This window comes from Leptosomus discolor, chromosome 10, assembly GCF_034619465.1.
Source record: "Leptosomus discolor isolate bLepDis1 chromosome 10, bLepDis1.hap2, whole genome shotgun sequence".
Classification (NCBI taxonomy): Eukaryota; Metazoa; Chordata; class Aves; order Leptosomiformes; family Leptosomidae; genus Leptosomus; species Leptosomus discolor.
Window position 1 is genome coordinate 24,607,175 of NC_141400.1, and position 143,272 is coordinate 24,750,446.

Sequence of the window (143,272 nt, forward strand, 5' to 3'; positions counted from 1 at the left end):
TCCCCTGTCCCCTCCCTACCAAAACCTTGCCACACACACACACACCTGTTACATTCCACCCCTCAGCCCTTCACCACAATTACAACAGCATAAATTTCCCACAATCATTCTGCCCCCCAACGCCGCCGAATCCATACTCCACCTGCAATCCCCCCCCCGCCATCATCCTTGTCTCATAAAAGCAAATCCCAAAACACCTTCCTCGCACCCCTCCCCTCTCTCCTGGGCTTAACCACATTCCCAATTTCTCTCCCTTCTCCCCCCGAGCAGTGCAGGGGGGGAACAGGGAATGGGGGTTGGGGTCAGTTCATCACTCTGTTGTTCTACTGCTCCTTCCTCCTCGCCAGGGGGGCTACGGGAGGTGCTCGGCCAGGCTGTCGGTGTAACAGTTACAGTAGCAGGGGGCAGGGTCCATCGTTGAGCACGTCGGTCACGTGAATTAGAAATTTGCAAAGATTGCAGAGCTGCATTCAAATCTAGTTCCTCATCTTCACTATCATTTTCTTCCCCTTCCCCCCTAGCTTCTTGCTCCTCCGGTGGGGGTGCCAAGGGTATTAACCCGGTATTATCATCTTCTACATTCCTTAAGGGGGGGGGGAAAAACCACTCAAAATAGGTGGAGCAGGGGGAGGGCGGGTGGGAGCAGCGGCAGCAGCAGCAGCGGTGGTGGTGGAGGAGGCGGGGGGAGCTTACAAGGGTGGGATCTCATCTTTCCAGTACATGGTTTTCTCCCCACCACTGCAGAGGGCCTGGAACGATCTCCCTCCTGTCCTAAATTGCTTGTAGTTCCTCTTTCCTCTATTAGCGACTTTTCCTTTCCATCACGTTCTGCTTTCCGTTCTTTCAGAGTCTCGCTTAATAGTCACCACGTAATGGCTAATTCTACTGCATCTTTTTGCCCCTTTGAAATTGCACTCCATAGTTTCTGCCCAACTTCTTCCCAGGCAGTCACACTAAATGCAGTGGCTGCAGTAGCTTCAAATCCTTGCATCTTACTCCACATTAATATTCTCTTCAACCCGTGGTTGGTGGTTTTTACACCTTTTCTTTCTAATAGGGCCTTCCAGGTAGACAATATTGTCTCTTCCTCTTTCATTATTTGTTGGCCCATAACTATACTTTTATTCCTGGTGGCTCACCTTGTCAGGTGCAAAGTGAAGTTCAGGTCCGGACCAGGCCGAGTCCCACGGCTCTCAAGCTTCACTGGGCTCCGTCCCCACTGCAAATCGCCATGCAGCCCAGGCTGCCGACGCAGCCCACACAGAATCTCTCTGTGCCGAGACCAGGTCAAGCTGTCCTGCAGCCCACACAGAATCTCTTTGTGCCAAAAGCACATTGCCTTCAAAGATCACGTTGGGGTCACCATTTGTCGCAGTTGGGACAGGACACGACAAGAGTATCTGTAAGAAGGCAGCCTTTATTAAGTTACAAAAGCCAAGATGGCCGAGATGGCACAGCAGAAAAAGCATTCCCTTTTATAACCTTTCTTATCTGTCCATCGGTTCATGCACTAACGCTGCTAAAATGATTCGCTCAGTACCTCTGTCCATTCGCCTCTATTCACATACTGATTGGCTGGAGCTCCTACTGTATTTCCTATTTCATCTACTGTTCTCTTGCCAAATTTCTGCTCTGGGGTATTCACTTGTTTAGTCTCTTCTTGCTCAGTCTCTTATCACCTCCTCAGACCTGTTTTCAACATTCTTCATCCATTTCTTTCATCTTCTCACGGGTATACTGGGATGCTGTCAAGGCCAATTTCATCTTCCTCAGTCAGGCTATCCCCGACAGTAGTCTTCTGGGGGTTTAACGCTGTAGGTTCTTTAAACAAGCAAATGAATAGACATGAGGCTTGGTTTTACTCTTTTAACAGATTCTGCAGAAATAGGAGGCCTGGGTATGCTGCTTCTAGCAGCAGAACATGTCCTGGCTGGACCAGAGGTAAGGAACTCTCTTCTCTCCCTTACCACGAGCCCTCAATTTAGAGAGCTCAGAAGAGGAATGTTTGACCCGTGAGAAATGGAATTTTAAGATACATCTTGGGTAACCTCAGGTGGCACTGAAGTACGAGCCCTGTGCTGAGTCTTGTCTGCCAACCGTGAACGTTGGGGGTGCTCGAGTCAATGGCTCCCCAGTCCGAGCTGGTTGGTGCCCTGCCAGCTCGGGTGCGTGCTGTCCCGTCCCTGGGGACGTGCCCCCAGGGAGGAGAAGGAAGCTGCACAGCCACAGGCTGGGTCAGGGCAGGTGGGCAGCGGTCAGACGCGCGTGGCCCTGCAGCGCCTGCGCCGGGGAGCGGGGGGTTGCAAGCGGCGTGTTCCCATCGCTGCTGCTGAGCAGAGCAGGGCCCTTCCGTACGGCACACCCAGCAGGCACGGCTTACACACCCGGTGCTGCGGGTGCCACCACAAACTAAGGCACCTCAGGCAGCTGGTTGGACTCAGAAACATGTTGGGAACTAAATCCCCAGTTTGGCTACTCCTGGGAGAATCCCACTAGTGAAGTGGCCTGAAATAACCCAATGAGCGCTCAGACATGCGAGCAGCTTCCTGACACATTGCACACCAGCGCAGAGACTCAGACCTCCAGGGGCGGGTCACTCAACAGCAGCAAGATCGGTGTGCAGCTCTGGGACCATCCACACGGCTGGGGAGGCACAGCCATCTTTGCCAGCACAGACACATGAAAAAAGCAGTAATAAACATTACAGTGGTGAAAACAGTGACACAAAACATTGAAAATCCAAAGACAGCCCTCAATACATTATTTGTAACCCTTTGGGATGGTGCACTCCCATAGTACACTGACAAAACCTCCTGCTTGGTGTTTACTGAATATAATGGAAGCAAATAGATCACAGGAGGCTCTTGTACTGCTGGGTGTTATGTCAAGGAAGAAACAAGTCTGACTGTCTGCACAAGCAAATAGTCGGGTGGTGTAGTTCCCCTTGGCCTGGGGGTTTGCGACACTGGGATCCATCGTTTCAGGGCAATGTGGGCAGACGATCCCTGAAACAAACCCCTGCTGGTGCGAGTGCAGTGCTGAAGCACCTGGGCCCAAGAGCAGCAGGAGCAGCAGCACAAGCTGCAGGTGCTGAGGCCAGCTCGCCCTGGGGTGCTTGGTGCTTGCGGGCAGCAGGTGCTGTGGGTAGCGAAGGCTCATGTCTGCGCTCACTGGGAAATGCTGTCAATGGACTTGTGCTGGTAACAAGTAAGAGAGAAGACACATTTGCATTGAAATGTTTTAAAGTGAAATTTCATGGAAAAATTAAAGATCGTTAGGGAAAAACATTCTATCCTGTTCCTTTTCTTAAAACTCCACAAAGCCTCCTTCCTTTCTTCAGCTCCTCATACACCATGTTACAGACCTTGGTTTATACTAAGGGTACCTCGTGCTTTTAGGAGTAACCCATGGAGATCTCTTACACTCAGATGTGACGTTAATGAATGTGTCATATGTGATACAATTCCTTTACAGAATAATGCTTGAGTAACACACTGCTGGCTAGTAAGAACAGTATGGCTGAGCTCTGGGTTAATTCGAAAAGGGCTGTTGGCTTTGAATAGTAATTTCTTTGGATTCTGATTTCAGAAGTTATGAGTCTTTCTTGCCATGCTGCTCATAAGCACCCCTCAATGGATGTTTAAGTACATTACTGGAGCAAATTTTAGGCTTGTGATACCCTCAACTAATTCATGCTGTTAGGTGATTGGGGATTATTTTTCTAATAAGCATTTCTGTCACTTAGCAACCCTCAGTGTCTTCAAGAACCTTTTTTTTTTTTTTTTAGCTTCTAAGTAATTTTCTTATTCAGAATGGTAATCTTATTCAGATTCAAATCTGTACAAATTACAGATACAGCAGTGTTGACAGCAGCACCTGTACAAGGTAGTTGTGTCTATGGCCTAAAATCCTCAGTTTAGTATTCTGTTGCATGAAACTGTTTTGCAAAGGAGAAAAAAAAAAAATCCCTGGTATTTGTGTGGTCTTTCTTCTTAGGTGGTTTCCAAATGAATTAAAATGGGCTCTAAACCATGTTTTCACTTATAAATTTGATTTAACCTGTCCAGGACTGTGAATCATTAGATTATCCATCTTCTCTTAGAGACTGCTTCTTGTTACTGCTGCCTGGTATTTTGGTTTGCTCACTCTTGTCCTTAGCTTGGAAGAAACACCCTTGAGGACTTACTCTCCACACTCCTTGTTTCAGGTTTCCTCAATCTGATTGCATCAGGTTTTCCAATCTGATGCAACTAATTCTATGGAAGCCTGTCAGAAGTCATTATTGTTTCAGTTTGAAGAGGTGAGTTTCTTTAAAAAGGGTTGTTTTCCCGTGTTTCCTTATGAGAAGCATCTGAATGTTCAGCTGAAAGAGAAATCAAAAATCTTTAACTAAAATTCAGGGTTTTATTTGTTCCTTCTTTCTGGGTTTATGGTACTGAATCGTTCATCAGCTAGGTCAGACCTGAAGTGAGGGAGAGAGCCTTTAGGAACAGGGGTAGAAACCCTAGTGCAGTAACAGAGCTGTGGTTTAAGGAGCAATTCAGAGATGTGTCCTTCCTGCACTTGGTTTTAAACTAGAGTCTTACTAACTAAATACATGTGTTTGGATGTTACATGATGTCCTTGATATATTGTGGCTGCTTTAGTCGTTGACTCCATTAAAAAACTGTAGTTCTGGAATTTGCAAAATTTTCTTCTGCCCTGTAACCACTAAACAGCTCTGTGCAACTGCGCTTCAGTTTGGCAATGTATAAAGGTTTTGTCAACATATTTCCAGTTATTGCTAGAAGTGCAACTGCGGTGGGGTTTTGGGTTTGTTTTTAAAGTAGACACTATTTCATCCAAGTTTGAATGGATTTCATTGACATAAATAACACAACAATGAATGAGGTTGCAAGGAATCCTGGTCCTCTGCAAGCATCACTTTCTTCTTTATAGCTTTCCAGTTTTTGAAATGGTCATAATCAAATGACACATAGATATTTAGTTGTGTAAGTGTTGGTTGTACAGGATGCTGGCTGGTGTTTGAGTAAGTGCACATGGAAAGAAATCTTGTCATTGTCCTGGGTTACAGTGTAAAATGTGCCAAAAGAAAAAAAAATATTCTATTACCATCTTCAGGAGCTGTTGAGACCAGGTGGGGCGGTGCTCCCTGCCTCCCCTCTCTGGACTATCTCCTGTTAATGGGCACAACAATGCCTTATCGCCTGACCCATCGAGAACTCGCTCCTGGGCTATGTCCTGTTAATGGCCCATCAAGGAACTGCCTCACGACTCCCCATCCCATTGTGAGATGCTCCGCCCGGGGGGGAAGGGGGGGGGGGGGTGCGGGGAGGGAAGGAGCCAAGCAGTCCATGCCAAATAAAAACGGAGATTTTGAACACCCTAGCAGCCTTCTTCCACTGGATTCCCAGAGGAGCTTTTCCCCCTGCTGGAGTTCCAGAGGACAAGAGCTACCTACCTACCACTGGACCTTCGGAGGAAGACCAGACTCTTTTACCTGATTGCTGCTTCCACAGAACTACATCCATCACTTCAGGAGGACTGCAGCCACCATCTTATCGGACTGCTACTGCCACCCTGACAGGGTGTCAGGTTGTATTTTCTGACTCTGTCAGTGTAAACCAGTGGGTTGTTTGTTTTTCCCTGCCTTGTGTTATATATATATATATATATATTAGTAAAGAACTGTTATTCCTATTCCCCATATCTTTGCCTGAAGGCCCGTTAATTTCAAGATTATAATAATTTGGAGGGAAGGGGGTTGCACTTTCCATTTCAAGGGAGGCTCCTGCCTTCCTCCACAGACACCTGTCTTTTCAAACCAAGACAGTCATAGCAGGGGCTTCTTTTTATTGCCTGTTTTCACACCAGCCATGAATCTGATTCCCGTGTCTTTAATGCTCGTTGCTGTGTGCACCTTCATACTCCTCCCTAATCATCATCACTTATGGAGCAGATACATTGCAATCCTAGCACACAGAAAATGTGATGGCTTGGTTTGGTTTTCGTGGGTTTGTTTGAATATCAACCCACAAGACCTTGAGTTCCAACTTAAGATCTGAGGCTTTCAAAATGTATTAGAAATAAATTAAAGCACTGATCCTTTATTTCTGATTAAAGGTAATGGCCATTTGGAAAATGGAGGAAAGAATTGTATATAGGGACATTTGGGAGTTGAAGGGGGTGTGCATATGAGATTTCAAGTAACTTGACTGTGGCAACAGTGAAAGAAACTGTATTGTTCCATTGCATTTATGGTATTCTGAAAATCAGTGTAGCAGTGGGGTTCCAGGTTATATAAAAGGCATGTAAAGGGCCAGAGAAACACCCCTGAGATCACTGGAGTCTTATTCTGTTAGAGCAGTAGAACCCGCCTAGCCCTTAGCCCTCATCACGTCACATCACTTTCCGTGGGGCTTCAGCGTGTTCTTCAGTCCCATCCTTCAGCACAGTTTGCTTTCCTGAACCAGGAGGCCGGAGAGATCCCCTGTGCAGTGCTCCTGTTAATACAGGTAAGCAGTGCTGACAGTTGGTGTTTGTTTCATAGGACTGTTTTTAATCTTGTTTTAGATATGCCTTGCTGCAGGAGGACTAAAGGTGGAAGAGCCTGGGAAACCACAAGTAGAAACACGTGAAGTGGAAGCCCTGACCCCAATGGAGGAGGCAGCACCCCGAAGCCTTCCAGGTCGGGGCAAACCAGAGGGCAGTGACTGTGGCTGCAGGAAATCGGCGAGATCTTGCAAAGGTGCTCTTTATAAAAGCCTGGTGTCAGAGGGCCTGCTGACATACCTGCACGCTGGTGTGGACAGAGGTGGGTGGCTTTGGTGGTTCATTTACAGCCTGAACTGCAAAAGCCTGGCTGGAGTGGGTGGAAAAGCCAAAGTCCATGTTTAAGGTGGAGTTTGAGGACTGTGTGATGGGAATGCTGGGCCTGGTCACCTGAGATGCTGGGGGCAGGTGGAGGTGATGGATTCCACGGTCCAGGGCAGGTCTTCTGGAGTCCTGCTCTCTGTGTTCCTACTTACTTCAGAAACTTAACGTCTCCCCTCTTGTCCCTCACGGTCCGAGAGGCAGCTTTTTGACTGAAGGCTCTGTTGGTTCATTTGTCAGCCTGCTGACAGAGGGATGCAGGAGCTCTGTCATGTGTAACCCTGAACAATTCGCGTGTTGCTATGGAAACAGCTCTTGTGGTTGTGAGTGGAGTTCACAGTCCTGTGAGAGGCAGATGTGTGCGCTTTGGTGGTGAGCTTTGCTGCAGGTGGTAAGCGAGAACCCTTTACCTCATGGAAGGATAAATTTGAGATAATTTCTGGAAGATTTCAGTGAGACATTTTGAAATGTATTTTTCTGAGTAGTAGATCTATAGGTGTAATTAGAACAGTCAGAACAGAAAAAGATATTTCTGACTTAGGGAAAATTATTAGCGTAAATCTACTCATCTCTTTCTCTTCTTTTCTACCTCAAGAGATCCTGACTTTAGAGGTAGTATAAAGACTGGGGGCGGGGAGGAACTAGTTGCCAATATCATCATTATCCAGGTTAAAATAAACAAATAAATAATCTGTAACACCTTCAGGAATGTCAGGCATCACGAGTTGCAGTACTGAAGGGGTAGACAAGTTCCTTCTGAGCCCACTTTGTTTGGGTGCCTTTTCTAAAGATGAGAAAAAAGTTTTCTGCCTTCATCCCAGGAAAAAGAAGCTCAGGAAAAGGCAAATCCTCAAATCGTGAAGAAAAGTGGCCTTTTTCCCAAAGCGGACCAAGTGGAACAAAAACCGGGAAAAGCCATTTGGTTTCGGTCGAGTTGTGGATTAACACTGTCCGAAGCTTTAGTTAGGTCAGTGTGGTAACTGAAGTGTGAGCTCTCTTCATTGCAGCCAAGTGAACTGCATCCAACACTCAAATAATCACAATTAGTCAGAATTCCTGAAAATTACCGACCCCACTGGGCTGAGCCATGTTCTGGGTACCTGTTGCTTGTATATCAAAGTCGTTCCTTTGAGAACTTTCCTGGGTTACACTACCATAAACAGATTTAAATGACATTATTTACTCACTTTAAAAAAAAAAAAAAAAAAAAAGCACACTATTTACCCATCCAAGAGGTGGTGAAGAGGGTTACTTATATTTTGAGAGCACTTTGCAAGCAGCATTTGACATTCTGTGTAGGTGTTCAGTCATCCCACACAGAATTAGACTAGAAAGAATGATCTCTCTGCCCGCTTGGAGAGATTGCATATGGAGGAAGACTAAACAATTTTCTAATATTGACAAATAATTGTGATAAATGTATTTTTTTCCATTGTAGAGACAAGATATTTAAACTGTTCATATGCACTGTGAAGAAATTAAATGTATTGGAAGAATAATTAATGATTACAAATGCATTAAAACTTAGCAAAGCTCCACAGAATTACTTTTCCATTGTCTAACTTACCCGGGATGTTAGGTGAATAAAAGCAGAGACATGTTTTTGTTTGTTGGTTTTGGGGTGTTGTTCCCCTCCCTCCCCCCCACTAGGGCTGTATGATTTAGTGTGGTATATTTTGGAGTAAATGGTGCCAGAACAAATATAAAGCTAATTCCCACCCCAAAGCATCAAGTTTTAGAATATCCCCAGAAGATTGAATCATTTGACATTTTTCTTCTGGTTTGAATTGTTGTTGTTTTCTTTCTGGTGTAAGGACTTGTGTGTGAGCTTGTTCTATTGGTTTGTTTATTTACGGGGTTTATTGTCTTTTTTTGTTTGTTTCCCTCGCAGAACAGACACATTTCCTGTATGAATCTGTGCAGCGAATAGAGCTGAAGTCACCAGTCTGACATTGATTTTTTTCCCTCATTTTAATATATGCAGCTGATGTAATCCATGTGTACTGACTGACGAAGGCAGAGGCTGCAGTGTACGTTCTCATCACAAAGCTGGATTAAGATATACTAGTTTGGTGCTTACAGTGTGTTTGCGCTGCTTCTTTCATAGCATCATCACAGAAGAGTTTGTGCTGGAAGGGGCCTCCAAGGCCACCCAGTGCCACCCGCTGCCCTGGGCAGGGACACCTCCCACCAAACCAGTCGCTCCCTGCCAGGCAGGGGCAGCCGCAGCCGCTCCGGGCAGCCTGTGCCAGCGCCTCGCCGCCCTCCCGCGAAGAGTTTCCTCCCCGTATCTCACGGGAGGGAAGTGCCCCGCAGCCCCCAGCCCCGCCGCTGTCCCGCAGGGCAAACGCCCCCGCAGCGGCCCCGGCCCCGCGCCCGGCGCCCCGCTCCGGTCGGAGACGTTTCTGCCCGCGCTGCCGGTGCCGCGGGGAGCGCGGCCGCGCGGTTCCCTCGGCTCGGGGCCGGCGCCGTCGGGCCCCGGGGGGCCGCGGGAAGGGGCTGCCAGGCCGGGCGGCGGTGCCGCCACGGGGGAACCCCCAGAGCGCCCGGCCCGCCCGTGCCTGGGCCGAGCTGGGCTCTACCCACGGGGCGGGGGGAGAGAGCCCGGGAAGGGGCAGTGTCCTCCTTCCCTCTCACGCCGCTTTCTCCTCTCCTGCTCCTTCCCCCGGCCCCTCCTTGCCCTCCTCCGGGGGTCCAGAGCGGCAGGGCCTGGGCGACAGGGTCAGAGCCCCTTCCCGGAGGGGCCCGGGTGGCGAGCAGAGCGGAGCAGGGAGGTCGGGGCGAGGGGGCGGGGAGCCGCGGGGCCGCCGGTTGCGGCGCGGGGGAGAAGGGGCCGACTGCTCCCACCTCCCGCGGGGAAACCAGTGCCGGGGAGACGGGGCGAGGAGGGGAGGGGGGAAGAGCCGCTCTCCCGGGCTCCGCGGCGGCAGTGGCCCCCGCGAAAATCAAGTCCCAGAGCTGTCTGGGGATCGGGCGCGCAGCAGCCCACCACCCCCCCGCAGCGCGACCTGGCCCCCCGGCCGTTGCCCCTCGACGGCGGGGCCGGGAAGAGGGGACGAGCGGGCGGGGAAGCGCCGCTGCCGCTAAAGCACGTCACAGCGGAGCGCCGGGTCGGCACGACAGCGCCGGCGAAGCGCTGCCAGCGGGAGGGGAGAGCTTCGGCCGGCAAGTCGCGGCCGGACGGGATCGGGCCCCTCGCCGGTCGCGGGAAGGCCAGGGGCCGCCCGGCAGCAGTCGCCTCTCCCTCGGGTGCACCCGCGCCCGTCCCCGCCGCGCCCCCTGCAGAGCTCCGCCTTTAACGGCGGCGCCGGGGGGTCAAAGAAAAGAGGGGGCTGCAGGGGGTGCAGGGGCAGAGAGGCCCCCTGACCCGGGCACGGCGGACCCGGAGCGCGGCGGGAGCATCCCCCGGCACCGGGCAGCCCTGGTCCACCCCGCAAACGCTCGGGGAGGGCAGGGAGGGCAGCAGCGGCAGCCCCGAGACCGCCCGCAGCCGTCCCGGGGCGGGCGAGCCCCGCCGGCGCTGCCCCGCGATGGGGAGGCGGGGACGGGCGGGTCCCCCTGCGGGAGCTCGGCCGCCGCCGGCCCCGCCGCCCCCCTCCCTCCCCCCGAGCGGCGGGGACAGCCCGGCCGCCCGCCCAGCACTCGGCTCTCCCGGGGGGCTCCGGGCCGCCCCTGGCAGTGGGGCCGAAGGAGAAGCGGGGCCCCGGGCGGGCTCAGGGAGAGCATCGTTCCACTCCGCAGCCGGCCCCCGGCCCGGCCCCGAGGAGCGGCGCCGAGCGCGGCTTCCCCCGCCTCGGCCGGAGGACTCGGGTCTCACTGCGCCTCGGAAGGGGCAGCGGGATCCACCGCCGGAGCCCGCTCGCGGTGCGGGCCTTGCCCGGGACAGCGAGCCGGGGACGGGCGTGGGAGCCGGGTCCCGCCACCGGCAGCCAGAGGAGCCGCGGGGGAGAGCGGGAGGCCGGGCCGGGAGGGCGAGGGCTGCGGAGCGGGAGAGAGCGCAGCGGCTGCCGCCCGCCGGGGCTCCTGCCGGCCCGCCGGGAAAGGAGCCCCGGAGCCCGGACAGCGCGCTGTGTGCGCCTGACGTCACTCCGCCGGGCTGTTCGCCCTTTTTTCCCCCCAAATCTGGCCAAGCTCAGCAGCAGCTCGTACACAGGAGTTACCCTTTTCCTCCAGCTGTCGAACAGTCGAATAATGTTTTGTTGTTACCTTTGACGTTGAACTACGAATTCCCGTAGATCAACGGCCAGAAATTTAGAAGAATTATTGATTCGGGACTTCAGTACCCCTGGGGAAAAAAGGGAAATGGCCGGTGGTTCAGCCCGGATCTTCCCTGCTGATGCGTTACTATTATTCTGTCTGGTGATGTGGATGGACGGAGAGACTCGCTCCGAGCCCAAACGAGCCGGTTTATAAACACCACCGCCTGAAGGGCTCTGTTTATACTTTGTCAAAACGACAAAACGGTGGAGACGTGCGGGGAGAGCGCGATGGCGGGACCGCAGGAAAGGTCCTGTAAGAGCACGCCCGCCTTGTTAATCGATAAATGTTTATTGAGTGTAAGTATTTGGTAAAATTTTTAGGAAAACTAGTGATTCTAAATGATTAGACCAGTCAGCAGGGCTTTTGAATAACGCATACCATTAAATACATCTAAATATCTCTGTAGCGATTGCTTTATTTGCAGGGCATCCCCCTGCACCTTTCTCCCCCGTTCACTTTTTTTTTCCGCCGCCGGCAGCTGGTTTCTTATTGGCGCGTTCGCCTGAATATCAGGATCCCCAAATACGTGTTTCTCCCTGTACTTATAAACCGAACGTTTACAGAAAATGCTCTTTCAGTTTTGAAATCGTGAGGGGTAATCACTTGGAAATTTCGAGTCGGAAGCGAAACTATAAAACTAAGGGGAAACCGAACTGAGCGCGTATACATTTTGCTGGTTGGTGACTTCTGGTTTGTAGACAGTATTTAATTTAGACAGATTTGATTAGAGACGTATTTTTCCCAATAAAAGCCTTTTCTTTCTGTTTCAAATTACAAACGCTTTTCTCCCCCCCCCCCCCCTTCCCCCCCAGTGCATGATTTTCACGTTTCCTTATTTCCACCGGAAAAAAAGGCGATTATTTCCCATCGCTTTCCCCCATCCATCCTCAGTCTCGCTACAAAAAGAACTGATATTATTATCACTAATGACCCGGCCGCGCTCCCGCTCGGAGGTGGCCGAGGGACGGCCGAGCTCAGGGGACACGCCGAGGGGGCAGGGCCGAGGGCTCGCACCCCGAGGCGCGAATCCTTTTAACGACGACGACTGACGTGAATCAGCGAGAGACCGGGCCTTCTCCTCGCCCGGCTCCGACCTGGCAGCTCGGCATCGCCCGCCGCCCCCAAACCCTCTCCCGGTCCCTGCGCCCGGCGGAGACCAGCCGGGAGCCGGGACCCCCGCAGCGCCCGGGGGACAGAGCCGCGTCCCAGCGCCCGCCCCGGCGGCAGCGCTCAGCCTCTCCCCCGGGACGGCGCAGCTCGGCAGTGACCGACTCCGGCCGGAGTGGCTGCCACCTCCCCCCAAACCGCGCTCGGCCCCTCACAGACACCCCGCTCTCTGCCCGCAAACCGCCAGCGCGCCCCGCGGAGGCGTGCGGAGAGCGGAGCGCTCACGGCAGCTGCTCCCGCCGGCCCCTCCCGCCGACGCGGGGCTCGGGGGGACACGCTGCCGTCCCCGCTCACCGCCCCCCGCCGCTCCCGGGGCCGGTCCGCCCGCGGCAGAGTCGAGCCCGGCCGGCGGCTGGGGGCGCCGGGCGGGACGTACCGGGCGCCGGGCGAGTCCCCGCCGGCTGTGGCTCCGCTGGGAGCGCGGGGGCGGGCGGGGTAGGGCGGGAGGGAGGAGACCGGCAGGGCGGGGGTTGGGCTGCGGGGGCTGGAGCGTTCCACAGCCACCACCCCCTGTCACTGCTCCGGCCGTTCGGCACCCGAGGCCCGTGCTCAGCCTCCGGCCCGGCAAGTCTCCCCCCGGGGGAGCGGGGACGGTCCCGCAGCTCCACCGCGGCGGGCGGCAGAAACCAGCGCCCCGCGCTCGGCACGGAGCCGCCGTCCTGCCCGGCACCAGAGCGCCCCGGGGCAGCAGAGACAGCTACCGCGGCCCTCGCTCCGCACCCTGGAACGCAACAGCTCCGCTATTTCAGTCAGAACTGCTGACAGTGAGGGAGAGTTCAAATCCCTGACAGACAGAGGTGCCTCTCTCAAATCGTCCTTCGCCGGCACAGCCCGGCTCACGCACGGGCAGACCAGGCGCCAGCAGGGGCTCCCCGGGGGCCCGCTCTGTCCCGGGAACCGCGCTGCGCACCCCTCTCGCTCAGACAGACACGACCAGCGGCAGCACTGCTGAGCAGTGCTGAAAGAGCTCCAGGCCATATATATTACTTCCTTACCAACCAGCCAGCAGACACCTCATATAAAATGAGAACAACAGAAAGCAAGTCAGGGAGTTTCATCTCCTGAACCACGACTCTTTGTCTACGAAAACATTCTGCTCTACAGGCAGAGGAAGAATGAAGTGTTACACACAGATAATTACTGTTTGATCCACAAACTGCACAAGTAAAACAGTTTAATTATTGATGAAATGAGCCTTCAGTGTACATGAAAGCATAAAGTGTAAATATTTCCTGAACTGCCAGAAGTTCAGCCGTCTGACAAATATCAAAAAACATGGGGAAATGGGAGACTGAACTTCCCGCCCTTCTGTCTGCTTGTAATTCAGCAAAATAGAAACCACAAGATCAAGTTGATGTTCAGCTGGTCGGCCAACAGGAAGGGAAAGTGTCTGTCACAGAGCCCTGATATCGTCACCTTGACAAAACCTACTCCACTGGGTGACACTGTGGTATCATCTCTAATCTGGTAAAGTCAGTCAGGAAGTGCTCTGAGAGAAGCACGGCCAGATTTTAATGCATCGTATCTAATAAAGAGGAAAATGAAATACGAAGACAATTAATTAATTTACAGCCTGATCAAGCAAATGCACCAACTCACATTAAATGCTGGTAACACTACTGTGAAATGTGTTTATCTGATTCGTGTCAATATGAAACAATGGTAGGGTCACAAGGTGGAATGTGACCTCAACCATTCTGGTTTTTCCTGTGTAACCGCAGGCTTAGGGGAAGCAGGATGGTATGTATCTAGTCCCTGCTTCCTGCAAAAGCCACCTAACAAACATTTTGAAATACCAGTTTAAAATTGTTTTGCTGTTAACCGCGCAGTGTTAAGCGAGAGATCCTAAACGAGAACAGAGACATTTATCATGGGGTCAAACGATGTTGCGAACGGGGTGACCTTTACTTTGAATAAATATAGGGTGTATTGAAATAATTGTGTATAAGTCATTTGTCATATGCAGTTGTTAAAAGGGAAGTGTCTGTTGTGTTTCATTGTCGAACTTGTTTAAATTTTAAAAAACACATCTTGTATTGCGCAACGTGTCGGTCACTGCACAAATTGTCTGCTGCCGCGCTCGAGCAGTAAGGGGCTTAATCAAAAGGACATTGCCCAAAAGACCCCTCAACCACTGAGGAGGGTTCGAGAAGTTTCTAGAAGAATTACTACGCCTGCGCAGCCTGGAGGTGGAGAGTTTTTTGGAAGAACACGCCTATTATGAATATGTAATTAATGTTAGACTATAAAAGAAGTTGCTTTGCTTGTCACGGCGTGCATCTTGGTGGAGCAGAGACTCCTGGCGCACCCAGCGCTATTTGCTTGCATTTATTTGCTTAATAAATTGTAAACTTGAATTGGAATCCTAGTTGGGACTAAATCGTTTATCACACTACCAAGGATACAATCACAATTATAATCTCAGCTATAAACAAACATACTATCATTCAAAATTTCTTAGCTACATACAATTATAAAGAACACGTTATAATGACACATGAGATTTTTTTCCAGTTAACAGAGTTGCTGTTAAGCTCCGTAAGAGAGGCCACACAGAGTAACTCATTATACCTTTCCATTTTGCATAGTTAAGACCAGAATAAACTACAACTGTTAAAAGAGAACAACAATCATTTATTAACATACAGCCAAATAATACTAATCCAGTTTTGAAAACAGGTAGTAGATTTATGTGACATTCTAACTTATTCTGAAGCAACAGGAAAAACCAGTCTCACCACAAGAATTGGACAGCTGTACACACATGGACATACAGAGTTGATTTTTTTTTTTTTTTTTAACAGAACAGTCTAATTCTGTGTTTAATTAAAAATACCTATTGATGTGCATAGGTATATGTGTGTGCATGCACACACCCACAGGGTAGATTTTTATCATCTCTATTGTGTAGCAGAAAATGGTGCTAGTCACACCTGCCCCTGGTTTCCAATGACAGCCAAGGGTTCTCAGTACCTCCTAAAAGATGCTAAAGTCTCCAGGGAATTCAAGTTTGTGAGAAAAGATTAACCGCTTACTTCCCTAAGCTTTCAACCTGTCCCAGGCAGGCTGAAAACCAGTAGCTGTGTGCTGCGGGAGCTGCGTGAGGACACTGACACGATCAATGTGATCTAACAAGTGAACCTTTATTTCTGTGTTTCCAGTGCTATTTATAACCCTCGACCACACCCAATAAATACTGATTGGCTTCATCGCAAATAACAGCCCATAGTCCAACCTGATTGGCCACATTGCGAGTCATGTTCAAGTCACGTTCACAAATGTTCACACCCATCTTCTTCAAGAAATTAAAACTGCGTCATTAATGGCGGCCGCCTCCTCCCCTGCACCTATAAGATGTTGATGACCCCTGCACTGGAAATTGTTTATACTTTCAGCATTCCGGTACGTCCCAGCTCAGATTCTCTGGAAAGGCTGGATTGTTCACATGTCCCTTATTTCATAAATATCCTCGCACAGTGTGCTATCCCACCGGAAGGCTCTAATGGCTGGAAGGCTCACACGAGAACAGCACTGCCGTAGGAGCGGGATTCTGGCTCCGGTACTGAGGGAGCACGTTGCAGGGCTTTCCCTTGAGCTCACTGCTGGATGCTGGGTGTCCCAGGAACACAATTTGTTGGCTTTGCAATACGCAGCACCAGGGACTCCACACGATACTGCACAACAGGTTGGACATAGTCACTGTAATTTCAGAAATGCAGAGTAAACACGGCTGTATCCAACTGTGCGAGTACACACTCACATTTCCTGAATTTAAAGTACGGACAACCAGTTTTCTAAAATAAATAGCCATACTCTCACTTTTAAGGTACATTTTCTATCACATACAGTGGAACTTTTCCATGTGTTTCCTCATCATTTAGCCCTAATAACTGAAAATCAAGTACTTCTAATTTTTACCTATGGAAAAATAAACACCCAACAGGCTGCAACAACATGTACAGATGGCCATGCTGCAGTCAGGGAACAGGCGTTTACTAAACTGTATTTTTGTTGGACTTGCAGAATACTGAAGAAAACACAGTATAATAAGCAGGTGGTGACTATTTTCCCGGTCATCATTGCAGGAATGAGGCACTGCATTATTATTTCAACATCTGGGAAAACAGAGAAATGACATGGGAGCTGTGTAAGCTGGTAATTGTGCCTCCAAGCTTTTAACCGTGAGGAGTAACTAGAACGTGCTTTGCAGCAAGAGAACTAAGGGAAGAATCCAAGTTAGCCCATTTCAAAAGTCTGCTGCTTCACTCTGGGTATCGTGCTTTCTGCCTGAGGATGCCACAAGTAGTATAGGAAGCATAAAACCCCAAAAAGTTTAAGAACTTTTACCTTGTTTGAGACATCACAAAATGTTGCATCAAAAAAGGTAGCAATATGAGAAAAAAACAGCCCTATTTATTTATTACTCAATGCTTTAGTAAGGCTTTAAAAGCACTGATAGCCAGGTATTCACTGTGTCCATTCACAATAAAAACAAAGTAGCTGAAAATTACACACATGGGTGGCAAAGGACTGAAAATCCCAAAATATCAAAGAACAGCCCCATGTAATCCTGATTCTGTTCTTTGTAAGCAACACAACCACTGTTCAAAAGCCCTCACATTCATGTATTGTACTGAATGGCTTCAGTATAATTTATTTAACTCTGACGTTATCAATGAACTCAGAGAACCAACAGCTTTAACCAGACCCTGCTACCTCACAAACAGGTTGGGGTTTGAAAGTGTAGCTGTGCAGCAGCATGAGCTGCTGCTGCTGCCTTGCACTAAGTTGTGTCCAGTGCTGAGCTCAGGTGTGGGATGAGGTGCTTAGGGACTGGATCTGGCAAGAGCGAGGTGTTTGGGTTGGTTTTGTTTTCTTTTTTCTAGTTTTCAGCAAGTTCTTCAATCATCTGACTAATAATCCCTAGGTCTATGACCATCTCCCTGTCAGATTTGTTTAGTCTACTATGGAATATTCAAGATAGCTTAATAAAAGAAAAAAAATCTTTAAAAAAGGTCTTGTAAAACTTCATATGAGATACAAAAATACGGAAAAAATAACATATCTGAAATCTGTTCCTAGTGCTATTCCGTTTTACATCTTTTCCAGCTAAGGAGAAAAGGAGTATCTACATAAATGGCAGTGATGATTCTTCTGAGAGAAAAAAAAATTGTTTCAGGTGACTGGGAATTGCTGCAACTGCTATTGTTGTGATCTGGAAAGTTTCAGTGGGAACAAAACCTGAGTGCACAGAAGGAAAGAGCAAAGAGCAGTCAGGACAGAACATGCAGCCTGTTTCTGTGCTCACCCCCACGCACGGCCATCTGAGAAAATGACAGGCAGGACAGGCTCTGCGGGCTGCAGCCGTGACCGCTCAAGCACCCCTACGTCGGCAGCACGCCAGCCCCCCCTCCCTGGCCCTAGCTCTGCGTTTCTCCTCCCTCGCTCCAACAGCGGCACTTTTCGGGGAACGTGGTGAACCGGGTCAGGGAGCTGAACTGGCAAATACCAACTGAACACCACTGGGGTTCTGCGGCCAGGGCCGCCCCCTGCCCAAAACACAGGGCCAGTACCAGCAAGACCAACAAGAACCTGCACTGGGGCACGAGGTGACGGAGGCAACTGCAGTCAAAGGGAAAAGATGGCAACGCTCTTGAATTGGGTTGGAGTGTGTGCTAAATCATTTTGTCCCAAACCAGGTTTTTAAACAAAGTTTCCAATTTATTAAGTGAATAGAGATAAGCAAACAGCACTGGGTGCGCCGGGAGTCTCTGCTCTACCAGGACGCGCACCGAGTTCTAAAGACAGCGTCTTTTATATTCTTACACCAGTGTCGTGACCAATCCCCTTTTCTATTGGATCTTTTGAAAGTCTCGAGGTCTTTGTTTCTTGGCGTGCTTTTCTCCTATTGGATCCTTTGAAAGTCTCAGGGTCCCATCTTTCGGTGGGCTTTTCTAAGCAGCGGTGACATCAGCTCTAAGCGGGGGTTTTTAAGAAGCAGTTACATTGTTCCAAGCGAGAAGCACACTTGTCTATATTTTGCTCTTACAAATTCTCCATTTGATTCAAACATTCATCACAATTATGATATAGGTTATCGTGATTACAAATTACTTCAGATTCACACAGGGTACAACAATCACATTTATCACACCATATTTTATTTTGACACGAATCATGCCTATGTTTTCCACAGATTGTTAAGGACCGGCAGCTTCAGACACTCCCGTTTCGGGCTGGCTCAGGACAATGCTGGTCTGCTCAGGACAGCAGTTTCCAAGTTGTCTTTTTGTCCACAGAAGTTGGCAAAATAATCAGTCCTGGTCAGCTCAGCTACAGTCTGTTAAGACAGAAAGCAGAAGGAGGGTAGGAAAGATGAATGAGGGCAGGAAAGAAGACGACAACAGCAACGCAGACCACATGAGTGAGAGTAGTTGTCTCTCATTTCAGGCGCTGCTCAGGGCTCATGAGAAGCCATGAAAACAGTCTAGTTAGTCCAGCCCCTCAGAATCTGGGCAAGGAAAGCCCTTGGTATTGCTGGAAACTGCTGGGGTCTCAAAGGAAGAGCAGTGTAAGTATCACTCTGTCCTGTTCCCGCTCCCTCTGATGCTGGTATCGAAATAACAGAACCACACACAACTTGCATGACACATGTCCTTAATAAAGCCAGAGCCTTTCTTGTCTCACCATCAGACCTCACCCAGAGGTCTGCTTCACAGCACGTGTCACTCAGAACACACTCGATGCAGCTTTGCCTGCCCTGGAAGAAAACCATCCCATCTTTCTAAGGCGTTCCTGATTTATTGGTTATTGTTTTAAAAAGCATTCATTCTCAGACTCAGTCAGTAGAAGAGACTCACTGGCGTGATTACCTCTGGGGCACTCATTGTTAAAAATAAACAGCTATTTTTAACCTCTGAGACTAACCATTCAGTCCATTAGTACCGCTTTTGAATGCCCTTCCTTTACATTCATGTCATGCAAAACAGTTTTCTGTGACCTTATGAAAATACTCACACTAACTGAAAAGATACTGGAGAATGATTGTATAAAGACTGTTTTGCTTTTGTGAAGTGTAAGGAAAACCAGACCTTACCTGGGAGCCCCTTGTTCATACATGTAAGAACTGAATGCCAAAACGTCTCGCCATCTCACACGTTCTGTCAATCCAACCCAGTTTGTCTGACAACTGGAGATTCCCATGGACCTAGCTGACAGAATGAGCAACCGTTTTCCACGTGTGAAAGGCAACGCCTCATTATAAACCACCAGGAGAGTGTTGCTCTTTCTACTAGTAACAGCGTATTTTTATGACAGCTTGTTACAAATGAGCAAATAAAATTCCCCCCAGGACATTCTCACACAGCTCTTTCAAAACGTGGCAAACACAAATAAACACTTATGTATTCTAAAGATAGACACAGACGGTGCTACAGCAAACTGCTGTTAAGGCCTATCTCAATGACACACTTTGTACTATTTTCCCCACTCCCCCAAAGGACTACTGAAACAGAAACTCCAGTTGCTCTTCACCTGTTTACAGGGGTTTTTAACTGAGTGGACTTTGGTGGAACAAACCCCTTCAATATTAACAATCCAAACAACTGTTAATATAACACCTTCTGTATTAACAACACCTATCTCAGCTGAACATAGATTTATCCCTTTAGCACTAAACCAAGTTTCCACCTAGTTGAAAAGTATTTAACTCTAACAGAAATCATCTGTATGCCATGAATGACGCTCAGATCAGTACTCAGCTTTATGAGCTGTTCACACCACACAACTCCAAATCACTCCAACAAAGAGTGAAGCCCAGTGTGATTCGTGTCACACAAAGGCTGTTTTTAAGCATCTGTAGTGACTGTCTTAACATCTCACACACTGTTTTGTTCTCCTTTGAAGCCTAGCTTTGTTAGCATGCACCGTGAAGTAAAACAGAAACCTGGCAGTTCATTAAAAGTCTTTCTGATGAATAGTACATACAAAATAAAAACCTTCCAGAACTTCAAAATGGTCCATCTATTCAGATACGTTGGAACTGGGACTGAGCATTTGTTTGGTTTTGTGTACTTTAAACAGAAACATACAGAGAGATGAAATATTGGGGGTACAAGTACACAACAGAGCACAGCACAACAGCAGAGTAAATAAGCTCATGTTGCTGCATACAGACTGTTCCAGTACCTGAGCTAAACTGATTATTTCTCCCTATGCTGACTTTAGCTCACATCTATTCCCATGTTAAGAATCTGTCCTTAAAAGGAACAAACTGGAGCAACAGCTCCACCCGTAGACATCCGCCTTATTATCAAACCACTCAGACAGCACTCGGAAAGTAAATGAAGGAAAACGTTGATGAAGAACATGAAAGCCCACGTTTTCAAAAGGGTAATTCATTAGATGCACCTAGAAAAACACAGAGGCTGCGTTAACCTGCGTGATGTCTTTCATCATCAGAGAAATCCCTACTTTTTAAAAACTGTGACAACTCAATTTATTAACTTTGTATTAGGATTCTTTGCTAAAATGGTAAACTTACACACTTAGAAGTCCTGAACTATTTACAAGTCAGGAAAGAATGTCCCTCATCAATTGAAAAGAATAGGTGGAATTAAGTAAATCACAAAGGTCAGGTCTGAATTTGGTCAGAACAAGACTTCTAAGGACCGAACCATCTGAGTATTAAATGTAAGGTCTTAAACAGCAAAGCAATGAGTAAGTCTGACAGCTTAAAGTAAGTTCAAGTAGTTAATTTAGTAAAAGCACCACACTTGACAAGTTGTGAAATCGGGTAAGTTGTTCTCAAAACCCAGAAAGGAGTGAAAAGGAACATCATCACGTAACATGACTGAAAGGTAAGGGCTTCAGTATTTTACATTCCAGCAACATGCAAAACCCAGTCTGACCCAGTGGTAGAATGCTCTATTTGAAAACGTGTACAAACAGAGAACAGACAGTTACAGAAGTTACATGAAATGTTCAACAAAGTCTACAATCATTAAAAAACCCCCAGTCAGTCAAATACATTAACCTTTTGAAACTTTACCTCATTTCTCATCGTTCTCCAAACATTTAAGATAATTCGCCCAACAATATTGATTTCACGCATTGTATCTGACCCAAATTCATCCAGCTCAGCCGCAAATCAGTTCTCTTTCTTTTCATCTAAAGACATTAAAAGAGAACAGATTTAGGCAAGTTACAGGACAGTCAAGACCGGATCAAGCTATCCCTCTTCCAATCTGAGCTCTCTAGAAAAATAAGAATTCATAAAGACTGTCACCGATTGCACAAGATTGTGTATTTACCAGTCTTCCACACAATCTCCAAATAAAACTCCCCCAGGTTTTTCTGCTCTTGCACAGCCAAGATAACGCTTACTTTGATTTCACTGAAGTGGTGTCTATGGCAATATATTTTCCATAGCAAATACATTGGTTAAGCAATGCCCAACGTTACTTGAAAGCTACCTGCATGCACATGAGTGCACAACGTAAAAAAAAAAAAAGTTATTTCTGCCCTGGAGGATTTATAACTCAAGGCTTTACTTGTAAAGTGAGTTCTGGATAGCCCAGATGGAAAGCAGCTCACACTTAGGGCACGACATTTTTGAGAGGAGCTCCTCAGTGTCGACATTTCCTTATCTTCCTCCTGCAGCTCAGGCAGAAAAGAATACTGACCTTACAAGAACACGAGTTCTTAGAAACATTTTAAGCGTTACACATTCCACTTCTGGGTGTGCATCTACCTCCTGTCACAAGAACACCGGTCCTATGAATACTAGGGCTGTGGAGATCCCACCTACGTCCTGCAGGCCCACTCCAATCTTATGTCCAAAGATGTTAAGGGCTACAACCCTGGTTCCCTTCACTAGAACTGAACCCATGTTGTGTGGGACTTCACAACTGCAGGGAAGGAAGCCCAGCTGTGAAACACACAGGGACATCGCCGTTAAGAACCGTGCAGCTCTCAGAGAAGTGACCTTTCTTCTTTGAGGAACTCTTCATGTGCACCCCAATTCCAGTATCCTGAACAACGGCTTCTGTCATAAGTTTTTCCGAACAGCCTTCAATACCTCTGAAGACTGTATCAGAAGCACCACTATTGCAATCAGTGCATCATTTCCATTTGAGCCATCAGGGGAATGTAATAACAAGGTTCATGCAGTCAGTTATTATTCCTGAAGAACAAATTGGAGATCTTTGTGCTGGAGGAAATTCGTGACCTTTGATGCCAATTCGTATTTAAACTTCCACGTCTTCCTGTTTTCATATATTAAGCATTTAAAGATTCATCAATGTCCAGTTGACAGCAACTTTCAGCTGAAGACGCGAATTCGTTCTCATGGTTTTCTGTCCTTGGGAGATGTCTACAAGTCAGACCTTTTCTGAAGAGGTCACAGGTATCAAAAGCACCAAAAAATTCTGAAGGCATCAAAAGAGTGCACAGATTTTCAAACCTCAAGGAAGGAGTGTGTGAACACAGCTCTTCTAAAACACCATGTTTTCCTGGCCAGGTGCGGAGACGGGAGTTGGAGAATCCACAAAAGACTCAATATGAGTTATATCAGGAAACTCCTTTTATTGTACAGATGCACTTTCTTATATAGCATAATTTTCCAAAGTCATCATGACTTGCAGTTTTTCATAAACTCTAATTGTGCTATACGCACATCAGTCATCTGCTTCTACCTATCACTTTACTATTAATACTAATGCGTTCCGCCTCATACGGATGTTAGCTTCTAATTCTTCTATTCTGACCCTCAAGGTCGAAGCGTCCTTGAGGCCTACTATATTAGTTTAGACAAACTGTTCAACAGAGTTTTCCCTGTGCAGGCCCTCTAGCATTCCATGCCTGTTTTCAGCGAGCTACGCTCCCACAATTCCCCCTTTTTCGTTTTGCACAAATAAAACTCTGTGAACGAGACTCGATATGCCTTTCTGCAGCAAATTCCATACAAAGCCTAACCCTAGCAATAGCAATATAATTATAATAAGCCATCGTATGCCTTCTTTGATTAAGCCTAGTAACCAAGGGGAGAGATTTCCAAAGATGTTTGCAGCCATGAGTCGAACAAATTCCTATCCTTCTGAATCTTTTGGCTGTGCTCCTTCAGCCACCGCAACTGCTGATGAATCAATTCTCCATGATCGCTCAGGTTGAAGCAACACATCCCTTGGACATCTTCACACCCATGATCTTGTGCGAGAAGCAAGAAATCAATAGTCGCACGGTTCTGCAAGACCGCATGTCTTAAGCTATTTTGATCTAATAGCATCTGTTCTAGGATTTGCATAGTTACATTCGACTGCTTTTCTGACCAGCAAGCTAATTTCTCTATTTGCTTGCCTTTTTTTTTTTTTTTTTTTTTTTTTTGTGAAAAGAGGCAAAGTGCTGTTAACAAAATATCTTCTATATAATGATAACAATAACACTGCGTCTCACTCACTCATGCATTCAAATATTGGTAACCAGTTTTTGCACTATCACACAAGGAGCTCCTTTACACCATTCACACAAAAGACACAAGAAGACACCTGCAAACATGATTACTACAATAGCAACCACCGCACCAAGCAGACTAACCCCATTCACATAGTTAAATATCAGTGCAAGGGGTGAAAATACACATTGACATCAATGCCAATCAGTGCACAGTGCGAACATGTAGCAAATTACAGAAACAGACCAGAAAGAATACCTTTTTCCGTAGATGCCCCTGCAGCGAGCCAGATGAGTCAGGGAGCCCCTCCGAGAAAGGGTCCCGGGGCGCGCCTAGGGAGTCCCGGTCCTCATTGGCTCCTGCAGCCGGACAGAGATTGTCGCATCTGGGTTGTCAACTGAACCTGAGAAAACTCAATAACAACTACGTGTTATCAAGCAGGTATTCTCCATTCTCCATTGCACTTCAAGAAATCTGTCAAAGGCTTTTATATCTTTTATGCAGATCCCCCTTTTTCGGTTTTCGTTTGTTTTTTTGGTTTTGGTTTTTTTTTATATTATCTTTACAAGGAACTCGAGAGCTCTTTCATAATGAATACTGCTTTTCAAATTACACAACTTTATAGGCAACCTGTAAATGAATCCTGAATTTCTTTGCCTGCTTTAGATAAAATGTCTCATATTTTACAGTCAGCTAACATCCAGAATAAAAATAGCATTATGAAGTTTTCTTTTTGACCAGACACATACAGATCATAAGACAGTTTAAAAAATAGTTTTAGAACAAGGACCTGCTTTGACCCTATTGCAATGACTGAAAAATTAAGCACTTTTTAAACCTGCCTGGCAAGCACAAACCTACAGCGCGATTAGAATTTGGTACACCGTGTAACTGCGGAAGTTTGATTTACAGAGGGACTGAAATGAGTTTACCTTGGCTCATAAAGTGACCCATTGTCCCGTAATTGAAACATCTCTTTTGCTTGCCTCTCTCCTTTCATCTATGAGGGGTTGAACAGCACTGTATACAGCAGCAGCAAATAAGGACGCGGTACCATTGGTGCGTTCTAGAACTTCAAGCATATCAGCTACTTGTGCATCTCTGGGTAGGGTACTTAAAGCTCTTTTTGTTGTATCATTAGCATTCTCAAAGGCAAACATTTAAAAAACCTTTTCCTTCATTCCCTCATCCAAATCTGGATGACTTCTAATAACCTGATCTAAACGATCAATAAAAGAAGGAAAACTTTCTTGTGGACCCTGCTTAATGTTGGCAAAGGAATATACCTTTCCTGGTTCCCTGATTGAAATCATTGCTTGGTAAGCTAACTGCTGTGACAATTGTAATACCTCTCCTATAAAACCTTGTTGTAAAGCTGCGCTCGCAAAAGGACCCTGGCCTGTTAGCATTTGTGCTTGTACCCCATACAATGGATCCCCTTGCTGCCTTGGTCGTGCAGCCTCCTGGTCACAGAGTTGTTGCCAGGCCTTGGAGAACATAAGCTGCTGAGAAGGGGACAAAAGAATGTTAGCAATCTGTTGTGAATCAAGCGGTAACAGAACATCTGCTGTAAAAATAGATTGTAATAATTGCTGAGTATAACTAGATTGAAGCCTATATTGTGATACTGCTAAATGTGCTTTTTCAAGGATTTTCCAATCAAACGGTTCCCATTTTCTACCTCCTGTCTGATCTGTAACGATAGGAAAGGCAGAAGGAAGAAAATTGCCTTCAATTAGGGCATCACGAATAACTCCTTTCCATCTTCGTCCTGCTTCTTGTTCATTTAATAGTGTATTTGACAATGAAGTAGTTGGCACAGGCATTTGCGACAAAGCCACTGGTAGTGATGACGGTACAGCAAAAGAATTATGAGTCGCAGCGTTTTCTGGATTCTTCTTGTTGCTGTCCGCTGCAATACTGACTTCCGATAGTTTGTTTATGAGTTGCTGTAGGACTTCATCAAGCAGTTCCTCTTTCTGCTTTTGTTTTGACACGATCCCTGGAGAAAGAGAGTCTCCCTGTAGGCGGGTCGTTGTGACGTTGGGATAAAGACGGGATTCTACTGGTTCACGTACTTGTCCCTTTTCTTTGTCCACGCCCTCTTGTAGTTTTTCTGCGTTCTCCGCCGAGTCCCTGCTTACTGCGATGGGGTCGGCGCCATGATGGCGCACCTCCTCCTCCGAGGGTGCAGTCCCCGCGGAGGCCCCTCTAGCCCCCGAACTCGCGGTCTGTGTCTGATCAGGGTGAGATTCCGTAGTCGTTTCACGACAAGGCGCACACCTTCCTTTTCTCTCCTCCTGCCTGGTAACTATGTGAGTCACCGCTTTTCCTCCGGCGGTGCGCTCGGCCCCACTGCAGGGCACTGCCCATCGAGGGAGGGGGGGAAACGGCGGTGCAAGCGGGAAGACCTCAGACCCGGGAGGCATCTGGGGTTTCGTAAATACCAACGAACTCTCGACCGCATTAAGTCGTCTCACGGCGGCAGCCGCCACCGATAGTTCCATTTTATACTTTTTCAAACAGTTAGTTACTTCCCGCCACGGCGCCCCCAGCCTTTCTGCCGTTCGGTCCTTATCAATAACCGCAACCCATAACGAGTCCCCACATCTACGCCACTCAGACACATCAAACAATGTGCTTGAGTCCGAGAAATGTCCTTTTACATATCCCCAAGTATAAAGAGATATTAAAGTCTTTTTTCCAATATTCACACCCAGCTTTCCCAGAAAGCTTTCCAATAACGATAAAGTTACTTCTTTTCCCATTATCTTACCGCGGCGTCGAGTTTCTTTTTTCCGGCTTTCCCTGACGGGCCGCCTGCTTTCTTTCTCTCCGGCTTTCCCTGACGGGCCGCCTGCTTTCTTCTTCTCCGGCTTTCCCTGACGGGCCGCCTGCTTTCTTCTTCTCCGGCTTTCCCTGATGGGCCGCCTGTTTTCTCCGGCTTTCCCTGATGGGCCGCCTGCTTTCTCCGGCTTTCCCTGATGGGCCGCCTGTTTTCTCCGGCTTTCCCTGATGGGCCGCCTGTTTTCTCCGGCTTTCCCTGATGGGCTGCCTGTTTTCTCCGGCTTTCCCTGATGGGCCCCCTGTTTTCTTATCTCCTTTTCTCCGTCGAGCTCCAACTCTGCTGCAGAGGCGAGTTTTTTCCTTAATTTCCCCGAACGTGAGTCCTGCTCATTCTTCGGGTCCCTGTTCGGGCGCCACTTGCGGAGACGGGAGTTTGGAGAATCCACAAAAGACTCAATATGAGTTATATCAGGAAACGCCTTTTATTGTGCAGATGCACTTTCTTATATAGCATAATTTTCCAAAGTCATCATGACTTGCAATTTTTCATAAACTCCAATTGTGCTATACATACATCAGCCATCTGCTTCTACCTATCACTTTACTATTAATACTAATGCGTTCCACCTCATACGGATGTTAGCTTCTAATTCTTCTATTCTGACCCTCAAGGTCGAAGCGTCCTCGAGGCCTGCTATATTAGTTTAGACAAACTGTTCAACAGAGTTTTCCTTGTGCAGGCCCTCTAGCATTCCATGCCTGTTTTCAGCGAGCTACGCTCCCACACTGCTCCCTGCAACTCATCCAACAGAGAGGACAGGGGGATGGGGAAGCCTGTGCACGAGGGCTACTCCAGGTAATTCCAGGTCACTATCTCAAACTGAAGTTATCCACCAAAACCATCTCTGCTTGCTCAGATAATGCTCTTTTCTCCCATAAAGCAAGAAGAAAGCTTGACTTGACAGGAGCAGCAATTTGCACATGACAGTTAAGGATACCACCAAGGTGGCAGCGCAGCCATCTGCAGTCCAGCATTTGCCTTTGGACAAGACACCAGCCTTTTACTTGCCCTGGTGCTGCCCCTTCATTTAATCTCGTTCAGTTTGTTGAGCTGCCACTCAGTGTGCTGTCACATTGCTGACGCTGCTGTGAAAATTGCAGTCAATAGCTCTTTCTTTCCAGTGGGGACTGTGATCTCTAAGCCTGACTGAAAACAACCACGGTTTGGAGATGAGCCATCAAACGGGAGCTGGGGAAATCCCAGCTCACCGTCCTGCAGCGATCTCCAAGCAGGAAATCAAAGCAGAGGCTTTGGCATCTTAGAGAGCACAAGACTTGGGTTCAGGGACACAAGCAAATGAGCGATGCCCAAGCCACCCACCAGCTAGGCTAAGGGGCAGCCGGAGCCAGTTCTGCTCTCGGATGTACGTGTGCAAGCCACCCTGACACCCCACTGCATCTCAAATTTTAGTTCTAAAATCCTTCAGTCCTCTCTTCTTTCCATCCAGAAATTGCCAGGCAGCCTAAGGCAGCAGCAAAAGGGCAAAACTTCAACTGAGGCACCAAAACAGCACCAAAGCAGGCAGCTGCTGAGGGCAGGGGGGCAGCTGGAGCACACCTCGCCTGCCACAGTGCTGCTCCCACCCGGCAGGCTCAGCATCACCGTGTTGAGGCGTCTGAGGAGCCCTTGTTGAAACGGTTGATCGAGCAGGTTCTCGGGACCTGCCTGCTTGAACGTCTCCATGATAGCAGCAGCTGCCCTGAGAAGCTGAGATGCTCACCAGGGGGTAACTCAACCCTGGGGAGTCAGCAGCAGGGACTATGGAGCAGCAGAGCCCATCTCACTGCAGGGAAAGAAACCATCCCCGAACCACTCCTATTATGGTTCTGCTTGTTGATTAGCCCCCATATTGGCAGAGCTTGCAGTGAAGCAGGATAGGATTTATTGCTCAATCCCATAGGGCCCTGAAGCAATGGAGAGGCACATCTCCCCCTGCCAGCGCCCCTGGGTACACTGCAAGCTGCCCAGGGGAGGGAGGGAAGGCATCACCCCACGACAGCAGTACCTCAACAGCTCTGCATGTCAGTGCCTGGTACAAGCGTGCAAACCCCAGTGTTTATACACCAGCACCACCCATCTGAGGTGGCCTGCTCTCTGCAGAGATGGAAAGTGGATGTTCATTGTGGAGCCAAAGAAAGCTGCCCTGGGAATCCCCCACTTTGGGGTTACATTTATCCCCCAAACAGTTGGAAAAGCAGCAAGAGGGAAATTCAGCCCCTTCCTCCTTGGCCCAGGAGGCTGAGCCCGGACTCTCACACACTGCCTGATGCTTTATCCACAGACACAGCCAAGCCTGCTGTGCCAGGGCTGGGTTTACCAGCTCCACAAGTCCAACCCACCTAGCATGGGGAACAAATCTCTTCCGAGCCCTGTTTGCAAGCCCCTCACAGCAGGGAGCACATCCCACCCAGCCTCAGCACATGAGCCCTTCCTGGCTGCAGCAGCCTTGCTCTCTCTGCCAGGGGAGCAACCCAAGCTCTTTCTGCTAGGCAGCTTGGCACACGAGGCAGCCTCCATGAACTAAACAGCCTTTTTCTGCAGCTGGTCTCCAGAGAGGCTCTGCCACACTACGGAGTCCACAGGCTGAAAGTACACAACCCTTAAAAGTATATTTTTCTGCAACAACCCACCTGGTTTGACCCCCAGTAGATGTGAACTCACCTCGCCAGAAGCAGTTTGAGGACAGACCTCACACCCTCGTTTCTACCATTAACAGTAGTTTGACACAAAGTGAATGCAGATGTAAGAGGGAAACCATAGGGAAATCCATGCTCTTTCAGGAGCAAAGGGGCACAGGGTTCTCTTGAGCTCAGAGCTCCAAAACCCACGACTCTCATCGCTAAATACCTTCCACAAAATAAAGGGAGAACTTGTAAAAATTATCCAGACTCATTTCTGCTCAAAAATCTATGCAAACTCTATTTAACTGAGGGGTGCCCCAGCTAAAACTGCCCCCAGAGCCAGGCTCCTCATGCTGCATTGCGATGGAATATCTTGCCTTCTCTCTGAGACAGCAATATGGAAACGTTGCATGTAAAAATTAAGTCACAGGCTGCTACAGACCAGTCATTTTCATTGGAAAATAGCCCCACAGCTACTTACCATCTCTGCCCAGAAGGATGCAGGGATGACAGTCTAATTGGAGAGGCGGAGAGTTCGAGAAGCATCTTGTAGAACTTGGATGCTGCCAAAACTTATCTTACTCGGATGCATGTAGACAACTGGTCCTTCTCCAACGCTCACTAAATGGATTTTCTGCTCCAAGAAGCAGGTAGGAAAGATCAAAAAAACAACAGCAAAAGTTTAGAAAGACTAGACAGCTCTAAGGGTACTCCTAGGCTGGGGATAACTACATCTGTTTGGAGTTTTCAGTGTTGTAAAACTGAAACAGAAGGCCTGGAGCAAGTGTGGAATCTGGAGTGATCCCATCTGAAAGTCACAAGCTCCCGTTACCAGAGGATAAAGAAACCCTGTTCCCCACGCTGCCTTCTTCACACCTCTTCCACACTGTTACCTTCAGGAAAGCTCGAATCCAGCCTCGCACAAAACACCCCCTCAGCATGGTTTCTTACACAGCGCTTGCTTCAGCGGCATTTGGGGAGGTCCCTGGGTGCTCCTGAACAAAAGCCCCAATGAAGCAGCAGTTGCTGTTCATCTAATGACACAGCAGAGTACGAGACCCAGGGACTGTGCTGGGTTTCAGACTGGGCTTGTTACGGCATCTCACATACCTATCATTACATGCTGTGTCGGACACTTAGATCACCACCTAAGAGGATACCATCCTTCCTCTTCTCTAGGCACTAGCTGTTGCTTACGCCATGAATCCCTCCTCCTCTAGTCCACACCAGCCATATCAAGTTCTTCTTTTCCCTGGAAGAAGCCCTGTACACGTCATGCCCCACCAAGATGAGTCGCACAAAGGCACGCTTCTCCCCTCACACTCACCAGTGGGGATCTTTCACTCCCAAACACCGCGATATGAGCGATGGTGTCCTGCTTCCCCGTCACCTGAGCTTCAAGTGTGAACGGGACCTCCACCGAGCTGTGAGGCTGGATGATCCCGCACGGCACGAGGCTGGAGTACCACACAGCAGCATCCTCCTTGCGTTCCTAGAAGGGACAGAAGCAAATGCAGCTTCAGAGGGACCTCTGAGGAAACTTTAAGCTCCTTAACATCTACCACATTGGCAACTCACACACATTTTTAAAAATCCCTAGGAGAAAAGCAGAAAGGCACAACACAACATCCAAGACTTGCATGGGCTTAGCATCCTCAGGGCGTTCAAAAGCTGCTGCACCCACAAACACCCACTCCTGTGCTGTCAGCCTCCTTGCAGCAGCTTTTCACAACCCTGTAAGTTCTCCTGCATGAAAGCATCCCAAAGACCAGGGTATCAACTGCTTCCTAAAGTTTATACTCATGTAGGTTCCTATTTAACTGCTTCCTAAAGTTTATACTCAGGTAGGTTCCTGTTCTCAGCAAATGTTTAGGTTTGAATATAAACTAGCAAGGACTTATCTAAACCACTTTTTTTTTCTTAATAAACCCCTCGATAACATTTGAGGGCAGGAGGCGGACGTGATGCCAAACCTGAGGAAGAGCCCCGTAGCAGCCTGGAAGATCGCTGTCGTTCACGAGGGTCAGCGTCTGCTGGCAAGGGACTTTCAGTAGGTACCGTTCAAACGTCACCACGGGGATGAGCGCTTGCAGCAGAGGCACCACGCACCTAGGCAAAGAGATGGCCAAAAGGGAATTAGACACGCTGAGAGAATGTAGAATGTTCACGCCCCCAGTAGCATGAAACGGAGCCTGAAACATTTGTCACTGTCAAATAGACCTTTAGCACCCCTACAGTGATAAATCACCTTTGACTTCTTTTTACTCAACAACCTCTTGTAAAGGAGGGGCAAACCCTGAGACTCAGCATCACAGAGGCTGCCAAGGGCCCAGGCAGAGCACGGTGCCCTGTCCCAGAGCTGTCTGACCAGCTCTGCCCCTCCTCTGCCCTAGGAGGCTTGCAAGGACCCTCCCAACGGTCCCAGCAAGGCACGAGCTCTGGAGGAGCCTTCCCACCGAGGACCAGGGCTCGCCAAGACTCAAGGAACACAAGACTCCAGGAAAAAGACTCCCTCCTCTCCCACACCACTGTTGTCCTGCCTGAAAACTCAGCCATTTGCCCCAGCGATGGAGGGCACAGGCCACCACCTGCCTCATGCAGTGGTGACCACCCTCTCCGAGCTCCTACAGCTACCTGGGCCCTTCACCCCCACGGGTCCGTGCACTGTCTGTGCCCATTTGCTCTTGTTTTACAAAACTGCAGCCCAGGCGCTCACTGGATGACTCTGCCTGGGAGAGGGAACAGCACCAGGGAACTGCACCCCTCTTGTCATTAAACTGACGCCCACTGCAGCCCAACAGGACTGAGTCTATCTGCAGCAAGAACAACTTTTGGCTTAAGTCTGAGAACATTAATGCTCAAAAGAAACCTGAGCTCACTCACCTCCCACATTAAGGACTGTTTTCCCCTCCATAAGATCTTGCCTTTATTTTCCCTCACCAATCCTGCCATAAGCCCCTTTCCCATTTGCATGTTCTTCACCAACCAAACCAGACACCAACTTTCAGCAGGCTGCTCGCTGCGTCCCAAACAAATGTTGTATTTTGGTCGCAGCCCAGCACAAGCCCACCACTTGCAGGGAGGAGAGGTGGCCCTTTGGAAATTTGTTACACCTCAAGCACCAAATCCAAGGCCAATAATGAGTATAATTACTGCTCCCTCTCAAAAAAGGCTCAGGGCCGTGCCTGTCCGCTGAGCACGGGTGCTTCTCCACAAGGGCTGCTTTCAAAGCCCTGCTGTTCTCGTATCCAGCTGGGCAGAACTCGCTCATTGAGCAACACTTCTCACTTGGAGCTGGAGCCAACAAACCAGGTGCAGGGCAACGTGCTGGTGATGGGTGCACAAGGAGAGACGAGGAGCTGCAAGGAAGGCGCTGATACCTGGCTGTGAGGAGCAGCGCCGACACCCCCTGGCCCACACCATCCACGTCCACCACCAGTCCCAGCTCGTAGCTCCTCACAGTGTTGGAGCACAGGGTGACCTGGTGGAAGAGAAGAGCATCAGATACTTCATGACTCCCAAAAGCTATCATCCAAGGGTGGTGCCCTCCGGTTCTCGTTCCATGGTAAGGAAAGGGAGGATTTTGCCTTAATTCTGCTGCTGGCCCACGTGTAGAGCACTGCCTCTGGGAGGAACAAAAGGCTTCTGACAACATCTGCTTTGCTAAATACACCTTGCAGTTAGCAGGATACATGTAAGCCAAATTAAAGCACAATTAGACTAATGCTCCACCCACCACTGTATTAAAATTAAGGGACTAATTTTTAATCTCAACTCCAACAGCAAAAATCCAGAGGAAATCTGTTGACTTTAACAGAAAGAGTTCAGCTTTACAGTGGGAAGCAGAGGGCAAAATGTGGCCCAGCAAAAGTCCATGAACAGCATGAAACCACAGAAGATGCGCCACTCATGGCTGCCAGAGCTTTTGTAGTCCCCGCTGGAGATCGCCGCAGCGAACACAACTCATTCTGCACAACAGGAGAGGAGAAATAAAACCGGGAAGAAAAGCAAACTGCTTTATACACTGACATCTCTCTTTTTAACAGCCACCTTCTGTCCTCATCCTTCCTCTGCCCACTTTAAATCAAAGACATTGCTCCAAGCAGCTCTCAAACTCATGAATGGCTTCTGTACTCGATCACATGGTACACGGTCTTCAGCTCATGATTTTGGAAACAAAATGTTTCTCCTTCAGAAAAGCCCCACAGTGACCTAGCTAAGAAAAGCCCAACACTACTGCAGGGATCTCACTCGTGTTATGCTCCAAGCCAGCATCACCAAAGCCCTCTCATACATCCGTGAAGCTTCAGCTCCGCCTGCTGAAGCACGTACGGCCGGACTCTTCTTCTACCTGGATATCCAGGTGTCCCTGGGAGCAGATGGTCCCTCTGCAGGGTGTTATGGTAAATTCGGTCGGCTTGACGTGACTTTGGGCTCCTTTTCTCCAGGACGGGCGAGTGTTGTCCGACATCTGAACAAAACTGGTAACACTGGGCTCTCCCGACCATCCCCAGGAATGCGAAGGTTGAAGGTCATGGGCACCAAGGAGATGTTAGTGAGGCGACACGACAAGGTACAAGGAAAACCTGGGAAAATAACACAAATATGAATTTATCCGCCAGTTATCCCATGATTCCTGGTGTGAATATTCCGTTATGATCAAACTGCGCTTGGAGTTCAGCTCTTTTTGATCTGAATTACAGCTGATGGAGAAGCTAAGCGAGGAACTGGTCGTCACTTAAGTTCCCTTTTACGTTGATCACAGGTTGCTTCCTTGGAAATGCCCACTCTTAGCAATGCTGAACACCAGTTTTTCTCTCTCTAACAGTGAGGAGCACTCTCACCAAAACTAGCACTAGTTATTTCTCACTTAGGAGTCTGCATCCAGACAGACCATTTCTTCTGCAAATTCAACCCATAACATTCCCTGTTAAGTCCACAAACACTCCTCCCACAGTTTTCAACACATAAAAGGAGTGTATTGTCATCGAGGAGAAGTTACAGGAAAAGAAAGGAAGGACGAAATTGGGAACTACAGCATGATGCAAAGCAATCTGATGCAGCTTCTCTAGGCAGGATCTTAAGGCACCTCCTGGTTTGGGGCAATCAGACTGAGCACCTGACAACTCACAGCCCCTTCCCTGGAGGCAAACCTGATACTTGCTCAGCCATTAGCATGAAACACATCTCACCTCACCTGACAAATGGGGACACCACCCCCACGCTGCACGCTGGCTTTGACTACTGCCCGCAAAGGTTTCCGTCACTTTAGCTTTGACACTCGCTTTCCATAATGGAAAACCAGGGATACAACCACACCTGGTGGGGATGTCCTGCAGAGACAGGACATCAGCCCTCAGCCTGCTCTGGACCTGACATCTGGCTTGGCTGGCGAGGAGGAGACACCTCCCACGGCCTGCTTACCAACAGTTGTTTGAATACAGATGGGGGCGGGGGGAATGAACCACAGCAGGCAGTTTCTACATGTGCCTACAGCTGGTAGATTCTCCGTGCCCATCAGTGACCATGGCCACCTCCAGCGATCACTCCAGCAGAGAGGCAGGAGGTGCATAGAAAGGACAAACACAGACTTCACAACTCCGAACAGAACTGAAGCTGCCCAATGCAGACAACAGTCAGCAGCGCAGTTAAAAAGCAAAAATACAACAGCTGCCTTCAGCGGCAAAGGCCTTATTAATGGAATCAGATTAAGGAGGACGAATCTCCTCCTACTGCACAACCGTATTTCTGGTGCCTTTGGGTTCTATTTATTCAAAAGGAAACAAAGAAGTGGCAGAGTGGTGATGGAGAGGGGAGGAAGCAGCTCAGGAAAGGTAATGAGTTTTCTTTAAAAGTTCATGAACAGCATGAAAACACGAAGGCATCCTGGGGGCAGAATGATAATGGCCCTTCAATCAATCCACAACTGATTTCACATTGAAACTTCAGATCATCTCAGTTAAAACCCTTTTGTGAGACTGAGATGGAGAACCAGAATCTGCATTTCAACAGAGATGCTCAGCCACAGGCTCTGTCAGCAGAGCTATTGCTTGGGCAGATTATCTGGTAGGTGATAACGAGGTGTCCTCACAGCACTAATCAGCATCTCACACTAAAGGCCAGGTGGGTAAATGGTGTCCTTGCCTTACAACAGGAACATTTACCCACAGCAGCCATAGGCCAGTATGCAGCTTAAACTCCCTTCAGGGACAAGGACCTTCACAGTCATTCTGCTGACAAGGACTGGGAGGTTGGGGCTGAACAAACTCTGAGGGACACCAGAAAACACGGACTTTTTGATTCCTTTGGTCCTATTTGATCTCATGATGGCAAAATACTGCCTAAGCAAGCAGTGGTCCTGGTTTTAACCCCCTGAAGGCTGCTACGGAGGGACACAAGTGACAGATGCTCAAGTGTTACAGTGCTCCGTTTTGGTCATGCAGAGACCTCTCAAGCTGTGGTACAAGCCCCGGGCACACTCACCAAAGGAGACGTCACCAAAGTGGAGGGAAGGCACGTTGAAACGGAAAGTCGTTCCGATGACACAGCCCCTGTGAGGACAAAGACGGGCAGAGGAGGCGCTGGCTTGGTTAAAGAGAAGCGCAAAGTGCTCGGCCTTCGTTACAGCTCCCACAGATAACAGCGGGTCTCAGAACCACAGAGGGTTTCACATCCACCCGTCACCCTCGTGCTCAGCATAGCTTCCGTGTGCACAGGAGGCAGCCAAAGTGGTCAGCAGCTGAGAGCTGCTGGTGGGGCTGAGGGCGCCGTGTCAGGCAGGGTACGCCCCCAAGTTGCTGCTGGCCCAATGAAGGGCCCTGAACAAGGGATGGCTCTGTGCCTCAGTTTCCCCACCTGGAATGGAACAGACACAAAATTGGACTCATCGTAACCACCCTTCCCAGCCGCAGGTTCCCTGCTTCGCTGTTCCTCAGCTGGAGCTGCTGTTTCCATGGAATACAGGAACATTTAGAAGATCTTGAGCCACACAACCATTATACATGCAGGATTTTTGAGGCATCAATCCAGGGGAGCCCCAAACAACTTCTACACAGTGGAGAGTTGAATCTTGGAGGAAAGTATCAGCTTGTCACCAATGCACCAGCTGACACATCCAAGAACAACATGTCTTAAACCACTGAACGTGGGTGTCCTGAGCCCACTGCACTGTCTCACCTGTCCTTAAATTCAGCAGACAGGCTCCAAACTCCACAACTCACCAACATCCACTGAAATCAACACTTGAAGCTGTATAACGTTCATTAATCTATTTCATGGTTGATGCTAATCAACGTCATCTCTGCCTCTTAGTTAAAAATCAAGGTCCACAGTGGACTGTGCCTTCTAGTTTTAATCACAGGCCTGCCACTGGCTCTGTTCTGCACATGAACGGACCCCAGCATCCCGCAGAAGGGACCTGCGTTCATCTGTGCTGTCCCGTTTCCAGCATCTCTTTCCAAGCACCAAAGAAACAAGCATTCAGGACCTTGTAAGGCCTGTTTCCAAGTAAAGAATAATCACCTATGGGTTGGGCATCTTCTGACTGCATAGTCCAAAAGCACTCCAAAGCTGACTTTCAGGAGTTTCAATCCAACGCTACTTCTCGATTCTTGGAGCTGAATCAGTACCTGAGAATGTCAGGTAGCAAATCCCTGCTGCTGCTGAAGTTCCCTCTCCAAGGACATCACCTAATCAGACCTAACAAGCCCCAACAGCTGACTTTGGGCAGAGCAAAGGGAGCAGACATGGTTTCCATCACAGCGCTTGCCAGGAAACGATGGAAAACTACCTCCACGCCAACCACAACTGGGATCACACTGGGCAACTGCCAAGGATGAGCCTTGTCAGGCAAGTGGGGAAATGACTGCCACTTCTGCTGAGCGCTCCGTACCTGTGCTCAAGTCAGTTAAACCTGAATGGCTGCCCAGAGGCTCAGGCAAGGAGCCAACGCAGAGCTCTGTGCACCACAGCTGGTAACAGTACAGCTCGCAAGAAAATGGGGGGAAAGACAGTGGGTTTGGCAACAGTAGTGTTTTACAGTAGCATTAAATAATGCATTTGCGAAGGGAGATCAAGGTCCTTGCAGAGCAGGCAGGATAACACAAGGTGGGAGAGGAACCACGTGAACTCTCATCCCTGTTCCTTCCTTTGCAGCCCAGTGTCCCACCAGCCAGCTCACCCCTGTTCCAAAGAACTGGCAGTTTTTCTCCATGGAGAACTAAATCCAGCGCACAGAAGCTCCCAAAGAGGGAGGCTCAGCTCGACCTGGTGAGTGGACATCTCAAAGGCATTGAAAACAAACAGCTTGAGTTGGGGGGCTGGAGAATCCTCATTCACTGAGATGTAAGGTCTGCACTGAGCCCGGGGCGGTGCTGGCAGAACAGGGCAGAGCGTGGCCACAGAGAAGGAGAGGACATGCTGGGCACTGGGAGCCAGGGCATCAGTGGGGAAAAAAGGACCCCTTCATTGGGTTGTGGGGAAGCCAAAAGACAGCTGCCCCACTGACAAGCTCTTTCCTTCCCCAGGAGCAAGGCCATGGCGGCAGGGCAGAGGCAGTGGGCACTGTCCTAGCAATACTGGGTCCTACCCACGATAAGCACAGCTTTACAAGTGAAACCTGCCCTGCTCAAGGAGAGAGCTGCTTATGCAGTAACATCCCATGACCAAACTGGGGGAGGGACAGAGGAGAAGAGATTATTTGATTGTGAAATGTTCCCTCTCCATTTCCAAAAAAAAGCAGCACTTCCCCTCCAAACACAAAGCCAACAAAATTGTTTCTCTACTGAGGTCAGCAGACCTACTCAACACTCTTCCCTTGCAAAGTAATAACCTTTTTGTTCTTTTTTATTCATTCCCCTTACTTTATTGGTAAAATCAACTGCAGAATCCCTTCATTTCTTTACTACCTCGATCTACTGCCTCCCAACAGCAGCAGCCCAGGAGCACCCAGCACCAGCTTTCCTGCCTACACCACGATATCCCACCAGCCCAGTTGGGACAAGTTCACATGCTGCTGTGGTCCTAAGAAGTGAGCTCTACCTCTCCTGTCACCAGTTGGTTGGGTTTTTTTCCCCTCTCCCTTTTGCTCGGTGAAGATTCTCTTTTGCAACAGCACCAGCCCATGGGATGATGCCCAAGCCCTTGTGACAGTACTTGCTGCAGAGCTCCCCATCTCCTGCATCAGCGCTCTTCTGGCTGCAGGAAGGAGGTACCGTAGCACTCGCTGCACAAGAGCCAGGAGGACAGCTTGTCCCAACACATCAGCAGATGATGTTGAGGCTGCTGCTACCCACTGTGTAGGGATTATTAACAGAGGATTTAAAAAACACTGCTTATGGCTGCAGAATCACCCAGGCTGGCTCATCTCCAAAGCCCCGTTGGTCTTGCTGTGTGTTCAGGTGGGACATCCCAGACCATCTACTGCCCAAAGTCATCACATTGTCTGCCGTGGCCCAAGGGGGAATGAGCTACCTGTAAGAAGGAGTCACCCCAGCTCCTGGGTACCCAGGCTGGGCAGCCTTTCCTCTACAGCCTCCACTCAAACTTTTTTCCAGCATGAGTGGTCACTTAAAGCCCCAGGGTCCTCACACAGAGATATCAAAGGGTCACAAGAGGAACCTGCTGCTGCCAAATTCTGTGCAAACAGTGTCCTGGAAAGTCAGAGCCACCCTGGCTCAACCATGGAGGCAAAGCTGCTTCCCAGAGGAACCCAAGACTTCGAAAGTTAAACCGGGTCTTGCGAGCACAGGAAGCACGGTCATAGCTGGCCAGTGGGTCGAGGGAGGCGATTCTTCCCCTCTACCTCACGCTGGTGAGACCCCACCTACACTGCTGCATCCAGCTCTGGAGTCCTCAGCACAGGAGAGACATGGACCTGTTGGAGCAAGTCCAGAGGAGGCCACAAAAATGATCAGGGGGCTGGAACACCTCTCCTATGAGGCCAGGCTGAGAGACTTGGGGTTGTTCAGCCTGGAGAAGAGAAGGCTCCGAGATGACCTTAGTGCGGCCTTTTGGTACTGCGAGGGGGCTTCTAAGAAAGACGGGCACAGACTTTTTAGCACTGTCTGTAGTGACAGGACAAGGGGTAACAGTTTTAAACTGAAAGAGGGCAGATTTAGACTGGTTATAAGGAAGACATTTTTTACACTGAGGGTGGTGAAACACTGGCACAGGCTGCCCAGAGAGGTGGCAGAAACCCCATCCCTGGAAACGTTCAAGGTCAGGTTGGATGGGGCTCTGAGCAACCTGATCCAGCTAAAGATGTCCCTGCCCGCTGCAGGGAGGTTGGACTAGACGACTGTTAAAGGTCCCTTCCAACCCAGACCAGGCTATGATCTCCTCTCACAATTACACTGCATTTGCTGCTGCGATTGCAAGGTTCAAACTGAGTCACGGTTCAACAGCCTTGGCTCTTGGTGTGGGGACGCTAGGGTCAGAGCCAAGACTCGGACCTTAGACACCACCTTTTCTCTCTGCTCCATCAGACAATGAGGTAGGAGGGAGATGGTTACCCAGAGATAGCTGCAGAGGTGCCCACCGAGCTCCTATAACCCTCCTCACCTGATAGTCAAGGTCACAGGCTCAGGGCATCCATCCACACCGAACCTGAATTCTTCCATGAACTGTCCCAGGATGGTGGAGCTGAAGGAGATCTGGATGACCTGGAGCCCGTCTGGCAAAACGGTGCCCTCCCAGGGCAAGAAGGTGAAGCAGGAGCCCAGAGCTGTAGCCAGAGGGACCAAGCTGAAGGAAGCGCCGATGGGTCCTTTGTTAAAACAGGATTGCCTGCAGCAGCCAGAAAGCCAAGGGGGCACACGTAAGGAATCTGCCTTTCTCCCAGAAGGCTGACTTGTTTTCTGCTTAAACAGCGACCAGCTGCACAAGGCAGAGGCTGCCATGGGCTGCTGCTTGGCAGAAGGCAAAGAAAATACAGCAGAGCAGGCCGAGTTCTGCCTTGGGGTTTTTTCACACAAAGCGGCGATGACTCCACACAAACAGTCACCCTGGGGTCGTTCCACTGACGCAGAGCAGTCCCCTCGCAGCTGCAGTGCAGAGGAGCTGCTCAGCATCACCGGGTTCATTCAGACCCGTCCCTAAGAGCACGGGAGGGCGGTTGCAGCATTACCAGGGAATCACCACACAACTGCTCCTGCTCCAGAGGAGTCTGATCCTGCCAAGGGCATAACATGTTCAGCTTCCACTGCAGCCAACAAGTTGATGGCATGTAGAAGACACCTCAGGACAGCACTATAACTTCAGAAGCACACCCCAACTCTGCTATGGTACATAATTCGGGTTTATTTTTTTTTTTCTTTAATGTGATAGTTTCTTAGTCTTTGCTCAACCAGACATGTCAAGAAAGGATGAGAGTGAGGTGCATGGCAGCTCTGCCTATTCTAAAGAATTTCTCTGTCCTAAATATTCACAGCAATCATTTACAAATTCACCATTATTTAGAAGAAAATCCAAATTTGGACCCAAGACCTCTTTTGTTGAACTCTTGAGAGATCCACTACCTCAAACAAGTAGCTCTGCTTTGGGTAGGCTGCAAAGTTTTGCATAGTGAAATCCTGCCACTTCCACAGACTTATCTCTCTGCTTTGGATTTCATGTCACTCAAACTCCGCAATGGTAACTCGAAAACCACTCTCTCCTCTCACATGTTCTACACCTCAGTTACAAACCGCACTTAGGGATCCTACGCTGAGCTGAGGTTTACCTCCAGCCTGGCTGCTTAGGACAGCACTAACGGTATCACTACTTAGTCACATTTTCTCAAGTAATGAAAATAATGAATTGATAGAGAGAGAATCAATGAAGTGTCAGCATTACAAATGCATAGAGTGCACAATATTTTGGTAAGAAAACACCTTAATGTGTCCTTCCTTGCCTTGGTCAAGCTTTTGAGAGTGTCTGGCATGATGTATCGCCTCATTTTCTACCTCTTTTGGCTGCTCTATCTTTTTCTTTTTTATTTTTGGCAGAAAACTTGACACCATTGGTAGGGAGGCAAACATGCAGAAAGTTCCTTTGCTTCATTTCCAGAATTGCTTTGTTCTTTTTAGAGCCAGAGATGCACCAAGTCTGAAGTGTGGTGAGAGACTGGTCGGCAAGGGACAGCTCTGAGCCAGGAGGCTGATGGCTTTCCTCCGACTGCTAGGAATCAGGAGGAGGCACTTCACCCAAAAGCATTTGCACAGACTTGAGTTCAAACACAGTAAATTTGTTCCAGCTGCTTTTTAACAGCCAGAGTATAAAGGTGCAGTGAATCTAGGGCTGAACCAAAAGCCTCTGAACACTTACCTGTTTGACCCACTGCTGCTTTCATGGGTCAAGGGGCTTTAAAGTGGGTGGGGTTTTTTTGCATGAAACCTCTCAGCTCATTTCAAAGGCAGGTTGCCAAAAAGCAGGGATTAGGGCTTCACAAACAACATGCACACCTTTCAGACCCCATCAAAAGTATCCAGATTCTGTGAAATGCCCCAAATTCGACTAATATGTCAAATATTCCCTGCTCACAGCTGCCTGAGTTGCCAGAAATCCCACAGGTCCACGAGGCTCACTGCTGCCCCGGGAGCCATCGGGATGCAGCCAAACCCCTGCAGACCCCTGCTGCTCACCTCGTAGCTCTGGGCTGATCCAACAAAAACCTCCCCGATGCCCAGCTGGTCCAAGTTGAAGCGGAGCTGGGGCCCGACGCCTTCCCCTTTGACACGCAGGGGCAGCCTCGTCTCGCGGCCTAGGAAGAGACTTCTATTTCAGTATGAGAATTCCCTCTGTTATCCTGGATTTTCCAGGCTGCCTCAACGCCAGTCCCTGACTCCAGGCTGGATGGGACCAGCTCTAGATGTTGCAGGAGAAGATAGGGGACCCTTCTCTCAGGAGATATTCCTTGAGGCCGGTTTCTAGTTTCTAACCGACCCCTTCGGCTGGTTTTTAATTTAGCCACCAGTTTGCACCCCAAAAAGGCAATGCTGAGTTTAAAACATGATCCCTGAATTTCTTCCCATGGGCTTAGATGAGGTTTGAAATCCAGTCAGCGAAGGCACAAAGCTCACCAAACAGAGCTGAAGATAAAAATATGCCATCTGTTCTGAGCCAGTCGAAGATGACAGCACAGAAGCCAAGAAGGACGAGCCCCAGCAAGGCGAAGCTCCTGCTAGCGGTGCTGCCTAGAGCAGGCAGAACATCCCAGCCACCACCTGGGCCCAACATACAGCTCCACACCTGGGTGCCCCAGGGCTCACCTCCTGCAGCAGCACCTAAACAACACAGGGCTCTGTGATCTCCAGGGAGGTGAAGCACTCACCTATTCCCACCATGATACCAAGAGCTCAGCTTTGTGAAGACACCTTACCTGGAGCACCCTGAGCAGTCATGGAAAACCAGCCTCCTCACTACTGAGATCAGAGAAGCCAGAAATGTACTGCTAATACACACATCCCTTTGTGGCAAAGGTAACTGAGACCGCAAGGCGTCCAGCTAAACTCCCAAGATGCTAATTTTCTTCTGTACATCTGCCAAGGTGACGTAGTGCAAGATCTTTCCATCTGAAGGCTGTTTTGAACCACTGAAGCAGCCCAAAGTGCCCAAATCCTAGCTCAAAATACAGCTTGGGTCTCTCTGCCATCCCATTCTACTCTGCATGGAAAATGAGTAGCACAAGGAGGAGAAGAAGCCCCAGAAGTTCTATATAACCTTCACTGTAGCTTTTGTGCAAAAATATTCCTCCTTCCTTCAAGCCCCTTCTGGGCGATGCTGACCATTTATTAAAGATTAGGGATTGAAGGTTGCTTCTAAAAAATCTTCTGTATAGTTATCCAAGAATGTCCACAATGACTTACTGCAGGGAGCAGCCCAGGCGTGACACCACAGTGACTAGATCACAACTTGAAAAAAAAAAAACACTCTCCTGGAAAAACCTTTTCAATGATTGCTGACTTTCTGATCTTGCTGCCATGGGATGAGGATGTTTGATAACGTCCAAAGCCAGAAAGGAAGAGCTAGGGAGGTCTTGTTGAATTCAGCATTCAAGTGGATCCAGCCAACGCCCAGCTGACAGCAGAGATGAGAGCTCACAGCTCAGGTGTTAACTGGAGGGCTGTGTATTTCCGTCTCACAGACACCATAAGAAAGGCAGTATTGGGTGCTCACTGTCACAAGATTTCTCCATCTTGCATCATGTGTGGCTTACCTTCCATTACAAACTATGTCTAAACCACCAAAGCTCTTAGGAAATGGCAAAGATTTCCAAGTGACAAGCTTTTGTCCACAATCACGCTGAGACACGTCCCATGGCCACTGTGATTGGAAAAATCAGTGGCAGTCCTTTCCCTTCTGCAGGTGGTCCCCACCCTCTCCTGAAGGTCCATGGAAACCATCCTTTCTTCTACCCCTACGCTGAACTTGAAACTTTAGGAAATCCCAGAGCCGGTGAAGCTCCGAGAGGGCTCTTCCCAAAGGAGGAGGAGCAGGCTAAACTACAGGCAGCATTCAGGAGAGCTGAGAGGAAAAAAAAGAGAGAGTATGTCCCCCTCTTTGCTAGGAGCTGGGGCGTTCAGGAGCATCCAGCCTTCGCCCAAGGCCTGGGTACAGCTGGGCTGTGGCCCTGTGATGCTCCCACCACAACATGCCCCAGAGCACACAGACCAAGGGCATGGAGGGCTACAGCCTCCTCATCCTCAATCCCAAAACCGCACCTGGTACTGTGGAGGAAGATTTTGGATCTCAGCAGGAGTAACACCTTGGTACATCACACAGGGTGTACAGTTTGGCACTGCCACCTTGCTTTCAAATGCACAGGCATGTAGGTGGTCCAACAGCACAGGACTTGGTTGCCAAACTCCTTAACTTCTGCTATTTTCTGACGCTTGGTTGCTCGTCCACAGCATGTCCCTGTACTCTGTGACTGGTTTTGAACGTGATTCTCATCTGACCACGTCAATAAGCAGAGATCCACAGTTTTACATGATGCAGGACATCACAAGGTTAAGGGGTGATCATCATTTGGGATTTTGCTTCTCCCTGCAAGAGTGGCTTAGAAGTGGGTTTTGGAAAAAATCAGAGGCAACCCAATACATTTTGATATGCAGAAAAACCTAAAAAAAGGAAAGAATTTTAGGTCTCTGAGGCCCCCACCGTGTGCTCCCTTCCAACACTCAAGAGCCCTGGCTTTATTTGCAGGAAGAACTAAGAAGTTCATTTTGAGCTTAACTATTTCAAACCACTTCTCATCTGCCAGCTTGGCAAGTTGCACAGTGCTGGTCAGTTCCGTAAATCACCTCGCCCAGAAGCATCTGCTGATCAATCTATGGAGGCACCTGCCAAAAAAGTGGAGGCCAGCAAAACCCCTTTCCAGTAGGGCATGAGATCCAGCTGCACCATTCAGTTCTGCCCTGGGGCAAGGCTTCCAAATACTCCCAGCAAGGGGCACACACTTCCTTGAGGTCCTCTTCCATGGAGCCAGCAGAAGAGTTAAGCTCTCCCAAGGGCCCATCAGGGTCTTTCAAGAGCAGGCTCCTCTTTCTAAACACGGCTCATTTGCCCAGCTCTGTTTCCTAGAACTCCCAGACCCGCTCAAGGCTTGCATGCAAGTAGTTCTCCTATTTCTCTGCAACAAAACAAAGCTCTCCTGGCACAAGCCCTGGAGATCCCTGCAGCAAAGCCATGGACATCCTCATCGCCAGAGCAAAAATCCCAGAGCCAGGAGCACAGCACTGAGTGAGGAATCCCTTGGGAGCAGCTTCTTAAATCAATCCTTTCCTCCCCCAGCATTAACTGCAGATGCTGGGCAGGAAGACAGTTTGTTAACCCAAGCCCTGGGTCATTACTGGAGGTGGCATTTGCCAACTAAACCCTGCGCAGTTACTGTGTAAATAAAAAGCTGTTTCATGACGTCTGTACCCGGTAGCTTAGAGCAGTAAGGAGAGCAGCAAAGTGGCTGGGTTAGTGATAGCAGCACCCTCCAGAACAGCAGCCTGGCTGCTGGAGGACCCCAGGCCTGGCACCTCTTCCTCTTAGATGGGGAAAACCATAACGTTCCCGGGACAGAAATCCGACAGCCATTTCCCACTTGTGAAAAACACCTTAAGCAGCACCATGCAGAGAGGGGGAGGAAGGACAAGGCAACCCGAACCACGCAGCCTGCTGCAAGCGTTCCCTGCCTCGTGCTAGCACAGCAAAGCCATCCCCTCTGGAAGGGCAAAAATGGTGTCACTCAGGCGGGTCAATGATAACTGCTCCCAGACAAAGCCTTGGCAGCACTTCGGTAAGAAAGGATGAGCACAAAGCCTGTCTAGCAGACTGCTCCGACTCTGATGTCCAGGGACAGCATTCACCCTGCTGGGTGCAGCAAGCCCTGTGCAACGGTGCCCAGACGTGCCATCGACTCGGAGCCACAAGGTGACAATTCCCATGCAGGGAGAGAAGCACATGCTGGCCAGAAGTGGTCCTTCCACAGATGGCCCGCACTCAGCAGGGCTCAGCCACCCAAGGTCTGGCTGTGTCTGGGCAGCGGGAGGTGATCCAGGGTCTGGGAGCACATATGTAACTCAGCTTCTACCACCTCAGCAGTCTGACGACGCATACGTGGAATAAAGACTCATCTTGGAGGGAAATGGTCTACAGGGACTTGGTGCTCGTCCACTCAAGCTGTTTTGCTCCGTAGTTTTTTGGCCTTTGCAGACCCCTCGCAGCCAAGCACATGCTGACAAACCCCTGGCATGGAAACCTATCCCTTCGCTGCTTGGACTCTTCTGGGAGCAGTGATCCAAGCCTGCAGCCAGGCATCCTGAGGGCCTTGGACAGGAGACCACGTGGAAACCACAGGGACAGCGGGCACGTGCCAGCCCTGCCCTGCTGACCACGGACCCTTCCTGGCCCTACACCGAGGGGGCTGGAAGACCATTTGTGCTTCACCTTCCCTGTGGGCAGCAGGAGACAGAGGAGCCGTACCTGAGATGTTGCAGTAGACCACTTGTTGATAGACTCTGGCTTCTCGGGGTTTAAAGATGACTTTAATTTCAGCCGAAGAATTTGGCCAGATCCCTCCCTCCTAAAACAGAAGGAGACAGCAAACCATTTATCTTCAAACATTACATTTCTTGTTTTCAGTCACAGCCCTGTACCCTTTATTTAGAGCACCGACGAAGAACAAGTAACACTTATCAACAAAAGAGAGTTTAGAAGCAACTGCAAAAAACTTTCTAGGCCCCTTACCTTTACTGACACCTGGCAGAGGCATTTTGTTAAGTCAGGGCCACAAAGCAGCAACCAAACTGCCTCATGCTCCAGCAAATCAAGCAGGATTTCTTCAGAGGTACCAGCCAGTCTAAGGAAAAGGTACCTCTCTCCTCCAAACCTTCCCTTATACCCCTATCACCATGGCTACCTAAACACTTTTACTCAGATCAGAAAAGATTTAGCAAATCAAAAGGATTTTTTCATTCTTAGTTGTGAAGCTGCTGCCTCATACCCTTCACCTACACTTGTATTTAAGTACACAGTGCACTCCAGTGAGCCGGGGCACTCAGCACCCAGCAGAACAAGCCCTCCTGCCTGGGGATCAGTGAAGAACAGACTCCTTGCCGCTGATGGCTGCTTCTGCCCCGAGCTGTGAGCTGTCAGCCAGCACACAGGCTCTTCCAGCTGATGAATGATCTGGGAAAGGAGTGGAGAGTCAGATACATTCCTGTTTCCCTGAACAACAAGAGTTGGGATTTGCTTACAGCTCCACACCTCCTTCAACCAACAAGCCCTTTTTCTTCAGTCCTTTGGGATTTAAGTCTGGGCCGTGCTGCCAGTGTGTCTGCAACTGTTTGCTGCTTCCTTGGGGTCTTCCCTCTCTGCTTCTCTCCCAAAGAGTCTTGGCATGGGCGCTCAGTCCCAGGGAGCCTTGTCACACGTTTTCAGGGGCATCTCTGGTTTCCAAAGGCTCTTTCTTACATCTTACAACTCGTTTAAACAAAGACACTGCTTACATCCCCTCAACCCCTCGCTATACAAATGCTTCTTTGTGCATTTGTTGACATAAATACAGGAACCTCTGAAAACTATATCCTACATGGAATGAAAAATCTAGTTTATAGAAGGAGACAAAAAAAAGAGTTATTTTTCTATCAACAAGGTGAGGCTTTGATTCTGCTGGCTGCTGGGTATCCTCAGTGCTTTGTCCAGAAGAGTCTTGAACTGACTGGAGCCTCCGGCACTCCTGCAGCATCAATATTAAATAACTGTAATACTTCCCATTGACTTAGCACTCACAGCTCAAAGGACAGCCCCCCCACAAATTAGAGAGCAATGACATGGGGAGTTATCGGGCTGCAGCTGCAAATAACTCCCTAATGCACAGCCTGCTCAGAGTCAACACAACAGAGGGAAGAACAGGCAGAGAAAACTGTTTCAAACGCCAACAAACCAATAACAAGAAAAGAGAAGTCTGAGAGAAAAAAGTCACTTGGATTCTTCTCAAAACCCAGAGCAAACACATTTGCCAGCTCAAGCGCACTTCGTGTTTCTATCCAGCAAGCAACCGGATGAAGATGAAGCCTTACAGTGTGACAACACACTGGCTTGAGGAAGCAAACTGGGGACATCACCCTGCAAGCCTCAGTCAGCACGCCAGGGATCAGCTCCCTCGGTCCGTAGGGACGCTGCACGGGCTCACAAGCAACCAGAGAGTTATCTTGGATTTACAGGAACAAAAGCATTTGGGGGGCTCTGAACAACAGAAGCCCTGCTACAACGCCTGGAGCTTGCCGAAGCCGAGTCGCTGACAAGAAACACTCAGATGATGGATTTTTCCCTGGCTTGGCTGATGAGAGCCGAACACCTCAGCAGTGCTCGTCAACCAGCCGCTCGCTGTGTGTTTAACAGACTGAATTTGGGGGTCTCACCCTGGGCAGAGCACCCCTGGGGAGGGGGGAGGCACTAGGCAGCTGCTTGCCTTTGCTTCAAGCCTGGCGGCTGCAGCTGAACACACAGCTCCCCTCACCAGCGTTCTGCGCCCCTCCTCAAAGGGTGCTGCAGGGGCTGAGCTGCCCAGCGGTGCTGCCTGACCCCCAGCTGCTGTGGCCCTCTGCCCAGAGAGCTGCAGACAGCCCTCCTGCAGCTCCTGCCCAGCAAACAGCGCCTTGCCGGGCTCACCAGCACCACCCGCTGCACAAACACTCGCTGCTGACATGCTCAGGAAGGACATTAATGACATGCTGAGAGCAGTGATGATGCTCGAGGTCTTCATCTCAGAGAGGGCCATAAGGCAGGGGAGGAGAGCACGTCCTGAGCCTTAAACCCAAACACAGGGGTGCAGTAAAAGGGAGGGACGTTCAGCAACAAGTGGGAGTGGAAAGAGCCCAATTTCAGAACAGCCACCCAGATCCCTCCAAGGGAAAGTCTCCATTGGCTCTGTAGACAGCAAACTGGGGAGAAGGGATTTGAACGAGACAGGACAGGACCAACAAGGCTGAGGGTGAAAACTGATGCCGGGATTCGACTGCAGTTCTGCCATCAGGCTTACGAGGGCTGTGCCCAGCCAGATGACCAGGGGCAGGCAGCTTAGATTTTGCGCTGGCTGTCAGACAGATGATGCGTACCACCAACTGAGCACCCAGTTTGCTGGGACTGTGTTATTTCTTGCAAGACGTCGGGTTCTACCTGAAAAAGCAGAGTCAGATTTTAGACCATGCTGTCATTTAGCACAACGCTGCCTTCTCTAAAGCAGAGTTCATAGGAGCAAGAATGAGGACTCGGAGCCAAATCATTCCTGGGAAACTGAGAGCATCCTGCCTTCCACTGAGGCCAGAAAATCTTCTTTGAGCTTAACACAGCAGCATCAGTCTTTCAGGTCAACTAGCTGACAAAGCACTGTTTGGCTGCTGGCTTCTGCTGGATCACAAGCTGATGGTACTCGCTGGTCTATTTTATGGGCCGCAATCAGATATATTGGCCCTGGGGACACTTTGGGGCAGTTTGGTTATTCCTCAGAGGCTGACAGAGGCAATACATCTCCCAGTAATGGAAGCAAGTGTCATACAATTTGTAAGCAAAAAAGAAGCTAAGGGGAAAGGAAGAAAATTAAAAAGAGCCATTGGCCTGATGAATATGTCTCTGCTAACCACAGCGTACTTTGCTAGCTGAGCAAGTTTAGCTGACTGGGATTTGATGAACTCCAAGGCCAGCACATCCGTGACAGAAATATAACCGACCCTGGGATCTTACTGTGCTCCAAACCAGAGGGGTAACAACCACAGAGCACAGAGGCAGGGACCAGGACGGAGTTGAGAGGGCAGAGGACCTAGGAAGGTGGTGCAGAGCCAGAAGGCAGGGCAGGAGCGGGAGGTCAGAAACAGCCCGTGCTTGATGCTTGTGACAGCTCTGTCTTCCTACAAGCTGCACTCACATCCCGTCCTGCTCTGGTTGCCACCAACTGAGCTTTGGGTGAACAGGACCAGGATGGCAAACCTACCTGCTCCCCCCTAAGCTCTGGCAGCCAGACAGACCGATATGCTGCGTGCCTGAGCCCCTAACGTGACTCGCACAGCAACAGTTCTGACTGCAGCCATGAGCGTGCACAGGGAGACAAAGTGTTTCAGTAAATTCTACTTCCCCATTTCCCAGCACACAGGAATAGAGGCATAGCGAGGCTTTCATCCACCACAGAGTCCATCCAGGCCTCTATGTTACTTCCAGGGCTCCTCTCAGGGCAGCCACGACCTTCCAGGAGGTCCTCGGTGGCTGGGCAGCACCGTTAGCCCCAGTTTCTCCAAGGAGGTCCCAACATACACAAGCTAGATGTACAATGACAAAGCACAAGCACTCCAGCTGCTGTACCCTGGCTTTGCTACAGCAGAAAGCAACATGACACAGGAGGGGACGGCACACCATGACTCACAGCTATGGAAGTGATCTCTGTGCAAGAGCCCAGTCGTAAAGAGACACAGAACCTACTTCCCCTCCCTCAGCCCCTAAACAAGGAGAATCTGCTAGATCTTCGCCAGCCTGAGTAAGGAAAAGCTGGTCTTGAAAAGCTAGGCACCACCAACTGTTGGCCAAATCACCTACTTCGTTTTGCAGAGGGGGAAGGTGATCCATGGAAAGGAAATCCCTGCTCAAAGCAGACAAAAAAACAGAGAGCTTGCAACAGAAGTACCGAGATAACACCCAAAGCGCATCCTGTACAGGGCACTTAGGAGAAAGGCAGTGCCAAAGCCAACATCTGCCTCTTTCCATAAGTAACTGCACCCACAGCGAGCTGTGGGACGGACCATAGCTCTCACTGGAGGTGGCGCTTTCTGCCCAAAACTCAAGTGCTCTGCAGTAACCTCTCGTTTGGACAGGGTCCAGCTTGGTTCCCCAGCTGAGGGGGAGATCTGGAGGAACAAACAACGCAGCTACTTCCTGGCCCAACTGCTGGGTCAACAACAGCAGCAGTTTCATAACCTGGACATCTTGAAGACCACCTCCATCAGCTCAGAGTTCACACGTGGCACTGAGGAGCCACTACCAGGCAAGGACAGCACAGTGATGACTTGTCAAGGTCAGTGCAATGGTAACAAATCCTTGTCCTCCCTTTCCTCTGCTTTCCATTTCCAAGGAGTCAGCTCCCATATGTCCGCAATGTCACCTACAGCTGAGCCGTACTGGGCAGGATGCAGCAAAAAGCAAGGACTTTGTCCTCCGGCAGCCACCTGGGCTTCTACCACGGCTGCTTCTGCTGACATATCACGTGTATTTGCAGAAATAAATTAAATCAAATTTGAGATGCACTCAGAAAGTCAGAGTTGCAGAACAGCTTGTTTCCCACAGGCTTGGATACTGCTCAAAGTGTTCATGGTCACACAGTAATTCCAAAATCACTGCTTCCTCTTTTTTGTCATTGCTTTCACCAGCAAGTTAACCCTATATAGGCCAAAGTGACCTGCTGCAGCTTCTACAGACAGCAACACCTGAAAATACTGGCAGCTACTGGTCCACTCGCACGGTAAAGCTTCTGCACAAACCCTGCAAAGCCACCCTGCCCAGAAAGCATTGTCAAGACTATCCCTCCACCAGCTTCCTCACCTCTGGAAGCAATTATTTCCTCCAATCACTTGTTACAAGGGTCTGATGATTTCTATAGGGTGCTCCCAGACATCACAAGTGACAAGTGGGAAGAAGAGAGCAGCCACTTTTGGCCAGAAGGTCTGAGGCAGCAAGGTCCCAGCTCTGGGGGGCCTCTCCAGCAGATTTACATGGCACTGCAAGAAGGGCGTCCCTCCAAGGGAAAAGTTACAGGGCCGTCACCAGAGAGGTGGCTGGGGAAGTCAGTAACAGCAGGTTTTTAGATCTTACATTTGATAAAGAGGAGAAAATACTTACTATCATCTGATGTAAAGACATTCACATGCCAGGAGGGCACACAGACACGAGCAAAACTCTGAATGCAAAACTGATTCTTTCATAAATAATGGAATAAATGGAAATCAAAAGATTGAGAATGCTGGACAAGACAGAAGGGGAGAGACTCCTGCAGTAGCCCACTTACATTCAGTCCCAGAGCGTCTGTGTAACATGAACACAGCCATGTAGGAAAGGTTTCCACTCAAGGCTTGAGGCCAGGCTACACTTTATGTCTGTACATCGTTACAGGCAGCACCAGCACTCAGTACGGTGGGCAGCCAGACTTCTAGACCTCACCTGACTGCACTTCAGGAGCTCCAGAGCACGTTAAGCTACTTGTGGAGACACAGCCCAACTGTAATGAAGCAGGAGCCCGGGGACACATGCCAACACCAGCTCTGACAGAGTGCAGGATGCTCTTAATGCCCAGCTGATCAGCTCCCGCTCTCCACAATATTCCTACTGCTCTGACACTGCTGCTCCCTTGGTCACATCACGCTGCTGTAGGCTACAGCGGTGTGAAACTGCAGTTGTGCTGACACTGGCAGCTCTCAGCCTTAGAGGGGCTATAGGAGTAACCAAGGAGAGAACACGATCCCCTTACTTGGGAAAAAAAATAGTTTCACCTATTTTAAAAGGAAGAAGAGGTTGGGATTATTCTAGGGTTTAGTCCGAGATGAGAAGGGATTTTGCGCTGCTCAGACAGCAGGCATTCTTTGTCTCAGACCATGCAAAGACTCAGAATCAGGGCTCTGGTCGATTGAAGGACACGGGGTTTTGCTTGCATAAACAGGAAAGCCATTTTTTCTGTACTTCTGTGCAACAGAACTCAGAAAGTGGGTTTAAACCTGTCAACCTTGTGTCCAGGCTCACAGATGACACTGGAAGGGAGATTCAGATGTGGTACAAGTCCAGGTTATACAAAGGGACTGGTATTTCTGTGATTAAATTTGGCCTCCTTTCCATAGAGGACCATTTAATTCCTCAGGTCAATATGTGAGCAGACAGTGCTCTAACAGCCTTCGTTAATCCCCACACACTAGGTGTGAGGCGAGCCCTTACCTATAATCATCGATACGCCTGAACACTGTAAGGACACACACTGAGAGCCCTTAATTTACAGCCCGTGCAGCAGAGCTCAGCTCTAGGCAGGCTCCTGCAGCCTCTCAGGAGGCCACACTTCAGAAATGCTTTTTACAACAAGCTCTCCCCGCCACACCGGACACCTGACGGCGTCTCTCTCGGCGCATCAAGGCAGCTGATGTGGGGATCTGCCACGTGACCTCGTTCAGGGAGGAGGAGGAAGAGAGGTTCTCGGCTATCGCTTACCGCCGGCTTGATGGTGAAGATGTCATCGGAGAAAAGCACGGAGTCGCCTGGCACTTTCGCCCTCTGGTGCCGGAAGGGGCGGGAGAGAAGGGAAAGGTGTTCTCAGAGAGTGGGGTCCACCATGCTCTCCTGGAGACAATAACCCTTCTCGTCCTCCTCCTGCTTCTGCAGCCCGCAACACCGCCTGCAGCCCCGGGGAGAGACAAACCAAGCGGCCAATTTAATAAGCACCACGTGTGCAGAGACTGTCACCAAGCGCGGGGGCAGCAAAGCCCTCGGGGAGGAACCACAGCCGCTCAGCAGGGGCTGACCCCGAGCCACGGGGTCCCACAGGGATCACATTCGCACTTGTGGTTTGCTGCCATGGCAGGTACTTTTGCTCCACGCTTAGAGGTTAAGAAGAGGTTTTGGAAAGCCAGCAGCCTTCAAGAGAGCCTCCTGGCTCGAAGCCACTGCCACAACTGGTGGGGAATCCACCAGCCACCTGAACTGGCTTTTCCTGCCATAGAGCTGCTCGGGGGAGGCAGATCAAGGAGCACCCACTGCAGTGCTTCACTGGGAAGGGGAGAAGCAGCTGCGGCTCAGCTGCAGGTTACTAACATCGCTCTTTTTCTTCCCTTTTGGACCTGCAGGGATAAACAAACTATCTGCTCTCTGCTCCCTATGCTGCCTTCCACCAGACGATCCCAGAGCACTTTACAGCAAACTAATGAGTTCAGGTGTTGCATCACTTTGGTGAAATTAATGGGTTTATATCCATGAAAACAGAGGCGCTGAGAGGGGAAGGGGCTTTGCCTGGCATCACCCAATAAAGAAGTCAGGACCAGCATCTCTGAATCCAAACCCTTACCTCTAGCCTTGCACCACCTTATCTTTTTCCTCTTTTTGGCCTTCTCTGCAGAGCTCTGACACAGTTAATCTCTCCCTCCCTTAGCGGTTGTAGCAGAAATCATTCTAGCGTTTAAGGATCACAACCAAGAGATGAGAAGAGCGCTGCTACAAAGCAGTTGCTTCCTAGCTGCCATATCGCTGTCCCCCCTTCACACCCCAGTCCCCTGGCCATGAAGAACCAGCAAGTGACAGCTCGGGGGGGATGAGTGGAAGGCTCCGCATGCAGCAAATGGAGGCAATGCAGTATACACAGGACAGTGATCATCACCCAGCTAAATCCCAACACAACTAGAAAGGAAATACAGTCATGGACGTTACCAGCTGCACAGACAGAGCCTCGGGCAAACGCTGTCACCAGCGCCAAAACCACGTGCTTTGGCGAGCTCCCCGGGGAGTGAGTGCAACGGGAAACGTTTCTCCATGGCTGACCTACAGTGCTGGGCATGAGGAGGGCTTCCAGCCACCGAGATAAGCCACCCTCAGCTCAACCTCCGCCAACAGACAATAATTCCACCATCAGATCCCAGAGAGTCCTGCAGGAGGGAGACAGAGCAAACCCCTGGAGAGATCTTCTAATGACCCAGGTCTTTTGGGGTCACATCCCTGTACAGGGTCCCAATTACCCTGAAGCCCAGCAACACAAACCATGATGCTGGGGATGGTTCAGTTGTCCTAAACCCTTCAAAAGCACCCATACCCCTTGAGGCACAAGTTAGTTTTACCCTTGGGCAGTGTATCTTACTGAAATTAATCTTTCAAACAAACCTCAGCTTCTGATGCTCCTCCTCTTCCTGAGCAGCAAAAGCCTTCCACTGGAAGCGGGCTATGATGTCACTCTGATTGTCGATGACCACAGATCCGTAGTTTGACCGCGTGACGTAAGTCTTCTCAACTGTCAAGGAGTTCCTGTCTAGCCTGACCTTGACGTCCACAGCCGCTCCATAAAGGCTTGTGTGAATATTTTCACCTGCAACAAAGCAGAGGGAAGTCTTTGCTCATCTCACTTGCTGATGGAAGTGCAAGAAGCGGAGCAAACCACAGGTAACAGAACAAAGCGTTACAGCTTTTAGCTGTATCAGCAGTCCCACAGATCAGTACATTTATCGCTCCCCGATAGCTGCATGTGTACAGCATGAGGATGTCCTGGACACTACCTTAAGCACTTTATTTCTGGGTGTGCTTGTCCACATTTATCCCCAAAGGACAGTATTTACAGTGAGATTTTTCAGATGTGCCCAGGTGACCTTTGGGCTGCCATCCCACTCAGCTCACAGGGAACTCTGCATCGAAGCCATTCAGATGCCTCTGAGGAGTCACACCTCAGCCACAGCTCGCCCAGGGTCTCCTGCGGGCACACCACCAGTGTTGTGTCTCTCCTGATCCCTTGTTGCTGACAAGCAAAGATGCCTGGGGGCACGTGGGCAGAAAAGGGAGGCTCAGAGGAACAAGGGAAGTGACGGCCCGTGGCAGGATGGGACGCAGAAGAGAACTTCCCTGGTGTAGAAGCAATGCCCTCACTTGCTGTGTGTTTGTGAAGATAGATCAGAATGAGACTGGTGGGGCACGGCCCACACCAACCCACCAACCTGCCATTACAGGCTTGCAAGCCCACTTCAGCCTGGATCCTGCTGCCTAGGCCTGAGCGTGCAAGTCCACACTGACTATTCCCAAGCTCTTCAACAACCACAGCGAGGACATCTTTGCTTTCCACCTCAGACCAAGCTGAAGAGGAGAGCGCCCCTGGCTGTGCACATCACCTGATTGAGGAGTCGAGTCTTGCTGGAGCACCTGCCAGCATTTCACCTTCCAGAACAGACTCCCACCAAAGGCTCCCTCATTTCCACAGCTTTCAAACCTTCATTCTTCCCAACCAATAACTCCTGGGGGTCAACTGAGCTCAAGCTTCAGCACCAAGCCCACGCTTCCTGTTGCAGGTGAGTGCTTCCCAGGTGAGGTGCAAAGAGTGAGGTTCCACTTCTAAGGAGTGGTGCTTAAAGCCTCAGAGACAGTCCCAACTGACAAGTGCAGCAACCTGGTCAGACACTGGAGAGCATCCCCCTGCAAAGGCAGAGCCTTCTCCTCACTGCACAGGTTACAGCAAGGCAGCCGGTAGATGGACCTGCCTTTAAAAGGCTGCCATGCAGCAAGGAGAGCGCTGGATGGGTGCTGGATGGACTCCTTAAGCCCCGAGCCAGACACCACAGCAGTATTGCATTCACTCTGGGAGGGGGCTGGGGAATGAAGCAAGACTCACCCTTCAAACAGTAGACCTCTACAGTCATTCATTCATCTCCACACATGGAGAATTCAGCCTTCACGTCTGCACAACCCCCAATTTCTTCACTCTTAAGGGGGTCTGGAGTGGTAGGGAGTTGTGGCCAGAGATGAGTTACATAGCGAGAAAACCAGCCGTGTTCCCAATGACTGGACAACCTGCTTTCTGTAATGGACAACTTAGCAAATAAACCCAACTGAAGTTCTGAAGAGCTAGAGTCAGGTATGCTTTATAAGCACTGCCTTTCCCCTCCCCTGAATCCTCAGCGCACATTGGCAAGCAGAGGAACCAGGACCCAAGAAATGGGAGACGTCCACAACTCGGGTTCACAGAAACACGAGGTAACGCTCTACAATGATCAAGACAACAAACTACTACAAAAGACACACCATCAAAACCATCATCATCTCACTGTCTCAGCCCATGGCCATGTAGATGTTGAAGTAGTTGGTCTAGTTCTGATCTCAAAAAACAAGCTGAGGCATTTGAAATTAAATAGAGAAGGGCAGAAAGAACGATTAAAAGTACGAAGCAGCTTTCATATGAAGACAGAATAGGATTCCTCAACCTAGAAATCATATGGGAGATCGGTGGGAGAGGTTTGGAAAAGCAAGAACGGCCTGGGAAATGTGAATCAGGAAAAAATTTGTCACGATTTGTCATAAAGCAGGAACCTAAGGGCCTGAAATAATGTCAGTAGTCAGAAATTACACAAAAGTGGTACTTTTCCAGGGAATATGCCTTCCTTTGGAACACACTCCCACAGGAGGCTGTAGAGGCTAACAGCTATAAAGCCAGGGAGCAACCGGACAAATTCTTGGAAAATCATCAGAAGCTATTAAACAAAGATGAGAATAAAGCCTCCAGCACAGAAAAATGCCAACTCCAGAGCCCAGGAGGGAGAAAGCATATGCACCACCTGTTCCTGCACACTTTGCTAAGCGTCCCCTATTGCTGCTCTCCTGGAAAGGAGCTGGGGACACCGCCACCTTTACACTCCTGGCTGCAGGCACCGAGGCACGTATTAAAGGACAATGAAACCATCGGATGACGAGAGACAGCTCCGCAAGCACTTCCTGCCAAACCCCAAGAGCCCTCAAGTCCCGGCGACTTTAGTCCTGGTGTTGTGACGTGTGGGGTGCAGATGGGCAGAGGGCAACACAGAAAAAGGGACTGTGGCAAGACAACAGAGAGGCAGTACAGGGGACAGAGTGGGAGACAGCGGGCACCGGGGAGAGCCTGACAGAGACGTGCCTACCCCGTCTCACACCTCAAACACAGCATTGTCTGCGGAGACGGGAGTTGGAGAATCCACAAAAGACTCAATATGAGTTATATCAGGAAACTCGTTTTATTGTGCAGATGCACTTTCTTATATGGCATAATTTTCCAAAGTCATCATGACTTGCAGTTTTTCATAAACTCTAATTGTGCTATACATACATCAGTCATCTGCTTCTACCTATCACTTTACTATTAATACTAATGCGTTCCACCTCATACGGATGTTAGCTTCTAATCCTTCTATTCTGACCCTCAAGGCCGAAGCGTCCTTGAGGCCTACTATATTAGTTTAGACAAACTGTTCAACAGAGTTTTCCCTGTGCAGGCCCTCTAGCATTCCATGCCTGTTTTCAGCGAGCTACGCTCCCACAATTGTCCAACAATAAATCTTCCCACATGCATACGCACACCGTAACGGAGAATCAAGGTTCCTCCTTCCTCCACTCAGCAACTCCCAGCAAAACAGGATTCCTAAAATCTCATACCCATTTGAGAGGATGCACTTTAACAACCCCCTAAACACCGACCAGTTCTCACTTGTCTTTCACGTAAAGCTGGGACAGAGCAGATACAACGGGAGAGGGAATTCAGGTGGCTGGGAAAACAGGGAATGATGGTAGATGATTGTCACGGGGGGTGCTGGGTGGAGGACACCATGCTGAGACCAGGGTCCCCCAGGGATGGACCAGCACACAGGGACACAGGACACACAGAATAAGGACAGACTCGGCCTTTGCCCCTTACCTGCTCACTCCTAAGCACTGATGAAACACGCAGAGGTTTTGAAAGAAAAGGGTTCAGAAGTAGTTTGCAAAGCACATTTAACATTATCCTGCCCAGAAAGGGCTGTTTCAAAGGACACAGGGAGCTTGCCCAGCACTTACCAGTGTCACAGCGAACTATCAGGGATCTTGAACGATCCCCAGTCCTCAGCGGGTGGAACTCCACTGTCACTTGCATGGCGTCACCGATCCCAAGAGTCCCAATGGAGGGATCAACAGAGAAAGGGCTGCAACAGAGAAAGGGACACGTCAGGACTGTTGTGGGAGATTTAGGGACTACATGCCCTTTGCAGTCTAGTTCAGGTCACTGGCGCAAGCCAGGAGCAAACCAACCACACCCAGCGGAAGACAAACAGAACATACAGGATCAGAGACAGAGCGACTGACTCCCACTTCTGGAGAGATCCAGCCCTCAGAAGATCCTATGGTATAAAATGATCTCGTCTCCCCCATGCTCTACATCCAGTTCTCCACAGTGAGGCTCAAGAGTCTGACTGCTAGGGAGGGAATGGTTCCTGAAGAGCCCAGAGGTGGTGAGAGCTATTTGCATGCACAACTTGACACAATTTCCTCAGGAATCTGTTTTTTCCTGCCACCTATAAACCTCACCTCAAGAGGTGCAAATGCCAAGGCAATACCTGTCCCAGGGAGATTACAGCCTAGAAATCAGACAGGGAGAACAAAAGTCTCTCTTGAAGACTAGAGAATAATTACAGTTTAATTGGCAGAATTCAATTTTTTACCTTGAAAACACCCTGGTTTATCTTAAGAAACAGCAGGTTACATCAGAAATAATCAGAAATTATCCCATTGCAGTGAAAGCCACTCTAAGAAAAGGAACACTCAGAAAAACCTCAATGAATGCAAATGCAGGTTAGAGCAACGCAATGACAGGGAAACAAGACAAAAGGAGTATTCCATTTCCAGCCTGAACGGTTAAATCCCCAGCTAAATGAAGCGCCATTACCAGGAGCAGATCAAGGCCAGTTTAACAGGAGGTTTTCTGTGTATTCACAAGCAATGCAGTCTGGGACTCTGGGTTGTAACCCAAGCTCAGTAACTGTTTGCTTGGCCCACCCAACAAATTTTGTACCCTATGTTGGAAACAGAAAACGTGTTGGTGTCCTTTGGATTTAATATAAGCAATTGTGATGTGCTGCCAGGCAAACAGCCCTTGGCTGACAGACACAGACAGACTCTGTGCTTTAATGCTTAGGGATAAGTCAGAGGAAACATTCTTCTGTGTGATGGCAGCTGGGCTTCGGGGCTTTTGTACAGCCCCACTAAGAAAACAAAAGTTAATTGCTTTTAGTGCCCTGCTGGTGGTCGATTTGCCAGCTTAAAAACACATTGTGGAGAGTTTTACCACCACTAGAGAATGCAACACACACAAAAATAATGAGCACAACTGGAGCCATGCACAAGCTGAGCTTTGTTCATGTAAGTAGTGACAGCTGGTGAATTGCTGGAGTTTCTGCTCATTAAGGAGATATGGCTTCAATTAGGTGCTGACCCGTTCCCATTACAGCTGGTGAGAACATCGCCCCTGACCCACGGAGAAGCAGCGGGCCTGCAGTGTTACGTGCTGGGCCTGAAACTTCTGAGAGAAGCAAAGACAAGTCACCACCAGCCTCAGAACTGATGGCTCTGCGCAGCCCTGCGTCTGCACTGATGGATACACCAGCACTGCTGCAGATCTCTGCTGGTGCTTGGGTGGGATCATTGCCTGGTGTGGGAAAAGCACAGAATTTCCCCCCCTCCCTTTCCTTTGCCAGAAATAATGCCAGAACAGAAAAGCCGCTGGTTAAGGGGAATCCCTGGCAACCCCTCAGCACTACCTCCCATCCCATCACCTTCCTACTCCTTCCCCGTGTCTACATACTGCCCTCAGATGGCTGGGGTGGGAATAACACTCCTGGAGGTGACTTCAGGGGATGCCTGAGAAAGAAGAGATCTTCATATTTTCAAGTTATCAGAAGAGGAGGATCCCACCAAGTTCAGGACTCAGTTCTCAGGACTGAGAAACCAAGTACAAATCGGACACTGCATCTCCTACATCCCACCCCATAATACACCCACAAGACAGCTCTGTTACTGCTGTAGCAAGAGCTCGTTATCCCTCACACAGACCTGCTTCTCCAAGACCCGGAGATGCAAGCCCCACGGTCTAACTTCCCTGAATTTCAGTCAACATCACTGAGCTGTTCCCTGCAGCCTACAGATAAGAAGAGATGCTAAGGAGACATCCCCGACACACTGCAATAGCCAAATAAAGCCACTGCCAAGAGATGAAGCTGGCAGGCTAAACTTCAGCCTTTTACCCATTATTGTGAGCTGCTCTTTCAGATCATTCTCATACTGTTAGATCTACCCTTGGAATAAATCACTGGTCCTCCTGCAAGACAGAAAAGATAAGGTTTGGAGGGGTTTAATAGCTTGTTTTCTTCCAACATGCTTTTTAACTATGTCCGTTTGTGTTTGCTTTGTTGTACGACATCTAAAGTCTCACAAGTCCAGATCTCCCAGTCGCACCTTGCAATCCCCAGCTTGTATAAACTCATCTAGCCGCACCAATCCAGCGGAGACCTTCCCACCAGTACCTGCTGAGATCTTGCCTATTACCATCCTTCAGAAAGGGAGCAACACTAGATTTGTAAGCAAGTTCATAATGATACACTTTAGCATTCACATATTGCTTACTTGCACCAGGCATCAGCTCCCCATCTTGACAGACTTGAGCAAAAGTTCTGTCCCATGAGGATACTGAGGGCCAACTACTCCTGACAATTCAGAAATACAGCTGACGAGGGACCAAAGCTGGCAATTCTGTGACTCAGGCTCTCAAACCGCCACATCACCTTGTCTCCTGCAACCATACATTCGGTAAATGCAGCGTGCAAGGAGGCTGCAATAGACTTCCAGTCCCATGGTAGGATTATCTTCTACAACCAAACTTTCTTTGGGCTGCTGCCTTAATTTGCATTATAAAGTCATCTGAGTTTGGGAGAACCGGTTTCGTTAAAAGCTACCTCCAACCCCAAGGAAGACAGCGAAGTTATTGGTGACTGAATTGCCTCATCTGTCCACTAAGACCTTTTGTAGGAAAAAAAAAAAAGATCATGTAATCTTAGCATATATTACTTTTTAGTAACGATATAAGGGCCAAAGTCAAGCAGTCTGTTGGGTCAAAGCATCCAAGACTCCAACTCTGTGCTGAAAAAATCCTGCACAGAGTCAGCATCTCACAAGCTCTGTCTTTCCTTCTTCCACTGCACCCAGGCTCTATTTTCGTATGGTTGCATGTTCTTTGTACGCCCTATGGTAACTCTCCGATCCCACACCTCCACACAGTATATGGGTACTACAGGGAGGAATGCAAGGGGGCTCCAAGCACTGTGCCTTGTAGGACAACTTCCTGAGCTTTCAGAGCTTGGTGGGGACATTCCTAAATGGATCTTATCTCAGGCTGATCCTCCCTAGCCCCATAGCAAGGCGCAGCACAATGTCTGTAACGTCAGGAAAAAGCAGTGCTGCACTGCGATCTGCTTCCAGACACCATTCGCAACTCAAATGTACTGGAATGACATTTATCTCCATGAATGTTCTTTTGTGTGGGGGTTGCTGGAGCCACAGGGCTCACCGGGGAGCTCAGTGGTAGGCAGCTGAGCACCCTCTCACAGCACAAGCAGCAAGGAACCCACCATCGATCCCTGCCAGCAAGAGACTCAGTCATTAGTGTGACAGTTCGCAGGTACAGCAGAGGGTCCAGAGGCACTCGGACAGCAAGAAAAGTGTTGGTGCAACGCAGTGATGACACGTCACACGATGTGGTCCCCAGCACTGACTGCAATAACCACTCCTGGCACACCACGGCCTCATCACACAGGGAGAACGTTGTTGTTCTGGCCTTGGGCTGCCATAGGACATCTTGACCTGGTCAACAGTCGGGAACACTCAAAATTTGGTGGAGGACACCAAACCAGGGGGAACAGTCGACACACTGGAGGGCTGGGCTGCTATTCAGAGGGACCCCAACAGGCTGGAGAAACAGGCTGATGTGAGCCTCCCCTAGCTCAGGGATAGAAAATACCAAATCCTGTGTTTGGGATGGAACAGCCCCTGGCAGCACAGCCTGGGCACTAGAAGCATTTCTACAGAAGAGGACCAAGGGGCTGGAGCACAGGACGTACAGGGAGATGCTGAGATAAATGGCTTTGTACAGCCCTAGAAGGAAAGGCGATGGCTGATCTTACTTACTGTGTTACTTGCAAACCTGATCAAACTTCCACACTGGTCTTGCTTTGAGCACTGTGTTTGCTCAGATGATCTCCAGAGGTCCCTCCCAACCTAAGCTGTTCTATGGTTTTATCTTCTAAATCAGCCCAGTTCCATTTCACATATTCCTCCCATTTCTCATATTTCCTACACGTCTGTGCATACACGTACAGGCAGATGGTAGACAAACAGGCTTTAGGGGAACCCAACCTTTAAGGAAGTGCCCAGTGAAGAATTCATTATGACATTTTGCTGAACACTTAAAGCAAAAAAAAAAAAAAAAAGAAAGCAGAAACACAGGAACTTCAGAGTATTTAAAAATAAATCTGAATGAAAGTGGGGGTGAGTTAATTAGAATAAAATGCTGCTTATAGTCAAAGATTTAAATAATCTGTTTGAAATTTCAGACTGGATTTCAAAAGTTCATAATGAAATGGAAGAGATGACAGATGCCTTCAGCTGACAAGGGAAATCATATCAGCTTTTGATCTCTGTACACATGCAATCCAGTTACTTGGAATTCTACTTTTTGGTCTAGTTTGAAGTAAAACTTTTGTAATGCTTCCTATTTCTTCATTGTAAATCAGGACTGAAAGATTTAAATGCTAAAGTTCAGAAACTCTTAAAATCCATGTCAAGCAGGATTCAACACACGCTGTACCAGTCAATAGAATAGTTGGCCAGTACATTGCAAAAAGATGTCGGACTCTACTGGGTATTTATTTTGGTGCGACAACTAGATCTGGAAATCCCAGGCGAAAATTGCTCAGTGACTGACAAGTTCCTACCTCCCTATTTCCACAGTGAAAAGCAGCAGCCTGCTTAAATAGCATCCCAGCAGCCTGCTTAAATAGCCTGGCCAGGCTTCGGTGGAAGCTCCTGTTGGACCCTCACATTTCACAGGAGAAAGGTAAAAAGGCTTCCTCTGAGCCCTGAGTTCCTCGGGAAGAAACCAAAGCCACTCAGAGGCACCCAGTCAGACAGCAGGTCTTTGCTGCATTCTTGACCTCAGCTCCTACACCAAGACCTCTGGGACCGCGCAACTCTCAACCAATGACCAGCAAACCGAACCAGTTTCCTCGCAGATGCGGTGTCCAAAAGGCATCAGCCTCTCCAGTTCAGCACACTGGAAAACTGGTGACCGTCTCGAGACCAAAAGGAGCAGTGCAGGCTGTCCACACCACGGCTCACATCAGGCATTTGACTAGGGGACCCCCAGAACACCACGTGCTTGTGGCCTCCCACAGAACGGGTGTATTTGGCTGACAGCGGTACGTAACCGTTTCAGAAGGCACTCAGGACCAGGAGGTTGCACGCTAGCTACTAACTACTCTAGCACTCTCCAGAAAACCAGGGAGAGGTAAAGCTCTAGAAGAAAAGGCCCCCAACCCAGGCACCAGATATTTCCTGCACCTCCTGCCTGTGCCCTCGTCAGCATTCTGCTTTGGGGCTGTAGGGCAGTTCTGAAGCCAGTGCCTGCTCACCTCCACTTCAGAGCTCACCCTACTTCAGAATATTTGGTTCTAGGGACCAGACCAAACCGACTGGAAAACAAAGTTCCTGGACCACACAATGTTACTGTCAGGCCTCAATGCCATTGCTTTGACCTACAATCTCTGACTGCACTTGCTAATACAGCCCCAGCTGCGGATAAACTCTTCAATGTCTCTTTCCTCAGCTCAGAGCTCGCCCGTTTCCTAACGCTGCATTTGGGCTACGTGAACTGAGCTCCTAGAGCTGCCGTCTGCCAGGCAGGATCTGACACAGCCCAGGGGCAGACAAGTTGCCTTCCTACATTTGCTCTCTCAACTGAACGGAATCACCTGTGCTGGAGACACCACTGCAGTACAAAACTCCACTGCAGCTTGTGGGGTTTTATCAAAGGTTGCATCACGCTCAAAACACTCTAAGCAACAGCAAAACCCCCACGTCCTGCCCATTTCCAGCTACGGCTGCACTGCAGCACCTCAGAGGCTCTAGCTCCTTTTCGGTACTGTTTACTAACCCTATCAGCACACAACAGCGTTCTGCACAAGAGAGATGAGCTCCCTTACCTCTGAGCGCTGAGGCAGTAGCGGGCCTCCCGGTTCCCGATGGTGCGAACCAACAGAGTTTTCTGGGTGCTGTGCTTGACTGGACAGACGGAGAAGTTCAGCTGGTCAGGGAAGTCCAGGACAGCTCGGGCACCTATCGCTCGGATAGGCACAATGAACTTTTCCCTTTCTGTGATGCAGATGAGCTGGTGGAAATAATGCTGCAGGGAAAGAAACAGTCTCAGCACAGCGCATTTAGTACCATCCCCATGGCAGAAGACAAACGGCTGTTTCCGAGGACTGCAACGCAGCGTTCAGCAGTGCAGCGGTGCTTTTTACCTGAGTGACCTTTCATTCCAGCAGCATGACTGGGATGGGGCTGTTCACTTGCAGAGAAACAAGCCTGTTGATTCGCCTGCTTTCGCAGCAAGCTAGCAGCACCAGGTAAATTTATCTGATACTTTGCTTCTGAGGCACCAAAATAGGGTAATTCCACATGAGGGACTACAGCAGTAACAGAACCTGCTTCGATTACCACTGCAGGCTACTAAAGGCACCACTAGAACCCAGCTGTGCCACAGCACTAACTCCAGTCCCAGCAACACAGCGACCTCGTTGAAGCTTGGCAGGGGATGCTCAGGTACAATTCCAAAAGGACTTGCCCACAGTCAGTCTTTGGTGCAATACTGAACAAGCTGGACACGGTAATTGTTCTAATGTCAGGTGAGTGTAGGGTACCTGTGCATTCCCCACCCTTTCCCAGAGCGTTACAGGGACAAGGCTGGGGACACACACCCTTAAAAAGCTATCTGATCCCTCCCCCCACCCCAGAACTGGCTCCCCTCCATACCCAAACTATGGAGATGTTTGACAAGTACTTAAAAGCACCAACAACTCCACCCCCGCCCTCAGCAGCCTATTCCAGCTCCACCCTAGACTTAAACAGAGTTACTCCTGTGTCTAATCACAGTTTCCCTTTACATCTCATCCAGCCTCAGGGGACGTAGGAAACAGCTTTGCTTCCTCTCTGCTGCATGGCTGATGCCTCCATCAAGTTGCTCTTGTCAGGGCTCTAGAAGCAGCGACTTGGTGCCTTGTTAGCCTGCCTGCCCGGGGCAGGGTATCAGGAGCTGCCCGTGGGAGACACTCAGACACCCCTGGGAGAGCAAACTCCACTGTGCTATTCCCAGTCACTGCCTTGTTCAGCCCAGAGCCAGACAGCCCGCCCCCCCCCCCAGCTGTCTGGCATTCAGCAGCAGGAAGGCAAATGAAATCACCAAAATCATTTTACTGTAGGGATGAGCAGATCAATCTCCAGACGGACGGTGCGACATCGCTGTGCTAGAAGCATCGCCTTGCCCCCCCCAATCAGTGGTAGAACAGTTACAGCAGGGCCAGGAGCCATCATCTCCAGCAGCTCTCTGATTGATGAGCTGATAAAAGCTCTGCCTCTTATCACTCCCTCGCTGTCCTGATTTTTTTCCCCTCAGTGCTTTTAACTCGTTTGATATTTTTATAACTGTTGAAGCAGGACACAGACAATTTCATTTAGGAACTGCACACAGCAGCAAACTCCCTTAACCAGAGCAGATTCAGATTCCTCTGTGCTCAGGATTTCCTGCTCCCATACCTGTCCTCTCCAAGCCTGGAAGGGACCCAAGGCAGCCAGATGAGGCACAGACACAGAGCTATTGCTTTAACACCACAGCTGACACCCAGAGCCTGCCAGCCACCTGTTCAGCTGGGGTTTAAGATTGCTGTCACATCCAAGATGCAAAAGAATAAAAAAGGATCTTTTTTTTCTAGACAACTCCAATATTCACACTAGAAATTATAGAAAGCCCTTTGCTTCTCATATTGGGAAGGTAAAATATCAGCAAGGGAACCATAGCAAGCGACCTACAGAATTGAACATCACATTCCAGGAGAGAGTTTCATCTTCAGCAAGTCTTTCTGAATTCACAGTTTCCTACTCAAACTTGCAGCCTAAGCGCTCTAAAATGGAACCTGTGGGCAGCCCATGTGAATTTAAAGCACTTGTTATCTGGGTACTTCACGTCCTCCACTATTTAGATCCTCAGAGACCCGCATTAGCAAATGAAGAATGCTACTTACTTTTTTTTTTTAGTTTGGACACACTACTGTAACAAAGGCATTGTAAATCCAATTGAAAGCTGTGTGCCTCATTAAGTCTTGGCATCACATACCTACTTATCTCTCCCTTCCAGATGCCAGGTAGACAGGGGAGGATGGAAGCAGTTCAGATCAGCAGGGGATAAAGAAAAAAGGGAACTTCAACAACTGGAGGTGTTTGAGGGAAGTAAAAGGAAACAATTAAAGTCACTGTCATTGCTAAGGAGCGAGTGGATCAACAGCAATGTAAACAACAGCTCAAGGAATAAATCCCCCCCAAAGCAGGCACAAGCAGCCTTCCCAGCTTCGTTGCTGATGAGGGGCACTGGGACTGCCTGCACAGCAGTGCGGGGGGAAAGGGACTTCTCCGGGCACGTGAAGGCAAGGCCAAAGCAACACGGGTTTGGCCTCACAGAGACAGCCGTGCCCTTGGCAGAGAAAGCTGCCTCTCGCCATTCACGCACTGCACGTTGGGTGCTGAGCCCCTTCTCCAGGGACACTGCATCCTGCACAAGGCCCGACTCAAAGCACCTCAGCACGGGCCGACCCTTCAGCCACCTTCTGTGACCCCACCAGAGTGGGACCCTGCGCCAAGGGGAACGCAGCACCAGCCCACAGAGGGAGGCAGCCCCAGGACAGACAGGTGCCAGGCAGAAGCTGGCTGTCCTTCTGCTGCAGTCCCTTACGCTTTTGAAAGCTGCATTGCCCTCCCTTAGGAGACAAAGGCTGCAAATTCTCCACTGCCCCGTGTGACCAGGGCACTAACTCTGCACGCACTCCCTTACAACCTAGGGGTACGGTTGAAACCAGTTTAAAAATCTTGGTTTGCTTTGCAACTGCAAACCCTCAGCAGACTGTTTAAAAGCAGGTTTCTAAACACGCCCAGGTGAGAAAGGGGTTCTATCACTTCTATGATCAAAGATTGTTGTGTTTAGATGCAGCTTCAGGCTACAGATTTTCATGAAAATATGACTTCACCCTTCATACAACTCCTGTCTCAGTTTCAAGGAAAACATACCATTGTACAACGGTTCCTCTTAGTCACCTTTGATAAGGAGTAAATCACAAGCTCTGTAACAAGCATCACCACTGGCATTTGAATTCACACCCATTAAAATTAAAGAACTGCTTGTCCCAGACGTTGTTTCAGGCTGGTCACAAACTCAGGTGAACATTAATTACTGCCACAGCGATACCAGCCTGAACTGCCAGTACGCCAACCTCCGATGTCAGGTTTGCTGCAGAACCAGTCCTAATTTCTTCACTGAATCCCTTGCAGCAGACAACTTGCAAAGAAAAAGACCTCTGTAGCATGAGGCAACACGGCAAGTCAAGCAAGGAAAGCTCCCTGCTGAAACCACAATACCATAAAGGCTGGAAAATAAGGACCGTTGAGAGAGGAGAGACTGGAGGTTGAAGAGAGCCTCCCACAAGAAGGGGTATCCCTTCCCCTGCCTCCCCCAGCTACCAATTCACAGGAGGCTTTGAAATCAGTCACTGTGCTCCAGGTTCACTTTGCACAGGGCCATTTGCCTTGATCTTCTGCCCCTTTCCTCCACCCCAGAGTCATCTTGGAGTAGCTTCTGTGTGCTGCAACACATCTGACAAGGCTGGACTGAACTTTAAAGGAAGTCATTTCAGTAACGCAGTAACTCACCATCCTCTCATATTTCATATTAATCAACGAGCATTAATTCAGCCTCCACTAAGCATCAGTAATGACTTTTGCAAACCTTACAGACTCAACTTGTGTTGCCTGAAAAGTTTGTACTGCTACATTGACAAGAGCAAGAGGACAAAACAGAGTAAGCTGTGCTGTGTTTTTATATGCTTCTTGCTTCCTTCTTCCTTTAAGGTAACCCATTAATAAGCCTGCAGGACACACAAATGTACGAATTCCTGTCTGTTGTTTATTTGCCAGTCAGTTCCACGATGGTTTCCAGTTGGGCAGAGACTGTCAGACCATAATGCAAGGGCACCCGGGAACACGGGGTGGCACGAGAACACCCACACTGTACAACTGGAGTCAGGAACGGGTAAATCAGAAGCAGCAAGAGTAACTAACTGGAAACATTGCCCGACACAAAAACGAGCATTTCATAGCTACAACGCAAGTGCCAATCACCAAAGAGGCAGCTCAGCTCTTCGTGTCCTTTGACAGGCCCATCACGGGGCACATTCCCAAGTGACTGCGAGACAATAGGGAACTGCTCAGTTTTCAAGCAAGGCCTACAGGACACATGGCATTTCAGCCAACAACAACTCACATGATCCTGGTATTTAGGGCTTAGCTGCAATTTTACTCCCTTGACTCGGGAGCAACTTCGCTCAGGTCAGATTTGCCCCAGGGAAGAGCAGATTTGAAGCAAGAGAACTCTATAAACTGACCCCAGAACAGCAGGGCTCTCCAGCCCTGACAGAGGGGTTTGGACTTGCATCCCAGGTCACTGGGTTCTCCCCAGTCCCTGTGGATCACGGTGCAGCAGAGATGCAGAGGTTGTTCAAAGGCAGCTCTCATAAGCCTTCCCCAACTAAACCACAGCTATTCTGCACGCCAGTGACCGCCAGGCCAACGAAGGCTGCTTTACAGGGCCGTTTCCCAAAGCCTGCCCCTCTCTGCCAACGGGTTTCCAAGGTGCTGTGCACCTCCTGACCGCGCCGTCGATGCATTTCCAGCTGAGCTACAGCACTCTGGTGCTTCGCTGACTCACGCTCCATCAAACACGAGACAAAACATTCCATTTGTACAAAATTCTGATTCTGCTGTATAAATCCCACGTGCTCCCCGCTGAGCAGCGTGCATCCCCCTCCCGGTGCCCGGCACCACCCCTGCAAGGAGCACAAACCCCAGGTCAGCAGAACCCTCCGGGGTGTTGAAGCTGTGCAGAGGGGCTCTCACTGGCAGAGCTCCCTGCTCCAGACACCAGCCAGTTCAAGGGCAAGACAAGGCACAAAGTATGGGACACTAGTGCTCTCCGGGGTTCTCTCGCCCTACTTCTATCTGTGGTGACGTTCATGTGCTGCTCTGCTGCCTCTCTAAACTTGAAGAGCAGCACTTTGCCCTTCATGGCCACCAATTTACCCCAAAAATGGACACTAATTAATACTAATAAATCACATTTTAAAGGCACCAGTATCCTTTCCAAAGCCTACCTCAGTGAGATTAAGCTCTTTTGTCACTTGGGTAGTTGGGAGAACTGCCCTTGGCCAACATAATTTTTACCCTAAACATTAATGACGTTAAATAATTTCTCAGTCTCTCCAAAGGAACAGATTCTTTCACCAGCATGGGGAGCTAGGCACCACAGGGCATTTCCTCCTCTCCAGTTCTCTATATCCATGCTGTCTGAGGATACGACACAGTGTTAAACTAAATCAAGCAGCAAGTGAAAGATGAGAAAACAGGTCCACCCAAAGAAATCTTGCACCTCTGGCCCAGTGCAGAAACATCTGCTGGCTCAAAGCCATCCCCTCACCTTGCCTCTTCAACAAAGTCATGCTAAGAGGTAGCAGGATGCTGGTGGAAAGAACCAACCTGCCTTTGTTTCCCTGTGACACTTCCTCCCTCCCATGCCATGTACTAAATCCTTCTCTACCAACAAGCCCCCAGATAACAGCCCTGACCCTTCCCAGCACAGCACTGACAATCAGACTGGCCAGGGCCCCAGCACTGGTGGTCAAACCTCCAAGCAACAGCACGGCGTGTTGGGCACGGAATAGGGGCCAGTCGACAGAGCAATCACAACGCCAGGCGTGAGGACCCAGGCACCCCCCAGGCTCTGGGGTGACGTGTCTGCCTGCAGACTGTACCTGCCCCTTCATTTCTACCCATGCTCTTTCAGGCAGAAGTCTCACAGTCGCCTGCAGCACACCAACCTCCGGCTGAGTCACAGACACCCAGAGCTCAGTGTGCCTGTGCCAGGCTGGCCCCCTGCCGTGTGCACAGCCCACCCTCTCCCCCAGACTCCCAGCTGGATCGCAGGCAGGCAAGTGCCCTCAGGGACAGCACAGCTGCAAGGCCTGAAAACAGAGGGCAGGAAAAAGCATCACCTTCGCTCCAGCCCACGGTGAGGCAGGGAAGTGGTTGCCAGATGGGAAGAGAGAAAAGCTCCCTGGATCTATTTGTTCCTCTAGGATTTTCCATAACAATTAAGCCCCTGCCATTGAGTAGAGAGATGGCTAAACATCTTATCAACGCCCCTCCCTGCCCTTTTCCTACTGTTCCATGTGCATCTTCCCTCGCAAGCGCTCAAGCGCAGGCAGGGAAAGCACAGCCCGTCAGTCCCCACCGCAGTGGCTCGCAGCACCACGCAACGCCAAGGTGTGACGAGCTGCAGCCTGCCCGACCACAGCCTGCAGCAGACCTCACAGCAAGGGGTGGGCTGTCCCAGTGTGCAAGAAAAAGGACACTTTAATGTTCTTCTGTCTCACTACTGTGTCCAACATGATAGACATTAAGGTGACTCCAGTTTTCAAAGGCAGTGGTCCTCACTCTGGCCAGGTTCGCTTTGGGTCTTCCAAATACCTGGCCACTTTTAAACAGACTTTTGTATTTATAATTAGTGGAGCAAACCCCTAATTATGCAGCAAGGGACAGATACTAGAAAACAACATCTTGAAAGGCTGCCCTGCCACAGACAGTGGACTCTCATGCCTGAAGCCAACAGACATTAAATGTTCCAGCACTGAAGATAAAAACAGTCTGAAACACGTAAGAGCCTTCAGCTTACGGCAGCATAATCTTCACCACAGGGAAAGAGTTTCCCCCAGTTCCAGATCCAGTGCGAGCCCCTGAAACCAGGAGAGTTCCCAAAAGCCCACACCAGCTGCCCTGTTCTGAATCCAGCCCCGCAGGGTCACCTTCCCCTGAAGGCACCAATCTCCCGGGACCTCCAGCCTTACCTTGTTCTCCTCAGGGCTGAACACGATGCGGAACGCTGAAAGCATGCCAGGGGCTACCTTACGGCACACGTTATGGGCACCGATCAACTTGAAATAAGGGGAGCTCTCCAAGATGACCTTCAGCAGCCGAGGAACCTGCAGGAAAGACACGAAACTAGGATTTTGCCAGCCAAGGAAACAGGAGAAGAGACCTGGCCTTGCCCTGGTGACCTCCTTCCTTAACCACCTCTCCAAAGCACTTTTAGCTCTAGAGGTACACGCAAGTAATACACAAGGGCGGACTTGAATCCCTTCTGCCTGGGCAAAAGTGTTCTGTGCCCTGCTGTGAAGGACTCCCCAAGCAGGTAAGACACCAGCAGTACGCAGATATAGAACCTGAATCAAGTCATCCCCATATTCATCAAGCCCAAAGAACCTGCTTGCTTCCGCCTGCACACATCCATGCAGTCGTGCCTCTAGAGGAAGAATGTATCATCTGAAGGCAAAATGGTATTTGTTATACTGGGGCAAGGGAGAAATTCATTTCTCACATACTGGGTTGGAGCACAACAGTCAAGCTGCAGGGCTAGAGTCATGCAGGCAGACCAGTAAGAGAAGGAGATCGCAGATACGGTGGCCTTACTGGGAATAAAAGCAAACCTGAAGAGCAAGAGAAGGAACGCAGGAAGGCAAAGAGACAACCCCAGAAACAAGATGGCCAAGAGAATTTAAAGGGGGCTGTGGAGAAGCAAGGGAGAAGCAAGATACTCTCAAGGAAAGGCTGATGCAGAAGACCAGAGCAGTCAACTTGCCAAAACAATGGGAAGCCAGAGGACCCCCCAGGCTGTGCCTATCAATCATGGGCTTCAAAGGCATTTTCGGCCTTGAAAGACAGGACCAGCACTGACTCACAGATGGGTTTCGTTATGAAAAGCCAGTCTCTGCTCTCCAGAGCCTCTTGCTGCCTGGCGATTGTAGCCAGTGCAGGCAAGCCAGATTTCGGGGCATTCCTCCCCATACCCAGCAGTCCCTGCAGGCACCCTGCTGCAAGTTTCTGCCCTCTGGGATACCACAAGCACAGAGAGAGCAAACAGGCATTTTCTAGCACACAGATGCCAACCCCGGAGCACCAAATCTCATCTCAGAACGTCTAAACCAGGCAATTTTGACTCACAGGCAGCTTCGCTGAAAAACAAACCCACCCAAGGCTTGGGAAAAATGGAGGTTCATTCTGCACCACCCATTCGAGCCTGATAACCCATGGCCAAGTCAGTCCTGAACTCTCCAAACGCCCTTTGCTCCCAGCAAAAGTTCCAGGGCCAATTTCAGACTGCAGACAAATGTTTTGGTCACCAAGTCCCTTGGGAGATGAGCACACGTGGCCAAGACCTTCAGCAAAAGCCACCCAGAACATCTCTGAGGGTGGCGAGGAGAAGCCTGAAGACAGAAAAGCAATTTTTCAACACGCAGGTAAGAGCAGGAAGTATATGGCGAAGCATGTCTGTACTGGAATGCCTGCAGAGCCTCTGTTTGGAATATACTTTGCTGTTAGCCAGATTTTTATGGAGCAGACAACCTCAGGCTGCCGTGGAATATAAGTCAGTATTCAGAGGAATCTGGGAAACAGGTGAGAAAACTTTGAGACAGAGCACAATGTTGCTTTTCTCCACGACATTACCAAAAGCCAACAAAATTAGAATATAAAATCCTCTCTTGGGATTATCTTCCCTATCTTTGTGTACTTAAACATGCCAAGGATTCCCTTAGCACTGATCGTACTGTTACCCCAGTGCTGTCCAATGGTTGAGGTCTTATTGGCTTCAAAACTAATTCATTTTGAAAAAAATCCACAGTTCAGACATTGCTTCCGCTTTACAGGGCAGACAAACCCCAAGGTGCAGCTGTACAAGTTCATTATTTTTTTACTGGGAACAGCAGAAATGTTGATGCACAGGTTCTTTTCCACTTGAGGAAGCATGAATAGAGCAAATGAATAGTTTGCCAAGTACCAGCCACCAGGCAAAGACAGACATTTTGAAGTGTCACAGGGATAACGGACCAGCTGAAGCCAAAAGACTTAGTGGGAATAAAGCAGAGCCATAGGAAAAGAAAAACTGAGGCACATTTTAATTAGGAAAGAGGATACCTACAGGAAAGAGTGCCCAGGATCAGTCTGGACCACTCGAATGGTATCCCTTGGGCACAGGCATCCATGCTGCACCTTTCCAATGTTCCCAGGCTGAATGCCAGACCAGGAACGGCACAAGACTCTCCAGGAATAACAGAGGGACCACACCTGCATCCTTCCTTGACAAAGAGTCTTCCATTTTCAACCATGTCCCTGTCAAAATCTGTTATCTCAGAAGATACTTTGACTTCTCTTGCTCTTTCTCCACCTGCAAGATGCCCTGACAGCTTTTGTTGTCCATTTGGTTGTTCCTCTCAACAGGCAGATTTGGAGAGGGGGTTAATGCACCTGCTCTCACGTACAATTCCACCTCCCCATCTTGCCCTCCTCTCATGTATACATCTCATTCTTCCTTACAAACAGTATCTTTAATTACACCTTTCTTGTTCTGACCCTTCTCTGCTTCCAGTACACTGACTGTTGCGTGTCAAGTGAAACCCTTGCGCACACCATGTTCTCTCCCAGAGCACTTTTTCACTCCGCTCCTTTCCTCCCTCCTGTCTTTTCCCACCAGTTGCTCTTGGCACAGGCCTAATTCGAGCAAATGCTTCCCCAGCTGAAATTCAAAAGGTCTCAGTTTTCCTATTTACAGTGGAACAAAACTGCTGACATTTTTCAACTTTTCCCTTCTCAGCTTTCTTGGGAAATCTCAAAATGATCCGTTTTGTCAAGTAAAGGTGGAGACCTTCAAGAGCACATTACTCTGGATGGGCTGTGGCTCTCCAAAGAGAAAGCAGAGAGCCACGTTGGCTTAGAAAAACCTGAGCAGAACTGAGTTAAGCTTGGCAGGAGCCTGAAGTGGCACCTAAAGGCCTCGCAACGCTGCTGCTCAATCAGTCCTTCCCCACTGCTGTTTCAAACCACCTTTCCTGGAGTGCTAATGCCACTAATTAGAACTTTTCCAGCAGAATGCTGAGAAGACTCAGCCCCTGTGCTTTGACAGGAAGCTGCACAGAGGCAGCTCAACAGGCTGGGAGAGGCAGGGATATCCTGCCAGAAACCGAGATTAACCAAGGAGCCACCAGCACGTGGTGCACATGTGAGGTGAAGCACGAGAGCAGGTAGAACTGTCCAGCCCTCAACACCCCATCAATGCAGGGCTTTCAAGGGGAAGGATGCTGACTAGAAAAGCTCCTCTGGGGTAGATACCCCCAATGCCTGGCCACAATCAGAGGGAGAATCCCCAGTATGGGAAGATTTCCACCATCTTGCAAAATAAAGGTGGAAGACATTTCATTCTGGATGCACTGTGCTGCAGCAGGTACCTTGCTGTGTTGTACACCACGGGAACTGCACTGCTTTCCTCTTCCAACACAGTGCTAGACCTCCGCCTCCCAGCACTTACCTTGTTGTTCCTCAGAACCAGGGGCACTTCGTAGACCTCACGGGGCACGTAGCTCTGGAATACCACCTCTGATGGGAAAGGCTGAAACGAGCTCTGTTCCGGATCAACTGCTGAGAACTGCAGATGCAAGATAGAGCAGTGAGAGGTTCAGCTGCTGGCAGAAAGATTCATGAATGAGAATCCTACACTACCTTGATCTCCAGGGAAGCACAGTCCCTTGGTGAGTACGTCTGCCCAGCTCACGCCAGGGAAATGGCAGCTCACCCACCTGTGTTCTGAGCTGATCAAGTTTCTGGACCACATTGAGCAGGCTCAAGCTAAGAAGCTCTTGTGGTAGGTGTTTCTCCAGGTTTCCTTCTCCAAAATGGAAGGCAGCACTTACCTCCAGCAGAGCCCTGCACTAGTGTGGTCACACAGCTCCAGAGCACTTACTGCAAGAGCCATCAGCACTCACGGAGCAAGTGAAACCCAAGAATTCACATGAAACTCCAAGGGAAACAACTTGGGGGTAATCTCTGAGACAGACAAGAGTCCCACACATCCCCAATATCTTTTTGGATATTGGAAACCAGGAAGAAGAGAACAGTACCAGAGGAGGTAAGGCCAAAATGAAAGTAACACACTAATTAGGAAAGACAAACGAGGTGAATGCTGGATGGTGATAAGAGTTCAGCTCTTTTCTCAGCATTACTGGCCAACCTGAGTACGACTGGACTTGGTATCTCCTTCTTCCATGAGCCTTAAATGGATGTGCTATTGTGTTCTATTATTGTTGCTTTATTTAACACCACTGCGGAAGCACGTTGAAAATATACACATCAGCAAACACTTACAGAGCAGAGGCGTTACTCTGAGAACACTCCTCCCTGCTTTGTCTCCCCTCAGCTGCACTGTTCCCCCTCGAAAGACACAGGCAGGTCTCCTGCCTCTCCACAGAAGTCACTGTCACATTGAAGCCAGCAGCTGCAGCACACCGCCACTTATTTGTGCCCTCATCTGATGCGCTCCCAACCTCCCGTGCTGACTAGGGCAATCCTGAACCAATTGGTTACTGCTCTCTTGCTGGCAATTTTCCACTCAACAGCCTACCTCAGTGACCTACCCACTTGGACTGTGTTACACTGAGCAGCCCTGTAAGAAAAGCAGCTCTAAACATACATCGAAGTAAACACGGATCCAGATAAAGCACCTCCACTCCACTCTGCCCAGGGCAACTCCCCGGAATATCTGGCAGCCTGCAAAATCCAACACCCTGCACGGGTCCCACACGTGGTTCCAACCCAAAGCACTAACGCAACCGGTTTTGTTAAATCTTGAGTAACCACCACAGGCCCTCGGCCTGCGAAGGCCAATGCTGCCACCACCCAGGAAGTCCTGTGACCCCAAGCATTTGGCAGTGACTACACCAAAGCAAGAGGCGGCTATTTCAGCAGGATGGACCATGGCAAGCTCGTGCCCTCGTGTCCTGCCCACCAGCTTCAGCAGAGGGTATTTACATCGGCTTAGTGCAGATCAGGACTTCAGCCTCTCACTGGGGAAAAATGTTTTACCTTCCCCCAGCAGAAAGAACTCCGCCACCACCAACAGTTTGAAAGGACAGCAGGACCTAGTCACTGAGGTATTCAGGTAAGCTGGAGGCAAGGCTGTCACAAGCGCACACCCTCTTCAAATGTCACTTCAAACAGCAAGGAAAAGGGCAGGAAAAGGCTACCTTCTGATGGGAGGTTTCACTTCTGTCCAGAAGCGGGATAATCCGGGGCCGCCTCATCTACCGAGTGCTGGCCAGCCTCTGCTTGGTGGTGAGAGACATCTCCTTCAGGAAGGCCGAGGGAGTCAGCTGAAATGCAAAACACCAGCAAGATGCACAGAAATGCCTTTGTTCAGGAAGGCTTTTCTTGTTCAAGTGCCACTGATGAATACTTTGGGATCACAGCCACTAGCATAGTCCTGGAAGATTCCTAAGTCACCTGCTGAAATATTTAACACCAGTAAATGAACAATACAGAGCGGAATACACGTGCCGTAACCAAGTGGCTCAGTTCCATTAGCTTCTTCATGACTTGATGTGGCACGTTTGGGGATTTCAGCTCTTCGGGCATTTGGTTCCTCTTTTAGTTTTGCTGGACCGAGCCAACGGCCTTTGAAGAGAGTGGGGAGGAGTTATCAGAAATCCCCCAACTCCACCCTGGCACAACGCCAACACACGTATGGAGACGTCTCTGCTGGGTGACTCAGAGGAAAGCAGAACAGCAGTGTTGTGCCAAGACAGAGGGGGAAAGGAATGTGTCCGAGTTTTAGTTCTCTCTTTTTAATTAGCACTTGTTCTATCTCTGTTCCGTCCTCACAGACCCCTCCACAAAAGTATACAGAGACATCCCCTGGACAGAGCCTCAGCACTAGGTCATCTCCAGTCAAGTGAGCTCCAGTCAGCAAAGGGGACATTTGTGGAAGGGAAGGAGGAATTGCCCTGACTCCACTGCTGTTTGCAGGGCGGGATCTGGGCTCCACACAGGACACAAGATCCAAATAACTGGTTTGGAGCCTGTTCTATCTGGGAGCAGCAGGTGTCAAGTCTTCAGGCAGAGTTGGAGCAGCCCAACACGTGCCCAGCTGCCTGGACGGCAGCTACGCTCAGAGAAGCACTGGCAAATGCGCCCGCCCAACAGAAAACACCACTGCCCATGCCAAGAGGATGGAAAGGAGCACACGGTCATGCTTCAGCCACCCCAGTGCAATGCCCAGCACATTTGTTTAACTCTGCTCCAGCGGCACATCCAGGCAGGACTCTGGACTTTCCCTGAAGCAGCACACAGTCCATCCCCCACTGCACCATGGCAGCCACCTCCAACAGCAGCATGGCAGCAAAGAGATGGGGAGGGGGTGTCTGGCTTCGCAATGCTGCTCGACAACAGGAGGGGCCGGCAGAGGAGGAACACAGGGGCAGTTTCCAGCCTTAACCAGCTCCTGCCTGGCCCCAGCAGGTACTTACAGTTAAAGGCTCCTCTGCCTCTCTGACCAACTTCGGATTGCGAGGTGCTACCACTTTGCTCTGGAATCCATTGGCCGTTCTGGAGGACCCCATGGGCCGACGGATCTTGGCAGCAGCCATGTCTCAGCTCACCTGGAAGAAGCAGCAAAGGGACTTTGAAAATCCAGAGCCCCCTTCATGGCAGACCCAAAGGATACACCTGTGTCTCCAGGCTGGGGCATCCTTCACAAGTGCAGAACGTTCAGGCCTCCCCACCCTGCTTCATGATCAGACCATACTGAAGTGGTAGAGTTAAGATTCATACAGGTAAAAGCCCAGAACAAACATTCCGAGCCAAAACGCCTGTTGCTGTGCGTGCAGTCCCACGAGACACAGACACACCCCAGGGCCTGCTGGCACTTCTCCCCACACTTTCATTACTTTTGGAACTCCATTTACCGGAATTACTAACCAAATCTCTAACGTCCACACTGTCCTTTATTACTCTTTAAAAGTTTTTTGGTGGGAACGGAAGGAAGGTGAGTGTCACTCAGCTGCTTCACTTTGCAAGAGCAGCTGACCTGACTTTGTGCCTGACCCTACTAAGTGCTCAGACTATTGTCAACAGCCTTAACCCAGCAGTTGCTGCTGCCTCGAGCACTAACAAAATCAGACCGCTTTGCTGCTTTGCCAACCAGAACGTCCACCCTTTGTGCAAGAAGCCTCCTGATGTTTCTAACTCACGGAGCACAGAGTTCAACACTCTGATTAAGAACTAGAGTTTCTCAAGGCTAATTCGGTTGTTTCAAGTTACAAAAGTTAGCCAGCAAATATGGCTCCTTCCAGGCATGAAATCACCACAGTGCCCAAGAGCATTGCTCCATGGAGAATGAGGGCCCTAATTTTCCCTTATTAACACCCAAACTCAAGGCTCCCTACAGGCATTACAGAGGCTGTAACAGCAGAAATAAAAAGCATTAAACCATTAAAGAAACTTGAGCAATTAGTTCAAATATAAATGCAACACATGTGAAAGCAGGGCCACTTCAGACTTTATCCTAATGGCAGTTCTCCAGCATTCTTATCCTACAAGTAGCACGGAGTAACAGGGCCATGGGCCACTCTTCTTCCAACCACCAGCCTGCAGACCGCCTCCCTTTGTTGTGTCACACAAAGTAGATGTGCAAGAAAGGGCAAGAAGAGAAGACAACCCCAGAAAGCAGGTCTCAAGCACCAAAACCCAAAGATAAACATGTTCAGCATTTACTGAGCACTGCTTTGGACGAGAAATCATTTCCCCTCCCCTTCTGGCTAACTGGACCAGGGAACAGATGGATTTGCCCACTTTTCTGGGACTTGAAAGACCAGTGCTCTCAATCCCAGCTCTACTCTGAAGCTTCTTTAGATCCTGACATTGAGTACAATCACAGATCACATTCCCTCCTGCTTCCATTCATTCCACATCATTTTTTGTGTGGACGTGCTGTATACAGCAAGACATCATCCACACAGAGATGACCATTCCCTTCCCCTCGAGTTTCACCCACATCCTGCACGCAAAGCAATAACTTCACTCCTTTACTCCCAAAGCAGCTACAGCATTGCACGTGGTTGTGGCACTAGGCCTTTACAGTTTCAGGGAACAACAAGGTTGTTCCTTTTGTTCTTGCAAGAAACAGGAGCACAGCACTGTCCTATGGACACTAGGACCTGCTCCAGCAAGAGCTAGGATTTAAAGCTGGAAATGACTATTTTTCAAGAGAGAAATCTAATGGGGATGATACAACATTAATCTGGATTTCAGTGCTTTATTACTGGATCTTGAGAATAACTGGATTATTTGTTCCAACCTTCTACCTGCAATTTCACTTCACTTGAAATTAACCCTGTTCATCATGCCCACAATGCTTATTTCCAGAGGGTTTCCAGCCTCCACGCCCCCCATCCCAGTCTTACAGCTTCCCCTACCCTCTAGCCATTAAAAGCCCTTCTACCTCCCCAGACTTGCTCTTAGATCAGGTACATAGTTAAATCCTGCCGAATATCACAGAGCTGCTGCCCCCCGGCTGTTGGCCCTCCTGCCAACAAAACTGCCTCCATCCTGCCCAGTGCCCACACACCCCCTCAGGACAGGTAATTCATGCTTCTCTGGCAGGACCCACTTTGTGTAGCGCCCAGCATTGCTTCCTGAACCCCCAGGGGCTATTTGGTGGCTGTGAACAGCCGGGAGGGACAGGAGCAGGCCAGGGAACCACGGGCGTGACCGTGCACCCACCAGTGCAGCAATAACTGTCACTGGGCTGGTGCCCGGGGAAGAAGTTGATAGGAGCACTTGGATATGGCCCTACAGCATCCCAATCCCTTTGTGCACATGTCCAACAGCTTCCTTCTGTAAAACACAACTGAGCAGCTCTCTGATGACAATGGGCTGAAAAAGACAGAAAACTAAGAATAAACAGCAAATTTCTTAAGAGACGTTAAGAAAAAAAGGGAAGTTTCATGTAAAGGCACAGCTTCGTGTCTGTACAGAACCTGTGGCTGTCACTATGCCACGTGCCAGTGCCCTCATTTCAAGGGACCCCACGTCACTTGGGCTGAAGCAGCAGCACCGGCCTTAGAGCTGCTCTGATACCAACTGACTGCCCTCCAAACTTAAAGGCTGGGCATGTATCGGCACACTCTGCACCACAGTACACTCTACCCAGCTTTTCTGTAGAAGCACAGGCTGGTGGCTGAATCTTGCCTCAGTGTACACCATAAACCCCCTTTCTTCTTCCTTCTCCAAAGACAAACCATTTCTCTTCGGACTGATTGGTTAATTTGCCTTTCTATTGCACTTTGCTGGAAGAGTAAGACAGGAGATCTGTTAAAAGGGAGAATCAGGATGCTATTTCACCCATTTTGTTCAGTTAAATCATTTTGCCCTGCTGAGGCTTAAGTAGCAAGATCACATTTCTTGCCTAGAAATCACCTGCTTAGCTATAATTACCATATAAACAGCATCTCAAGGAAGCCACGAAAGGAGAAGCAGAATTTCCAGGACTAATCTCTTGCCCCTTCAGCCCACTGCTAAGTGGCTGAGGGCTTTCTAAATCAACTCTTGCTACCCAGGAAGTCTCACCTGTCATCTTGATATTCCAGTCCCTCTGTGTTTTATCACTTAGGTACTGTCAGCCTGCACTTTAATACAAAAGCTCTACCATAGCTGAGAAAATTAATAGGAGCCTGGTGTTACACCTTCCTGATATTTCTTTTAATGAACTCCAGCTCACAGTGAGATGGACCAAGCTCCCCTCCAAGGGTCTGATGGAGATTCCTCACTTCTACACACTACAATTTACAACTGTGGCTCCCACCTTAAGTATTTACAGTTTACTATTACTATTTTCCCCTTCCCAACTGCCTACCCCATCATCTACTCTCTGCTATCCTGGCTTTGCAACTCCTTTTTTATTTACTCTTTTTCTGGCATCTGGACCACATTTCATAAAATCATTTAGGTTGGAAAAGAACTTTAACATCATTGAGTCCAACTACTCACCTAACACTGCCAAGTCCACCCCTCAACCATGTCCCTAAGTGCCACATTTATGAACCTCAAGCACCTCCAGGGATGGTGACTCCACCACTTCCCTGGGCAGCCTGTTCCGATGCTTGACAACCCTTTCGGTAAAGAGATTTTTCCTCATGTCCAGTCTAAGCCTCCCCTGGCACAACTTGAGGCCATTTCCTCTTGTCCTATCGCCTGTCACTTGGGACAAGAGACCGACCCCCACCTCACTCCAGCCTCCTTTCAGGCAGTTGCAGAGAGCAGTAAGGTCTCCTCTCAGCCTCCTCTTCTCCAGACTAAACCACCCCAGTTCCCTCAGCCGCTCCTCACCAGACCTGCTCTCCAGACCCCTCACCAGCTTCGCTGCCCTTCTTTGGACACGCTCCAGCACCTCAGTGTCTGTCTTGCAGTGAGGGGCCCAAAACCACACCCAGCATTCAAGGGGCATCCTCACCAGTGCCCAGTACAGGGGCACGATCGCCTCCCTGCTCCTGCTGGCCACACCATGGCTGACACAGGCCAGGATGCTGTTGGCCGCCTTGCCCACCTGGGCACACTGCTGGCTCACGTTCAGCCGGCTGTCGACCAGCACCTCCAGGCCCTTTTCTGCCGGGCAGCTTCCCAGCCACTCCTCCCCAGGCCTCGTAGCTTCAGAATGTAACCCCTCAACCTCACCTTGGCCGGCTCCAGCCTCATACCCCATTACCCAGCACATACACAGTACTGCCTGCCACAACAGTAAATATTCTGTACTTACTGGATTGCTACCATAACACTACAGCACCAGCTGGAACCCCAAGGTGTTACAGAGGGAGCTTTGGCTTCACCCAGTTATTTCTCACCTTCAAGGAGCAAGGCTGGACAACCTGTTACGAGCAGCCTGCACCCTCCTGGAGGAGCCCAGCCGTTGTATTTTCCCTAGATGTAGACAGGAACTGCTTCTCAGAAAGCCACCTATGGATTTAAAGTGCAAGAAAAGGACAGATAGCTGGGGCGAGTTAGCTTTGCAGTCACTTCTGCCTAGGCCATCTGTTGTGATTTTTCATAAGCCTTCACACTATTTGATAGACACAGCAAGAATAATCTCATCCCTCACTTACAGGCTGGGCAACCCAGACAAAAATTTAAGGCCAAAATGTCCAAAAGCCCACATGCAAGACCAGGAGGGCAAAACCAGCAGCAGCTGGGCAGGCAGCCTCTGTCCCTGCCATGTTTATCCCACAGCCTGGAGGCAGTCACTGCTGCATCCCATGGGAAGCAAGGAGGAAATTTAGGAAGTTCCCTGGAGCAAAGCTGGCTCCCTGTTCAGCTCCGCTGAGGGGAGAAGCAGTTCCAGCTCCCAGGCCCCAGCACTGGGGAGCTGCTGGGAGCTGCACCTGGGTGCTGCAGCCTCCAGGGGCCCCTCACCCAGCACAAGAGCCAAGCACCTTGGCTCCATGGGCAGCCTCAACCCTAAAACCCTCCCCGCAGAGCGGCTGCCTGGCCGGGCAACAGCCCCGCAGCGCTGGGCTCTGCTCAGCCCCGCTCCCCAACCCGAGCGGCCCAGGGCTCACCGCCCCCCGTAGTTCAGCCGCGGCGGGGACACAGCCCCCGTCACCCCAGCACGATCGCCTCCCTGCTCCTGCTGGCCACACCATGGCTGACACAGGCCAGGATGCTGTTGGCCGCCTTGCCCACCTGTGGCACGTCTCCCCAGTGCCCCCCCCCCTTCCCAGTCCGCCCGGGCACACTCACACTGGGTCCCGCAGCCGGCCAGGCCGCTGCCCCCGTTCCCATGGCAACAGGGCCGGCCCCAACACCGCTGGGGTGACGGCGGGGGCGCGCGGGGGGCGCGCGCAGCGGGGGCTCCGGGAGGCGCCGGCGGCCCCGGCGGCAGCGGGGACAGGGCTGCTCCGGCCCGCAGAGCAGCGGGGGCTGCCGGCGGTCCCCCTGCCCCAGCTCGGCGGAGGGGCAGACCCGGGCGCGCGGCAGGAGCCCAGGCTGCCCAAGGGCCCCCGACAGCCTCAGCAGGGAGCTCCTGCCCCCTCGGGGCTGCCCCGGGCCCCCCAACCAGCTGCCCCCCCCCCCCGGCTGTCGGGGCACGGGCACTGCGGACACCCGCCCAGCACTCCCAGCAGCGCGGGGGAAGCGCCCAGCGAGGACACTGCCTCCAACACACCCTGCGGCTGCAGCCCAGCCACAGCCCTGCCCGGGGCAGCCCGACACCGAGCAGCGGCGGAGAAACTCCCGGCAGAACCCGCAGTGGGGCTCCCAGCTCCCAGAAAGCGAGCCAGCACCCTGGACTGGTCAGGAAAGAGCCGCACACCGCCGGGAAACACCCACTATGTCCATGGAACCTAAAAATCGAGTCACACACAACCCACAGATGCCAGCGCTGCCCTCAAAGGGACCGTCTGCTTTCCTCTCCTGCACACTTTGTCATAACCTGGATCCCAGTTCAACCAGCTCACTGCTTTGCTGGCACCCCGCACCTCCCAGCCTGCCCCTGGCAGGGCTCTCAGCACAGGCTGACACCGATGCACAAACCAGCACAACCGACCTTGTCATTCCCAGGGAAGCACTGCAATAACTAAACCCTGATCAGCACAGCCCAGCAGACACAGCTCTAACCTCTTCCTTGAGCCCAGACTCCCCCTCCTGCCCTCACTGAGGAGCTCCCGATGGCCTCTCAGCTCCAGCCACCCAGACGGATTCCACCTGAGTGCCTCTGCCCAGGGCTCTTGTGCAGGGCCTGACACTAAAGCGAGTCAGTGCTTGCTGAGGTTTGCTCAGATCCCTCATGTTCATTTCAAGGCCAGAGATGCTGCTGCAAGGAGGAAAACATCCGGCTGTTTCCATCACAGGGGAAAAACGAAGTTGCCTAAGATGGCAAACAAGAGCACTTCCAAACCAGATTATCTGCAGATTAATTCCTGCTTCGAAGTGAGCGTCACCAGCATTTCATTAAGAATCAGTCCAGGACACCTCAAACTCCGACCCCTGGGCAAATGCCACGGGACTGCAAAATGTGAAACAGCGATCTAAAAGAACACGTCCTCTATCCATCTTCCCCACAAGTCCTCTCCAACAAAAAGGCTCCTACCTAAATAACCAGACCTGACAAGACCCACAGTCAGTAACGCACTTCACCCGGGAGCGTGTGCACTGTGTTCCTGGGCAAGAGCAAGCCTTCAGGCAAGGCTCACCCTGTGACACAGGAAGGGACGCAGCAGAATGCCTGATGCTCAGTCTCTTCCAAGGACCGAGCAAAAAAATGTAAAGGCGAGCAATCAAAAGTCACCTTGGGAGGCAGCACATCCCTCTCTGGTGCCCTCAGCAGGAGCACAGCCTGGGCTCATCCTCCTCTCATCACACTTTGGCCTCGGAGTTACAAGCTAACTACGGGTCAATTCTTTGCTCCTTATGTTCCCTACACTGCTACAGAGACGAGCCAGTCGTTACCCGGCACGGGGAAATGCAGGGCTCCGAGGGCAGGTAAGCGCGGCAAGACGTGACCCGCAGCTCTTCCCAGCCCCTGCTTTCCTTCACCACCCTCGAGCAGCCAAGCTCAGCTTACTCACCCCTATTTGACCTGGGGGACATTGCGATTGGTTATTGCACTCTATTTTCTCACACAGATTAAGACCCATCAAGATCTTACAGATGTTGCAGAAAGTTTAGGCAGGTTCTTTTCCCCAGACAGGTTCATTCCAGAGTAAAGCAGAGCTTGCAGTGCAAGAGAAGCCTGGGATGGGGGAGTTCAAACATGCTGGACAGGGAAAAACATATGCTGAGATTTCTGTATGCGTATGCCTTCACTCCAAAGCCTTTTTCTCCCCGACTCCTCCTCCTGCATCCCAACTCCCAGACATAAGTCCCTTGTTTCAGCTCCAGGCAAATCTCCACCCGCTATTGCCAGACCCTGGGCTGGACATATCCAAGCCCATCGACTGGAGGGCAACTCCAGCATGCACGGCAATACAGTTATCACTGCGGAAATTCCAAATGGCAGCCCTGAAGAGGTCACCCCTTGGTAAGAGCACACCAAGACAGCCTGCAAGAGCTCGTTTTGGCCACCCAGGCTAGAGAAGCACAGCACTCAGAGGGCCCCAGCTCCATCCCTGGCTCAGCCAGGCTCTTCAGCCTCCCTGCAGTGCCCGTCGCTCGAGGCCTGGGTAACCCTTGCAAACCTACTCCCAGCCCCACAGGAGGCAAACTCCCTCTGCCAGAGCTTTCCACACCCAGACAAAACCCTTGCAGGCAGTAGGGAACAGCTGTGAAAGCAGAGCTGCAGAGACCCTGGTGACCAAGCAGAAGGGCACCGATGGGCTCTGCAAAAAGCAGCTTTGTTCGATTCTCTCAGCTTTTGCACACAAAGCTCTTGGGGGGCTCCAGTGTTTCGCGAAATACACTCGTTCTGCCCAAGCTGCTTGATTTCTGATGGCAGGGAAGGTGAACACTGCGGATTATTACTTTTTTCCAGCTAATGGGGACTTTGAGCGACAGGAATACACTGCATTCCCAGGGAACACAGTGGGGAGATGTCACTGCAGGTGGACGCTACCAGACAGACTGCAGAGGGAGGCCACAGCCAGCTTGTCCTGTAGCTTCTTCACCACAACCATGGCTCTTGATGGCCACAGACACGAGGCAGCCCTGCCAAACTGCCCTTTTGGAACAGCAATGGACCCAAAATTAAAATCAACATGGGTGCACATACCTTGCAGGCCTACACACACAGCTCAGGACACCCTGCAGGATGCAGAGGACTGCAGCCACCACTTTCTAACCCAGCTCTGGGCTTCACCCTGCTCAGAGATGGAAAAGTCGTAAGACAGACCATCCCTCTCACAGAGCTTGCTGGCCAGGTACACAGGTGTAGCTGAGACAGGGCAGAGGAGGAAAGACCAAGCCTCTTCCAGGCTTCTTCCTCAGGACAGGGCTGATCAGCCCAAAGGCAGCTTGCAAGCCAGCCACAAAAGGAAGCATCACCCACCGCCCCAGGGGAGACCCACACTTTCCAAAAGTGAGCCCAGGAGCCCAATTTCACACCATCACAGATGCTCAGGACCATGGGCTCAGGGGAGGTACAGGGTTCACATCACTGCCCCCTCTCCACTCCTGGGGCTGTACGTACCCATCCCTGTACCCTCCTCAGGGACCAACAAGTTCCCTCACCAACACCCTCTCTGCCCCAAGAGCCCCCCTCTGGTTTCCTTCACCTCGTCCAACGGTCACCATCAAGCCCAGCTCAGAGCCATCACGCCCCATCACACCCGCTCTCACCTGGCTGCCTGCACTTCTGACTCCAAGGACACATTCCAAGCAGCACAGCCTGGGGCCAGGCCCCGGGAAGCGCAAAGGGGACCACACTTGCACACAGCCCCGGCAGAAGCCAGCCAGCCACCGCAGCACTTCAGACAAGCCACCCTTCTCCACCAGAGCAGGTCTGACCAACCCAGGCTGTTGGCCCTGCTCTCTTCAGAGGCACAGGTACTGCTAGTTCATGCAGGGAGCTGCTCTTCGGGCCTGAAAATCCTTCCCCCTTCCCCTGGGAAAGGCAGTTTACCCAGCTCCCATCCCCCTGCAGACCCCAAGGGGCGCACAGCCCAGGGCAGCAGGCAGGCATGTGGCATTATTAACCTCTCCTTTGCTGCAGTGCTAGAAGGACACAGAGCACTATCAGCCAGCGTCCTCAAAAGCCCTGCTGCAGGCTCTGAGGTGAGACCTGACAGCACAGGCACTGTCTCCTTCTGAACACCAAAACCAGAGCCCCCGGGGGGGGGTGAAACAAGCCCATCACAAACATCTTTCCTGTCATCATTGCTGCACTCACCAGATCAAAGCCACAGAGTAACTGGGCTCACTGGGTCTTGCAGAGGACACGGAGCTGCAGCAAAGGCAGAGACAAGGGCTGCAGCGAGGATCCAGGGAGAGGAGGGAAGCGCTGGCACAGACAGCTCACACGAGGAGACGGGAGCATTCACTGCTCCCAGGTTAACCCAGCGCTCGGTTAAAGAAGGGACTGACAGCGACACTCCAATCACTTGAGCTGCTATCAGAACGTTTCCTACCGAGTGACTGCGGCGAGATCACTCACCCAGCTGCACCTTGATGAAGTCACAATCATGACGTCGCAATAGGCAGCCCATAGTCCTCTTTAATCCAAGCAGGGTTCGTATTGGTTTTCTTCTGAGAAAGAAGGAAAGGAAAGTTGGCCCATTTAACCATGTTTCCCCTGCCTTCCTCTGAGCAATGCAATCCCATATTGCAGTGGAGAACAGTGATTTTTTGGATAGCACAGACCTCCACAAACAGCCCTGGGTTTGCTTTCTCCCTTTTTATTCCCATGTCAGGAACCAGTTTTATTTCCTCATTTTTTGCTTATTTTATATCTCATTTTCAAATCCTGAACTGCTTCTCTACTCCTTTTCTAAATCAAGACAATATTTCAAATGCCCACATTTTGGAGACCCTGACATTAGCTGTGCAGCCATGAAATCCAAAAAGTGTCAATTGTTTTTTTCCCACTGCTTTTTAAAACAAAGCAAAGCCCTTGGCCCCAGCAAGTGTAACGCCTCCTAGGTTTTCTTTTCCCTTAATACTATTAAACCATTTAATCCAGCCAGCTGTCTTTGTGTAAATGCAGAAGGAAATTTATAAGCCTCAAGACGTTAATCACAGTTCAAGGGGAATCTCTGACATGGAGGTTAGCAAGGCAGTAACTGAGGCTGTGACTGCCAGGAGACAATGCCACAGGAAGACAGGTAGATTTTGGATGGAGGTTCAGGCCTGACTCAGCAGTAACATCTCAGCCTAAACAGGAAAGCTGACAGATGCCAAAGGCACTGATCACCTACACAGTTACTGGACGGTACGATAGTTGTTCCTGGGGCTGACACTCCCTTGATCCCAACTGTCTTGGCCTCGTGTTTCCCCTGGCAGCTGAAAACCATCCAAACCCCCATGATACTGAGGACAGAAACATGCTGCAGTACCACCACATGGTAGGACGAGGGCTTAGTGGTCTTTCACAGTCACAGAGGCAGAGCAGGGGTCCGTCTCTCCTCCTTCACACCCAGCTCTTTTCATCTGCCAGGGCAGTCTTCATCCCACCCAGCGCCATGGGGCACCACAGGCTGGGGAGCACCAGGCCCTCCTTTCCTCCACCCAAGGCACAGGACACCCTTCAGAGCCTGAGCACACGGCAGCTCTCTGCTCCTCGGCACCACGCGCATTTAAAACCATGGCGATACCTGAGCACCCACAGCCCAGCAAGACCCTTCAGTGGGAAGCTCCGAGGGCCACGCTGAACGCCACAAGCGGTCCTTCCTTCCAACTGCTCCAGGCCAAGAAAAACACCTTCACCTGCTGAACCCAGGCCACAGCAGCTTGGCTGGCATTTGCAGCTTCTGGCATCACTTGGCAGCTCCATTTGCAGCAGGACGAGGCTCCTTGGCTCCCAGCTTCACAGCAAGTCGGGCGTTCACAGCCCCAGCAGGTCTCACCTCTCTCCTGCAGGGGACTTTCAAACACCAACATCTGGGTCTGTCATTTGAAGCCCGGCAGAGGAAGATGAGAAAAAACAACAGCTGTCAGTGGGACACAGGGAAGGGACAAACAAACCCAGCCCATGACACGGGTTCCAACACAAGCCCACAGGAGCCCCTGGCACAATCCCAGCAGCTACGAAGCACCACAGGGTGTTCAGCAGCAGTGCTGGGAAAGGAGTAGTTGGTTTTATTTATCACTTGAGAAGCACCGAAGGGACAAGCTGGTCTCCTTGCCACTGCCAGGCCAGCTGGGGCAGCTCCCTGCAGCACATAGGGCTGTGCTGAGAGGTGCTGGGACAGCCTGCAGGCACCAGCCCTGCTGTGCAAGAAGTGACAGACTGGAGGAGGCACTAAGGAAAAAAATGTCAAAGCCGAACATGGTTTTACCTGCTCCAGGCAGTTGCCTTCACAGGCCAAATCCAGCCGTGCAACAGCCACAGTGGCTGAGTTTGAACTCGAGCAAAATCCTGAAGCGATTCCCCATTTGCTCAAGGAGGGACTGCTGGATCCCCTTTCGCTTAGGCAAGTATTTGGCTGCATTTGTGTTCAAGTCTTTTGCCAAAAAGACTGGGAGTTTTGTTAAAGAGTAGCTACGCAGAGGCTGTCCTGGGCTGGAACCTGAGCCAGGGCTTTCTGGTTTTTAAACAGGGCACCTACTCCATCCCTTCAAAGAGCCTCTGCTCTCTGCTGTGGAGGTACCATCAGACTCTACAGCTTTTACGCGACCCAGGTCTCCATGCCGACCTCCAGCATATCACATTTTGGCAGTGGGGTCAGAGGGGCAGGTTTTCACTTTCCACATAGAGATTGTCCAAGCTGAACCGTTAAATGAGTTCCTCGGGTTCTGCCTTTGAAGTTATTCCCATCCTTCACATGTCCCAAGAACTACCATGAATCAAAGAGCCACCAACAAAACCAGCCCCAAACATCTCCTGCAGATTGTCCTTGAGAGAAACCTCCCCACCCATGAAAGCCCAGCTTTGAAATAAATATATGGACTCAAAAGCAGAGGAGAAAATCCTTCCAAACACAAAGCAGGAGTGGAGCCACTCAGGAAATTAAGCGTGGTGGATCAGAAAAGCCAACAGGTTCTGTGCAGAGAGCACCAAAGGCCTAAAAAATGAACCTGTCAAGTCACTGATGTCATTTAAAACAGCTGGGATTGCAGAAGACAAGACAGTCGCCACACTAAAAAGACAAAAATGAGGATAAGAACATTAAAAGACGGGCACCCCAGTGGGTCCAGGAACAGCCAGGTTTGCATCTCTGTGACCGTCAGCACAAGCATCTCTGAGTTTCAAGGCTCAGACAGACCCACCCGATGCAGAGCTGCCAGCCTCACTGCAGAGTTCTTGTTTCCCCTTACCAGGTCTGTTACAGGAGCAGCTCCAGAGGGTGCAGGTTTGATCTGAGCAACCTCTCTCTGCCAAGGATGAAAGCAAGAGCCCGAGTACCCCATTTGTGACTTCCTCCCACATTAAAAAATCTTCCTGGTGCACCCTGGTACTCAATCCCATTAAAAGGGAAGAGAGGGAACAGATGGAAACACAAAAAGAAGCTGACAGCTGCCCATCACTGACCCCATCTGACTCCATTCCTCTCCCTGCTGCAGCAGGAGCACAACTGGCTGCTCTTGGAAGGACAACAAGGTCAGCAGGAGACAAGGAAGATTTCAGGCGGGCAACAAACAGCAGGAGCAGATGAAATCTTGGTGAGTAAGAGCTCCTTTTGTCAGGAAGAAATTCACCTGCAATCAGGAAAGACAACACGTGAGGACTGTGCCATGTCTGGAACCCTCCTGTCCCTGCAAACAGTGAGGAGTGGTGTGCTGGCTGGAACAGCCGTGGTCCCTGAGGCCATTCCAGCATGCCTCTGCTCCAGGCACCAGCAAAGCCAGGAGCAGAGTCCCAGCACACAAGCTGGGACCCCCAGCAGGGCCTGCAGGAATCTCACACTCCTGTCTCTCAGCCTGTAGTTCAGGCAGTCACGCGTGCTAGGAAGCCTCAGCAGACCCAGCTGAGGTCCTATACCCAAGACCATAAGAGAAGGTACATCTATCCACCACCCTTCCTTTCCAGGTGTTTGCTTCATCCCCCTTGGACTCCACCACAGACAGCCCTGTAACTTTCCCTTACCACGCAGCACAGGGACTCCCAGGCCACAGAGAAGCCTTCCCCATTTCCTTACCCAACCCAAAACCTTTCTCTCTTTCCTATAGGGAGGAAAAATCCCCCCTCTCATGTAGCACATAACATAAACCAAGGACAACACTGAAGGTCACCAATTTGCACTCATCTATTACAGCTCTGCCAGGGACCAGGCAACATGTTTGATCTCCCAGGGACTCAACTTTCCTACCTACGAGGCAAGTGCAGCAATACTGATTTGGGAAAAGGCAAAGTCACAGGGACTAGCAAAGAGCTCACATTCACCACCGTGCTGATCTGTCCTCTCTCTCTGTACTCAGCCTCTCTCTAATGCCTGAGCAGCCCAATGCTTTTAGCAACATAGAATAAGCTTGCTTGGTAGAAAATAGTATCTTTTACCAGACTGACTTGATGGGAACAAAAAGCATTCCTGACAAACCTTACCTTACCCATCTCCTGACGGTGCGCTGGCTAGAGCAACAGAGCTAAAACACGCGCCTGCAGCAGCTCTGAAAGCCAGGGTAAAAGCAGCTCAGCATTGTGGCTGGAACTGCAATGACACTGCCCAGGGAAATTCAGGTGGGAGGTTATTACGCATCAGCTTTTCTCCAGCATCTGCCTACAAGCAGGGTCTTGTCCACAGAAGACGCAAGGTGTCTGTGCTGTGGGCGCAGATGCCCACCACATCTGCAGTCAGGTTACAGCTGCCTGCCTCCTGCCTTGGTCACCCACCTCAAAACCTTGAAGAAGGAAACTGAAGGGCACTGAGCATCCAGCTGGTGCCTTCAGCCCTCAGCATCCTCTCTCTCGCTAAAGAAAAACAGAACAGGGCCAGTAAAATTATGCCCAGGCACCAGGACCTTCTAGAGGCATCCATCAGCTGAATGTCTAACCGAGAAACAAATGTCTACAATTCCTCTTTAGCACAGCCTCGAGGCAGATACCTTCTTCTAACCCTCCCTGGCTGCTGCTCCCACCTTTTTAATTAGGAACTGGATGCTCATTTCTCCCAGACAGGGTCACAATAACTTGCTGGGCAGAACACAGAAAGACAGCTTTGGTTTAATTCTCCTACAACTAGAAAGCAGAGGTTGCCAAACCTGTTTGGAAATGACTTTTTTTTCCTGGCTGGTCCCACCAGCACTGAGAACTCCTTTTACAAACGATGTCTCATTAAAGATACATCTGGGATTAACCAAGCTAGCTACATCAGACCTTCACAAGGAAGAGCTGGGCTGCAAGGGGAACTGATGGCTCCCCTTCCGGAGCAGATCTGGGTAATTAGCCCAGCAATGAGACTGCTCAGGAAGCCAGCTTGTGAGTAACACTTCTCCATGAGCAAAGGCAGTGACAGCTTGGCAGGCTGACTCTGGAAGGCTCCAGCTGCTAACAGAGCACAGCTCCCTCCTCCACCGGTTTGCAAGCCCTCCCTCCCCAGCCAGAGGCAGCAGATTGGACAGCAAACCCCTTCAGCCGGGGCACTGGAGTCCAGAATGGCAGCTTCGGTCCCTGGGCTGAGCTTTGCTCCTCTCCACTGCTCAGAAAGCTTTTCTGCCTCCTTGGACACACTGGTCCCTCCCTGCCCTGAACTCGGGAAAGGCCCCTGGGGAGGTCAGACCAGCCCCTCCCCGCTTTCAAGCTTGCTGCGCTGGATCTCTGGGCACCCCCAGTCCCTGCGCAGAAGGGTGGCCCTTTTTTCAGCCTCACTGGCACAGCGAGCTGAAAAGCAGCTGGGGAGGAGAATTCACTGGGGAGAATGAAAACACAGGGACAGGAACCTGGAACGAGAGAACGTCAGGGGCTTCTGGAGACACCGGCCGCGTCCGTCTTGCCGCCGGCACGACGGGGCTGGGGGCGGCCTCGGGCTACGGGACAGGCTGCGGGGGAGGTGCCGGCGCTGGGGGCAGCTGCTCGGGGCGAGCGGGTCCGGGGAGGCGCAGGAGCGGCTCTGGCGACCTGCGGAGGCGCACGGGGTCTGCGCCCGGGGTCTGCGCCCGGGGTGGGAGGGGGGGCGGCGTCCGCCCCCTCCCCCGTTTCCTCGCTCTCCGCAGCTCCCCGGGGCTGCCCCGGCCCGGCTCGCCTCCCGCGGACCGGCAGCCCGCCACAGCGGGGGGGTCGGCGCTTCCCGTGCCGCCACCGCCGGGCACCCCGCGGGCAGCACACACCCCCGCGCCCGCCCAAGGGGCTCGCTCGCCTCACCACTGGCCTCGGCCCTCACCTGCCGCCGCCGCCGGGACCCGCGCCCGCCGCGCCGCCACGCTGCTCCTGCGGTGGCACCGCGCATGCGCCGGTCCCGACGGCGCGCCGCAGGGGCCAGAGCCGGCGCGCGACCGCCGGGCTGCAGGGCCGGGCTGCAGGACCGCGCTTCGGCCACGCGGCGGCGGCTCGGCCCGAGCGGGAGGGGGCGGTGAGCGCGAGGCACCGCCCCGCGGCACAGCGCTGCCACGGCGCATGCGCGGCGGCCCGGCCGAAGCAGCGGGCGTCAGCTCTTTGGTCGTTGTGTCGCCTTAATGACTCTGTGTCCCTAATGACTCTTTCTCCTTAATGGCCCCTTCCGAGCGCCCGGCCGGGCGGGAACGGCCGGTGCCTCAGCCCCGCCGGAGCCGCCGAGCCCCGGCCCGCTCGGGGCACAGGGCTGCGGGTCTCTGCCCGGCCCCGCTCGCAGCCCGGGCAGCGGCAGTCCCGGCCCTGCCCCGCACGGCCCCGCAGGGCGGGAGCGGTTCGGCCCTTCGCCTTCGGCCGCTGGGAGACCTGGGGCTCGCTCCTGCCCGTGCCCCCGCCCCGCTCCCTGGGGAGGAGCAGCCGCGCAGGGAACCCCTCACACGGGTTTGATCCCCCCGGAGCGAGCCCCGGGGGTCGCTGTGTCGGTCTGCAGGCGGCATCGAGGCTGGGAGGGGGGGAGAGCAGCGGGTCAGCACACGCCGGCGGGGGGAAGGCAGCCCCGGCGGCGTGCTGAAGGCGGGAGAGGAGAGGCTGCTTTCGGTGAGAGGGGCCGCGGTGTTGACCAGGAACCAGCGCCCCCAGGCCGGCCAGAGGCGAGGGGCTGACCCGCCGGGGGGCATGACGCTGGTGACCCTCGGGCTCTGGGGGGGCGGCTGCGCCTTCCCTCGCCTCTGAGCCGCCTGTGCTCTGCTCTGCCGCCCTGCGCGCACACGAGGCTTCACTCGCACAGGGGACACTGCGCCACGGCACTCGCCCTCTCCGGGGGGCAAAGGGCTGAGCCGTGAAGCAGGGCAGGCAAAGAGGCGGCTGGTAGATGAGGTGTCCTCAGCTGGTGCCCGCAGAGCCCTGGAGGTTCCGTCTCAGCCCTGCTCTCCTTGCCCCTCCTGCCAGCAACCGCGGCAGTTGCACTTTGCTGCCTGCAACACGCAACGCTTGGGCTGGATGGGCTGCCCTGCCGATGTGTCGGGTGAGCAGCTCGCTTCCCTTGGCTGCCTGATTCACATCCTTAAAACAATTGCTTCAACGCTCAGTTTCTTTATTTCAGGCCCCTCTGTGATAAATCATTTTGTCCCAAACCAGGTTTTTAAAAAAAGTTTCCAATTTATTAAATGAATAGAGATAAGCAAACAGCGCTGGGTGCGCCGGGAGTCTCTGCTCTACCAGGACGCACACGAGTTCTAAAGGCAGCGTCTTTTATATTCTTGGCGCGCTTTTCCCCTGTTGGATCCTTTGAAAGTCTCATGGTCCCATCTTTCGGTGGGCTTTTCTAAGCAGCGGTGACATCAGCTCTAAGCGGGGTTTTTTCTTCTTTTTTTTTTCTTTTCCTTTTCTTTGTCTCTAAAAAGTGATTACATTGTTCCAAGCGAGAAGCACACTTGTTTGTATTCACAAATTCTCAATTTGATTCAAACATTCATCACAACCATGATGTAGGTCGCAGTGATTACAAACTACTTCACACAGGACACAACAATCACATTTATCACACCATATTCTATTTTGAGACGAATCGTGCCTATGTTTTCCACACAGCCTCTGTCGCAGTTTTCCATTGTTCCCTTGTGAGTAGGGGGTATAATTTGGGTAGGTGGTCACTGGTGGTTCCAGTGCTCGGTCACCCTCACAGTACAAAAGTGTTTCCTGATGTTCAGAGAGAACCTCCTGTGTTTCAGTGTGTGCCCATTCCTGTGCACGTACACGCATACCCTTATGTACATCTCTTCCCTCAAGATCACGTGAAAGAAGTGTGCAAAACTGCCCTCAGGCATGTTGCTCAGGCTGCTGCGGGGTGGCCGGCCTGTCTGTGCTGGCAGCGGAAGGGCCCCCTCACAGTTTTAGGGCACACTGTGGGGTTAATCAGACAGGTGCCGTGTGCTGGTGCAAACACGCAGTAGAGCTGTCGCGCTGTCGCGTGCTGGCTTCAGAATGTCTCTCTTTCCTTATTTTCGTTTAATAAAAATCAAAACAAAACAGGACTTGCTTATCAATGCTCATGAAAGGGACTTAGCCCTGTGTTCCCTACGAGCTGCTGTTCAGGGGTGCCAGGACCTGCCCACCCGCCCCACCAAGCCCCTCCCAGCTGTGAGTGAGCGCAGGTCTCACTGCTGCAAGCTGGGGTGCCCCTGGGGTAACAGGGCGCAGGCACAGGGAGGGCAGAGCTTGCTTGCCCTGAGGAGAAGCGCGGGAACAAGGGGAAGAAAGCGAGTGCCTTCCGCTGTGTGAGAGAGTGACATTTTCCAGCACCCACTGCACTGGAGAGCTGGAGCAGACACTGGCAGCAGCACTGAGCTTGTAGGTACTGCGGGAGTTTAAAAGACAAGTCAGCTTCAAAGTGCCCGTGAGGTGCAAGAACGGGATGAGATGAGCTGTGCTGTTGCTGTGTTTCCTCCCACATTTCTGAGTAGCTCGGAGCATGAACCTGTCCCCCAGTCTCCCCTGTCCTGGCCTCATGAACGTAGAGGAGCAGTTGGCAGAGCAGACTTTGGGGTCTGCTGATGCTGCTGCCTCCTGACTGCGAGATGGAGAGAAAATGGGATTCTGAGGGAAGAAGAATCGCCTAAGGCGAACTGCAGAGGAAGTCAAGCAACAAGTAAGCTGATACCCAGACGCTTAAAGCTGGCCACCTGCTGTATTTCACCATGGCAGGGATTCCAACAGCACAACCTTTTACCTTGGATTGAAGATTTTTTTTTCTTAGATGTCTGAAAGAAGGTAACCTACAGCTGTTTGATGGATTTCCACTGACAGTTGAGGATTTTAAAAACCCCACCCTCTAAACTACATGTGACAGAACACTGAACCAATAAACTGCTGCTTAAAAGTAGAAATGGGAAAAAAATAGGAAAAGCTCTGTTAGATTGACACCCACTGAAAAACAAATTTATTTCAGGAAAACTGTAAACAATATATGCACAACAAGCTTAAAGGGGTTTCTCCTCTTGCTTACGGGAATGTACGTTCTTTTTGCTGATGTGCCAACACTCCCAACAGTTTTGACGTTACCTGCAATCGGTGCCCCTGGTGATATCACCATCCTTGGCCATGACTCTCCCAGAGCCGTACGTACTTTCCTGCTGTCCCTTCAGGTACAGTCGTGACAGCACCCTCTGGGTGCTCCTGTCTTTTGAACTGTGATGTGTGTACTTCTCTCTGGCCATTACTGAGCTCCATAGTTTTGTTTCCATCTCTGCATTAAAGAAATGTGTAAAAGTATTTAAAAAAAATTAATTAAGGACTATATATAGGCTTAAACTTAATCTCAGAAAAAACATTCAATATGCAAGCCTAAATGAAGGAAGAACTTAAAAATACGATGTTTGTGTAAAGCCTGTTAAGCATCATCCCAGCTGGCTGGTACTGAAAAACCTGTTTCTGCAAAACTGACCTGACTTCTTTATACTTGAGAGCCTCTACCACACCTCTTCTGCACTAAATCTATTACTGCAGCAGGCCAAGCAGAGTGTAAAATGTGATGTTTTGAGTGCTCTCAATTATCAGCTGTCCGTCAGACCTGCCTGCTGCACCACCTTGGTTCTCCCATGTTCTCCAGAACTATGCACAAACGAGAAAAATCCCTCAGATTAGGGTAGGAGGAAATACACATGGCTATTCAGCCTTTATGTCTCCTCCAAGCTGTCAAAACCCACCAAAATCCAACTTTCCAGCAGTACATCCATGTTTACAGTGCAGTATGTTCCAGTGTGAACTTCTCGAGCTGGCTCTGTCACCACACCCTGCCTCTGTCAGTGAGCCCAAACTGCTCCTCTCCCAGCAGCAGCCTCGGGCACCTGAAGAGGTAAAGCCGCTGGATATGAACAGCAGCGCTGTCTGGAAAGACACTTTCTTCTTGCCCATCCCTAAATAATTCTTCATAGTTTGATCAGGGAAGGTAATTTCTTTCTTGCCATCAGGAAATGCTTCTCTGAAGTGACTTTGGGGACAATATGCTGATTTATGCAGGTGTGTATCTGGGCAGCAATTCTGAGGAGTGGCCCGGTTGGCTGATTTCTTTCCCATTCATCCGTTTGGAAACTGCAAGACCTCTAAGCCGTCAGAGTATGTCTGAGCTTCAGCATAATAATAACTCTGCAGAAACCAGTTCAGATTTGACATAACTGGTGAGAAATTTTATATGCGTGTGTCCACGTCTGCCTAAATACCGATAGAAAAATGCAGAAGACGGAGGGTATCGCCGCTGTTGGATCAGGTGTAACTGCTTCACACCCCACTGAAGAAGGTCGTAGTTACGGTCTGCCCCTCAGGACCCGCTTTTTTCCATGTCCCACTGGGGAAAAACAGGGGCTGAGCGGCATTTTTCCCAACCTTTTCAACCAAACGAATACATTATGGAGAGGTCAGCATTGAGCCATCGCACTCACCTGCTCTTTCCTCTTTCACAGCTCTGCCCTGTGGAGTTTCAGAGGGCCAAGCTCTCATTTCTGGCCGTGTCTCCTCACTGTCTGCGTATGCAGGTCCAGGTGGTTGTGACTCATGAGCTTCATTAGGAGAGGTGTCCTGAAGTGACACCAGGCATGGAGCATAACCTCAAATCAAGCTTTGTCTTTACACACGATTTCTTTCCTAGGCTGACAGGTATTTTAGGAAACCAGGAGCATCAGGGGAGGAAGACAAGTCTGGGAAGGCATAAACACAATCCGGGTTTTATGCAACTCCCAGTGTAATTGAAGCGGTGAGACAGACGGAGACCCAGCAATAACGGGTGGTCTGTGGTCAGCTGTAGTCCAGACTGAGGCGGAATTCAGTGGTGTGTTGTAGCACAGTGCTCCGCTGCCTTGAGTCGTCCACATCAAGGTGTGAAGCAACTGATGAAGGCTCCTAAAGCAGTGACCGTCCCAGCCGAGCGCTCGCTGAGTTAATCAATAAACTCACTTCTGTGTCTCTGTCCCCTCCTTGTCCCTCCATGTCCCACGTGTGTCGCTCCCCATGTCCCCAACCAGCTTTTGATTGCAGGACTCTGTGTGTGTGTGTGTCTGGGCCCCCCCTCATTCTGTATTGGAATGGTTGGTGGCCACCTGATACCCTGGATAACGGGGAAAAATGCCCACAGCTCAGGACTGTTCATTCTGACACCATTTTGCAGCTCCTGTTGTTTTGTAAGTGGGACAAGCAGCGGGATGAGGTGCCCTGGGTGCAGCTGGTTTCACGTGACGAAATACTGATGCGATCCGGCAGAGACGGGGATCAGTGTGGAGAGATTCAAATGGCTCTTCCTGAGGTGAGCTCCAGAGTGCAGCAAGGATTGCCGCGCTGCTGCTCTGCTGTGTGCGGGGCTGGTGCGTTAAAAGCTTCAGGGTGAGGAGGAGGAAGATGGGGAAAGGCTATGGGTGCTAAAAGTCAGGCTTGGAGCCCAAAAAGGAGGATTGGGGCCCTACAAATGGGGCTTTCCAGCCTAAAAATGGGTCTTTGGGTTCTGAAATTGAGGCGTTGAACATGAAGAAAATGAGGTTTTGAGCCCTAAGGGAGAAGCTTGTACACTAAAAAGAGGGTTTGGACCATAAAAAATGCGTCTTTCGGACCTCAAACTGAGACTTTGAGCCCTAAAAGAGGGATTTGGACCCTGCAAATGCGGGTTTGGACTCACAATGCAGCTTGGGCCCTAAAAATGCCTGGCAGGATCCTAAAAACAAGGCTCTGGAGCCTGAAAGTGACATTTTGCAAGTCAAGCTGACATTTGGACCCTAAAAATGAGGCTTTGGACATGAAGAAAATGAGGCTTTGTTCTCTAAGGGAGGAGTTTGTACCCTAAAAGGAGGGCCTGGAGCATAAAAATGAGGCTTTGGGACTCCTAGAATCTGAGCTTTGGACCCTAAAACTGAGGCTGCCAGGACCCTCTGCTTCCCACAGTGGTGCAGGGTGCTGCCAGCTCTCGAGGCCGTAATGAGCCCAGCAGGGAGGGAACTTTCCAAAAATTGGCACTCCGAGCAGGGCGGGAGCAGGGCAGGGACAAAACTCAGTGCCTCAAGTGGGGCAGGAGCAAAGCTAGCCACCCTGATTTGGGCAGGGGCATAAAGAGCCACCGGAGCAGGGCTGGAGTAAATCCAGGCAGCCTGTGTGGAGAAGGGGCAAAAGGAGCCTCCCCAAGCAAGGGAGGGGAAGAACCGAGGGGGACATGATGAGCAAAGGGCACCCGAGCAAGGCTGTGGCCAAACGGGATGCCCCAGCGGGGGATAAAAAGAAGAAAGTCTCCCCGGGTGGGGCAGGGGCAGAACAAACTGCCCTGAGCTGAGCAGGAGGAAAACCAACTGCCCCGAGTGGACACTGGGAAAACTGGATGACCTCAGTTTGGGGCAGGGGCCAAACCGGCCAGTTCAAGTGGGGCAGGAATAGCAACCAGCTGCCTCGTTGGGGCAGGAGCAAGACTCACTGCCCGCGGAGCAGGAACAAGGGGTTGGAGCAGATGTCCCGAGCAGGGACAGACCAAAGCTATGCAGGCCAGGCCGGGCAGGAACAAAACTGCCTCCAGGCACCGCGAGTGGGGATCTGGCCAAGCTGTGGCTGACAGAGCTAACAAACCCTGGAGGCAGGAGAAAAGGCAGGGAAGATGGCAAAGAGCTGCCCACAAAGCTGTTTGGGAGCTTGAGGGCGATAGAGCAGCCGGGCCGGGGCCTGGCAGCTAGCGAAGCTCAACCCTGTGTGGTTGCTGAAGGTGTTTCTTGGGCAGCGCTTGTTCGGCGTCAGCCCATGGCTGTATGTTGGGGGCAGACGAAAGGCGTTGGAAATGACGCTGTGAGAGAGCAGGGGCTTTGCTACACGAGGCTCACGGACACAGCCCCGGACCTGGGACGAGTGGAAAAGAAACCTCAGCAACATGCCTGTGCCGGCCGAAGCTGGGGACAGGCACACTCACGGCCCTGGGCAAGTTTCCATTTGCCCGGCTGGGGCGGCCCAGGGCAGAGGTGGGAGCTCTGCCGGCGGACAAACAGCCCTTGGCCAGCAGTGCCTGGGGAAGCCCAGTGGCTTGTGACACGGCCCCGTGTCACAAAGGGGCAGTGATGCGGTACCCGCCTGGCAATTGTGACCTCCCCTGGTCAGGGCTCGGTATCCCGAGAAGTGGTCCAGCGAAAGCCAGTCGGGCTGAGCTGGCCTTCAGGGCAGCAGCTCGGTCCTTCCTTTGCTGCTGGCGCGGCTACTTTGTTCCAGCCATTTCTCGTTTTCTGACCACTGGTCTGCAACATCCGTCCTCTGTCAAAGGTAATTATGGTTTGACTTTTGGGACAGACTGTAGGTAGGTAGGTACGGGAGAGAAGCACAGCCTGGTCTCTGCCTTCTGAGCTTGGGGCTGAGCTATTGCACATGCATAGGCCGGCCAGAGGTGGGCTGTGGGTAGGGATCCTACTTGCTAGTTCTGATTTCTTTACCGTACCCTAGGAGAGGCAAGTAGGGGGATGGCCTGAGGGGCTGGGCTCAGCCTGGAGTCACGAGGAGCCCACCCACCCTGACCGATAGGTGGGAAGTGAGACAGAAAAGGACCCTGGCAAAGGCAGCCATTAAAGTTGTGGCCGAAAGCTGGTTGCTCCTGCGCACAAGGAGAGGTCTCTGCTGCTAACGCTGGTAACAGGTCAGCAGCACGTCCTCTTCTGAGAAGGTGGCACGCAATGCAGTCTTCCAAAGGGCCTTGGGAACTGCTGTCAGTTCGAGTCCCATGACAGGGATAGCAGGGCCACCAGCCTGCAGCTCTGCAGCAGTTACAAGTACCACCAAGACACTTTTGATGGCGGGTGCTGACCTGTGGGTTACCTTTGGGGCTTTTCTAAGCCATTTTGTTGATCTATAATTATTTCTTTGCCATCAGGTGACAAGATTGGCGCCAATCTTCTCTTTCTGGAGCACATCCCGACACCCTTGGTCATCCCGAGCTTTCCCCCCTGTTTTTGAGAGGAGCAATGGCCACAATGGGGAACGACTCCTGTGAGTACGGGCTTCACCAGCAGCCTTGGCCTTTGTGAATCCCCACAGGCAACGGACGTGGCTGATGCTCCATCCCTGGCTGTCGATGTGCTGACTGCCCAGAGTGCATTCTGGGGTGTTTCCCAATAGCAGCCAGGCTTACCCACGTGTTTTCGATTAGACACAGGAAAACATATTTTTTCACTCCTCTGACACTAGGAACCAGACTTTGAGAGATGACATTGCTCCTGAGAAGATCTGACATCCTTAGGGTTACCCTCTCTGAGAAGTACTTTCTTCTCTCATCTCTTTTCAAATGTTGTTTCTCTACAGTTGTTGCTGAAGGAATGGCTCCGCCACAAAGGATCCTCTGTCCCCCAGAGAAGATTTGCTTGGACTGGCAGCAACGACGGGGTGCTGGAGCAGGACTCTACAACCTGGGCAACTCGTGCTTCCTCAACTCTGTCCTGCAGTGCCTGACCTACACCCCGCCTCTGGGCAACTACCTGCTCTCTCGGGAGCACAGCCAGTCATGTGAGTGCTTTCATGAACATCTCCGTGTCAATCTGTTGGGCATGCCCCAAGTGTTCCCAGAGTCTGGAATCTGATTTAGGAGAAAAGCAGCCCTTCTCTGTTTGCCTCCTGAGTGGGTGTTCTTAGAACTCAAGCCTAGAAGCCGCTTGTCGTATCTAGGTGTGTTCACCTTCAGAAAGGCACCTCTTTCTAGCCCTGGCTCTCAGCATCCCTCTGAAGAATGTTTTCTCCTGGGCTTGTTGGGACCTTGGGAGGAGAGGGGCGGAGACTGTTCTTAGAACGTCAAGATCTCCATTAGGTTTCCAATCGCTGCAGCTCTTCTGCTAACCTGAGGAGCTTCTTCCCTCCCTCTCCCCTCTTCAGGTCTCCAGCAAGACACCTGCGTGATGTGTGCAGTGGAAGAGCACGTCAACAAGGTCCTGAGTTGCTCAATCAATGCCATCTATCCTACGGCCGTCATCAATGTCCTCAATCGTAAGTCATTTCTGGTGCTTTTACAGGTTTTCTTCCCTTCTTGTAGGAAAGAACAACTAACTTCTTCTTTCTTAGTAATAGGAGAGCATTTCCAGCCTGACGAGCAGGAAGACGCCCACGAATTCTTCCTCTGCACTGTCAATGCCATGCAGAGAGCTTGTCTGCACGGAAGCAGCAAGTAAGCACAAGCAGATGACCTTTCCAATGTTTCCGAGCCCTTGGAGCTCCTTGATGTACTCCCGTCAAGGAAACCCTACAACCAGGGCTTTCAGACAAAGCAAAACTCTTGGAGGAGATAACTAACCCTTTGCCTTACCATTTTGTCCAGTTTGGACGCATCTTCTCGATCAACCACCACCATCCATCAAATATTCTGGGGCTGTCTGAGATCCAGAGGTACTTTTCCACAGCTATTGCTCCCCTTGGGATTGTTGATGCCCTTCTGTCTGCCTGGGGTAAACCACTGATGCTGTGACTGGCGTGGTCGGCACGAAGAGCGTAAGCCGGCACAGCCAGTTGACTTCCCCTGTCGCTGAGCATTTTATTTGCCTTCCAGTCACGTGCCTGAGCTGCAGAGCTGTTTCAGATTCCTACGAGGCCTTCCTGGATGTCCCTTTGGATATCAGAGTAAGAGGCTCTGTAGTTTTGCTTCCAGACTCCCTGTAGCTTTCCACAATCCATGCAGTGGGCTTAAACACCTCTAGTGAGAACCTAGGAGAGCTTGGTGGCGGGTGGGAGGTGGAGTGAACGGTGTCCTGCTGGGGAGGCCATGGCACCGCTCTCCCTGGAGGCACTGCCTTTCAGCTGCACAAGCACGTGTTGTCCTCTCTGCACCCTCCATGTACTCTCGTCCTTCTTCCCTTTGCCCTCCCCCCGCACCCATCTGGCTCCCAACCCAGGCTGATGGGTTGTGCTGGTTTCATTACAGATGACCCCGCACACTGTCGGGAGCTGAGCTGAGCGGTGCCACAGAGCCGCGGCTCTTGATGGCCCCGGGAATCTCTGGGAATTGAGGGACTGTTCAGCCAAATACCCTCATTCTGCCTCCTCCTGGGCACGGCTCATGGGCTCACGGTGGCTCTCCTCGGCACCACCGAGCTGGGTTTTGGCATAAACTGCTCATGAGAGTTTGGGCAAGGATGTTTCCCAGAGCTCAGCGCTCTCCTTTCTCACTCCTCCAGGCAGCCTCGTCTGTCGCCACAGCCCTGCAGGGCTTTGTGGAACCCGAGCAGCTGGATGGCCAAAACTGCTTTAAATGTGCCAGGTAAGATGATCACCGACGCCATTATTAATACCAGATCCTGCGGGAAGGTGCTGCACAGCACTGAGCACAAGTGACCTGTTCCCCTGGGTTTAACGCACAATGGTGAGACGCAGCTTCTCTTCCTATGGCCTCACGGTGCTGAGTAGCCTTGAAAGAGCAGAGGGGTGTGTGAGACAGGGAAGGCGACCTGGCCTTCTGGCGGCAAGAGGGTGCATTTCAGCACCGGGCTCTGTGCTTGCTTTCCAGCTGCAACAGGATGGCTGCTGCCTCCAAGGGGCTCACTGTCCATCGCGCACCCAAGGTCCTTACGCTGTGTCTGAAGAGGTACGACGTTTTCACCGGCAGGAAGATCTGCAAGGTGCGTAGGCAGCTGGAGCGCAACCGTCTCTTCCTGAAGCGGATTTCCCGAAGCAGTGCGCTCTTTCCCAAGCTGGTCACGTTGGGTTTTCCGTGTTCCCTTCCGGGGAGATGAGGCTTCCCGTGGGAAGACCAGCCTGTGCTCTGCTGCGACAGAGCTGCTTTGGCCAAGAGCAGTTCCCCGCCACCCAAACCATGACATATTGCTTTGGGGAAAAGCAAGCGTGCGCGGGCCCCGGAGGTGTATTTGTGAACCCCTGGCCCTTGGAAGGCTGTTTCACGCAGTATTTCAGGATGGTTTCTGAGCCCTCTTGCTCTCGCTGTAGGCTGTGCAGTACCCCGAGTACTTGGACCTTCGCCCATACACATCCGAGGGAGCTGGGGAACCTCTCCTCTACTCCTTGTATGCTGTCCTGGTGCACGTCAGTGACAGCTGTGACTCAGGGCACTACTTCTGCTACATAAAGGTAAAGAGCAACTTCCTCCCCAGCCAGGGAGCAACGTGTGCTGGGGAAGACAAACTTTCCTGGCAGCATTCCTAGCAGCCAAGGTTTTGGGGGACAAGGTCTCCTTAGGGGCTGGGCTGGATTTGTTTGGGGCGTCCTCTTGGTGCCACAGCTTTCTGAACCTGTGTTTTTGTGGAGAAACCGTGTACTTCATGTCCAGATCTCGGTGCCTTTTTGTACAGGCCAGCGACGGACTGTGGTACCAGATGGATGACATGGCTGTGAATCCTTGTGACATCAGCACAGTTCTCAAGCAGGAAGCCTACTTACTGTTCTACGTCAGGTAAGAGCAGTGTTAGAAGGTTCTCAGAATAGCTTTCCTTTCCCTGGCTTTGCTCTTTTCCTTCTCACCCTCCCGAGTGTTTCAGTGATCTGAAGCTGGGTAAAGCAGAGAAGAGCATGTAAAGGGGGCCAGCAGGAGAGAAGGGGAGGGACTCGTCCTCGGGAAGTGTAGTGGTAGGACAAGGGGTAAGGGTTTTCAACCGGAAGAGGGTAAATTAGATCAGATCTTAGGACGAAGTTCTTCACTGTGAGGGTGGTGAGGCGCTGGCACAGGCTGCCCAGAGAAGCTGGGGCTGCCCCTCCCTGGCAGTGTTCAAGGCCAGGTTGGATGGGGCTGGGAGCAACCTGGTCTGGTGGGAGGTGTCCCTGCTCATGGCAGGGGGTTGGACTAGGCGATCTTCAATGTCCCTCTAGTCTAAACCACTCTGTGATTCCACGATCCTATGAAATGGAGGCCATAGGGGGTATGAAGATGAGGACTTCCCCAGCAGGGGAGACCTGGTGGGAAGATGCTGGTCACGTTTCCCATCACTGGTCCTGGTTACGTCTTCTCTCTGTCATAGAAATCGCCCCAAGAAAATGACTGAAGCTCAGAGAAGGCTGCAAGAACAGCCCTAACCAGAGATCACTCTTTTTCTCTCCAGGCGCCCTGACCTGAAAACTGAACCAAGGCGGCCTTCCTCACCGGCACCATCACTCGTCTGTTCCTTCCTCAGTCAGCGGGTGGCCGGCAGTGATCGGGGGTGTTCTGCGGGACCAGGATTCAGCCCTTCATCCCGCTGCCGGAGGAACAGGGCCAGGGAGAGGGTCCGGAGCAGATCCCCACAGTGGGGCATCGATCTCCGCAGCTGGTTCGTGGACACCACGGGCTCTGACTATGCAGCATGGAGGAGATCTGGTCTTCCAACTTGTGACCATGCTCCCAGCGGTGGCGCACCTCCAAGGACCTCCATCTCCCACTGGGCTCCTGCACCCAGTGCCGCTTGGGAGCAAACCCCACGGCAGGGCTACAATCTCCGCAGCCGGTTCGTGGACACGACGGACTACAACCACTCAACCAGGCGGCGGAGGAGAGCTGGTCCTAACACTCATCACCGCGCCTCCAAGGATGGCGCACCTCCAGGGACCTCCAGCTGCTTCTCCCACTTGGCTCCTGCACCCAGTGCCACTCGGGAGCAAACCCTGCTGAGGCAGAGCAAGTGGAGCAGATCCCCGCGGCAGGGCTACAATCTCCGCAGCCGGTTTGTGGACACAACGGTCTATGACCACTCAACCAGGCGGCGGAGGAGAGCTGGGCCTCCAACTCGTGACCATGCTCCCAGGGATAGCGCAGCTCTTGGGACCTCCAGCTGCTGCTCCCCACTGACGCCCACATCCAGCACCTCTCAGGAGCAAACCCTGACGAGGCAGAGCGAGCAGAACAGATCCCTGTGGTGGGGCTACAATCTCCTCAGCTGGTTCATGGGCACCACAGACCATGACCACTCAGCTGGGCAGCAGAGAAGTGGTTCTCCAAGTCGTGACCACAGTCCCAGCACTGGTGCAGCTCAACGGACCTGCAAGTGCTGCTGCTGCCAGTGGGCTCCTGCACCCAGTGCCGCTCAGGAGCAAACCCTCCGGCAGGGCTACAATCTCCGCAGCCGGTTCGTGGACACAACGGACTACGATCACTCAACCAGGCGGCGGAGGAGAGCTGGTCCTAACACACATGACCGCGTTCCCAGGGATGACGCAGCTCTGGGGACCTCCTGGTGCTGTATCTCCTAGTTGGCTCCTGCACCTGGCGCCTCTCAGGAGCAAACCCTGCTGAGGCAGAGGGTCCGGAGCAGATCCCCACAGCCGGTTAGTGAAGCACACGGGCCACCACTGCCCAGCAAGGAGAAGGAAGAGAACAAGCAGAAAAGCCAAAGCCATCATTAAAAGCACGCGCTGACCTTCCACGTGTGATTTGCAGGGAGTTTTCTTCTTTGCAGGTTTTGCGGCGCTTGGTGCAAACGCCCAGTGCGGCAGGTTGACGTCTGGGGATTTGGGGAGCTCTGTGCTGGCACAGGCCCATCAGGGAGGCCACAACCTCATTCCGCATCCCCCTGCACCACTCGGGGGGCAGAGGGGGCCGAGGACCCGGGAAGGGAGGAGCAAGGCCGAGCCTGGGCCGAGTGGGGCTGGGGAAGCCACTGGGGTTGGGTTTGTGGCCGCTCTCCTGTTCCATGTTGAATTGGGAATGACTGCAACGGCCTGGGCCTGGTCAGGGCCCTCTGGCCCAAGAGGGGGCACGGGGCAGCTCTGGGAGCGGAGGCCATTGGCCACGGCTGAGCCCGTCAGTGGGGCCAGAGCCTCAAGCTGAAGCTCGGCTTTGACCCCTAGAATCTGAGCTACGGACCCTAAAACCGAGCCTTTGGATGCTGAAAGTGCGACTTGGCAAAGAAAAACTGACCCTTTGGACCCTCAAAATGAGGCTTTGGAGCCTGAAATGAGGCTTCGGAAGCAAAAACCAAGACTTCAGCAAGTAAAAACAAGGCTGTGTTCACCATCAGGCAAGCTTCGGATTCTGGAAATGAATCCTTGGAGCTTCCAAATGACAGTTTGGGGCTTCCAAATGACACTCAGTGTGATAGGTAGAGACACGGACAATTTAAAGTGTCAAAATCCAATGCGAATTTTATTATATTAGCAAGCGAACAAGAACAAAGGCAGCGCTGGGCGGCCGGGGAGTCTGCGCTCCGCCAACGGCTCGCAACTTCCCGCCTCGTGTAAGCACCTTATATACAGTCTCATTTCCTGCATTCGTGATGTCGCAATCAGGTCGATACTCTGGGCACGTTCCTTCTGTTGCTGGGGGGGGTCTTTCTCTGCCTCCTGGTGATCGTAAGGATGAAGGCTGAATGTCTTCCTCGTTGCCCTGTGGGTGGACTTATGCAGGAATGTGACTACTCAACCCCCTCAGCTACGGGTCCTGTTGACTTATGCAGGAATGTGACTACTCCACCCCTTCAGCTACGGGTCCTGTTGACTTATGCAAGAATGTCCTTCGGTTGGGCTATCAAGACTTGCGGGCACATAAATCTTCCATCCATACCTTCCCATACAGGTTTAATGAACAAAGCACAATATGTTACCTATTACACTCAGGGCCCTTCAAATTAGTCCCTGAACCTTTAAAAGTGTAACCTTGGACATTGTCAATGAGGCTTTGGAGCCCAACACTGATGGTTTGGAGTCTCAGACTGGAACAGTGGGTCCTAAAACAAGCCAACATGTGCTCAAAGCCAGGCTTGGGCCCTCAAAGTGAGGATTTGGGCCCTGCAAATGGGGCGTTCATGCCTAAAAACGGGTCTTTGGGTGCTGAAATTGAGGCATTGGACATGCCGAAAATGAGGCTTTGAGCCCTAAGAGGAGTTTGTGCCCTAAAAGGAGGGTCTGCAGCATAAAAACGAGGCTTTGGGAGCCCTAGAACCCAAGCTTTGGACCCTAAAAATAAGCCTTTGAGACCTCAAACTAAGGCTTTGATACCCAAAACAGGGCTTTGGACCCTCCAGCTGAGGGTTTGGACAATCACAATGTGGCTTGGACCCTCCAGATGCCTGCCTGGATCCTCAAAATGAGGCTTTGGAGCCTGAAATGAGGCTTTGGAAGCCAAAACTAAGAGTTTGGAAAGTAAGAACGAGGCTGTGGACACCATCCGTGAGGTTTGGGCTGCAGAAATGAGGCTTTGGAGCTTCCGAATGAGACTGGGCTCCAAAATGATGCTCAGGGTGCCTGAACCGACTCTTTCCATCTTTAAAAGCGTCGAGTCAAATAAAAAAAGGAAGTCTGCAGAGGGTGGAAGCAAGGACAGGTAGCCTGGGAGGAATACATCCGAGACTGCGCGAGCAGCCAGGGGTCAGGCCAGGGAAGCCAAGGCCCTGAGGGAATTGCACCTGGCCAGGGACACCGCGGGCAAGAAGAAAAGCTGCTGCAGGTCCATCAGCGCCAGAAGGAAGACGAGGGATAACGTGGGCCCTCTCCGGAAGGAAACGGGAGGCCTGGCCACCCAGGCTAAGGAGCTGCTGGTTCTTCTGGAGCTGCCGAAAACCTCGTCTGAAGGAGGAGGGGAGGGAAGGGCCACCTTCTCCGGGCTGTCCCGGGGCAGCGCCGCGCCCTCCCCCTCAGCCCGGCCGCGCTTTCCCGATGGCTCCGCCTTGGTGCCCGGCGACGCCGCTCACGTCCCGGCGCTCCCGGCCGTCGGTTCCCTTCGACTCTCGCCTCGCCGCGTTCCCGGCCCGGCCCGGCCGCGCTCCGCGGGGCGGCACTCCTCCCTCCCGCCCCGCTGCCACCACCACCGCCGCCGGACCCGCTCCGCTGCCTCCCGGGACGCGGGGAGCCGGGCCCTGCCCCACCGGCCGCGGGAACGTCCTGCCCGCAGCCGGGCGGCCGTTGGGTCCGTTGGGCCGGCGGCTGCCCCGGGGCGGCGATGGCGGCGCCGCGCCTGGCGGCGGGGGCGCTCCTGGTGGCGGTGAGGGGGGCGGCGGCGCTGAGGGGGGTTGCTGAGGGCGGCGGTGCTGAGGGCGGTGGGGTGGTGGTGGCGCTGAGGGCGGTGCTGAGGGTGATGGAGGCGTTGGGGGGGCGGCGCTGGGCACCAACTGCCACCGCCTCCCGCTCCCGCTCCCCCGCCCCTCCGCTGCCGCAGCCCCGTCCCGCGGCGCGGACGTTGGCGGGATGGGGGGGGGCGGGCAGGGCGGCACCGCCATCGCTTCCGTCGCTCCGGCGAGTTGTTCCCGCGGGGCCGCGGCCGCTTCGGCGAGAGCTGCGGGAAGGAGCGGCCCCGCGGCGGCCCCTCTGCGCCGCACCCCCGAGGTACCGGCGAGCGCGGGGGGAGGGCGGGGGGCGGTGGCGCAGGACCCGCCCCAGCTGCCCGGGCGGCCTCTGGCCCGGCGGGCGGCGGCCGAGCGGCGGGGCCGGGCCGGGCCGGGCCGAGCCCGGGGCTCCGCGGCGGCCGCTGCCGGCGGGAGCTGCGCGGCCGAGCGGCCCCGCTGCCGTGGCGCTGGCCTGGGGCTGCCGGCGGCGGCGGCTGCTCTGGCGCTGGGGGCGCTGCACAATGGGCCCCAAGAAAGAGAACGGGGGGAAACACCTCCGGGGGCTTCGCTGCTTTTGGCTTCGTTTGCCAGCGGGGCTTAACGGGGGCCAGCGGAGGGTCCTGCCCCTGGGGAGGAGCGACCCCGCGCAGCGGCGCTGCAGGTCTGCAGGGGTGAGGAAACCTTCTCCACGCACGGTCAGAGAAGCAGAGACGTCCTTTAGGAACGACGCGTACCGGGGCCGTGGGATCCTTCCCCAAGATGTCCGCCTGCACGTTGCAGTCAGCAAATATTTATACATTAAATTCATACAGATTCAGTCTATACAATGCATATTCATTATCATCCTCTCGATGATTGGTTCCTCCCTTCTCGCTTCTGATGCAAATGGGCGTGCAGCCTCTGTCGCAGTTTTCCATTGTTCCCTTGTGAGTAGGGGGTATAATTTGGGTAGGTGGTCCATGAGTCGGAGGTCTCGACCACTCCTTGAATTGACCATGTTTGGTCAAGGATCATGTCCTTGGCTCGTAGGCTCTTGGTTTATACCTGCTTTGGTCACGATTCAAAGATGACACACAACGGGTACCATCATAAATCCTGTTTAGCAGACGTCTTGGACAATAACACACTGTCCTTGTTTCTAACCACCAACAGATTATTGGTTAACAAACACCGTAGGTCTGGGACTTTACAGGGGTATCCCAGCAGCATTGGCAATACAGATTTTATTTTACATTGGATCATTTATTGCATTTGAGACTCACCTTCCCAAAATAATCATTAGTCTCTCCAACTAATATCCACTCATTAGAATTCTTGATATTCAAATCAAGATGGGAGAAGTAAGGGGATTTCTAAGCAATATCCTAAATTCCTAAATCTGGTGATTTCTGCAACACCAGCACAGGCTGGGGGGCGACCTGCTGGAGAGCAGCTCTGCGGAGAGGGGCCTGGGGGTTCTGGTGGACAACCAGTTACCCACAAGCCAGCCATGTGCCCCTGTGGCTGGGTAGGCCAGTGGTATCCTGGGGGGCATGGAGAAGAGTGTGGCCAGCAGGTCTCCTCCCCCTCTGCTCTGCCTGGTGAGGCCATGACTGCAGTGCTGTATCTGGTTCTGGGCCCCCCAGTTCAAGGGGGACAGGGAGCTACTGGAGAGAGTCCAGCGGAGGGCTACTGAGATGATGAGGGGGCTGGAGCATCTTTCCTACAAGGAAAGGCTGAGGGACCTGGGGCTCTTTAGCCTGGAGAAGAGAAGACTGAGAGGGGACCTTATCAACACTTACAAATATCTAAAGGGCAGATGTCAAGAGGATGGGGCCAGGCTCTTGTCAGTGGTGCCCAGCAACAGGACAAGGGGCAATGGGCAGAAACTGGAGCACAGGAAGTTCTGCCTCAACGTGAGGAGGAACTTATTTACTCCGAGGGTGGCAGAGCACTGGACCAGGCTGCCCAGGGAGGTTGAGGAGTCTCCTTCTCTGGAGATATCCAAAACCCACCTGGATGCAGTCCTGTGCAGCCTGCTGTAGGTGACCCTGCTTTGGCAGGAGGTTGGACCAGAGGATCTCCAGAGGTCCCTTCCAACCCCCACCATTCTGTGACTCTGTGACTTTGCTTCCCAGAGCAGTGAGTGAGCGTCGGGCATCTGCGGGTGGCACCTTTCTAAGATTGGCTTAGTTGCAGCTGGATGTGGCTCTTCGGAAGCTTTCGGCGCACAGGAGCTGTGGTGGGGAAGGGGCAGATCCCGCTCTGGCAGGGCAGCAGTGCGGCCGCCATCGCTCCTGCCCGCGGAAGGAGGGTCAGAGTTTGCTTGTCGCCCACACAGACGCGCCCGAGGTCTTCAAGCTGAGCTGGGGCGGTCGGTGCTGTGCGGCAGAGCCTCTGCTGCAGCCGTGTAGGCAGGAGCCCCCAGCATCGGTGTCCTGGGGGTTAAACTTCATGTGTTTCTGCTGGAGCAGCTACTTGGTGAAGCAACAGAAGCAAAACAGCCTCTTCTCTGGAGTGCTGGAGTTGGTGGTGGTGTGGGGACGTGAGGAGGAGGTCACGGTGAGCTCTGGTTCCAGAGCTGCCCTGGGTAACTCGCTGGGTTAAGCTCCCTAAATAATTAGGTTAACTCCTGAGGGAAAAAACAACATTTTCTTTTGAAGCTGCTTATTGCCACCGTGGGAATAGTTACTCTATTCCTCTATTCAGAAAAATAGCGTTTTTGTTGGTGTTGTATTGTTTAATATCTTAATGATTTAAGACTTCTGTTGGGTTTTTTTTTCAGTGGAAGGCACTAGCAAAGGAGGAGGAGGAGGATACACTAACGTCATCCAGCCATCTGCCTTGAAGAGGTAAGGCAGAGGTCATGATCATGAGGAGGAATCTGGGACATGTAGTAAGAACCCTAGAAAATGCTGCTTCAAAAAAAAACCTTTGTGTATTTTGGGTTTGTTTTTTTTAAATGGGGTTTGTTTTACTTGCAGTTCGATGATAAAGTGAAATGCTTTGAAGGGACGTTTACGTCTCTTGCCAAACAAGTGCATTTTTTTCCCCCAGAGAACCGAGTGCTTCTCTTGCTTGTTCTGACCAGTGTCACACCTTGTTCATCTTCATGGAATCTGACTCTGGGTTCAAACTAGGCAATTGCTTCTGGGGGCTTTGTTTTGACCATATAATGTCACCTACAGCTCTGGTTTGGTTTGGTTTGGTTTTCTAGCGAGTGTGCACTGAAGGACATGGAGATTTGGGAATCGTCAGGACAATGGATGTTTTCATGTTATTCCCCGATGAGAGAAGAGCCGAATGTCTCGGGCAGGTGACGTTTTCGGTGTTGCCGTGTCCTGCTGCTGTTTAGGGTGTTTCTTGCACTCGCCCACGCTGCTGTACCTCTGTGGAGCCATTTGCAAGGGGATGATTTGCCTTGTGGTGCCACAGAAAGGAATATTGGGTTGTGGCAAAGTCCTTTGGGACATTCCCATCTTTGAAGTTCTCTCCCGAATCCTTGTTGTGTCTCCAGCTGTTACTGACTTACCAGTGAGGTACCGAGGCCCATTTCTTCATGACTATATAGGGCACTTGGGAGTAGGACTATGTTTTCTTGGAGGTTGTTGATGATTCCTCTCCTCGCAGGGTTTTCCGACTTGTCTCCAGAAGAGCTGCGCCTGGAGTGTTACAACTGCAGAGCAAATTTCAACATTCAAAGCTGTGTAAGTATTTAAAAAATGCTGACTTGTTGTGGGAACACCTTTCAAGACGGGACTTGTGTCTGTTCTTCAGGTGGCAACTCTGTACTGTACGTTTAATGACCAAACTCTAGGAGATGATCAGAACGCCAAGATATTTTTAAGTTCCTGTGCACCAAATAGACTGCAAAAGTAGCTGCCAGTCTGTGTGCTCGGCCGTCACTTGCTCTTTCTGCCTGAGAACAGGGGCTAAACCTGTCCGATCTGGGCTTCCGAAACGGGTGGCAAGAGCCCTTGAGCGAGTCTCCGTTCAACGTGTGGGCTTCCTAAACCGAGACACGCCTCGGCTTGGCCTTGGCCCCGCTCTTGTGCGTTGTTTGTAGAAGTTACTTGAATCCTGTCTCCAAAGCCTCATCCTTTGTACGCTCTTAGTCTGTTGGGTTGCTCTAGCTGGAGATGGAGTGCTTTAGGTAGAACTCTGGGGAAGTTTATTTGACCTTGGACTTTCACATACCTTTGTTGCGGGGAATTAATGCTGAAAGTAGCAGATACTGCTAAAGGAGTGTATACATTTCTAGAGAAGCAGCAATACATATGTTTTTATATTATATATATATATATATAATATTTTTGTATTGCGTATATATATTATATTCCCGAGAAGTAAATGATTTAATGACTTCCCAGTTCCTTGTTGAATACTTCAATCACAGTTATGGGACGGACACAGGCACTAGTTATTGCTGTGTATGTTCCCTGCAGTAATCTGTTGGATCACATTAAAGGGGCTGATTTGATTGAAGGAAGTTAATTTCTGCAAAGCTGAATGTTGTAGGATGATACTGTTAAAGGGCCCTGAATTATAGTAGTGTGACAGGGGGCATTTTTTCCTGAAAGTGTGAGAGAAGCCAAGGCAAATCTTAGGACTTCAGCTTAATAAGTGAGCACATCAGTGGACAAGGCAGAAATAAAACAAGGGCTGGAGAGTTTGTTCTCTTACCCTTAAAACTGACATATTTGGTGTGTGGTGGTTGTGGTTTTTTTTTTTTTTCCTAAGCACCTGATTCAGGTAGTGATAGAACTTAGATTCAGAAAGGCCCAGGAATTAAAAAAGTTAATTTAAGGGCAGTGGAAAGGAATTCTGTGTTAATAACAAACATTTCAGCTCCTGTCGTCTTGGCCTAATAAAGTTTCTTTTCTAACTGTAGAAATCTTTCACTTTAGTTGTCAGATCGCTATTTTACTTTTTTTTAAAGTCTTCGCCAATAATAACCCAGGCTTTTCTTTTCCCCCTTTTTAGATATTTTCTGTCCAACAGTTAGTGGAACAATGGAAAAATCATCTGTGCCAGGTGAAAGCTTCACAGGCATCAGCAAAAGCAGCTTTGGTAAGTGCTAATGAAAGGTAAAATGTTTCTGTTCCCCATGTAATTTTTTTCTTAGGTTCACATTTCTTTAGGCACATCCCACCAAACTGTGCTGCAAATGCTGACCTTAATTTCTGCTGCAAAGATCTCTAAGACGTGAGAACTGTAACGTGCCACCTCATTTTTAATGCAGAGATCTTGCAAACGTTCCCCAGAAGCGTCGGCTGTCACCAGCGTATTTAACTGCACTTCTGCTGACTTCACATCAGTAGGTGATCGGTGTTGCTTTGAAGATCGCAGGATGCTCTGTTTTACAGCCAGACAGACATGATTCTTTTAGGGCATCCGTGTTTGCCCCTCAGTAGCTGAGACGTGGAAACATGCGGTTCCTGGATTTGTTGGCAATTTGACACCAGCTCTGTGAACTGCTCTGAAAATCTCAGCTGGGATGTGTTCTGTTCTGGCACTGCAGCCTTGAAAAACATCTGGCGTGAAAGCGTTGGGCTGACTGGTGGCACGAAGACCTTGACCGTGACCCTGGCACACCGCAGGGCCCGTCAGAGAGAGCAGAAAGGGTGTCAGGAGCAATTGCAGAAGAGAGTAACGCTGGCAGTTTGCAAACTGCCCCGGCTCTGCCTCTCTGTGGTTTTCATAGGCGACAGAAACGGGACGGAATGTTCTGGCACTGCCTGAGGCCGGCGACCGTGAAAGTCTGTGAACACCGTTGGGGGTCTTACCTCCACCTTTCTGTGGAGTCCTGAACTCAGTGACTTGCAGGCGGGTGTTGTAAAACCCTGTAGGTGACTCAGAAGAGCAGCGGGTCAGGACGGTTCCATGTCAGCGAGGCAGCCGCTGGGTCCCAGGTTTGGAATGCTGTCGTTGCCAGCCACGGGCAGGTCACCACAGCTTGAGGCTGGGATCCGGTCGAGTGCCCGTCTAGGGAGAGGCGAATGTCCACCCCACCTTTTCTTCCACGTGCTGATGTTGACTCTTCCAAGGTGTCAGCAGCAGATGAGACCAGCAGTGTCCTCCAGGCCATCTTAGGATCAATGGAGCATTTTGGTGGTGCCAGAAGGAGAAATGGGTAGAGAGGGGGGAGAGAAGCTCTTTGGCTACGTAGCTGTTCTGGGAAGGTGACAAACACTGGTGAATCTAGATGTGTCGGAAAGGAATGCTGGAGTTCAAGCCAGTCAGGGAGACAGAGGCAGCTGGTTGGAGCGGAGTCCGCGTGAGGCGCGTTCAAGGTTTAGTGCGATGATCCCAGCCCTTGGTGGGTTCCATGCAGAAGGTGCAGGAGTGTCACTGGAGCTTTAGCACAGCAGGCTGGGTGTGCCAGGGTGAGGGAACAGACCCAGTCACAGCAGTGACAGGGAGAGGGTCCTGAAACGCTGACTGAAACAAGGGAGAGAGGAGAACGAGAGCTGGAAGAGGCGTTCAGGCCAGTGCCTGACAGACCAAAACCTGTACCTTGTGATAGATCTGTGTTTGTGGAGTGTTTTACAGAGAACAGCGTGTGGCTTTACAGCATTTTGTTTGTAGCTGCCAGAGCACGGGGTCGTGATGAAAGCGATCGGTGTCTAACTCGGTCTGAGTTGTGTTCCCTTGCACTGGGCCGCTGTATTTTTGCTTCAAGTATTTATCGAAAGACATTTCCCTGTTTTGGAATCTAATTTTCCTTTATGCTTTTGGTATTTTGTTCAGCCACCTGAATTGAAGAAGACGACCACTCGACCATTGCCTGTCTTTGGATTTGGAGGACAGCAAACATCAGGCTTTGGGTTGTCAGGTAAGTTCCTGCATGAAGAACCAACAGTGAAACATTTTCTTGAGTTTCTCTTCTTCTGCATTATTGAAATACAGCAGTGGTTTAGCATCACAGGCGTGCACATTCTAAGATTTCTTACAAATGTTATAGTTGCAGGCTTTCCTGTGAAGAGCAGCAGTACTAGTGCCAGCGATTGCTCCTTTAAAACAAGTTCCAGTCGTGTCCGTCCTGCTCTGGGGAGCTCCTCTGCTGATTCTAATCCTCCCGCGTTTGGACTGATGTCCTCTCCTAGTGTACACCCTTCTGCTGGTTTTGGCAGCTTGGCAACTCCATCTGCAGCCTCCTTCTCATTTCAAACTTCTGGAACCACCAGGAATTCCAACCCCACTGGTTTTTCAGGGTTTGGCAGTTCGGCTGTGGACCGTTCAGGCACCACTCCATTTCCAGCCTTTGGAGATTCGAATGCAGCAGGTACAGCTTCTCCCTCCCATTCAGGCAGCGCTGGTTTTGGACAGACTGCCAGTGCCTCTGGACATCACGTGACATCAACGTCTTCTGCGGTCACAAGTAACAGCACATCAGAAAATTTATATATGCCAGTGAGCCAATTAACAGCTGAAGAGGTGGAACAATTCAAAGCCAAAAAGTTTACCTTGGGGAAGATTCCTCTTAATCCACCACCAGTAGAACCTGTAGATGTTTTATGACTTAAGTTTACTTGAAATAACACGTTACTGTAACTCCTTTGGTAGCTCAACTACACAAGTTTGTGGTGGTTGTGGTCGAGTACTAAATTTTCCCGTTTGAGTTGAATTTTGTTTCATCTCTAAGTCTTCTGCATTAATAAACTTTGAACGTCGTATTTTGTCATTTCTTTGTTATTTTGGAATGGAACTTTTACATCCCAGAAATGAGTTAATGAAGATAAAATGTAAAGTTCCCTTTTATCTTCTGTACTGTGAGATTCTGGGCAAAACCTGTGTTAAAAAGGCTTTGTCGAAAGTAAGAGTGCTTGGGTGAGGTGTTGACAGCCTGCTGCGAGTGCAAAGCCAGACGGACGCGGTTGCGGTGCACGACTGCTTGTTGTGGGACCTCCTTGTCTTTTGGCTCCTACTTGAAGGGGACGTGCAGCCCTGGACCGTTGTGGGGGGGTGGAAGGCTCCTGTGTGGTCTGTACCCAGCTAATGCTTGTGTCGCCTGGGAGCTGGTTACCTCTCCCAGCTGATGCGATTCAGCTTTTGTTCGTTGATCTGTTGGAGGGCGTAATGCACCAGTTCATGTTCTACAACTGGGGGAGGACAGCCTTGAGAGCATTCTTCATGAACAGGGAGCTTGTGGTTTGCTCTTCTGATACCTCTTGGATAAAACTTTGCCAGCAATTGCAAAACTGCTTACTGCAGTGGTGTGAATTGGTGGCGTTTTGTTGTCTGCTTCTCCCAGCTTGATGGGCGCATACATTAGCAGTACCTGTTCTGAGTTAGTGGTATTGAGGGAGGTGTAGATTTTGCCCAAACGCTGTAAAGCAGGGGTCAGAAATCTTCTAGAGGAGGTACTAGAGTCAGGTGAAGAGAACATTTGTTCTTGACCAGGCCCTCCCATTACGGGTTTAAAATTACCAAACCAAAGTAGCAACAGTTAACTGCAGGCTGTCCGTAGAGAAATTGATTGTGTGACACTTGAAGGTGACATTTCAGTTTGTGCTGTGGAGCCCAGAGTCCTCCTTCAGCCTAGAGCTGGCTTCCTCCCAAAGGCCCACGGCACCCTGGCTCGCTCAACCAGCGCGAACACACGGACCGTTGAGGCTGGCAGGCGGGGGGGAGGCGCTCTGCCGGCCTCCTGGAAACCCAGGTTCCTCGGCCGTGTGCTCAGTGCTCCGGAGACACCAGGAACTTGCGTCTGCAATGTCAGAGTGCTGGGCTGCTCCGGTGTATTTTTCTGGTGGCTGTTTTGTAGATGAAATGAGGCGTCTGGGGTTTGCTGCTGTTGATGACGACCCAGCGCAGCTTCCTGTAACTCGCCAACAAACTGCGGCTCTGTTGGCCCAGAGCTCAATGTCGTTCTCAGGACGAGTGTATTTCCCCGGGGGGTCTCCGGAGCCGCGCTATGACTTGTACCAGTGAAGACGTGCACATCTGTCAGGGCTCACGGAGCTCTGGGCTGTTCATGCCAGTCAGTCCGACCTTGAGACAGGAACGTGCCCAGATCCTTTATGCCCCTGTAGCTGCAGAAATCCCCCATCTTTGCAGAAGTTGTTAAGCTCACTTTGTAAAAAGGTAGTATTTAATGAGAACCAAATGAAAACCGTGCTTGTGGTTCGTCAGATGAATGCCAGAACTGCCTCAACTCCCTCTTGATTCTGTTCTGGCCCTGTTCAAAGGGACTCAGGCTTTGAAGCTTCAAGCTTTCAAGCTTCTGGGGACTCGTACCAGGGATGTCACCAAGAGGCTGCCAAGCCTCGGACAGCCGCCTGGCTCTTACCCACTGCTGCTGTTTCATGTGGGCACCAGGGATACAGCCAGGAGCCGTCTGCAGAGTATCACAAAGGATTTCAGAGCCCTGGGAGCGATGGTAAAGGACTCTGATGTGCAGGTGGTTTTCTCATCAGCTCTCCTGGTCAAAGGAAAGGGCTTTGAAAGGGCCAGTCGAATCTGGCAGGTCAGCAACTGCTGTCGGGAGCGGTGCCACAGCCAGGGGTTTGGCTGCTTAGACCATGGCGCTCGCTTGGAGAAACCTGGTCTGTTGGGGGCTGAGGGGCTCCGTCTGTCAAAGAAAGGGAAGAGGGTCTTTGGGCATAGGCTTGCTAAGCTGGTGAAGAGGGCTTGAAACTGGAGCCGGAGGGGGGCCAAAATGATGCTCACAGCCCATAAAATCGGTCTCAGAACCTTTAAACGTATAAAACATGGAACTTGTAAATGAGCCTGTGGAGCCTAACCGTGACGGACTGGAGCCTAAAACTGGCACTGTGGGTCCTATAAAAAGGCTGTGGGTGCTAAAAGCCAGGCTTGGAGCCTAAACATGAGGATTTGGGCCCTAGAAATGGGGCTTTCTGCCTAGAAATAGGATTCGGGGGCTGAAAATGAGGCTTTGGACATGAAGAAAATGAGGCTTTGAGGGCTAAGGGAGGAGTTTGTACTCTAAAAGGAGGGTTTGCATCCTGAAAGGAAGGCTTTGGGACCTCAAAGTGAGACTTTAGCCCTAAAGGAGGGCTCTGGACCCACCAAATAAGGGTTTGGAGCTTCACGATTTGGCTTGGACCCTCAAAATGCCTGCCAGGATCTGCAAAACAAGGTTTTGGAGCCTGAACTGAAGGTTTCCAAGCCAAAACGAATAGTTTGGCAAGTAGGAATGAGGCTGCGGACAGCACCTCTGAGGTTTGGGCTGTAGAAATGAGGCTTTGGCGCATCCAAATGAGACTTTGGGGCTTCAAAATGATGCTCAGGGCCCCTAAAATGAGTCTCCGAACCTTTAAAAGTGTAAACCTGGAAACTTGTATATGAGGTTTGGAGCCTAACCATGAGCATTTGGAGCCTAAAAGTGGAACTGTGGATCCAGTAAAAAGGCTATGGATGCGAAAAGCCAGGCTTGGAGCCTAAAAAATAGGATTTGGGTCCCTCAAACGGGACTTTCCAGCCTAAAAATGGGGTTTGGGTGCTGAAAATGAGGCTTTGGACATGAAGAAAATGAGGCTTTGAGCCCCAAGGGAGGAGTTTGTACTCTAAAAAAAGGGGTTGGACCCTAAACCTGAGGCTTTGGGATCACAAACTAAGGCTTTGAGCCCTAAAAAAGGGCTTTGGACTCGCCAAAGAAGGGTTTGGACACTCAGGATGTTTCTTGGACCCTAAAGATGCCTGGCAGGATCCTCAAGAGGAGGCTTTGGAGCCTGAAAGTGAGACATTGCAAAGCAAACCTGACCCTTTGGAGCCTAAAAATGAGGCTTTGGAGCCCGAAATGAGGCTTCCGATTCAAAACCTCCAGTTTGGAAAGTGAGAAGGAGGCTGTGGTCACCATCATTTAGGCTTTGGGCTCTGGAAATGAGGCTTTGGAGCTTCCAGATGAGACTTTGGGGCTTCCAAGTGACCCTCAGGGCCCTTCAAATGAGTCTTTGCACCTTTAAAAGCGTTAACCTTGGAAGCTGGAACTGAGCTTTGGACCCAAACACTGAGGCTCTGGAGCCTCAAACTGGAACTGTGGGTCCTAAAAATAGGCCCTGGGTGTGAAAAGAGAGGCTTCTACCTTAAAAATGCGGATTTGGCCCTACAAATGGGGCTTTCCAGGCTAAAAATGGGTCTTTGGTGCTGAAAATGAGAACTTGGACCTGGAGAAACTGAGGCTTTGAGCCCTAAGTGGGGAGTTTGCCCCTTGAAAGGAGGGTCTGGAGCATGAAAATGAAGCTTTCACGCCTAGAATCTGAGCTATGGACCCTAAACCTGAGGCTTTGGGATCACAAACTAAGGCTTTGAGCCCCAAAAGAGGGCTTTGGACTCTCCAATGAAGGGTTTGGACACTCAGGATGTTTCTTGGGCCCTAGAAATTTCTGCCTGGCTCCAAAAATTGATGCTTTGGATCTTGAAAATGAAGCTTCAAAATTAAGTGAGACTTTGCAAACTGAAATGGAGCCTTTGGTCCATAAAAATGAGGCTTTGGAGCTTGAAATGAGGCTTTGGAAGCCAAAACTAAGACTTTGGAAAGGAAAACTCAATCTTTGGATACTATAAATGTAGCTTTCAACCCTGAACAGAACCTTTCTACCCTAAAACTGAGGTTTTAAAACGCTGCAAATGAAACTGTGGGTGCTAAAAGAAAAGCAGTGGGTAATAAAAGACAGGTTTGGACCAGAAACATGAGAATTCTGGCCCTCAAAATGAGGCTTAGGGCAATAAAAAGGATGGGTTAGGTGCTACATATGACCCTTTGGACCCTGCAAAGGAGGGGAACCTCTTGGTTCCTCTGTGGCCCCTAGCAATGAAGCTTTGATCCCCAACACAGGGCTTTGGGCACTCCGGTGCAGGCGTACAGCTGTAGAAGAGGGCTTTGCCCTCTCTGAAGGATGGTCTGGGCCTTCAAAATAGGGCTTTGGACACTCCAACGGGGCTTTGGAAATGAAAATGAGGGATTCAAACCCGAGATTCAGTTTTGGTCCCTCAAACCATGCTTTGGTACCAAAACCTGAGGCTTTGCATCACTAACAAGGGCTCTTTGGAGGCTCAAAATGAGGATTTGGGCCCTCAAAACTGCAGCCAGAATCCTCAAAATGAGGCTAGATAGGGAATTCCCGGCATGTATCCTTGCTAAGTCCATGCTGCCTGCGTTTGGACACATTCTTCTCTTTCAGGTGCCCAGGAACATCACCCAAGAGGACTCTGATGGCCCACTCCTCACCAAAGTGAGCTTTTAGAATCATAGAAGCATGAACAGTTTGGGTTGGAAGGGACCTCTAATGGTCGTCTAAAGACACTCAAATCATGAGGCTCAGCTGGAGCAGGTTGCTGAGGACCGTGTCTAGGTGGGTGGATGGAGACTCCACCACCTCACTGGGGCACCCTGTTCCAGGGGTTGACCATCCTCACAGTCAAAAAGTGTTTACCTGTCCATCACCCCCTGTCTTGTCGCTGGGAACTACCAAGAAGAGTTTGGCTCCCGAGTCTTCATGCCCCCCCATCAGGTATTCATTCACAGTAACAGAATCCCTCCGAGCTTCCTTCTCCAGACTGAACAGTCCCACCTCTCTCAGCATTCCCTCCGATGGAAGGTACGGAAAATCCCTTACACCACCTTTGTGGCCTTTACTGGGCTTCCTTTAGTAGGTCAACAGCTTCCCTGCCCTGGGCAGCCCAGCACTGGACACAGCACTGCAGGTGTGGCCTCACCAGCGCCGAGTCGAGGGGAAGGGTCACCTCCCTCCACCTGCCAGCATGGCCTTTCCTCATGCAGCCCAGGAGCTGTTGGCCTTGGCCATGCGGGTGCCATGTTGGCTCAGGCTCAGCTGGTCCTCCAGGACCCCAAGGGCCTTCTCTGCAGAGCTGCTCTGGAGCTGACAAGCCTCCAGCAGGATGTCCGCTGTGCGGCTGGATCACAGGCTCTCCTCCCCGAGGGACATTCCAGCAGCATCACGGTCCTTCTTGGAGATGGGCTCCACCTCTGGCACAGGCCCCACCATGCTGCAGAGTCCCCTGGCACAGCCAACCCTTCTCCTGCCAGGGCTGCACAGCCCAGGCCTCTTTTTCTCTGCCCTCGGGCACTGCAGCTCTTGCTCTCGTGGTGGGAACCTCAGCCATCAGCACGTTGCCACCTGCCATCCCCTCCAGCGTGCCTCTGCTGGCAAGCAAAGCCTTCCCACACACGGCGTCCCATCTCTTGCCACCAGGTTTCCAGGTGACAAGCCCGCCCTTGGCCCTGGTGCCACGTCTGAGGCGCTGCAGCCCAAATGGGCCCCACAGCCTGGGGCACAGAGAGCAGGAGCCCCATGTGCCACCACAGAGCTGTGACAGGAGTGGAAGAAGGGCTGGGGTGGGGAAGGACAGCTCCCACGGCTCTTGGGGTGGGTGGAGAGGCAGGGTCTTTAGGAGAGACCAACGGGAACGATGCAGATCTCCTGTTTGATGTCAGGGCAGCTCAGATACCTGAGCTCTTCTGTTGGACAGGCAAGAGTGTAGGTGAGAGCCTGCGTGTGGGTCAGAGGAGAGCCCCGAAAGGTCACTGTGGTAGGAACTAGTTGTGGTTTGGCCCTGGCCAACAGCTAAACGCCCAGAATCAATTGCTCACACTCCCCTTGCACCCCCAGCAGGATCGGGGAGAGAATCAGAAGTGAAAAAAGCAGCAAAACTCGTGGGCCAAGACAAAGACAGCTTAAGAGTTGAAGCAAAAGCTGTGTGTGCAAGCAAAGCAAGATGAAGAATTCATTCCCTACTTCCCACGGGCAGGCAGGGGTTCAGCCATTTCCAGGAAAGCAGAGCTTCATCACAGGTATCGGTGCCGTGGGGAGACAAACACCATGACCACAAATGTCCTCTTTTCATCCTCCTTTCCTTGGGCTTTTGTTGAGGAGCACCACGTCCCATGGTATGCAATATCCCTCTGGTCGTTTTGGGTCAGCTGTCCCGGCTTCTTGGCTACCCCCAGCCCACTTACTGCGGGGGAAGAGGCTGAAAAAGAGAAAGCTTCATGCTCTGCCGGGACTGCTCAGCAGTAGTCAGAACACTGGTGTGTTGTCAGTGCTGTGTCAGTGACAGAGCAAAAGCACAGCGCCGTAAGGGTGACTGTGAAGAAAATTAACTCCATCCCAGCCAGACCCAGGACAGAGTTACAGGTCATGCCGTCAGGGTGAGGAATGGAGAAAGTCTCATCATCTGGGACACCACTTTTCTGGAGGAATCAGTCTCCTTGGTATTCACTGGAGAGCCAAGCAAGGACACAAACAGTCCGGGGGCTTGTGGAGAAGATCCTGACACCAAATGGGCCACCCAGTCTGATGCTGGCCTGGACCTGCTACTCCCAAAAGAGGAAGAGCTGGTCACGGATGGGAAGACCAGTGCCAGCCTTGGCTGTAGTGACTGGGAAATTGTGGTGTCCCAGATCTGGAGGGATGTGGGGAAGGCCAGCAGCAGAGCACAGCCCCTGCACATCAGGGAATGAGAACCTGGGCTGTGGAGGGCACAGGCAGGTGGGGTGCCATGGGGCAGGGACAGGGCCCTGAGAGCATCCACAGACCTTCCTGTCCCTCACCAGCCTCCCCTGGGGCCTCCACCCACACCTCTCTCCATCAGCCCAGGAGGCCACTGAAGCCAGGCCTGAGTTTCAGCCCCAGCTTCATCTCTGCTGTAGGTGTAGTGCTCTCCAGACACAGCCATGGACACAGCCTTGCCTGGCCATGGACCTTGTTGATTCAGGCTTGCAGACTCACTTCCCACCTTGACTCTCCATGGCTTGTACAATAAATAACACCGTGGCCATCCAAGTCCTAGGGCCTTGCTGCTTCCTTTTTATGCCATCCCTTGGTCAGGTTTTGGAAGGAGGGGAAGGAAAAGCAGGTGAAGTTTCTGGGTGTCAATGACTGAAAGGGGGGGGAGCAAAACTGTGATCTTCAGCTCCTTTCTCAGAGACCTTAAATCTTCCACAGGAACCTGAAAGCTCTGAGATCCCTCCACCTCCCTCTCCTTTAGCAATCAGGTTGAGAGTACCCAAGTCAGAGGATTTGTTAACATTCTGTTTACAGCCTGGAGCATCCCCTGGCCTGGGGATATCTCATTTCCTTACCTCTGGCCAAGAATGTCCTTAGTTCATCTGACTACTGCCTATCACTCTCCTGCCCAGCACGACAGTTACAAGAGTGGCTGCATCTTCCTGAAACCCTCCCCACAGGGACTGGGAGGTGACGCTGAGGCGGGACTATGTGAGGAACTTATGTTAATGAATTCCTGAAAATGATTAGAATAACCCGACCTTTCCTTAGAAATGGAATAAATATGTATAAAAGCTGTAACATAAGGCAAGAATCCTAACGCTTGTGCGCACACGGATGGAAGGAGCCATCCCCTGTGCTGCCCGGCGTCGCAATAAAGAATCCCTGCTTGATAACACTGGGTTGTTATTGAGTTTTCTTTGATTCAGGAGGGAACTTTGCAAAAAATGGCACTCCGAGCAGGGCGGGAGCAGGGCAGGGAGAAAACTCAGTGCCTCAAGTGGGGCAGGAGCAAAGCTAGCCACCCTGATTTGGGCAGGGGCATAAAGAGCCACCGGAGCAGGGCTGGAGTAAATCCAGGCAGCCTGTGTGGAGAAGGGGCAAAAGGAGCCTCCCCAAGCAAGGGAGGGGAAGAACCGAGGGGGACATGATGAGCAAAAGGCACCCGAGCAAGGCTGTGGCCAAACGGGATGCCCCAGCGGGGGATAAAAAGAAGAAAGTCTCCCCGGGTGGGGCAGGGGCAGAATGAACTGCCCTGAGCTGAGCAGGAGGAAAACCAACTGCTCCGAGTGGACAGTGGGAAAACTGGATGACCTCAGTTTGGGGCAGGGGCCAAACCGGCCAGTTCAAGTGGGGCAGGAATAGCAACCAGCTGTCTCGTCAGGGCAGGAGCAAGACTCACTGCCCGCGGAGCAGGAACAAGGGGTTGGAGCAGACGTCCCGAGCGGCGACAGCCCAAAGCTACGCAGGCCAGGCCGGGCAGGAACAAAACTGCCTCCAGGCACCGCGAGCGGGGATCTGGCTCGACAGAGAAGAAACCATCAAAGGAAAAACCCATGGAGACCACCAAAGAACCAGAGCCTCCCGCTTTCCTTAGTATTGCAGCCAGCAGGGAAGTACCACATGAGACTTCTGGTAGCGTGGAAGTAGAAGCCCTGACCCCAACGGAGGAGGCAGCACCCCGAAGCCTTCCAGGTCAGGGCAAACCAGAGGGCAGTGACTGTGGCTCCAGGAAATCAGTGACATCTGCAAAGGTGCTCTTTGTAAAAGCCTGGTGTCAGAGGGCCTGCTGACATACCTGCATGCTGGTGTGGACAGAGGTGGGTGGCTTTGGTGGTTCATTTACAGCCTGAACTGCAAAAGCCTGGCTGGAGTGGGTGGAAAAGCCAAAGTCCGTGTTTAAGGCGGAGTTTGTGGACCGTGTGATGGGAATGCTGGGCCTGGTCACCTGAGATGCTGGGGGCAGGTGGAGGTGATGGATTCCACGGTCCAGGGCAGGTCTTCTGGAGTCCTGCTGTCTGTGTTCCTACTTACTTCAGAAACTTAACGTCTCTCCTCTTGTCCCTCACGGTCTGAGAGGCAGCTTTTTGACTGAAGGCTCTGTTGGTTCATTTGTCAGCCTGCTGACAGAGGGATGCAGGAGCTCTGTCATGTGTAACCCTGAACAATTCGCGTGTTGCTATGGAAACAGCTCTTGTGGTTGTGAGCGGAGTTCACAGTCCTGTGAGAGGCAGATGGGTGTGCTTTGGTGGTGAGCTTTGCTGCAGGTGGTGAGCGAGAACCCTTTACCTCGTGGAAGTATAAATTTGAGATAATTTCTGGAAGATTTCAGTGAGACGTCTTGAAATGTATTTTTCTGATTAGTAGAGCTATAGGTGTAACTAGAACAGTCAGAAAAGAAAAAGATATTTCTGACTTAGGGAAATTGATTAGCGTAAATCTCTTCATCTGTTTCTCTTCTTTTCTACCTCAAGAGATCCTGACTTTAGAGGTAGTATAAAGACCGGGGGCGAGGAGGAGCTAGTGGCCAATACCATCATTATCCAGGTTAAAATAAACAAATAAATAATCTGCAACACTTTCAGGAATGTCAGGCATCACGAGTTGCAGTACTGAAGGGGTAGACAAGTTCCTTCTGAGCCCACTTTGTTTGCGTGCCTTTTCTAAAGATGAGAAAAAATGTTCTGCCTTCATCCCAGGAAAAAGAAGCTCAGGAAAAGGCAAATCCTCAAATCAAAAAAAAAGTGGCCTTTTTCCCAAAGTGGACCAAGTGGGAACAAAAACTGGAAAAAAAGCCGTTTGGTTTCGGTCGAGTTGCGGATTAACACTGTCCGAAGCTTTAGTTAGGTCAGTGTGGTAACTGAAGCGTGAGCTCTCCTCATTGCAGCCGAGGGAACTGCATCCAACACTCAAATAATCACAATTAGTCAGAATTCCTGAAAATTACCGACCCCACTGGGCTGAGCCATGTTCTGGGTACCTGTTGCTTTTATACCAAAGTAGTTCCTTTGAGAACTTTCCTGGGTTACACTACCATAAACAGATTTAAATGACATTATTTATTCCCTTTAAAAAAACGTGCAATATTTACCCACTCAAGAGGTGGTGAAGAGGGTTACTTATATTTTGAGAGCACTTTGCAAGCAGCATTTAACGTTCTGTGTAGGTGTTCAGTCATCCCACACAGAATTAGACTAGAAAGAATGATCTCTCTGCCCGCTTGGAGAGATTGCATACGGAGGAAGAGTAAACAATTTTCTAATATTGACAAATAATTGTGATAAATATGTCATTTTTCCATTGCAGAGACAAGATGTTTAAAGTGTTCATGCGCACTGTGAAGAAATTCAATATATTGGAAGAATAATTAAGGATTACAAATGCATTAAAACTTAGCAAGGCTCCACAGAATTACTTTTCCATTATCTAACTTCTCCGGGATGTTGGGTCAATAAAAGCAGAGACATGTTTTTGTTTGTTGGTTTTGGGGTGTTGTTCCCTGCCCTCCCCCCCAACTAGGACTGTATGCTTTAATGTGGTATATTTTGCAGTAAATGGTGCCAGAGCAAATACAAAGCTAATTCCCACCCCAAAGCATCAGGTTTTAGAATATCCCCAGAAGATTGAATCATTTGACATTTTTCTTCTGGTTTGAATTGTTGTTGTTTTCTTTCTGGTGTAAGGACTTGTGTGTGAGGTTGTTCTATTGGTTTGTTTATTTACTGGCTTTATTGTCCTTTTTTGTTTGTTTCCCTCGCAGAACAGACACATTTCCCGTATGAACCTGTGCAGCGAACAGAGCTGAAGTCACCAGTCTGACATTGATTTTTTTCCCTAATTTTAATATATGCAGCTGATGTAATCCATGTGTACTGACTGACGAAGGCAGAGGCTGCAGTGTACGTTCTCATCACAAAGCTGGATTAACATTAACCAGTTTGGTGCTTACAGTGTATTTGCGCTGCTTCTTTCACAGACTCATCACAGAAGGGTTTGGGCTGGAAGGGGCCTACAAGGCCACCCAGTGCCACCCGCTGCCCTGGGCAGGGACACCTCCCACCAAACCAGTCGCTCCCAGCCCCGTCCAGCCTGGCCTGGAGCCCTGCCAGGCAGGGGCAGCCGCAGCCGCTCCGGGCAGCCTGTGCCAGCGCCTCGCCGCCCTCCCGCGAAGAGTTTCCTCCCCGTATCTCACGGGAGGGAAGCGCCCCGCAGCTCCCAGTCCCGCCGCTGTCCCGCAGGGCAAACGCCCCCGCAGCGGCCCCGGCCCCGCGCCCGGCGCCCCGCTCCGGTCCGAGCCGTTTCTGCCCGCGCTGCCGGTGCCGCGGGGAGCGCGGCCGCGCGGTTCCCTCGGCTCGGGGCCGGCGCCGTCGGGCCCCGGGGGGCCGCGGGAAGGGGCTGCCAGGCCGGGCGGCGGTGCCGCCGCGGGGGAACCCCCAGAGCGCCCGGCCCGCCCCCGGCCCGCCCGTGCCTTGGCCGAGCTGGGCTCTGCCCACGGGGCGGGGGGAGAGAGCCCGGGAAGGGGCAGTGTCCTCCTTCCCTCTCACGCCGCTTTCGCCGCTCCTGCTCCTTCCCCCGGCCCCTCCTTGCCCTCCTCCGGGGGTCCAGAGCGGCGGGGCCTGGGCGACAGGGCCGGAGCCCCTTCCCGGAGGGGGCAGGGTGGCGAGCGGAATAGAGCGGGGAGGTCGGGGCGAGGGGGAGGGGAGACGCGGGGCCGCCGGCTGCGGTGCGGGGGAGAGAGGAGAGGGGGCTGACTGCTCCCCCCTCCCGCGGGGAAACCCGTGCCGGGGACACGGGGCGAGGAGGGGAGGGGGGAACCGCCGCTCTCCCGGGCTCCGCGGCGGCAGTGGCCCCCGCGAAAATCAAGTCCCGGAGCTGTCTGGGGATCGGGCGCGCAGCAGCCCACCCACCTCCCACGGCCCGGCCCGGCCCCCAGCCGTTGCCCCTCCAGGCATTTCCCAGGCCGGCCCGGGTAATCGACGGCAGGGCCGGGAAGAGGGGACGAGCGGGCGGGGAAGCGCCGCTGCCGCTAAAGCTCGTCACAGCGGAGCGCCGGGTCGGCACGACAGCGCCGGCGAAGCGCTGCCAGCGGGAGGGGAGAGCTTCGGCCGGCAAGTCGCGGCCGGACGGGATCGGGCCCCTCGCCGGTCCCGGGGAGGCCAGCGGCTGCCCGGCAGCAGTCGCCTCTCGTTCAGGGGCACCCGCGCCCGTCCCCGCCGCGCCCCCTGCAGAGCTCCGCCTTTTACGGCGGCGCCGGGGGGGGGCAAAGAAAAGAGGGGGCTGCGGGGGGTGCAGGGGCGAGAGCCCCCCCGCCCCGGGCACGGCGGGACCGGGGCGCGGCGGGAGCATCCCCGGCACCGGGCAGCCCTGGCGGCGGGTGTCCGTCTGCCCGGCAAACGCCCGGGGAGGGCAGGGTGGGCAGCAGCGGCAGCCCCGAGACCGCCGGCAGCCGTCCCGGGGCGGGCGAGCCCCGCCGGCGCTGCCCCGGGATGGGGAGGCGGGGACGGGCGGGTCTCCCCGCGGGAGCTCGGCCGCCGCCGGCCCCGCCGCTCCCCTCCCTCCCCCCGAGCGGCGGGGACGGCCCGGCCGCCCGCCCAGCGCTCGGCTCTCCCGGGGGGCTCCGGGCCGCCCCTGGCAGCAGGGCCGGAGGAGCAGCGGGGCCCCGGGCGGGCTCAGGGAGAGCATCGCTCCGCTCCGCACGCGGCGCCGAGCGCGGCTTCCTCCGCCTCGGCCGGAGGACTCGGGTCTCACCGCGCCTCGGAAGGGGCAGCGGGATTCGCCGCCGGAGCCCGCGCGCGGTGCCGGCCTTGCCCGGGACAGCGAGCCGGGAACGGCCGTGGGAGCCGGGTCCCACCACCGGCAGCCAGAGGAGCCGCGGGGGAGAGCGGGAGGCCGGGCCGGGAGGGCGCGGGCTGCGGAGGGGGAGAGAGCGCAGCGGCTGCCGCTCGCCGGGGCTCCTGCCGGCCCGCCGGGAAAGGAGCCCCGGAGCCCGGACAGCGCGCTGTGTGCGCCTGACGTCACCCCGCCGGGCTGTTCGCCTTTTTTCCCCTCAATCTGGCCAAACTCAGCAGCAGCTCGTACACAGAAGTTACCCTTTTCCTCCAGCTGTCGAACAGTCGAATAATCTTTTGTTGTTACCTTTGACGTTGAACTATGAATTCCCGTGGAACAACGGCCAGAAAGTTAGAAGAACTGGTGATTCGGGACTTCAGTACCCCTGGGGAAAAAAGAGAAAAGGCCGGTGGTTCAGCCCGGATCTTCCCTGTCTGATTCGTTACTATTATTCTATCCGGTGATGTGGATGGACGGAGAGACTCATTCCGAGCCCAGACGAGCCGGTTTATAAACACCACCGCCTGAAGGGCTCCATTTATACTTTGTCAAAACGACAAAACAGTGGAGACGTGCGGGGACAGCGCGATGGCGGGACCGCAGGAAAGGTCCTGTAAGAGAACGACCGGCTTGTTAATCGATAAATGTTTATTTAGTCTAAATATTTGGTAAAGTTTTTAGGAAAACTAGCGATTCTAAATGATTAGACCAGTCAGCAGGGCTTTTGAATAACGCATCCCATTAAATACATCTAAATATCTCTGTAGCGATTGCTTTATTTGCAGGGCATCCCCCGCGTCTTTCTCTCCCGTTCATTTTTTTTTCCGCCGCCGGCAGCTGGTTTCTTATTGGCGCGTTTGCCTGAATATCAGGATCCCCAAATATGTGTTTCTCCCTGTACGTATAAACCGAACGTTTACAGAAAATGCTCTTTCAACTTTGAAATCGGGAGCGGTAATCACTTGGAAATTTTGAGTCGGAAGCGAAACTATAAAACTAAGGGGAAACCGAACTGAGCGCGTATACATTTTGCTGGTTGGTGACTTCTGGTTTGTACACAGCATTTAATTTAGACAGATTTGATTAGAGACGTATTTTTCCCAATATAAGCCTTTTCTTTCTGTTTCAAATTACAAACGGTTTTCTCTCCCACACCCACACACACACCCCCACCCCCCACCCCCCCCCCAGTGCATGATTTTCACGTTTCCTTATTTCCACCGGAAAAAAAAGGCGATTCTTTCCTATCGCTTTCCCCCATCTATCCTCAGTCTCGCTACAAAAAGAACTGATATTATTATCACTAATGACCCGGCCCCGCTCCCGCTCGAGGGGGGCCGAGGGGGGGCCGAGCTCAGGGAACACGCCGAGGGGGCAGGGCCGAGGGCTCGCACCCCGAGGCGCGAATCCTTTTAACGGCAACGACTGACGTGAATCAGCGAGAGACCGGGCCTTCTCCTCGCCCGGTTCCGACCTGGCAGCTCGGCATCGGCCGGCGCCCCCCAAACCTCTCCCGGTGCCTGCGCCCAGCGGAGACCAGCCGGGAGCCGGGACCCCCGCAGCGCCCGGGGGACAGAGCCGCGTCCCAGCGCCCGCCCCGGCGGCAGCGCTCAGACTCTCCCCCGGGACGGCGCGGCTCGGCAGTGACCGACTCCGGCCGGAATGGCTGCCACCTCCCCCCAAACCGCGCTCGGCCCCTCACAGACACCCCGCTCTCTGCCCGCAAAACGCCAGCGCGCCCCGCGGAGGCGTGCGGAGAGCGGAGCGCTCACGGCAGCCGCTCCCGCCGGCCCCTCCCGCCGACGCGGGGCTCGGGGGGTCCCGCTGCCGTCCCCGCCTCCCGCCTCCGCCGCTCCCGGGGCCGGTCCGCCCGCGGCAGAGTCGAGCCCGGCCGGCGGCTGGGGGCGCCGGGCGGGACGTACCGGGAGCCGGGCGAGTCCCCGCCGGCTGCGGCTCCGCTGGGAGCGCGGGGGCGGGCGGGGCAGGGCGGGAGGGAGGAGACCGGCAGGGCGGGGATTGGGCTGCGGGGGCTGGAGCGTTCCACAGCCACCACCCCCTGTCACTGCTGCGGCCGTTCGGCACCCGAGGCCCGTGCTCAGCCTCCGGCCCGGCAAGTCTCTCCCCGGGGGAGCGGGGACGGTCCCGCAGCTCCACCGCGGCGGGCGGCAGAAACCAGCGCCCCGCGCTCGGCACGGAGCCGCCGTCCTGCCCGGCACCGGAGCGCCCCGGGGCAGCACAGACAGCTACCGCGGCCCTCGCTCCGCACCCTGGAACGCAACAGCTCCGCTATTTCAGTCAGAACTGCTGACAGTGAGGGAGAGTTCAAATCCGTGACAGACAGAGGTGCCTCTCTCAAATCGTCCTTCGCCGGCACAGCCCGGCTCACGCACGGGCAGACCAGGCGCCAGCAGGGGCTCCCCGGGGGCCCGCTCTGTCCCGGGAACCGCACTGCGCACCCCTCTCGCTCAGACGGACACGACCAGCGGCAGCACTGCTGAGCAGTGCTGAAAGAGCTCCAGGCCATATTTCTTACTTCATTACCAAGCAGCCAGCAGACACCTCATATAAAATGAGAAGAACAGAAAGCAGGTCAGGGAGTTTCATCTCCTGAACTACGACTCTTTGTCTAGGAAAACATTCTGCTCTACAGGCAGAGGAAGAATGACGTGTTACACACAGATAATTACTGTTTGATCCCCAAACTGCACAAGTAAAACACAGTTGAATTATTGATGAAATGAGCCTTCAGTGTACATGAAAGCATAAAGCGTAAATATTTCCTGAACTGCCAGAAGTTCAGCCGTCTGACAAATATCAAAAAACATGGGGAAATGGGAGACTGAACCTCCCCCCCTTCTGTCTGCTCGTAATGCAGCAAAAGAGAAACCACAAGATCAAGTTGATCTTCAGCTGGTCGGCCAACAAGAAGGGAAAGTGCCTGTCACAGAGCCCTGATATCGTCACCTTGACAAAAGCTCCTCCACTGGGTGACACTGGGATATCATCTCTAATCTGGTAAAGTCAGTCAAGAAGTGCTTTGAGAGATGCACGGCCAGATTTGAATGCATCCTATCTGATAAAGAGGAAAATGAAATATGAAGACATTCATTTACAGCCCGATCAAGGAAACCCACCAACTCACATTAAATGCTGGTAACACTACTGTGAAATGTGTTTATCTGATTCGTGTCAATATGAAACAATGATAGGGTCACAAGGTGGAATGTGTCCTCAACCATTCTGGTTTTTCCTGTGTAACCGCAGGCTTAGGGGAAGCAGGATGGTATGTATCTAGTCCCTGCTTCCTGCAAAAGCCACCTAACAAACATTTTGAAATACCAGTTTTAAATTGTTTTGCTGTTAACCGCGCACTGTTAAGCGAGAGATCCTAAAGGAGAACGGAGATGTTTATCATGGGGTCAAACGATGTTGCGAATGGGGTGACCTTTAGTTTGAATAAATACAGGGTGTATTGAAATAATTGTGTATAAGTCATTTGTCATATGCAGTTGTTAAAAGGGAAGTGTCTGTTGTGTTTCATTGTCGAACTTGTTTAAATTTTAAAAACCACAGCTTGTATTGTGTAAAATGTTGGTCACTGCACAAATTGTCTGCTGCCGCGCCCGAGCAGTAATGGGCTTAATCAAAAGGACATTGCTCAAAAGACCCCTCAACCACTGAGGAGGGTTCGAGAAGCTTCTAGAAGAATTACTACACCTGCGCAGCCTGGAGGTGAAGAGCTTTTTGGAAGAACACGCCTATTATGAATATGTAATTAATGTTAGACTATAAAAGAAGTTGCTTTGCTTGTCATGGCGTGCGTCTTGGTGGAGCAGAGACTCCCGGCGCACCCAGCGCTGTTTGCTTGCCTTTATTTGCTTAATAAATTGTAAACTTGAATTGGAATCCTAGTTGGGACTAAATCATTTCTCACTCTACCAAGGATACAATCACAATTATAATCTCACCTATAAACAAACATACACTCATTCAAAATTTCTTAGCTACGTACAATTATAAAGAACACGTTATAAGGACCCATGAGATTTTTTTCCAATTAACAGAGTTACTGTTAAGCTCCATAAGAGAGGCCACACAGAGTAACTCATTGTATCTTTCCATTTTGTATAGTTAAGACCAGAACAAACTACAACTGTTAAAAGAGAACAACAATCATGTATTAACATACAGCCGAATAATACCAGTCCAGTTTTGAAAACAGGGAGTAGATTTATGTGACATTCTAACTCATTCTGAAGCAATAGGAAAAACCGGCCTCACCACAAGAATGGGACAGCTGTACACACATGGACATACAGAGTTAATTTTTTTTTTTAACAGAACAGAGTCTAATTCTCTGTTTTTAATTAAAAATACCTATTGATGTGCATAGGTATATGTGTGTGCATGCACACACCCACACACCCACAGGGTAGATTTTTATCATCTCTATTGTGTAGCAGAAAATGGTGCTATTCACACGTGCCCGTGGCTTCCAATGACACCCAAGGGTTCTCAGTACCTTCCAAAAGATGCTAAAGTCTCCAGGGAATTCAAGTTTGTGAGAAAAGATGAACCACTCACTTCCCTAAGCTTTCAACCTGTCCCAGGCAGGCTGAAAACCAGTAGCTGTATGCTATCCCAGCGGAAGGCTCTAACGGCTGGAAGGCTCACACGAGAACAGCACTGCCGCAGGAGCGGGATTCTGGCTCCGGTACTGAGGGAGCACGTTGCAGGGCTTTCCCTTGAGCTCGCTGCTGGATGCTGGGTGTCCCAGGAACACAATTCGTTGGCTTTGCAATACGCAGCACCAGGGACTCCACACGATACTGCACAACAGGTTGGATATAGTCACTGTAACTTTAGAAATGCAGAGTAAACACGGCTGTATCAAACTGTGCGAGTACACACTCATATTTCCTGAATTTAAAGCACGGACAGCCAGTTTTCCAAAATTAACAGCCACACTCTCACTTTTAAGGTACATTTTCTATCACATACAGTGGAACTTTTCCATGTGTTTCCTCATCATTTAGCCCTAATAACTGAAAATCAAGTACTTCTAATTTTTACCTATGGAAAAATAAACACCCAACAGGCTGCAACAACATGTACGGATGGCCATGCTGCAGTCAGGGAACAAGCGTTTACTAAACTGTATTTTTGTTGGACTTGCAGAATACTGAAGAAAACACAGTATAACATGCAGGTGGTGACCATTTTCCTGGTCACCATCCAGAAACGAGGCACTGCATTATTATTTCAACATCTGGGAAAACAGAGAAATGACACGGGAGCTGTGTCAGCTGGTAATTGTGCCTCCAGGCTTTTAACCGTGAGGAGTAACTAGAACGTGCTTTGCAGCAAGAGAACTAAGGGAAGAATCCAAGTTAGCCCATTTCAAAAGTCTGCTGCTTTGCTCTGGGTATCGTGCTTTCTGCCTGAGGATGCCACAAGTAGTATAGGAAGCATAAAACCCCCAAAAGTTTAAGAACTGTCACCTTGTTTGAGACATCACAAAATGTTGCATCAAAAAAGGTAGCAATATGAGAAAAAAACAGCCCTGTTTATTTATTACTCAATGCTTTAGTAAGGCTTTAAAAGCACTGATAGGCAGGTATTCACTGTGTCCATTCACAATAAAAACAAAGTAGCTGAAAATTACACACATGGGTGGCAAAGGACTGAAAATCCCAAAATATCAAAGAACAGCCCCATGTAATCCTGACTCTGTTCTTTGTAAGCAACTCAATCACTGCTCAAAAGCCCTCTGCCTGACGCACTACACATTCAAGTATTGTACTGAATGGCTTCGGTCTAATTTCTTTAACTCTGACGTTATCAATGAACTCAGAGAACCAACAGCTTTAACCAGACCCTGCTACCTCACAAACAGGTTGGGGTTTGAAAGCGTAGCTCTGCAGCAGCATGAGCTGCAGCTGCTGCCTTGCACTAAGTTGTGTCCAGTGCTGAGCTCAGGTGTGGGATGAGGTGCTCAGGGACTGGATGTGGCAAGAGCAAGGGGTTTGGGTGGGTTTTGTTTTCTTTTTTCTAGTGTTCAGCACATTCTTCAGTCATCTGACTAATAATCCATAGGTCTATGACCATCTCCCTGTTAGATTTGTTTAGTCTACTACGGAATATTCAAGACAGCTTAATAAAAGAAAAAAAAATCTTTAAAAAAGGTCTTGTAAAACTTCATATGAGATACAAAAATACGGAAAAAATAACGTATCTGAAATCTGTTCTTAGTGCTATTCTGTTTCACATCTTTTCCAGCTAAGGAGAAAAGGAGTATCTACAGAAATGGCAGCGATGATTCTTCTGAGAGAAAAAAAAAATTATTTGAGGTGACTGGGAATTGCTGCCACTGCTATTCTTTGATCTGGAAAGTTTCAGTGGGAACAAAACCTGAGTGCACAGAAGGAAAGAGCAAAGAGTAGTCAGGACAGAACATGCAGCCTGTTTCTGTGCTCACCCCCACGCACGGCCACCTGAGAAAATGACAGGCAGGACAGGCTCTGCGGGCTGCAGCCGTGACCGCTCAAGCACCCCTACGTCGGCAGCACGCCAGCCCCCCCTCCCTGGCCCTAGCTCTGCGTTTCTCCTCCCTCGCTCCAACAGCGGCACTTTTCGGGGAACGTGGTGAACCGGGTCAGGGAGCTGAACTGGCAAATACCAACTGAACACCACCGGGGTTCTGCGGCCAGGGCCGCCCCCCGCCCAAAACACAGGGCCAGTACCAGCAAGACCAACAAGAACCTGCACTGGGGCACGAGGTGACCCAGGCAACTGCAGTCAAAGGGAAAAGATGGCAACGCTCTTGAGTTGACTTGGAGTGTTAAGGACCGGCAGCGTCAGACACTCCCGTTTCGGGCTGGCTCAGGACAACGCTGGTCTGCTCAGGACAGCAGTTTCCAAGTTGTCTTTTCGTCCACAGAAGTTGGCAAAATAATCAGTCCTGGTCAGCTCAGCTACAGTCTGTTAAGACAGAAAGCAGAAGGAGGGTAGGAAAGAAGAAGGAGGGTAGGAAAGAAGACAACAGCACTGCAGACCACATGAGTGAGAGTAGTTGTCTCTCATTTCAGGTGCTGTTCAGGGCTCATGAGAAGCCATGAAAACAGTCTAGTTAGTCCAGTCCCTCAGAATCTGGGCAAGGAAAGCCCTTGGTATTGCTGGAAACTGCTGGGGTCTCAAAGGAAGAGCAGTGTAAGTATCACTCTGTCCCCTGATGCTAGTATTGAAATAACAGAACCACACACAACTTGCATGACACATGTCCTTAATAAAGCCAGAGCCCTTCTTTTCTTACCATCAGATCTCACCCAGAGGTCTGCTTCACAGGAAATGTCACTTAGAACACTTGATGCAGCCTTGCCTGACCTTTCAGGTCAGGTCTGAATTTGGTCAGAACAGGACTTCTAAGGACTGAACCATCTGAGTATTAAATGTAAGGTCTTAAACAGCAAAGCAATGAGTAAGTCTGACAGCTTGTCACGGTTTGAGGCTGGGCCGGCCACTAACGAATGACGGATGCTCTCTACTAACCCCTCTCCCCTCCCAAAAGGGAAAAGGAGAGAGAACAAGGGAGAGAGACTTTACGGTTGGGAAAAGAAAACCAAAACAGCTTTAATGGAACAATAACAATAAAAGAAAAGATAATAATACGAATAAGGAAAAAATGAAATATATACAATATGTACAAATATATATGAAACCAATACCAAACCCAACTCCCCCCACCCTGGTGACAATACATCACCACCACACTGCAGGGCTGGCACTGGGGCAGTCCCAGGCTGGACTCAACAGCAGACAGGGATGGGATACAGGAGCTGGACTCAGGCACGGGATTCAGGGATGCACGGATCAGTCCTCCTCAGGTCTCGGCCATCGAAGAAGAGAGGAAGAGACGAAGAAGGGAAGAGAGACCCTCATGATCTCTCAGCTTTATACTGAATATGACGTCTATGGGATGGAATACTCTGTTGGTCAGGTTTGGGTCACCTGTCCAGTTCGCTCCTCCCTGTAGGTGCGACCCTTTTCACTCCTGGCACCCCAACATGGAGTACAAGATTTGGCAGTGACCTTGGTCGCCATAAGAACAAGTCTAAGCAAGGGCCTCTCTGCATCCCATTCCTTGGTACGAACTATAAACACCAGGCCTTATCACTGCTAGGAACAGTCACTGTCTGGAAAAACATGCTGCTGTTTCAGAAAGTGCCGTTAGTTAGAGGGGACTTAACTGAAAAGTTAAAGCACTAAAACAGAATTAGTTCTGATTTAGCCCAAACCAGGACACAGCTTAAAGTAAGTTCAAGTAGTTAATTTAATAAAAGCACCACACTTGACAAGTTGTGAAAATGGGTAAGTTGTTCTCAAAACCCAGAAAGGACTGAAAAGGAACATCATTATGTAACATGACTGAAAGGTAAGGGCTTCAGTATTTTACATCCCAGCGACACGCAAAACCCAGTCTGACCCAGTGGTAGAATGCTCTATTTGAAAAGGTGTACAAAGAGAGGACAGTTACAGAAGTTACATGAAATGTTCAACAAAATCTGCTACAATTAAAAACCCCCAGTCAGTCAAATACATTAACCTTTTGAAATTTTACCTCATTTCTCATCGTTCTCCAAACATTTAAGATAATTCGCCCAACAATATTGATTTCACTCATTGTATCTGACCCAAATTCATCCAGCTCAGCCGCAAATCGATTCTCTTTCTTTTTCATCTGAAGACATTAAAAGAGAACAGATTTAGGCAAGTTACAGGACAGTCAAGACCGGATCAAGCTATCCCTCTTCCAATCTGAGCTCTCTAGAAAAATAAGAATTCATAAAGACTGTTACCGATTGCACAAGATTGTGTATTTACCAGTCTTCCACACAATCTCCAAATAACACTCCCCCAGGTTTTCCTGCTCTTGCACATCCAAGATAACGCTTCCTTCATTTTCATTGAAATGGTGTCCATGGCAATATATTTTCCATAGCAAATATATTGGTTAAGCAATGCCCAATGTTACTTGAAAGCTACCTGCATGCACATGAGTGCACAACGTAAAAAAAAAAGTTATTTCTGCCCTGAAGGATTTCTAACTCAAGGCTTTACTTGTAAAGCGAGTTCTGGATAGCCCAGACGGAAAGCAAGCTCACACTTAGAGCATGATATTTTTGAGAGGAGCTCCTCAGTGTCAACATTTCCTTATCTTCCTCCTGCAGCTCAGGCAGAAAAGAATACGAGTTCTTAGAAACATTTTAAGCGTTACACATTCCACTTCTGGGTGTGCATCTACCACCTGCCACAAGAACACCGGTCCTATGAATACCAGGGCCGTGGAGATCCCACCTACGTCCTGCAGGCCCACTCCAATTTTATGTCCAAAGATGTTAAGGGCTACAACCCTGGTTCCCTTCGCTAGAACTGAACCCATGTTGTGTGGGACTTCACAACTGCAGGGAAGGAAGCCCAGCTGTGAAACACACAGGGACATCGCCGTTAAGAACCGTGCAGCTCCCAGAGAAGTGACCTTTCTTCTTTGAGGAACTCTTCATCTGCACCCCAATTCCAGCATCTTGAACAATGGCTTCTGTCACAAAGGCGGGTACTATGGAGAGCTATGCTGATGAAACTAAGCGCGTCAACTGCAGTGCAGACACAGCTGTCCTGCAAGGCAAGGGCTGCGACTCAGCCTTTGAGAACCAAAGCAGAGACACATTAGTTACCTGTCCCAAACAGAAGAGATTGCTCAGCCGTACTTCTACAGCAGAGCAGGAAACCTTGGTGGTCACTGGAGGACTAAGAAACTTTTGACTGCAACACTTACCATTTCTCTTACCAAAGAAAAGGCAAATCTTGAAGTGTGAGGGGTCACAAGTTTTTCCAAACAGCCTTCAATTCCTCTGAAGACTGTACCAGAGACACTACTGTTGCAATCAGTGCATCATCTCCATTTGAGCCATCAGGGGAAGGTAATAGCAAGGTTCATGCAGTCAGTTATTATTGCTGAAGAACAAATTGGAGACCTTTGTGCTGGAGGAAATTTGTGACCTTTGATGCCAATTCGTATTTAAACTGCCATGTGTTCCTGTTTTTATATATTAAGCATTTAAAGATTCATCAATGTCCAGTTGACAGCAACTTTCAACTGAAGACGCGAATTCGTTCTCATGGTTTTCTGTCCTTGGGAGATGTCTACAAGTCAGACCTTTTCTGAAGAGGTCACAGGTATCAAAAGCACCAAAAAATTCTGAAGGCATCAAAAGAGTGCACAGATTTTCAAACCTCAAGGAAGGAGTGTGTGAACACAGCTCTTCTAAAACACCGTGTTCTCCTGGCCAGGCACGCAGGATGCCAACAGAAGAGATGCTGTTGCTCTGCTGGGGAAGCCCAAAGATGCAACTACCCCCGTATCAGGTTCTATCAAGTATCCAAAAGCCAATGCTTCAACAACAGGGTAAGCAGCCATTGATCATCTCTCTAGAACTCTCTCAGCTTCTCAGCACTTGCAGCTTCCTGGGCCAGGCATGATTCTGACAAATTTAATAGTTTCCAATGGATTTTTCTTCAAAGACTTTAACTCCTCTTAAAGCAACACAGACTTTAAGCATTTGTACTGTCTTGTGGCAAGGAACTCCGCAGTTCAACAACTGCCATTTGCTGCCTTCATTTGATGAGTTCTGGTGCTTGCATTGGAACAGCCAATGCATATTTCCCTTTAAATCCCTCAAGAGTTCCCAGGCTTTTACCTTCCTTACCCAGTTTTGTCTGCTCTGGAATCCTAACTTACTAGACACATTTGGATTACCCATGTCACCTTTATCAGTTCTCCTATATCCATTTTGATAGGGGAAAGGTTATGAAGAGGCTAGAGCTGCACTTACTTGAGGTTCAAGCACACAACAGATTTTTACATTTACATTTATTGGCTTATATTTTCCTTGCTCTGTAATTCCTAACATTTAATTTTCTTTCTCAACCATTACAGAGTAACAGGATCAAGTTTTCATCAGGATCACAGGAAAGCACTTCTTTCATGGCTGTTTAGTTTCTGTACGGATCTTTGGCAAGAGCCCTGACAAAAGCAGCTTTTTCAGTTGTTTTGATGTTTAAAATTGTATCTCCCTCATCCCCGTCATCTTGATGACTGCAAAAAGGTACAAAAAATTTTTGTGACAGTTTTTAATTTTACAAAGTCATCTTGAATCTTCTCAGGTGACGTTTTTAGTCAAAGGACAACTTACATTCAGTTATTTTAGATCATTCCTGTGTTTTCTGTTCAGGTAATACATACCATCAAAAATCAGAAAATACAGCCCCAGGACTTATCACTTTTACTTTAGTCATACCATACCCAAGATATCTACATAGAAGTTTTCTAAAAGCTACAAAACAAGCCTTGCTGTAATCAGAAATGAAATGCAGTGTGTACACGTTCACCCCAGAGGACAGCATGTTAAAAAAGGGAAGCGGTAACAACAAAACACACACTGGAGAGCTCTAAACCAGATTTGGCTGTCATGCAGCGGAGAGAGAAATGAAACTGAAGTGAGGAGAAGCAGCCTTGTGGTCCTGCCACACTGACGTGCGGAAAACGCACTCCCCAATCTGTGAGACTGTAAAGTAGGTATGTTTAATCAGCGCTGGGCAGCACGGGGGGCAGCCCCACCAAAGTCATGTGCGCCCCAACGCAGCAACTTGTCTTAAATTTATACAGTCAAGCACTACATAATACATAAGTTTTCCCAATATGCCTGTACATATGTATGACCTGTCCCCGCTTCGTGTTAAATTTAGTCCCAAAAGTCATTTCCATAAACTTCTCCCATCTGCACTTGCGCAGTGCCTCCTTGTGGTGGTCGTCGGGAGTCTTAAAGATGAAGGCTGATGCTCCTCTTTGTCACCGCTGGTAACCCCTTGTCCTTGCACAGACTCAGTTGCTCCTCGGCTCTTGCCCAAACTTCAGAGTCGGTTTCAGCCAGTTCTTAAGACAGGTTCATAATTCTTATTGGGGACTGTCTATTGTAGGGGGGCACAGGACTTCTTGCGTCAACTAATTTGTACAATGGCTAACAGAAACATTAAGCAACATCTATTAATTCAATCCCCTGGACTATACAGCAACCTAGGTAATCATTAAGCAATGCCTTATCTACTAAGATTCCCTTAACTCCTTCTCTCAACACAGAGGCCAGTCACTAGTGGTGCTCCAGAGGTCAATACTGAGGCCAATATTGTTGAACACCTTCATTAACGGCCTGGACAGCAAACAGGTGTACCCTCAGCAGGTCTGCAGATGATAACATTTGGAGGAGTGCCTTACACACCAGAGGGTTGTGCTGACATTCAGCAGGACCTCGGCAGGCCGGAGAAACGGGCAGAGAGGAATCTCCTGAAGCCCTACAAGGGGAAATGCAAAGTCCTCACGCGGGGAGGAATAACCCCGTCCCTCACTGCGGGCTGGAGGCAGACTGTCTGGAAAGCAGCTCTGCAGAACAGGACCCGGGGTCCTGGGTGAAGCAGCCAGCAACGCGCCTCGGCCACAAAGGCGGCCAACAGTCTCCCGGGCTGCATTAGGAAGAGCACCAGCAGGTCGAGGGACGTGACCCTTTCCCTCTGCTCAGCACTGGTGAGACACATCTGGAGTGCTGGGCCCAGGTCTAGGCTCCCCAGTACAAGGCAAACACGGACATACTGGAGCCCGATGAAGGGCTTGGAGCATCGGACATCCAAGGGAAGGCTGTGTGAGCCAGGATTTTGTAGCCTCAAGAAGGACTGGGGGCGGCGGGAAAGAATCTTATCGATGTCTATAAAAACCTGATGGGAAGCCGTAAAAAAGAGTGGGTCTGACTCACCCAAGTGGTGCCCAGTGAACGGACAAGAGGCAACAGGCACAACTGGAAACACAAGAAACTTAAAAAGTAAGTTTTGGGTGGGTTTGGTTTCTTTCTTCCCCCCCCCCCCGCCCTTGCTGCTTGTTTTGTTTTTCTGTGAGGGTGGTCAAACACTGGAACTTACCCAGACAGGTTGTGGCGTTTCCAACCCTGGAGCTGGTCTAGGTGACCCTGATGGGAGCAGGGCGCTTGGACTAACTAAACGATCTCTAGAGGTCCCTTCCAACCTGAACATTAATCTGAGGGTAAAAAACCCACTTCTGTGGTAGGAAACAGAGGAACAGATAATACTCGCAGCAGAACTGGGTTGGTTTTCCTGCTGCTATTTACACCTAACAGTAAAGATGGTTAAGCCTCAGTACTACAAAGCTAATTCAAACAGCTCAAAAATTAAAATATTTGATACCAAGTATTTATAAAACCAGCTTCATTTTACCTCAATGTAAGAAACTGCCTGTAATCTCTCTCCATTTCCTACAGACACTACACTGGGTTTCACTGCTTACAAATGTGAATGCCACAAAACCATTTGCTTAACGATCAATGGA

The 143,272-nt window shown here is 51.0% G+C and overlaps 1 protein-coding gene and 1 pseudogene across 1 annotated transcript; one reads left to right on the forward strand and one right to left on the reverse strand.

Moving 5' to 3' along the window:
* Window positions 1-12,165: 12,165 nt before the first annotated feature.
* On the reverse strand, window positions 12,166-78,117 carry LOC147414817 (axonemal central pair apparatus protein HYDIN-like; annotated as a pseudogene).
* Window positions 78,118-109,422: 31,305 nt separating this feature from the next.
* LOC147414818 (nucleoporin NUP42-like) lies at window positions 109,423-117,025 on the forward strand. The gene is made up of 7 exons (XM_086470855.1): window positions 109,423-109,805; window positions 111,979-112,066; window positions 112,693-112,816; window positions 113,135-113,211; window positions 114,488-114,574; window positions 116,255-116,339; window positions 116,475-117,025. The coding sequence occupies exons 1-7, from the start codon at window positions 109,423-109,425 to the stop codon at window positions 117,023-117,025; spliced, it is 1,395 nt and encodes a 464-aa protein (XP_086326981.1).
* Window positions 117,026-143,272: the final 26,247 nt, after the last annotated feature.

Excerpts from the sequence above, each read along its gene's own strand:
- LOC147414818 (XM_086470855.1), top strand. The coding sequence starts at position 109,423 with ATGGCGGCGCCGCGCCTGGCGGCGGGGGCGCTCCTGGTGGCGGTGAGG. Across the intron at positions 109,806-111,978 it reads CTCTGCGCCGCACCCCCGAG|CTACTTGGTGAAGCAACAGA; the intron begins GTACCGGCGAGC and ends CTGCTGGAGCAG. Across the intron at positions 112,817-113,134 it reads AGAAGAGCCGAATGTCTCGG|GGTTTTCCGACTTGTCTCCA; the intron begins GCAGGTGACGTT and ends CTCTCCTCGCAG.